General features: G+C 43.2%; 5 protein-coding genes, 1 non-coding gene and 1 pseudogene across 9 annotated transcripts in view; 4 read left to right on the top strand and 3 right to left on the bottom strand.

The window, feature by feature from the left end:
- C13H16orf87 (chromosome 13 C16orf87 homolog) overlaps positions 1–7,946 on the top strand; it is a 26,271-nt gene extending 18,325 nt beyond the window's left edge. The window contains exon 4 of one of the 2 annotated variants that reach the window (XM_061594250.1): positions 1,855–7,946. In XM_061594250.1, coding sequence (XP_061450234.1) covers positions 1,855–1,958 — 104 coding nt within the window. In that variant the 3' untranslated portion in view covers positions 1,959–7,946. The remainder of the gene's footprint in view (positions 1–1,854) is intronic. The other variant, XM_061594249.1, reaches the window with a different exon arrangement.
- An 11,952-nt stretch (positions 7,947–19,898) lies between these two features.
- On the top strand, positions 19,899–57,415 carry MYLK3 (myosin light chain kinase 3). Of its 3 annotated transcripts, XM_061593721.1 has the most exons (14): positions 30,250–30,324; positions 33,035–33,096; positions 34,886–34,976; positions 36,661–37,102; positions 39,215–39,765; positions 41,898–42,003; positions 43,634–43,727; positions 45,493–45,602; positions 46,811–46,952; positions 47,290–47,360; positions 49,204–49,332; positions 51,864–52,016; positions 52,953–53,085; positions 56,791–57,415. In XM_061593721.1, the coding sequence occupies exons 2-14, from the start codon at positions 33,070–33,072 to the stop codon at positions 56,860–56,862; spliced, it is 2,121 nt and encodes a 706-aa protein (XP_061449705.1). In that variant the 5' UTR covers positions 30,250–30,324; positions 33,035–33,069; the 3' UTR covers positions 56,863–57,415. The 3 variants fall into 3 exon arrangements, with proteins under 3 accessions (XP_061449704.1, XP_061449703.1, XP_061449705.1); XM_061593720.1 differs by lacking the exons at positions 30,250–30,324; positions 33,035–33,096 and adding an exon at positions 19,899–20,044; XM_061593719.1 differs by lacking the exon at positions 33,035–33,096 and having other exon boundaries at positions 29,622–30,324.
- Positions 54,629–54,706, top strand: TRNAA-CGC (transfer RNA alanine (anticodon CGC)). Its single transcript has one exon. It is a non-coding gene; the product is annotated as a tRNA-Ala (tRNA).
- Positions 57,416–58,512: 1,097 nt separating the features above from the next.
- ORC6 (origin recognition complex subunit 6) lies at positions 58,513–66,042 on the bottom strand. The gene is made up of 7 exons (XM_061593724.1): positions 65,773–66,042; positions 63,775–63,904; positions 63,403–63,566; positions 61,654–61,743; positions 61,156–61,268; positions 59,893–59,967; positions 58,513–59,532 (listed from the first exon to the last, which is right to left on the bottom strand). Exons 1-7 carry the CDS (start codon positions 65,835–65,837, stop codon positions 59,405–59,407), a joined length of 765 nt encoding a protein of 254 aa, XP_061449708.1. The 5' UTR covers positions 65,838–66,042; the 3' UTR covers positions 58,513–59,404.
- A 179-nt stretch (positions 66,043–66,221) lies between these two features.
- VPS35 (VPS35 retromer complex component) lies at positions 66,222–102,825 on the top strand. The gene is made up of 17 exons (XM_061593722.1): positions 66,222–66,347; positions 76,596–76,694; positions 77,765–77,861; positions 80,197–80,320; positions 81,703–81,885; positions 83,530–83,743; positions 84,740–84,823; positions 86,093–86,202; positions 88,534–88,630; positions 89,025–89,173; positions 90,370–90,577; positions 91,977–92,132; positions 95,602–95,724; positions 96,251–96,430; positions 98,150–98,389; positions 99,808–99,951; positions 101,726–102,825. The coding sequence occupies exons 1-17, from the start codon at positions 66,345–66,347 to the stop codon at positions 101,903–101,905; spliced, it is 2,391 nt and encodes a 796-aa protein (XP_061449706.1). The 5' UTR covers positions 66,222–66,344; the 3' UTR covers positions 101,906–102,825.
- Positions 102,826–106,314: 3,489 nt separating this feature from the next.
- LOC133369396 (histamine H3 receptor-like) lies at positions 106,315–117,180 on the bottom strand. Its single transcript, XM_061594670.1, has 3 exons — positions 116,913–117,180; positions 112,533–112,699; positions 106,315–107,927 (listed from the first exon to the last, which is right to left on the bottom strand). Exons 1-3 carry the CDS (start codon positions 117,178–117,180, stop codon positions 107,046–107,048), a joined length of 1,317 nt encoding a protein of 438 aa, XP_061450654.1. The 3' UTR covers positions 106,315–107,045.
- On the bottom strand, positions 108,094–108,212 carry LOC133369494 (5S ribosomal RNA; annotated as a pseudogene).
- Positions 117,181–137,842: the final 20,662 nt, after the last annotated feature.

The following is a 137,842-nucleotide window of genomic DNA, read 5'->3' as shown; positions in this document are numbered from 1 at the left end:
TGCACCCATTTTGCTCCTGCTCAAGTCCTGCTACTGGGAGCAAAGCCATGATTTGGCTTACTGCTTCATGCTCATAGTTTGCCTCATTGCAAACAAACCATGAGCTGTTGCCAAGGGTTGTTCTTGGCTTACTACTGTTGGTTTGTTTGTGGGAAACAAAAACACGAGCCTGGGTTCAGACATAATACCAAGCCAGACCATGGCTTAGTTCCTAGTAGTGGGGAAAGAGTGAAGTGGCCACTATTTTTACGTTATGCATCAGCACACTTGCTCGTCCATGGTAAGCCATACTTTAGCTTACAGGGATGTGCAAATGAGGCCATTATTAATCATTTCTAGGTGCTGTGCCCCTGCTTGCTTCACTCAGTATCCCCTCCCTTTATGACTGCCTGCCTGTGTCTACGCCTCCCTTCTCTGCTGTCTCAGCAGCTCCCAGATGTCTGTCAGCATGCTGTAGTTCACAGCGCCGCCTGTTGGCAGCCATGCAAACTGTACTGTGATGGCAGCCTTACCTTTTGATTCTATAATTTGCAAGGAGAACCTCTATAGAGAGTTCTCTAAGATGGACAAAGAAAAGAAAAAACTATTAAGAAATAGCTGAGATGCCACAGTTTAATGACTTTTGTCCTGAAGTGCAGCTTGTGATAATTTTGTACGACCAAAATACACCACCTAGTTTTTTTTTCCCTTTTGCTGATTTAAATTTTCTCAAAAACTCAAGGAAATCACAGGGGTCTGGTTTAGTGAAAATCTTCTGCATATTAATAACATTGTTAATTGTTAAAGCCTCAGTTTTAATGAACTGTACATTTCTGAGCAACAATTCATTTTGTCTCTATGAGACAAGGTTGTGTATCTCTAGAAAGACCTAGATCAGTTGTTGCTAAGTACCAAACTAGGGTCATTCTTTTATAGGAAAGTATCCATCTTTGCGTAAACCTAATATTGGCAAAACGCATAGCATAATTTAAAGTTCAAGCTGTGGCTACGAAGGAAGAATCTTCCTTTGCATTTGTGGCTTGAATTCAAACCACGGCTGCACAGGAAGAACCGGTAGCAGATTTAGAGTGTACTCCTGATTATTCCTTTGCACTTTGTTTTGAATTATCCCACACTTGACATCGCATGCTGTCAGGCATAGGAATGGCGGCTTGGCGGACCAGCCTCCGAGGCCTGATGGGTCTAATTATACCTACAGGCTGGAGGCTCTCCACCACTGGCCAGAAACATAATGGGACAGGCAACTGGTTACCTTCATACCTTTTCTTGTGAGTTTCCCAGAGGCATCTGGTTGGCACTGTTTGGGCTAGATACAGGTTGCCCAAAGTGGCCAGTATTAGCCACCTGGGGTCAATGCAGGGGTTTAATAAAGACCTAGAGGTTGAAAAGGGCTGAGGCATGGAAAAGAAACTTACAAGGTAATAGTGTGAAAAATTTAATTTGGAACTATGAGTCTCAAGAAGTAAAGGGCATGGGCATGTACAGAGTGCGTCCCCTCCTTCCCAGTGAAGAAACTCTGTATTTAATAAGATTATTCACTTCCTCATTTTTTTTACAATTTATGATTCCTAGTAAAGGTGATTGATTATTAATAAACACTGATGGTATATTGATATTCATTGCGTATTTAAATTACGTATCTAAGAATTTGGGTGAGTCATTGACTTTGCAAGTTCATCAAAGGGTCCGTGGACTCCTTGGGAAACCCTGATAAACCATTACCTGACCCATTTGGGGAGAGGGCCTGCTCTCATTATGTAACTGCACGTAATAAAGGTGTATATGTCTGCATGTGCAGTTCCCATGTTCCTTCCATTTTTTAAAAAATGAGCTGACATAATTTGGGTCATGCAGTACCTTTTCTCCTTCTGCAGAGAAACAAGAGAAAGAAGTTGATATGTATGCAAACCTATCTGATGAAAAAGCTTTTGTGTTTTCCGTGGCCTTGGCAGAAATAAACAGAAAAATAATCAACCAGAGACTTATTCTGTGATTATCTGATCAGGACCTATGTATATTCATGCTCTTTAAGCCAGGCAGTGGATTATGAACATTTGTCGCCTCTCAAACAGCAAATCCCGTCGCCTGCCTTAATGATGGCTGCATATTCTTTTCTTGCTGAACCTCTGCCACGGCCACTGTTCTTTGGACTCTGCAGACTTCTTGTTCCAGCTAATTGTTAAGAAACAAAATGACCGACACTTTGCGTAGTGGGAGAAGTCAGAATCCTACGAAGACAGCTTCCTGAAGAACTCACAGTTTTTAAAGACTATTCCTTTGAATTGAAATGCAATATTTTAGTTAATTTAAATTTCCTTCACCATAGATTTCAGATTTACAGCTATATTGAAGGTTACATGTATATAGTTAATCTAACTTCTTAATAAATTGATATTCTGGTGTTTTTTTATTAATTGGGGTGGGGAACCATAGTGTGTTTTTATTTTCGGCTTAAAAGAGTCAGAATAAATGGTTCTAAAGTCAGTATACAGATGACTTGTGTTCAGAGCAGAAATGTGATATATGGGCAATAAAGTGAAAATCGAGCTGTTCTCTTTTCCCAGAAACATTAATGTTGCCCCATTAATTTTAGGTGAGGAATCAAACTAGTTTGGTTAAATTTGCATATATTTGCATATGAAAAACCAGTTTTGAAGGGGGGGAAACATACTCCCTCCCCTTTTAGGTGGTGTTGGCTGTAACATGTAAGAAGAGGTGTTTCCCCCCCCATGTGATAGTGAAGGAGGGGGAGCTGCCTTTTCTAAGATGATGCATATCATCTGGATTTTTTTATTAGCACTTGTATTTTAAATAATATTAAAAATGTTGCCTGATACATTGGGATGACCTTTTAAGCCATGAAACGGTTCTTAACCTATTAATTTAGTTATTCTTACTGATATATGCCACCCTTGGCTCCTGTTGGGAGGAAGGGCAGGATATAAACCAAAAATAAATAAATAAATATTATATTTAAAGTAGGGATGGGGAACCTGTGGCCCTGTAGATGCTGGACTTCCATCAGCGCCAGCCAACATGGCCAATGGACGGTGATGATGGGATTCTAGTCCAGGAGCATTTGAAGACCCAAAGCTTCTCCGTCGGTGATTTAAAGGAATGTTGTAATGTATGCAATGTAAATGTATTCACAGTTTTTTTTAAAAAAAAATTAACACTAACTAACTGGGTTAAAACTTAAGGAGGACAGAGCACATTCTTTACATGTTGAAGGTCCCAAGTTCAGCCCTTGGCATCTCTAGTTAGAAGGATTGGGAATTGAGCGGTGGAGAAAAACCTCTGCTTGAGAATTTGGGGGAGCTACTGTTACTCAGAGTAGGGAATACTGGACTAGATGAAAAAAACACTGACCTGGTATAAGGCAACTCTATTTTCTGAGCAGCTTCTTACTGGCCCTATTGTAGATTCACAAATATTGCACTTCTGTTACCTTTGTGCTTCCTGCATCATGTACAACTGAACAAGTGCACATCCTTAAACACCTGTGTACATGCCATCAGAAGCCTTGATTGGGTAGGAGTTTGCTGATGGGTGTACATAAGATTTGTTGAGGAATTTGCTGGAAATAACTAACATGGTGCATCTACTGCAAATACAATTGCCCTATAAAATTTGAAGATGCTCCAATTTGTTAACCCCAAAGTTGAACCAAAATTAGCTGTTTCAGTAGCCCATCATTTGTGTGGCTTCATCATTGCTGCCAGTTGTGACCGAGGAGTGGGATGGCCTCAGCATCACAGGGAGAGTCACTGGTGTTGGTGGCAGCATGGCAGAAGAAGAACAGAGCCTCAGGTGAATGGAGTAGGAGGTATATTTCTGCCCCTGGACAATTATTTGTAGGGCATACAAGAGGATTAATGATGTCAGTTCATGATTTCAAACAGGAATTGCTCTTTAAAATTGCATTTCATTGATCGTACAAAGAAGGCTCTGTGGATTAAAAGGAAAGCATAAATTGAAGTCACAGCAATGTCATGCAAATTCCTTGGGAAATAATGGGATTTCATTTTCTGCAGAAAATCATGAATAATGTTGGATAATCCAGGCATGGAGAACCTTTGGCCCTCCAGACATGGCCAATGGTCAGGGATGATGGACGCTTTAGTCTAAACATCTGCAGGGGCACAGGTTCCCCAATCCTGGTATAATCTATAACCTGGTAATTGAGCTGAGTTCCTAAAGGTTACAAGCAAGCCTACTAAGAATCTGGAGAATTCTGTTCTATGGGGAATAAAAGGAGCAAGTTAGTCCTGCAACACAAAGCTGCAGTATTGAGTGCCCTTTCTGGGCTGGTTGACCCAGTGCTCTATTCCAGGATACTTTGTTCCATTCTTCCCAATTTTCTGTTTGCCTTCTTCATCAGTCAGCATTCCATAGCCACTTGGGTATGCTCAGTTGCTACAATGTGGGGCACCCTGGGGAGGGGGAGTTCCAAATCCTTCGGGGGCTGGATTTGGGCAACGAGCCACCTACTGGCTATCCCTGATATTGACAGCCCATTTAGATTATTTGAAACACTTGGTTTTTACTGATGATAATCCCCTTTCTTTTCCCTAAGAGAGTAATCCTTGCAATTGAATGAGCTAAGTGAATGCCCTGAGGTGCTTCATAATGAAGATAAACAGAACAGCTCAAGAAAGCTGTTAATTTTTTTTAAAAAACTCAACATGTTTGAGAAAGGAGCTGCTTCCACCTTTTAAATATAACTTGTTTTATTTAGAAAAATGTATAGCTTGCCTGTGGGGAAATCCACTCAAGAATCCCATCCCACCCCCATAAGAAATAATAAGGAAACTAAAGTTTTAAAAAAATGCACAGAGAAAACAAGTTATTGCCCCTTTAATTTTGAATGTGATTAAAAATAACTGACTTCACTGGGAAATCATTTAGCTTCTTGTTAGCAAAACCTATAATTTATAATGTGGGAAGCTTTTGTTTTTGGTCTGTTGGGTTTTTTCTCTCCCCCCCCCCAGTTTTCTAGCTCTTTAAACTGGAGGCTGTGCCTTATGGTTTTAATTTGTTGCACTGCATTGAGAACATTGGCACTCACATGTTTTTGAGCCCTTGAAAGCTGGTGTTATGCAATTTTGCTGTCCGTACACACATAAGCAGAGTAGTTTGCTGCTGTTTCAAAACGTACCTTAAGCAATTAGGGATACAGGATCATAGAACAAATAGGGAAAGGGCCTTTGGGTCAGCATGCTTTGCATGCCAAAGGTTCCAGGTTCATTACCTGGCAGCTGCACGTTAGGCTGGGAGAGATCTGTGCCTGAAACCATGGAGAACTGCTGCCAGTCAGTGTAGACAATACTGAGTTAGATGGACCAGTAGTTAGTCTCAGTATAAGGCAGCTTCCTATGTCCTTATGTTTCCTAGCTGTGGACGGGGCAGCTTCCTACATCTTTATACAAGTACAGCTTCAGAACCTAAGAGCTTGCTGCATCAGGCTAGTGGCCCATCCAGTCCAGCATCCTGTTCTCACTGTGGCCAACCAGATGCCTGTGGGAAGCCCACAAGCAGAACCTGGGTGCAAGGGCGCTCTCCCCACTTGTCTGTCTCTCCACCCCTGCATACCCATATGGACAACTTGTACCATTCTGACTGCTTAGGAGAAGCACCAGCATGCATTCTGGCCTGTGAACAGCTGCAAGTTAAACTTGCTTTAAGGGTCCAGCCTTTTTCTAACCTTTGGGTTCCCAGATGGTAATTCCTATCTCTGACCTTTGGCCATGCTGGCTGGAGCTGATGGGAGTTGTAGTCCAACATCTGAAGACCCAAAGGTTGGGCAAGGCTGCTTACACCAGGGGTGGGGAAGCTGTGGCCTGTTGAATGTTGTTGGGCTTCCAACTCCTGTCACTCCCAGCCAGCATGGCCAATAGGGTGGTTTGAACTTGGAGACCTGCAATATTTGAAGGGCCGCAGGTTCTCTACACATATAAGCATAATATCCTGTTGCTAACATCTGCAGTGCAAGAACCACTGGTGTGAATAGAGCTGTTCAAGAGTGCATTCTATGTACTGTTATAATTGCATTTATGTCCCACTTCTGCAAGGAGCTTGAGGTGGAGCAGATGTTTGTCTCTGTGTTTACCTCACATGGCCCTGTGAGGTGGGTCAGGCTGTGAGAAGGTGATTGGCCCAAGGATGCCCAGTGAACTTTATGGCTGACTGGAGATTTGACCCCAAGTCTCCCAGGCCTTAGTCCAGTGCTCTAAACACTACACTACACTGACTCTTACCTAATAGCAAACTCCTTAACTGAATGCTGGTCCTTATGTAGCCAGCATGGGATCATTCACGCAAGGGAAAGATATCTTTACGCTCAAAGAAACCTTAAGGTTTTCAGAACGGTGGCAGCTGGTGATAGAATCGGCTCTGGGTTTTAGTCTGAACATTCAAGGAGCTGTACAAGGCACTTCACTGGTGTGGAGCCAATAGCCACCACTGTTTCAGAAGCACAAAAAACTTTTAGGGGGGAAATTCATGCTTAGTGAGCACAGAGTACTAAGTGACTGTGGAGGTGGGGAGGAGATGAAGTGGAGTATGCCGGATCAAGACGGGCTGGCTGGAGTGATGAATGTATAAACACCCCACAAGCAAATCTGGATGGATGCTCATTGTCGTATAACTGCCTCATAAACAAAATCAGGACAAGTGCTCAACAAAGACAGGGCATAGGGGTTCTTGACCTGTGGCTTCAGAGAGTCCATGAACCAGGCACAAGAAAACCAACACCAATTTCCAATGTAATAAAATAAATTTTATTTTGTTATTGATGGGAGTCCATAGCTTTTATCGGATTCGTAAAGGGATCTGTGACCCAAGGCATAAGAATCATTGGTCTAACTTCTCTGTAAGCATTGTGGAAGCAAATCAGGATGAATCCTCAATAAATAGGTCATCTGGAGGTAATCTAATGCAAAGCATCACATTTGGGGATTCTCTAGTAGTTCTTCACATTTGGCAACTTTTGACAACCTAAACTGGGGAGTGGGGAGTTTTAGCCTCTCCCCCCCCCCCGATCTTGAAGTCCCCAACTCATTGCTCTAACTAATCCATGATGAAAGCAAAACCAAAATCAAGGTATATAAAATTAGGCCTTCCTAAAGGCACTCCAGCAGCTTTCTTGAGATCCGAACTCAATTCCCCTTCTTTAATGGCCAGAATTGACTTAGTGTTTTTACGCTACTGGAAGAAACTCTCGGTTATTGATCCTCCCTCTCTGGTTAAATCATGTTGGGAGGACCAGCTGGCAAAGGGTGGCTGGGCAAAAAACTTTCCAGCCCTAGGTGTACAGTATCTTCTAACCTCTCCTTTCAAATCTCAATCCCACCACTCTTCGCAATCAGATTTACGCCCAGGATAGACACCAAGACACAGTAATAATTGCAAACTCTCACTTCTCCAAATGTTTTCAGTATATCAAACCTAATTGCGATTGGCCCAATTACGCAGATATCCTGACGAGGGCCTCACTGCGTAGAGCCTATACTGAACTCCGCTTTCAAGTGATGCCCTCGTCTTATTTGCAAGGTAGATATCTTGGTATTCCATACGACCAAAGGATATGTATAGCCAGTTGTACTGTCCCTGATGATGTATTTCATTATATCTTAGACTGCCAATTGTTTGATTATCGAAGGGCAAAATTTTTATTTTCAATTCTCGATACGTTAACTAATTTTAATAGTTTTCAGAAAGTAATTTTTCTTTTATCTTCACCCCAGCCGGACGTAGTAATTTCTACGGCTAATTTTGCCTTGGCCGCTAAGAAACTCAGAACCAGTTTTATTAAGACAAATGGTTAAAAATTAAACTTTTCACATTTTAATCATGAAATGTATCTGTGCTAAATGTTATGATTGTACTGCTTTTTTGTAACAGCCTATGGCTATATACAAATAAATGAAATGAAGGTATATAAATTAGTTGCATGCCTTCAGACTGTTTTTGATTCATGGAAGAAAGAAAGAAAAAATCATTGTGATTAATAATAAATCAGAACAAATGCTTCATAAAGACTGAACAGAATCTGACCTCCATGTAAGCTTTATTTATTTATTTATATTTATTATATGATTTATATTCCATCCTTCCTCCCAGCAGGAGCCTAGGGCGGCAAACAGAAGCACTAAAAACACATTAAAACATCATAAAAACAGACCTTAAAATACATTAAAACAAAACGTTAAAAACATTTTTAAAGGGTTAAAAACATTATTAAAAAAACATATTAACAAGCTTTGTGCAAACAAGTCCGAATGAAGCTCAATTAACAGGTCTCCTGGAGGAGGAGACGCTCTACAAGGCTCTTTTGCTTAAATGTCCAAGTTGGCAAATTTGTTGTCGCATATTCTACAGCTAGGTGGCACTATATCTCCAAGGGAAAAAATGTATGCTGCTGTTAGGAGTAAAGTACACTTTATACTCATGCCCACCAGCCCTGATGATTCCTTTTCTAGTACAAAGCACCCTCAGGAGGGAGCAATTTGCACCAGAGAAGTGGGAAGAAAGGTGTGCCAAACCCTTTCCCTGACACATGCTTTGACCTGAAATTGTTCCCTTCTCTACAGTACACTACTTTTACTACTTAGTTGTTCCAGGCCTATTCTGGTGCAGTTTCTAACTTTTACTCATTGGTAGGTATTCAATGTTAGTAGATCCTTTGAAGTATCTCTATCTATCTATCTATCTATCTATCTATCTATCTATCTATCTATCTATCTATCTCCCGCCCTTTCTCCCAATAGGAGCCCAGGGCAGCAAGTTAATGGACATGACCAACTTAGGCTTATTAATGTCAGTGGGTCTACTCAGAGTAGGGCTTAGTTGAATACCACCCAACTGTACAAATGTTAAGATTACATCTGATGTTAGTCCTGCTCAAAGTAAGACACATGGAAATGGATAGATTTGACTAACTTAGATCCATTTGTTTCAGTGGGTCTACTCAGAGTAGTACTTACTTGATTTGCATTCATTGCTCTGTCCACTTTTGTCCCTGGCCCTGCCCACCACTGACACATGGCCCCCAGAAGGTTGCTCAGATGGGAAAGTGGCCCTCAGGCTCAAAAAGGTTGTCCACTCCTGGTTTTATGTCCTCTTTAGTCATGCATTTCCTCTTTTTTATGATTTATGATACCTAAGTAGCCACCCTAGGGCTGGATGATGTTTGTGTTGACAAGGAACTTGTCCTGAAATTAATTTGGTACCTTTCTATCCTATATTTTTTCCAGGTGATGTATATGGGGCTCCCAGCTGTTCCCCCATCCAGTCACTCATCAGATCCAGGTCTTCCGGACACCACAATTTGTTATCTTTTCTCCTCACCTCCCACCCTGCACTTCCTACCCTGCCTTACATCTTCATGATACATCTTCTCTTCTCCCTTGTAAAGAAGGGGATTGGTGAGGAGCTTGTTTGCCCATCTCTCTGTGACTACAGAGCTGGGACAAATGCACAGATACTTTTTGAAGTGATTTCCCAGGAAGTCCCAAGAAAAGTGTCTTCACAGCCCAGCAGCTAGTCAGGGAAAGCAAGTAAATGTGTTTTTGTGTTTTTGCTAGAGGAGATGGATGGCCTTTCCCCATTGTGTCTCTTGAACTCTCTTGAATACCAATTTCCTCTTTACTTGGATCCTGAGGAGTATTTGTGTGTCTAAATCCTAGCTTGAGCTTCGGATCAGTATACAATAAATGGATCAGGGTCTAAATCTATTTTGGCTTTGGATAGTGGATTTTGTATCTCTCTGTGTGTCTTTTTTTAAAACTAAGTTCACAGGCAGGGGTGCAGTTGTCAGGGGGGTCTTAGACCCCTTACTTCTTTGGGAGCAGGGTTCCAGCAGGGTTCCTATGTCTCCAACATCCTACAAGCCAATCAGCGTGAAAGGGGAGTGTGTTAGCCACTAAGAAGAGTCTTCTAACAAGCTTCTTTGTCCTCTCTTGCTCAATAGAGCCAATCAGAGTGAAAGGAGGTGAGACAGCCACTGGGAAGACTCTTATCAACAGCTAACACTCCTCTCATGCTGATTGGGCTAGGGATGTCTTGTGGGAGAAAGCATTAACAAGGGTCTCCTTCTCAACCTAGCAACAAAAAAGAGGGAGGGAGGGATGTGGCTGTGACTATCATGAAGGGACCCCACACTTCTGAATTTGCCACTTCGCTACTGTTCACTGGTTCAAGCAGCTCTTGCCAGTTTGGTGCCTCCAGATATTTGGGAGTCCATCAACATCTGAAGGGCCAGAGTCCCTCACCCCTGGATTATGCCATCTAAAATCAATATTTTCCAGTATAAAAACCGCCATGTTCTCTTCCTAACAGGGATCCTGTGTGTTTCGTTTAGGATTGGAGACCAATCTGGGTAACATGACGCCTTGGGCTCCTGCTGGGAGGAAGGGTGGGATATCAACCAATCAATCAACCAACCAACCAACAGGGTTTATATTCTCAGAAATGGGGGCTCAGTAGTGATGGATGGCACTGTCAGTTTTGGTTTTTATTTGCTTCTCATCTTTTCCAGTTTTATGTTCAGTACTTCACATTTCCACATCAGTTTGCAATTAAAGAAGAAGCCGTGAAAATCCGCCAGCATTTTAGTGTGAAGTTCTCCTAATAAGCACATTTTTTGCATGTAGTTTTGACTAATATGCACATTTTTGCAAACAAGTTCTCCTAAGCATATTTAAGTTTTCACGAATATATTTTTTTATGTGTACTTCCCACTAATATATGCAGTTTTGTACCCATTGTTGGTTGGAGACCTCCACAGCAAAATTCAGAAAAGTGCAAAATTTGAAGGATAGCTGCGTTTCAGTTGGCGTATTGTTTTGAGGACTGCAGATTCAATTGTTCCTCACTAAGATGCAAACAAAACCATATTTCTCCTTCATCCCCAATGCTCCTAGGAGTGGTTTTAGAACTGTGGCTAAATGCAATCTCCATGGTTACAACATCAATCAAGTTTCTCTCTCTCTCCTCTCAACTCCATGCTTTCCTTAACATCCAACCTGATGAAGTATTCTGGAGAACTTGAAAACTGCACACTATGTTGTAGCATTTTGGTTGTGCCTAATAAAAGAATTGTCCTACTGAGTTTTTTAGAATACCATTGGTAACAACCAGTGCGGAAGGACCTTGGACGGCTCCTTGAAAGTTCAGACTAGAATCTGGAGTTGATTCCATTGCCCCACTGACATGGAGCCACCAACTGCTACTGGTAATAACCTATTCTTTTTAGAAGCCATGATTTGGCTTAAAATTAGAAATGTAGGAAGCTTCCTTATCCCAGGTTGGACCATTGGTCCATCTAGCTCAGTATTGTCTGCGCTGACTGGCAGCAATTCTCTAGAGTTTCAGGCAGGAGTCGCTCCCAGCCCTACCTGGAGATGCTGGGGATTGAACCTGGGACCTTCTGCATGCAAAGCAGATGCTCTGCCACTGAATCATGGCCAGGGATGAGGGAATGTGGTTTGTGGATTTCATTAGCTTACTCCTCCAGCCTTTCTCCCCCATAATCCAAAGAATTTGGATGGTGTATATGTAAATTACTTTGAATTAATTAGCAAGGATTAAACCATATGTGCCACCAATCCTTTGAAGAAACAACTATGTTATATCTCCTTGATAGGCTTCATATTGGGGTGGGGTGGAAGGGGTCCTCTCCCTTAACTTTTGCTATGACCCCCTTTTGTTGTTGTTATGTGCCGTCAAGTCGATTATGACTTATGGCGACCCTATGAATCAGCGACCTCCAAGAGCATCTGTCGTGAACCACCCTGTTCAGATCTTGTAAATTCAGGTCTGTGGCTTCCTTTATGGAATCAATCCATCCCTTGTTTGGCCTTCCTCTTTTTCTACTCCCTTTTGTTTTCCCCAGCATTATTGTCTTTTGTAGTGAATCATGTCTTCTCATGATGAAGAAGACGATAAAAGGAGCCATGATTTGGCTCATTAACCACCACATCTTTCCCCCTATAATTTATGTATTTATTTACTGCATTTATAACCCACCTTTCCTCCAAAGAGCTCAAGGTGGCATACATGTCTTTCCCCCTCTCCATTTTCTACTCACAACAACCCTGTGAGGTGGGTTAGTTAGGCAAGTCAATCCTTAATTCATTCCTTAAAACTTAATTGAACACTTGCTCCTTGTGAATAGCTGCCCAAGCTCTTCTGTCACAGAAAAGGTTGTGAGTGGCTCCTACTTTGCTAGATCTATCAAGTTTTTCTTAGATGGTTCAGTTGTGAGACAAAATGCTCCCGTATTTTAAGATTTCAAGAGTCCTGCTGGATCACACCAAAGGCCTATCTAGTCCAGCATTTTGTTCTCACAAGAGCCAGCCAGATGCCTAGGGGAAGCCCACCAGCGGGACATGAGTGCAATATCACTTGCCTGTTCATGGTCCCCAGCAACTGGTATTTAGATACATATGGCCACTGATCTTGGAGGTAGGGATGGAAAGATCTGTCAGTTTCAGTTGTCTCTGTTTTTCATTTTTCCAATATTAAATTTAGTTCTCCACATTTCTGCAGCAATTTGCAATTAAAAAAAATCCACATGAAAGTTATCCAGCATGTTAGTGCAGATTTCTCCTAATAAACACATTTTTGCAAGCAATTTCTTGTCATGTAATGCATTTTTGTACATTATTTTCACTCATACATTCATTTTTATGCACACTTTCTCTAACATATGCATTTTTGTAACCATTGTTTGGTTGGCCAACTGCATTGCAAAATTCAGATAAGTGCACATTTCAAAGGATGACTGTGGTTTGGTTCTCATACTGTTTGGGAAAGTGGAAAATTGATAGATTTAGCCTGAAATGTGAACGGAATTGAGTTTCTTGCCCATCCCTACTTGGAGGCAATACATACTCCATAGTCATAATGACTAGTAGCTATTTGATCATCTGCCTGAATTTGCCTGATCCCCTTTTTAAATATCATTCAGGTTGGTGGCCATCCCTCCATTTTGTGGGAGTGAATTCCATAGTTTATATGCTGTGTCTGCCCTGAATCTCCCAATATTCAGCTTCATTGGATGACCCCAGAATCTAGGACTGCAAGAGAGGAATGAAAAAACCAAATCTCTATTCACTTGCTCCACATTATGCATAATATTATGCACCTCTATCATGCCCCTCCCCCTTATTCACCTTTTATCTAAACTAAAACATCCCAGTTGCTGTAGCCGTTCTTCATAGGGGAGTTGCTCCAGCCCCTTGATCCGTTTGATTGCTTATTTTCTGCATCTTTTCCCAATTCAGACAAGCGAATTTTTAAAAGACCAGGTGAGACCCACGAATGAAAATTTTGGCTGATAGCTAATTGTATTAAGAGGTTATGGACCAAATGTGTCTCTAGTGTAAACCCCGCTCTGGCAAATTGCATTTTACAAAGCAAAACCCCCCCAAAATCCAGCCTATCTTCCTACCTTCACATATCCCACCTCTTAAATAAGAACCAGCCAGGAAGAACTCCCTGTCATTGGAAATGTTGTCGGGGTGTGTGTGCGTGTGCAAAATCAACAATTCAGGAAGGTTTAAAAATGGAACTTGTTTGGTCCTGGGAGATTTCCTCCCCCTAATGTGAGATATCCAGGAGACAAATAAATATTAATTAGTTGCGGAGAGCCTTGTAGCACCCTGACCTTTTGCTCTAATCCGTTTGGAGCAGAGCACCCTATTGATATATGTTTGTCCGGAGGCAAGGCAATAGAGAAGTGCAGGCTGCTGCTTCTGCTGGAGAGCTCTACTGATCTGTAAGTATTTATTTCCCTTTCCCTCCTCTCTCCAGTAAGGGTTTGCAATTGTCTTTTTACTTTCCCCCACTTAGTTTTGTTATTAAGGATTGAGCCTACCCCTCTTTCTTCGCAGGCTTCTGTGCATGCTGCATTCCTGCATTATCCTCTGGTGCCACTCCTCAGAAGTGCTATATGCTGGTATCCAATTTGGCATGGGTGCACGGATGGAAGACGAATGAAAGGGTAGGTACCAATGGAACAAGCAAGCCAGTTTTTCTTCATATTTGTGCAACTTTCAGTCATATTTGTTGGGAATCATCAGTGTTACATTGTCTCCTTAGGTAACCAGGGGCCCTTCGAGACTGGGTCTTTGGGGTTTTTTGCAGGTGTATTCGGCAACACATCATTGATGCATTAATCATTAATAGTAGATTTATACTAGACCTTCCATACGTAAAGTAGTTCTGCTTTATTAGCTGTTCTATGATGCTTCCCAGCACCACTGCATTATTGTCATCTGAAAGGGCATTCTAGCACCATAGCGCAACGTAAAAACAGCAACCCTAGAACATTTGTGATATGAAACATTGTAGGATTTCAGCAGGAAGTTACAGGGTGTGCACTGATTGAAACAAAGCAGTATGTTTGCTTCGAAACTTTTACAGGTGCAAACAGAATACAAAGCAACATTGCGTATAACTGCCCTGATACCATCTGAACACAAATAATCATGAATGCACAATAAAAAAGATGTATTGAGGGCCCCCAGGAATCCAGCTTAGAAATTCTCAGCACAGTGATGGGCAAGGAAGCACTGGAAAAAAATTCTTCTTTGCATAGATATTGTACAGAATGAATATTCAAAACAGGCTGTGCTATCAGTGCAACAATCAAAGCTACAAAGAGTGAAATTAATTGAATTTAGGAGCTGTTGTAATGCAATGAAACCTAGGTTTAAAAATGCTGACTTTTTTTTTAAAAAAAGGTGGAAATAATCAAGATGCTGCAAGATCAAGCCACAATGGGACATACTTATTGTAGATCGCTTTTGATTGAAAGCTGATCCAAATTGAACAAAATCTAAGTTGATTTAAGAAAGGGACATGAAATGTTAATCTGGCCATGGACAGGTTTTGGCTTGTTGTGGTTTCTTAATTCTATGTCTGTTATAGCCATCTAGTTCTACCCTTTGAATGCAGCTCTCACACTATCTCATTGTAGCTGGAACAGTGTATATTTTCTTGCAGGAATGGGACATTTTTTCTTGCTGTCTTGCTAGTTTGACTGACATTTGTGCATAATATCAAAAGTTGTCAGCTCCTTACATTTATTTGGGTGAGAATACTCTTTGACTCAGTTCCAACAAAATGGCAAAATGCAATTTAGAACTATGAAAACAAGCCTTGAAAGGGAAACTTGGGTTCACACATTGCTCTCCTCACATGCTTAGAGTAATTGGCTACTTCCAGGTTTTTCAGGAAACCAGAATTACATCCAAACCGAAACAATCTAGAGATCTCTGAGTGGAAATCTGCTCATGGAACAGGGTCTTCTCATCACTTGCAAGTGGAAGATGAAGGGATGCAATTCTTGCTGATTTCCCTTTGCCCCTAAAAGTTTGCTCCTTTGGGTTGGGGACCTTTCTGAAACAGTACAGGAAGTGGCATGGAGGGTGCAGGGGGATTGATAAGAACCACCCCCATTCTTCCATTTGTAAGAGTCTCTGCTAGATCAAAGCCTCTTCTGAGAATGGAAAGGCACCCTTTTTTAAACCCAGTCCTATGGTTTTCATTTGCTCTGTACACCATGATCAGATGCTGGTTTTCAATTCTGCTTTGTAGGGCAAGTGTAAGCTATAGTTTGACAGTTCAGAGGAAATGACATATGTGTTTTAGACTTCTTCCAGGCTCTTTCTTGTGGCACCAAACCATGGATTGGCATTAACACCTGAACCAAGACTTTGTCTTGGGAGCTAATGTCCCAAATTTGCTGGGACATTTTGAAATGCTAAAAAAATAGTATTTGGGAACTGTCTTCTCAGGCAATTATGGCCTCTACAAGAAGGTGGCAAAGGCTACTTTTATTTTAATTTCAGTATCTGAAATTATTTGTGCTAGAAAACCTCTCTTGGAGGTGGTTCTCTTCTGTGATTTCCCACTTTCAGTATTCAGTAAGCAAGCAAAAGAGGAATCTCCAAGGCTTGAAGAAGCTGGTCAATCATGGAATTATCTTCATGAATTGCATTTAAGACAATGCAGGATGGCGAAGTGTCTTTTTACACTACCATTCTGTATTTAGAGCTGCTAATGGAGGGTGGCAGTTTGTTCCAGTCTGGCTGCCAAATTTCCTAATGGGGATCCTCTCTGTCACGCAAGCTTATCCCTTTTTTTTTTTTGCTTTGTCGCTTGGGAACTCTACATGCATTTGCCGCGATCTGAATGCTGTCCCTCTGCAAAGTAGAGAACAACAATGTTGTTTGCAAAACAAATTATTGACTTGCTTCAAGTTCCTCCCATTTAAATGTGGGTGTTTATCATGTTTGCATCCCATCCTTCCTTCAATAAACTTGGAATGCATTTTTTTCCTCTGCAGGTGGAGCTTAATGGCTAAAAGCACGACATATTCATGATTTAGGAAGTTCCCTGTTTGAATTTTGCCTCTCTCACTGGGGGAGGAGAGAGATCCACACAACTTCAGTTGAGAGCTATAGGAAGCTGGTTTGTACCGAGTCAGACCATTGGTCCACCTTGCTCAGTATTGTCTACAAGGACAGGCAGTGGCTCTCCAGAGTTTCAGACAGGAGTCTTTCCCAGTCTTTTCTAGACATGCTGGATATTGAACCTGGAACATGACAGCATGTAACACCTCTGCAAAAACATCTGCGCTGGTTGCCCATATCCTACCAAGCTCTTGTTTTGATATACAAAGCCCTGAACAACTTGGGTCCAGGAGATCAGTGACTGCCTGAGCCCTTATATCTCAGCCCAATCACTGAGATCATCCAGAGAAGCACTGTTAGTTGTCCCTCGTGTTACAGAGGCCCAACTGCCCTCAACCAGAAATCGGGCATTTAGTGTTGCCAGCCCCATGCTATGGAATACTCTTCCAGCAGACATTCAGCAGGCATCCTCGCTTTTAACTTTCAGTCATCTCTTGAAGACTTTTTGTTGCTGACAGGCCAATGCAACTGTTTAAAATAGCTTTTGAGTAGCTAGACATTTTAATGATTGTTTTGTGTTGCTTTTGAATGTTTATGTTGCTATACAGGGCCAGCGCCGGGCATGACTGGGCCCTTGGGCACCAGCCTGCCCCGGGCCAATGGCGCTGTCACCCAACAACCCCCATAAAGGTGGCACGGGGCTAATAAGCCTGTCCACGACACCTATCTCTCTTGTAATGTGAATGACATGCACATGTAGCACACACGTATGCCATCAACCAAGATGGCGGGGGTGGTGGTGTCAGCCCCTTAGGGAAGCCCTTGCTGCCATCTTGGATGAAGGCAGGCATGCACGCACAGCACCTGCGGCATTCACACTGATGGGAGAGGTAAGTGGGGCATGCATGCAGGCTTATTGAAGGCTGTGTTGTCTGTATTGGGGGGTACCTGGGAGCTTCCTCTCCAAGATCCACAGCAGGGTTGGGTTGCAGGACCCAATGCTGCTGTGGATCATGGAACAGGAGTGCCATCCTCTCACCCTAAGGAGAGGCCAACCTTGGCCAAGACTCAATTTGTCTGTACTCTGGCGCTGGCCCTGTTACGATACACTGCCCTAATGTTTTGCAAGAGGGTAGTATATAAATGACTTTTAAAATATAAATAAATAAACATGGGACTTTTTTTAATGCAGCTGTGAGTAGGTATCCAGAAACAATTGCTTCCATTGTTTATTAGTTGTAGCTTGCCATTTTGTCTGAACCCAGACAAAACAGGGGTTAATCTTAATTCTGGTTAGTGGAAACAAGCCATTGTCAAACCATAGCTTATGAGTCTGGCTTGTTTTCATCAACTGTTATTACAATTAAGCACAGATTCAGGTGATACACTAAACTGTTGTTAATCTAAAACTGAAGCAGAAGCTTTTGATCCCCTTGTGACCACACTTGGAAAAAGGGAGGGGGAGTGTGTGATCCTAGGGGGAGGCTATGCTCATTTTTGTAATACTAAATCATGGTTTAGTGTTACTGCCAAATGCAATTAGTGTACAGAATCCATTTAGTTAGTTGGAAATTTGTAATTCTCATTTCCAAAAATACCCAGGCTTTGAATACATGTGTAGCTGCATTAGCCCACCCCTCCATCTCTCTCTCTCCTTACCCTGTTGATTCCCCATTGTCTTGATGGGGACCAGACTATTTTTGCTTATCTAACCCACAGTATAGGCCCATGTATGCTGATGGATTAATTAACAATAGCTCACAAGGAAAAATCGTGAGGTCTTGAAACAGAGGGAGGGCTGCTTCTCCCCCACACCCTCCCTATAATCCCTCATGATTATTCAGTTTCAGTTTCTGTTAGCTTCTAATTTTTTTCCAATCTTAAATTCAGTTCTCTACACTTCAATATCAGATTGCAATTAAATTCATCAGCATTTTAGTGAGAATTTCTCCTAATCAGTAGTGTAGGGGCAAATTCAGAAGTTCAGAGTCCCGTCGTGTTAGTGACAGCCATGCTCCTTCCTCTCCTTTTTAATTTTTTCAAAATATTTATTTATTTATGTATTTATGCATGCTGTGGGGTTGAGAATGAGATTCTTGTTAATTTCTTCTCCCACAACAACAGACATGCCGAGGACCCAATGAACTTGAAAGGGGTGAGTCTTCTCAGTGGCTGACTCACCTGCTGTCACTCTAATTGGCTCCAATCAACAGGAAACGACAAGGAAACACATGAGAAGACGCTTCTCAGCAGTTAACATACTCCCCTTTCATGCTCATTGGCTTGTGCGATGCTGGAGACAAAGGGACCCTGCTAGGACCCTGTTCCCAAAAAAGTATGGGTTCTAAGGCCCCCCGAGACCACAGACAACTACACCCCTGCTCCTAATATACACATTTTTGTATGCAATTTCCCCTAATAACGTATTTTGTATGTTATTTTCACCAATATATGTATTTTTATGCACACTTTAACCTGGGTAGAGGCACGCTTTACTCATTACTTGGCTGTAGAACTGCACTGCAAAATTCAGAGAAGGACGGCTGTGTTTCGGTTCACCCTGGGACATCACCCCCATATTTAGTCTTAAACTGTCCATCTGCCTTTAAGTGGCTTTTAAATAAATGTAAGCAAAAACTTTACAGTTGATGGAGGTTTAGGGGCGCTATAAAGGCCAGCTTAATACAAACTGATGTCGCCCTGCTGGTTTTAGGAAGATTTTTTTCTAGAATGCTCATTATATTTGGATTTAAGACTCTGATATCTTGATTCCCTTCTTGTTAATATCAGTGACGGGACCTTGATGAACAAAATTGTGTTTTTATTAGCAGAAGATGATTATTATGTATCATACTGGGCTGCTAAGTATGTTAAATTTGCTTTAGGGAGGAGGAAAGCTTTCATTTTCAGATGATAATACCCAGAGTTAGAGCTATTTTATAATTGTTATTATCCATTTTTTTGAAGTATTGTTGTACATTTATACTCCTGAATTATTTATTTCTTCTTTGTAGTTATCTGTTTTAATGCTTTCCCTGTGTCTCTTCCTTTTGCAAAAAAGCCTGGTTGGTTGTTGCATAATGAACTGAAGTGATCTGAGTGGAACTGTTTCGGTTCCCGTATTGGAAAGTGCAAATTAGGTAGGTTTATCTTTAAATGCAAATTGAATTGAATTTCCCCCTCATCCCTATTCCTCTGGCAACTTTTTTTTTTTTTGCATGTCCAATAGCTAAGTTACAAAGGGAGTTGTACAATGAGGGCGTCTCTTGGGGGTCTTCAACCCAGACACTTCAGCATCCTCTCCTTTCACACAGGCAGCCCTTATCAGCAGTTCAGGAAGTGAACAGCAGGAATCCAGATAAAAGCAGGGACTCAGAGATAAGAAAGTGACGGAAATGCCTGGTCTAGTGGCAGATAAGGTGGAATGCCTGTTATGGCAAGATCCATGGGGCTCTGATTCTTAATTCAGTCAATAGCTGCAGAGTGCCTGGTGGTGCCTTTCCCCAACAAGGCCAAAGGGAAGGACAAAAATGGGAACGCTGTATCAAGGATCTCCGTTGCATAAGACTCTTCGCTTGAGGATGGGAGGATCTTGCGTTTCCGATTATATAAAGAATGTTGCGGTAAGGGAATATATATATATATATATATATATATTTTAATACACGTTCCTTTAAAAAAATGACTTTTATGTAAACTCTTATTTACTGGAGTCTATTTTGTCTCAAGCATCCAGACCCTTAGTTTTAGTTAGTTAGTTAGGTGAGACTGCAGCAGGCGACTGTGGGGGGCTGATGCTGAAGTTTTGGTTTTAATGGTATTTGATGGTTTTTGCAAATGTTATGCATTTATTTTGATGTGCGCTGCTTTGAGGTCATCTCTGATGAAAAGTGGCATACAAGAATACACAATAATAACACACACACACACACACACACAGAGAGAGAGAGAGAGAGAGAGAGAGAGAGAGAGAGAGAGAGAGAGAGAGAGAGACGTAAACATGACTAGGGGTCTGTGTGACCAGAATAGATCTTAGGAACACAGGAGGCTGCCTTGTACTGAGTCAGACCATTGGTCCATCTAGATCAGTATTGTCCACACTGACTGGCAGTGGGTCTCCAGAGTTTCAGGTAGGATTCACTCCTGGCCCTGCCTGGAGATGCCTGGGATTGAACTTGGGACCTTCTGCATTCAAGCAGGTGGCTGACCACTGAGCTACGGCCCCTTCCCTTCTTCCCGTTATCATTCATTTTTGTTTTGTTCTACTTTTCTTCAAAAACCTTAGTACCACTGTACGGTTGTCTTCCCCCTGTCCCATTTGTGTTCAGAATACACTGTCTTTTTTTGGGGTGGCGGTGGCAGAATTCTCTTAATACAAAATTCTCACAAAGCATGCCAAGAGTGATGCACTCAGTGGAGCTGCCTACAGTAGACTGTTCCACTGTTTGCCCTGGTCCCCCATGCAAACAGCCCAGCCCATCCTTTCTGTCCGGTCTTTCTCTAAGCATGCCAGAAAAGGGAGAGAGGGTTGGCAAGGGGAAAAAAAAACAGAGGAAAAATGAACCGTCCTTGATAGTTTGCTTAAATGAATCAAAATCTTCATTTGCATTCCTCTAATGCTGGGAGTGGGGAGCAGGGAACTTGCGGCCATCCAGAGATTTTTGGACTCCAGCTCCCATAAGCCCCAGCCAGCATGGTGAGCAGAAGTTGTAGTCCAGCACAGAGGTGTAGTCATTCAGGGTCACAGGGGGTCGTAGACCCATTACGTCTTTGGGAGCTGGGTCCCAGCCAGGTCCCATCAGCATGAAAAGGGAGCGTATTAGCCACTGAAAAGAGTCGTTGTCCTTTTGTGCTGATTGGAGCCAATCAGAGTGAAAGGAAGTGAATCAGCCACTGAGAAGACTCTTCTCACTAGCTAACATGCAGTCTCCCTTTTCATGCTGATTGGTTCCTAGGGACATCTATTGTAGTGGAGTGTTGACCCAGAGATGGCATGGAGAGCAAGGGAGACAAAGGACAGTGGAAAATCAAGATACATATCAAGATACAGTATGAAGAAATATTTATATAAGCATGAATGTCAAAGATGTTTATTATTTACACAACCTGTAAATATATTTATAGTGCAATCCTATGCATGTTTACTCTGAAGCAAGTCCCAATGTATTAAATGGGGCTTACTCAGGCAGGGAAGCATGCACAGAACTGCAATTCAGTGATAAGGAAGTTCACACCCAATCAATAACTCAGAATTGTGCCATGTTAAGGTATTTTGCAACTGTTTTATACGTGTTTTATGGTTATTGGATTTTAAATGGCTTTATTTCTTATCGTGTGCAGCCTTGGCTTCCAACCCTACCTCATTGGGTTGTTGCAAATATTCCATACACACACACACACTGGAGATGTAAAAATACATACCCCCCATATAATAGTTTATTGTCAAAACCAGTTGGCCATTGAAGAACATTTTTTTTAAAGCCCTGTTTTAGTTTCCTGCCAAATAAAAGTAGTGACGCCTAAGTAAGCACTGCCTAACTGCTTTAAAAAAAACGATCAGAGGGGGAAACAAAGATTTTTTTTCCAATTAATTTTTATTCAAATTTTCAAAACCAAAACAATACAAAAAGAAAAAACACAAATAAATAACTAATACAATAAAAAAAGAAAAAAAACTATTGACTTCCGATTTGTCGTAGTTCAGCTATAAGTCTATAATATATAACAAGCCTGTCTCTTAATAGATTATAAAATCACCTTCCTCCAGCGGTTATCTTAGTTGGTATCAAATCTCATTAACATCATATCATTTTATTCTTCCACAAAAAGTCAAAGAGAAGTTTCCAATCCTTGAGATATATGTCCATCAATTTTTTTTCTAGATAGACATGTCAATTAATCCAACTCATCAAGTCTACTAAGTCAAATCGCTCTTCTTCCATTATCCGTGTTGGTTCCATCTTCCATCTTTATGCACCCAATAATCTTGCTGTCATAGTCATATAACAAGAGTCTGATAGGAATTTCCTTTATCACAGATATTTCCTTGCCATCAATTCCGAACGTATCACTGAAGTATTGTTGCAAAGCCGCATCTCTGTTCCTCTTTTTTACAGAATACACTAGCACATCTCTTGAAGGTTTTTCCATTGACACAAAACAGGGATTAATTCTGTAAACTTTCTCCATTTCAAGTTCCATCAAATCCTTCCAGTCCAAGAATTTTTTCGAACCGATAATATCTTTATCTCCAATCTCTTCATCAATTCCTTCAGGGACAGCACTGAGTTCCTAACCGTAATATTTGTCTCCAGGATCCATCACAGCCAGGAAATCCAAATCTTTTTCCAAGTCCATATTTAAACCAATCTCCATAGTTTGAACCTTGCCTTTAATTTTTCTTTCATCCTTTCTTGGTTTTCCAGATCTATCTTTATTCTCCTTTCTCATAGAATCCTGAATTTCTTTCAGCTCCTGTCTCATTTGGCAAAAATCAATTTTCAACGCTTGTCTGTTATTTCTCAGTTCTTGTTTTGTTAGCTTAATCCCATTCATTATTTTCTGAAACATATCTAAAGATAAAGTCCCTTCTTGTACATCCATCATCTCAACCATCTTCTTAATTGTCATTCTTAAAACCAAAGGAACAAAACTCCTTCAATTTTCAATGTCCCAAGCAAAGAACAGTTTATTTCTTTATCCAGTTACAAAGGAGTTAATCTTTCAAACCAACTGACGTCACACTCTAGACAGCACGGACTTCCTTATCTCTTATATGTCCAGAAGTGCAAAAACAGCTTTAGTTCACAGCATCCAAATAACTAGTAGCAGAAAGAATGAGCAGATTCGTCAAAAAAAGAAAAGAAAAAAGTAGACCGGTAAAAATAGTCCCAGACATATATTACTCAAAAGTCTTATAAATAAAAAAAATTTTTTTTCTCTTCCAATTAGAAACCCCTCATCCATTTATAATCTTTATAATGCTGATTTCCATGCCAGCTTTTTGCAATAAAAAAAAAGATAGGCTATTTTTATTTTATTCCCCTTAGTTCCGTGAATAAAAGAGAAGGTTATGACTCACCCAGGATTTCTTAATTGCTGGTTCTTTGACAAATCTCTTTAGCTGTATAGATAACAAAATAATGAGCGTAGACAGGAGAATGCTTGCCTGTTAATCCGTTTTTCTTTGAAGAAAAAAAAACGGCTCACTTAATCAGCTGAGCTAGCTAGAAATCCTAGCTCCGTCCGAGCTGCTGGAAGACCTTCTTTCACAGACAATTCTAATGAATTCCAGTCTCCAACAAACACAACAAAGCTGTGTGGGAAATCTCTACGTTTCTTCCTTATCCGGAAGAAATTATCCCCAGTCAAAAAGCCCTTCTGACTGGTTTTAAAACTGAAAAAGTTTCATCCAAGACGGGAGCCCGTCTCAGAGGCAGCACAGGCGGAGCAATCCTCCTGGGAAGTCCCGGGGAAACAAAGATTTACAACACAATCCTTTTCTATGTTCACTCAAAAGTCCCATTGATTTTCAGCACAATCCTAACCATGTCTACTCAAGAGTAAGTCCTACTGAATTCAATGGGATTAACTGCCAGGTATGTGGAATTAGCATTGCAGCTTTAATCCCAGAAAAGCTTCATATTGGGAAGGTTTTCAAAACAGGTTATGAATAATACAAATAAACTGCCCTCTTCAACAGTCCAGTAAAATTTAAACTTGTTTGACTCCTTAATTAGAAAGGTATAACACTGCAGCATGTACACTGTTTAAAACTTCTGTTCAAAAATTATTTGAAAGATAAAATATATGCCATTTTTGCAAGTAATTAACCCCCCCTGAATGTACACTTCTATGCCTAGCAAGATCCTGCTGCGGTTTTCTGTTATAGTGCAATCCTATGCATGTTTACTCAGAAGCAATTCCCAATCCTGTACAGAGAAAGCATGCTCTATGCTGCTGAAAGCTATATGTTTACTGAATTCCTGATGTGACACAACCAGGAAAAGGAAACTGTAGGTTTAGCTATTGCTTGGGGGTCAACAAATCTTGTCAGCCACAACCCTGACTTAATTTATTGGCTAAAAACCTGAAAGGGCAGGGATTAGAGCAGCCAGTACTCACAGAAGTTGCGGGGGGGGGGCAGTGGCTGACATTTAGGTTTATATCTTTTGAACCAGACTACCTAGAAATTTTTTTTTTAAATGAAAGCTAAAAGTCCAGAGATTAAGGTGACTCACCCGGAGAGGACCCCCACAAACTGAACTCTCCGGATGAAAACCAGAGAGCTGGCAATCCTACTTGCCTTCTAGGTAGTGTTTTTGTTGGAGGCAATTCAAATGGCAATAGTTTTTGTTGCTGGAAAAACGTTGACACCTGCCCTTCCATCCCTGACTCTCAGTTATTTATTTCCATTGAAGTATTGACTCACTGCATTTAGGGAGATGGATAAGTGTCCATATTGACCTTTCAGTCCCTAAACAGCTAGTGGCCAAGATATTAAACATACTCACAGAGGACAGATTTATGAACAGCTATATGATCGTCCCCACCTGCTCCCTGCCAGGGCCAGGCCAGCATTAGTAGTGGGCTCTACCAGGGTGTTGGGGCCCAGGCAGATGCCCAAGAATGCCAGGTGCTAATGTCAGCCTTTAGGATTACGTGGTGGAGCAAGATGGTTTATTGTTTCATGGGCCTCATATTTGAATTCCTAATTTACCCCATAGAGCTCAGCTATTTTTTTGTGTCACCATTTTAACATTTGAACTGACAACCACCTAAATCACACGGAAGTCACTACTAGGGATGGAATGATCTGTCAATTTCAGTTCTCTCAGTTTCTCAGTTTTCTAATCTTAAATTTGGTTCTCCGCATTTCTGCAACAATTTGTGATTTTTAAAAAAATCTTATGAAAATTCTTCAGCATTTTAGTGTGGCTTTTTCCTAATAAATACAATTTTGAATGCAGTTTTGACTAATGTACACATTTTTGCAAGCAATTTATCCTAATGTAATGCATCTTTGTATGTTATTTTCACCAGTATATTTATTTTGTGCACACTTTCCTCTAGTATAGTCACTATCCCCTAATATGCTCACTTTCCCTTAATGTAGTCAATATTCTCTCTTTTTCATTGTTTTCTCTTATAGCAAGGTTTTACACATGCAATTGTATATTCTCCAAATATAGAGAGATCTAATCTGTCTAACCCCAAATGATTATTCCAATATAAAATGAAAACAAAGCCATTTGGGGGCATGGAAATGCAATTTGTACAATATATCCATTTCTCTGATAAGCCATCTCAGTTCACTTATTTATTTAATTTATACATATGTGCTATTGCTAGCACTTTGGAACTGTTACATTTTTCCAATGTTGAGCAAGAACAATTCTTGTGCAGTTAAAAGACTGACAATCAAATCTTCACATTCTCTGCTTGTAAAATTCAACAACATAGTTAAAGCATTAAATGTTAATCTAATCCTTGCTAATCTGGTTTGTTATTTGTGAAACTGTCATGCAAAAACCTTGACCATAGGATTATCTTGAAGCTGCTTAGGCCTTGTTCATGTAAGTGTGGCTGCAATGACTTAATTGTGGACATTAAATCTGTCCTGGTTTGCTGGGTGGCATCATGCCAGTTACTAAAACTGGCAGTGCATAGTCACTAAACAATTAAACTATGAATTAAGGAGTTCTTGGTCTGAATCTCATCTCTGTCATGAATGCACTAGATGTTCTTATGCAAGTTATTCTCTGCCTCAGCTCTCCTTCCCTGCAATAGAATCATAGAATAGTAGAGTTGGAAGGGGCCTATAAGGCCATTAAGTTCAACCCCCTGTTCTATGCATGAATCCAAATCAAAGCATTCCCGACAGATGGCTGTCCAGTTGCCTCTTGAATGCCTCCAGTGTTGGAGAGCCCACTACCTCTTTAGGTAATTGGTTCCTTTGTCATATGGCTCTAACAGTTAGGAAGTTTTTCCTGATGTCCAGTTGAAATCTGGCTTCCTGCAACTTGAGCCCATTATTCCACATCCTGCACTCTGGGACGATCGAGAAGAGATCCCGGCCCTCCTCTATGTGACAACCTTTCATGTACTTGAAGAGTGCTATCATATCTTCTCTGTCTTCTCTTCTCAAATAGGGAGATAATGGTCTTAGTCTACCTTGTAGGATTGTTGTAAGGTTTGCAACATGAGAAACTATGTGCAGTGCTTTGAACACTCAAGTGCTAAGTAACACTTGTTTCTGGGCATTGTGCAAATGTCTGTCTCACATGCTCAAGCCGTTACTGCTGCCTGGCTTGCTGCTGTTGTGGAATTGCTGAGGCTAAGTTTCAAATGCCTTTTTTCCTCAACTGATAAATTATTCTTGTATGTGCAAATGACGTCTAATGAAAATGTCATGGAGATATACATTGGCAGATGAGCATGCCAGAGAGCACACACTGAGGCTATTGTTGTGAGAGACCTAGATGCCAAAGTCACTGCTTGGGTAGCTATTCCCAGTGTTGGCGAGAGGGCTGCGAGTTAGCCATGGCTCTCTAGGAAAGCCATGCAAGGAAGATGCTGTGCATGAAAGATACACAGGAGGCAAAGAGACAGAATGTGCAGGCACAGATTAATCGCGTGGAGCACAAAGGCACTTCCTTTTGTTGGAAGGGCAATAACAACAATAATTCAGTTCGCAACTTAAGGGTTAATTCTGCTACAGTTAAAGTCAACCAACTAAGAAGGGGATGGGTGGAGGTGTTGCTTAGCAACCAGACGTGATGTTTGCTGAGGTAGCACATGCTGTGATTGGTTGTGTAGTTCTGAGGGAGTTTTCCTCTGTATGTTTGGTTGAATATCTCCCTGTTATGCACAAGGCCTGAAAAGTGACAAAATCTCTCTGCTCCCTTTTCCTCAACTTCTGCACTGTTTTTTTGTTCAGTTTCCTTAGAAACTTGTTATAAAGATAGTTATCAGCAGTAATGGTGATGAGGGTCAGGTGGGATTACACAGAGATGTGGGCTACCTGAGAACACCTTCCTAGGGTCCTCCAAGTGTCCCAGGTCCTCTAACAGCTGGAACAGATATGGCCCACGAGGGGCCATATTTGATGGCATCCCCATGACAAAAATAACACTTTCTCTGGCTCTTAATGTGATCCTGTTTGTAGGGAAAGTCCACCTCAATGATACACACAGTAGCGGAGTGAGGTAAGTCCTTCTAAATAACCATTCATAGTAGAACCACATACTCATTCCCTTTGTTTGTGTGAATGCAGTTCTAACAGGCATATCTTTTTTTGTTGTCTCAATGAGTGTCATTAGTGCTAACTCCCCCCAGAAGATCATTGGTAGGGAAAACAAAGTATCAGCAAAGCAAAACTCTGGCCGCTTCCAGACTGTTGCTATTTTCTGGGTGGGGCTCAATCACATGCTGGCAAATTCAGGCTACACAGCAAAAACTAGTTGTGCAACAAACCTGCTTAAAAGAAGAAACCAGACTTTTTGCAGTAAAGGATGTGATGGAAAGTGTGAGATAACATATAACCTCCCTGCACACTAAGGATGGACGAATCTGTCAATTTTGGTTTCTCATTCTCCAGTTTTAACTCAGTTTTCCACATTTCTGCATCACTTTGCTTTTTAAAAAAAAAGGTTGCCATGAAAATGTATTAGCATCCTAGAGTGTGTTTCTCCTAATATACACATTTTTGTTTGCAATTTTGCCTTACATACACATATTGGCAAGCAATTTCCCCCGTATATAATGCATTTTTGTATGCTGTTTTCACATATTAATTTTTATCCACACTTTCTCCTATTAGATGCATTTTTGTAGACATTTTCTAGTTGGATAACTGCATCACACAATTTGGAGGCCTGGGGATTTTGAAGGATAGTTGCATTGGTCTGCATGCTGTTGCAGGAAGTGGAAATTAAGTTGGTTTGCATTAAAATGTGAACCCATCTGAATTTCTACCTCATCCCTAGTGCAAATAAATGGGAATGAATGCTCAGTAAAGCAGTGGATATAACCTCCCTGCAAATGAGGGATGGAAGGATCTGGCAATCTAGGTTCTCTCAGTTTCTCATTTTTCCAATCTGAAATTTGGTTCTCCACATTTCTGAAGAAATTTGCAATTTTTAAAAAATTGTCATGAAAATTCTTCAGCATTTCAGTGCAAATTTCTCCCAATAAACACATTTTTGTATACAGTTTTGGTAAATGTATACTTTTTTTGCAAGCAATTCCTCCTAATAGAATGCATTTTGTATCTTATTTTTACTAACATATTCATTTTTAATGCACATTTTCCCTTAACATTCACATTTTATTTCTTTATTTCTTTATTTGATTTATATCCCGCCTTTTCTCCCAGTAGGAGCCCAGGGTGGCAATTTTTAAAAAACTTTGGTTGGAGAACTGCATCACAGAATTCAGAGAAGTACAGGTTTTGAAGGATGGCTGTGTTTCAGTTATTATATTGTTTTGAAAAGTGCAAATTTGATAAATTTGACTTTAAATGCAAAATGAATTGAATTTCTCCTCCAACCCTACTGCAAACTTTGTGTAAACAAATCGGTATGCATTCTCACTCAAGAGGGTGCCTGCGGGCCACCTTTCTTTTTGAGGACTGAAGGTTAATTATTTTACTGTTAATTGTGGAAACAATGTTGACATGCCATTTTGTGGAAAAGATTTTGGGGGGCAGGAGCTGCTTTTACACTGGGGGCTCTCTTGGCACCAAAGAAAGAATTTAGCTTGAGTTGTTTCAGTTGACAAAGGCATGCTGGTGATAGATACATACTTCATATCACTGACATTACAGTCTATTTTTAAATCCCAACTGGCGGCCAACCTTGGACATGCCTGTATGTTTGACAACACATTTCCGCCTTTCAGACCTCACTGCAACATGCCCAACTCTATTTCAGACTTCCCTTCTTGTGATAAAATAAAGGATTTTCTAGGGTTTTAATTCACACTGCGGGTTTTCCCCAATGAATTTGGGGGGGGGGGGAACCGACACAAAATTCTAACATTCCCCATCTCTGGGTGAGATGTCCAGTGCACAGCCATTGCCAATTCCTAACATGCTTGCTTATCAACAGCCTCTCAAGGAAGGAATCTTAAATGATTCTGTGACGTCAGGAAGCTGATAGGGAGGGGGGGGAAAGCCCTCAAATCCACCGCCAAGTTAAGATCATTCTAAGCCTGCAGGAAGAAAATTGCTAATACAAAATGAAGAATATCTTACATAGCAGCTAATCAATGACGCACTCCCAGAGTGTCCTAGAATTTTCCTTTTGTTCCAAATCGAGATGGAATGTCATAGAGGTGCCCTCTAATTCCAACAAGTTACAGGCAACCAACGTAATCTTTTCTTGTCAGAATGTCTGAAAGCAATCAGGAGCCTGAAGAAGTGTTTGTAAACAAGTTGTGCATTACAAAAGGGAACAGTTTAAGCACAATGGACAAAAAACTGAGCCTACTCAACGAGAAGGTAGATAGACTGTTAAATTTCCAAGAAGACTGGACGGGGAAGCTCCAGAAGGTCATCGAAGGGATTGATGATTTGGGGAAAGGCCTTCACAGGCTCACTGTCTCCCAGACACCTGCTGACCAGATCGGTGGAGTAGTAAAAAGAGGTCTGAAATCTGAAGATGGGGTTCATCAGAAGGACACCCAAAGTACCTGCACGGAGATCCTAAAGCTTATGAAAGTGACACATCAAGATGCTTCAAAGTATAGGGAAAGGTTGGAAAAGATGGAGAAAATGGTAGACTCCGTGGACAAGGTTGTGAAATGTTTGGGAGAGACTTTCAAAAACTCTAAGGTATTGGATTTCATCCTGAAGGGTGGCATCCCTTGGCGGAAAGGGAGTCCAGTTGAAATCACAGAAGAGGTGAGGGCTTTTTTTTTTCATTCCTTGTTTGGGATCTTCCACACCAGTTGTGCCTTTTGGAGAAATTATATTGCATTTCTTTAGACCAGGGATAGGAAACCTGTGATCCTCCAGGTGACTCCAACACCCATCAGCCCAAGCCAGCATGGCCAAAGGTCAGGGACGTTGGGAGTTGTGGTCCAGCAACATCTGAAGGGATCACAGGTCCCCCATACCTCCCTCGTTTAGATCCCCACACCTTGTATGGCTTTATCATCTAGGCAACTGGTCTTTAGCTGACAGGTGGGACCCTTGAAGTGGTTCATGCTCTGACCAAAGATGTATTTCAGCAGTAGGGCATCACTGCTATTTTCCTTTTGTTTGTGTGTGTTTATTTTTGAAAGAGAAGGAGATGGTGAAGAGTTATCAGATACAAAGGATCATAGAGTTATGTCGTTAGCAATAGTTCTGTAGAAGGAAATATTTTGTTAGGTGTGCAAGACACCCACAACTATTAAAAATGTGGGAGCTTTGCCTTCCTTCAGATCAAGTTGTTGCATGAAAAAAGAGAGATATCTATATGGTAAAACACTGAAAATGGAGCACCTGCTGCAGTTTGGGACTTAAGGTGAGTCTTGGATCTGAAAAGATTGAAGACTGCTGACTTTTTAGGTTCTGCTTGTACCTCCTCTAAATCTTCCCCACGTTGTCAGTGTCTTTAAAAAAACCCCTCAGAATATAATCATATTTATCTAAAAACTGTATTAATGTGTTTGCTAGTCTGATCAAACAGAGAAAAAATAAATATGTCAAGTGAAGTTATGTAAATAAAAATACTCCACCACCATAATTAATGTGAAACACAGCCTAAATTTTGCAGCTATCCCTATTAAAAAACACTCCAAGATGAGGATGTCCATAAATGGGTGAGAAATGCTTAAGAGGCTGACGGTGTATGAGAGTTTTCTTTTTTACTGGTCCTGCCCACATGAGGTTGCATCCAACTACATTTTTTACTCAGAGTAGACCCATAGAAATTAAGGGACCCACATTAGTCATGTCCATGAATTTCAATGGATTTTAACGCTGCGGCAGATGTGAAAAAGGCAAATTCCGTGTTAGGATCATTGGGAAAGGTATTGAAAATAAAACTGCCAATGTCATACCAATCTGTGGTGTGGCCACATTTGGAATACTATGTACAGTTCTAGTTGCATCACCTCAAAAAGGATATTGAAGAGTTGGAAAAAGTTCAGAAAAGGGCAACCAAAATGATCAAGGGGATGGTGCAACTCCCCTATAAGGAAAGGTTGCAGTATCTGGATTTTTTTAGTGTAGAGAAAAAACAAGTCAAAGGTGACATGATAGATGTGCATAAAGTTGTGCATGGCACGGAGAAAGTGGATAGAGAAAAGCTTTTCTCCCTCTCTCATAACACTAGAACTTGTGGACATCTAATGAAACTGAATTTGGAAGATTCCAGGACGGATAAAAGATAGTACTTCTTCACATAGCACATAAGGTAAAACTATGGAATTTGCTCTCACAAGAGGCAATGTTGGCCGCCAACGTGGATGGATTTAAAAGAGGTTTAGACAAATTCATGGAGGAAAACGCTATCAGTGGCTGCTATCCATGAAGGTTATGCTCAGCCTCCATAGGCAAAAATAGTATGCTTCCAGATACCAGTTGCTGGAAACTGCAAGAGGGAAGAGTGCTCTTGCACTCAGATCCTGCTTGTGGGCTTCCCACAGCAGGGTTGCCAGGTTCATGGGCTGAGACTGATCCTGTATCTTTAGGAGAAGAGAAAGTCAGCCAAGCGCAGGTGTTTTTGCAACATTGTAATGGGAAAAACCACAAGATGGAATTCTCCCTTCCTCCTGCACACCTTTTAAAGATGCAGAAGACCTCTTGGAGGCTGGGCCTGGCAACCAAGAGGTCTTCTGTATCTTTAAAAGGTGTGCAGGGGGAAGGGAGAATTCCATCTTGTGGTTTTTCCCATTACAATGTTGCAAGAACACTTGCGCTTGGCTGACTTTCTCTTCTCCTGAAGATACAGGATCAGTCTCAGGCCATGAACCTGGCAACCCTATCCCACAGGCATTTGATGGGCCACTGTGAGAACAGGATGCATGATTAGATGAGCCATTGGCCTGATCCAGCAGGCTCTTTTTATGTTATGTTCTTATCTACTCTGAGCATGACTAGCATTTGATACAACCCATGATACTGTAAATTCATTTGTGCAAACTTTCTCAGACCTCATTGCTAATTGACCTTTCTCTCTTTTCTGTGTTACTTGTGAAGGGTTTTTGTTTGTTTGTTTCCATACTTGTAAAAAGTCAGTACCTGCAATTTACTTTCAAAAAGTCATTCTTGCAATTGCTAATTGTGTGCATTGATGTCTCATAGAGGGCTCTTTCACAGGACCTGTTTATTGAGCATTCATTCTGATGCTTTTTTTTTTTTTTACACAAAGGTTAGATTATATCTGGTCTTTACTGAGCATTCATTCCAATGTGTTTGTGGGGTGTTCTTAAGTTTTTCCATTAATCATCTGCTCATTCCATACTTTTCAATGCATTTCCTTTCTACTTTCCTAATTGCAAAAAAGCCTTTATTTCTTTTTTAAAGTAGATTTGTTGCTCTAGGGCAACAGAGTCTTTTAATCCAATTTAATTATGCAGACCTAAATATCCTGGTATGTGCTTGAATCCCTTCTGCAAAATAGTGACAGTCTGGAGGCACCTCTAGTTTGGCCCTAAGATGGAAGCTACTTTGTATAAAATGCAGGTCTGTAACTCTTTTTTGTCTCTCCTGCATGGTATTTTGCAATCCAGTTACTAAGACTGGCTTCACATTAGTAGCCAGGTTCTAAGATGACTTAGTTTGCATTTCATTTGCATGCTTTTATCAGTGAATGGAGAACAGTTGCAGAACTATTCAGTGGAACTAGGGATGGAGGAGAAATTTGATTGCATTTTTATTTAAAGGTGAATTTACTTAACTCACACTTTCTGAAATGATCGCCAAACTGAAACACAGCCGTCCTTTGGCATCTGCATTTCTTCAAATTTTGTAGTGCCATTCTCCAATGAAATAATGGGTACAAAAATGCATATGCTAGGATAAAGTTTACATTAAGAATGCATCTGTTGGCAAAAATAATATACAAAAATGTGTTACATTAGGGGGGAACGCCTTGCAAAAATGTGTATATTAGTCAAAACTGCATACAAACGTGTCTGTTAGGCTAAATTTGCACAAAAATGCTGATGAATTTTCATGAGGATTTTTTAAAAATTGCAAACGGATGTGGCAATGTGGAGAACTGAAAAGACTGGAAAAATGAGAAACGGAGAAAAACCAAAATTGTCAGATTCACCCATCACTAAATGGAGCATGCCTTCTTCAGCCAAATTCCTTGATGGGTTTCTCATCACTCAGAAGACCAGATAAGCTCAACACCAATTTAGTAAAGATACAACAGTGGAATGTATAAACATCTGGGCATCTTTCCTTTGGTCAAATGATCCTAGCCATAAATAAATACCCAGGGGTAAATAAATACCCAGTTCTCAAGAAGTATGCAGTTCTGAGATTCTACTTGCCTGACGTTGAAATCGCTGGGTGAATTGGTGAATGGAGGGGCTGGAGGCATTGTTTAGTGGCAGCAAGCACATGCTTTCTGTGTGTTGGAACTGCTGACCACTGCTCCATGTGGTGAAGTGCACAACTTCAGCTTCTCAGTGAAGAACATTGTCTCTTTCAGGGCAGGTAAGAGTAGAAGAGGACTACCTGTCTTAGTGGTGTTTTGCTCTGGTATGCCTTGCTTTTCTAGTCATGCTCACCTGGTTTGTTGCTCTCTGGTCCTGATTGCTCTTTGGGCATCACTTCTGGCTTGTTCCACTAGTCCTGACTCCTGGTTTACACTCTGATTGGTGGAGACTGATGGCTCCAATGTCAGTAGGACAGTGAATCTGAATAGGGTAGTGTTTTTAGTGCTTTTGTTTGCCACCCTGGGCTCCTACTGGGAGGAAGGGCGGGATATAAATTTAATAAACAAACAAAGAAATAAAACAATCCATTCCAGGTTTTAGTCCAACCTTTCACGGAGAAAGGTTTGGACTAAAACCCGGAGCAGATTAACTGCCCCACTGACATCTGAGCCACCAGTCTCCACTGACTGATTGCTCTTCCATCGCAACTTGCAATCTTTGTTCCTGTCATGCTCTGGAGTGCTGCCCACAGCCTATCCATCCATTATACCATCATTCCAGCCCCAGCAGCTCTAGATAAAGCATCTCATGTAGCAACCCTGGGAGGGGACCCCTTCCCGAAGCCCTAAAAAATTTCAGGAGTACTCAGCGCTGGGCCAGATGGAACAGTGGTCTGATTCAGCACAAGGCAGCTCTATAGGAGGTGAAAGTCCACTGTATATAAGAGGGGTAGTCAGTGTGCCCTCAAGATGTTGACCGCTATGGTTGACCATTATGAGAACAGGATGCTGGACTAGATGGGCATCTGACCTGATCTAGCAGACACTTCTTATGTTCACTGGACTTTTTCTTTTCCTTTTTAGACGAAAGATAAACCAGAAGAGAAAGGTGCAAAAGCAAAGCATGCACCTACCAACAAAGGAATCCAGGCAGAAGGCAAGAATTCCTTGGAAGGTACTTACAAATGCATTGAGATGAACAAATTTGCAGAGCTGTTGCAGAGTCCCTTGTTCGGATGGTTAATGGCACATTGGTATGTGGCCCAGCTCCAGGGAGAGCTACTATTTAGGGAAGGAGGGAACCCACCCTTCGCCCTGTCTTTCTTCAGATCACATGCATCTCTATCTCTAGTCAATTTACTGATCCTACACACTCAGTGGAGGTTGGCCCATTAGGCAAATGGGGCACCACCCCACCAACCTCAGTCAGCCCCCCTTTGTCTGCCAGTCCAGAGGGTGGTGGCACTGGCTGTCAGCGTCCTCCTCATTGTCAGTGTTGCCATTTTAGAACTCAGCCCTATCAGTTCGAAGGGGAACCAGCCACTACTATACACATTACACCTAATGTTTATAATGAAATGGGCCAATGTGTTACTATGGATGCCAAAGGCGCAAATCCCTTTGCATAAGAACATGTCTGTTTGACAAGCATTGGTACCATTGCTCCAGTTGTTAAGAGGCATTAAAAAATAACCACAATTAAAGAAAGCTTAGCATTTAGTTTTATTAAGTTCAGACATAAATTACACAGCAAGCAATGCTTGCTTGGGGAGGAGAACATGTCAAGAAGGGCCCCTTCTGCTGATCTCAGAGTCCAGGCAGCTTGGAACTAGTGGAGATGCTCCATCAGATGTTTAGGTCCCAAGTTGTTCAGGACTTCATACATTAACAGCAGCACCTTAAGAATGGGCCTGATAACATATAGTCAGCCAGTGCAGATCTCACAAGACAGGTGTCTTATGACCCTGGCGTCCGTTAGTGCTTGAGTAGCATCATTCTGCCCTTGGAGTAGTTTCTGGATCATCTTCAAGGGCAGTCCTATGCACAGCACATTACAGTAATCAAGTGGGGAAGTTATCAGAATATACAAAACTGTGGCCAGGCTAGTATATTAGTATATGATAATTCTTTGCTGAATATAACTCCCTCCCACTTTTGCACTTTTTCATTTGTCCTCCATAGATGTGGTGTGTGTGAATATTCAGATGCTGGGGCAGGGGTTGGGGAGGCAAACTTCTTAGAAAAAGAGCTGGCGTACCTTGGTTTAAATGAGGTGACGGGGTGTGTGTCTTTTCTTCTCTTTACACTTAGAAAAAGAAGTCTCACGGTTGCTTCTAGCTTTCCAGAGAATGCCCATGGGAACAACTCTATGTCAGGGCATACTGTCACATCCAGGGGCACTCAAACAACAAACAATATTATATTATAATATTATTATTGTTATTATTATTAACAACAACAACAACAAATTAATTAAACAATTAATTAAATATCTATCCTGCTCTTCCAGAAGGAGCCCAGGGCATCAAACAAAGGAAAAAACACAAAAAATCTTAAAACAAATCAAAAACAAAACATCTTAAAAACATTTTTTTTAAAAAAAGGATTTAAAAAGATTACTATCTCCATGGGCAGCTTATCCAAATGAAGATACCCCAATGCCTCCCAAGGAATGTTTTTCCTTGTTCTTCTATTCCAGATCACAGAAAAGTCACAGCATGTTAATGATTATTTTATTTATTTAATTTATTTATTAGATTTATATCCCGCCCTTTCTCCCAGTAGGAGCTCAAGGCGGCAATGATTACGACTCTACATAGAAGTAATGCTTTCCCCATTGATCTCATTTCTGTTCTTAGAAAACAAAAGGGAGAAAAAGTTGGATGATGGTGATGGAGCACGTGAAAAGGTGAATGTGCCTCACATGGTCCCTTCCAACGTCAACTGCAGTCTGCACATGAAAGACAAGATGGCCCAGTCTGAAACCACTAAAGAAGCACGTGGGCAGGCAAATAGCTCTAAGAGCTGCCAAAAGCAAAAGGACATTGGTGTTAATGCCGTGCTGCAGAACAATAGTATTTCCTGCATAAGCGGTGGCAATCTGGCTGGAAGCCAGAACACAGGCCAAAACCCAGGCCTAGAAGATCCTCTAAAAAAGCATGTCAACCCAAAACTCAAGGAAAGTGAAAACAACATTTCAAAACCAAAGGAAAACGAAAACAGCGTTTCCCGATTCAGTACTCCTGCCGGGGAAACTGTGCCATCTACCTCTAAGTGTGGCAGTGAAGTTATTCGGACAAGGTAATGGTGTAGGCCAGATGCGAGGATCCTTTTTCAGCCCGAGGGCCACATTCCCTTGTACACAACGTTCTGGGGGCCGGATGCTGTTGGTGGGCGGGATCAGAGGTAAAAATGGGTGGACCAATAGATGTGACAGTTGTACAGTAGGCTACATTCGAGCCATACAAAAGACTGAGACGTCTACCGATGGACCCATCTCTCCTTCCAGGCAAGCGGCATTATTGCAGTTCAAGGACAAATCATAGCCAAGCAAAAGTGCTTGAGTATTGCTCAGAGTAGGGTAGCAAAAGGTTTTTGTATGGAGATGCAGTGGGCCCTAGGGAAAGACTTGAGGGCTGGATAGAGGGCCTTGTTGGACGGCTAAATTTAGTATTCTCCAAAGGTGACAAAACTTGCAGGAAACAATGTCAGTTTGATATTGGGAGAGATCATAGCCCAATGATAGAACACATGCTGAAGATGCGAGGTTAGGTACCTGGCACTCTCCAGTTAGGGATGAGTGAATCTCTCAGTTTTGGTTTCTACACATTTTTCCAGTATCAAGTTCAGTTCTCCAGATTTCCACATCAGTATGTGGATTTTATTTTTATTTTTTTAAAAAAGGCTCTCATGAAAATTCATCAGCATTTTAGTGCAAATAATATACACATTTTTGTGTGCAGTTTTGCCTAATATACACACGTTTCCAAAGCAATTTCCCCCAATGCAATGCATTTTATGCTATGTTCACAAATACCCACATTGTTATGTACACTTTACCCCAGTCTCTGGCTAGGACTGGGAGGGCAGCTGTGAGAGAACTAGAAAAGGTCCTCAAATGCAAAGATGTATCACTGAACACTAAAGTCAGGATCATTCAGACCATGGTGTTCCCGATCTCTATGTATGGATGTGAAAGTTGGACAGTGAAAAAAGCAGATAAGAGAAAAATCAACTCATTTGAAATGTGGTATTGGAGGAGAGCTTTGCAGATACCATGGACTGCGAAAAAGACAAATAATTGGGTGTTAGCACAAATTAAGCCAGAACTATCACTAGAAGCTAAAATGATGAAACCGAGGTTATCATACTTTGGACACATAATGAGAAGACATGGTCCACTAGAAAAAACAATAATGCTGGGAAAAACAGAAGGGAGTAGAAAAAGAGGAAGGCCAAACAAGAGATGGATTGATTCCATAAAGGAAGCCACAGACCTGAACTTACAAGATCTGAACAGGGTGGTTCATGACAGATGCTCTTGGAGGTCACTGATTCATAGGGTTGCCAGAAGTCGTAGTTGACTTGGAGGCACATAACTACAACAACTGCATTTTTTGTAAACATTACTTGACTGGAGAAGTACATAGCGAAATTCAGAGAGGTGCACATTTCAAAGGATGGCTTTGTTATGGGTTCGCCTTTTAATGCCAACTGAATCAAATTTCCCCACCCCATCATTGTCTCCAGTTAAAAGTAGCAAGTTACATGAAATACTTCCACGTAAGACTCTGGAGTGCTGCTGCCTGCCAGCCCTGCTGCTGAACTAGATGGACAAAACGAGCAGCTTTGGACATTTTTGTGGCCTTCGGCATTCTTTATGGATGGGCAAATGATTCTGGGGGCCACATGCCTGTGGTGGCTGGGGCCAGAGGCAAAAGCTGGCAGGGCAACAAATGTGAATTTTACCTTTGTATAGTAGGGTTGTTCCTACACTCAGCTGCACAGTCCTTTCTAACCTTCAACCAGACAAGCAAGAAGCATGAGCAGAGTTCAAGGACACATTACAGCCAGGCAAAAACACTTGAGGAGAGTGCAAAGCAGGTCTAGTGAGGGGTGTAGCCTGGGGAGAGGTGATGCAGCTAGGGAGGAGGTATAGCCCCGAGGGCCAGATAAGGAGACCTAGAGGGTTGCATTTGGCCCCTGGGCCCCTGAAGTTCTCTATGCCCCCCTCCTTATTTTATTTGCAAATGTAACAAAAAGAAAAAGAGAAAAAGAGAGAGAATATAAGCATCCATATTTTATGTCATATTTCCAGTAGAGGTAAAAAAACCCAAAGGGTAATACCTTTATTAGGCTCCACTAAAAGCTCACAAAGAAGTATCTTAAGATAAAGAAATGTTTGCTTTGCAGGCTTTCGATCAACGTGCAACTGAGCGATGATCAAGACAAGGCTTCAAAGAGCAGAGAAGGTGGTGTTGGAGGCCACAGAGGTAAAAGCTCTGGAGCATCAGCAAGTCTTTCTTCACCATTGGGAGGTGAAGGAGCAAAACATTTGCCAGATTCCTGTAAAGCTAAGCAGCCCTCTAAGAACAGCCGGACTGAACCTGCCCAAGAAGCAAAAGGGGGAAAGCCTTCTAAGAAGCAAGGTGAGCAGGAGCCGAAATTGATGGGTCCACCACCACTTGCGAAGGCTGAAGGGAAAGCAGAGATCAAATGCAAAACTGTTTCGTGCCTGGACTCAGCTGCAAAGGACTCTGGGAAAGATCCAGGAGGCAAAGTGAAAAGCCACAAGGAAACCACAAAGATAACAAAAGTCTCTGTGAAAGATGGCATATCAGAGACTGAGGAATCAAGTAGCTCACCTGTAAGAAGGGAAGACGGAAGACCCAGTCAGGGTGCTGGTAAACCAACTGAAGATGCTTCCGCATTAGGAGCTGGTAAAGTGGAGGAGGTCATCATTGGTAAGCATCATTAACATTATTGTTATTTATTGTACTTATATCCTGCCTTTCCTCCCGAAGGGTGCCCAGGGCATGGGTAGTTGGACATGGATCACCCAGACACTCTTCAGTCACATTAAATAATAATAATAATAATAATAATAATAATAATAATAATAATAATAATAATAATAATAATAATTCATATCCATCCTTTACTCCCAGTAGGAGCCCAGAGTGTTATTACTTATGTAGCCAAAAGGGCACCACCCATGCACAAGAGGGAGGTATCCACAGGCTTAGGGGAACCCAAGTACAGAAAACTGTCCATGAAGGGGGAAATGGGGAAAACTACAGGTTTAAATGAATTCCCAATCACCCATGGGCACACCTTCACACCTTCCCCCTAAAGGTGATTGGGACAATGCCAATATCATCCGGGAACATGCAGTTGTTAATTTTCTGAGAAGTGCCATCACCTATGCCTCTGGCTTGTAGCCAAAGCTAGACCTACTCAGAGCGGACCCAGTGAAATTAATGAACCTAAGTTATTCAGGTTTTATTTATTATTTTATTTATTATTTCAATTTATATACCGCCCTTAGTAGAATAGCTCTCAGGGCGGTGAACAAACAAGATAAAATACAATATATCATAGTAAAAAATCACAAAAACATGTACAAACAAACAGAAAGCACAACAAAAACGAAATACAACACAAATTAAGAAGGATACATGTTAAAAGTAGAAAGATTAAGAAAATTAAAAGATTAAAATGCCTGGGAGCATAAAAAGGTCTTTACCTGGCGCCGGAAAGATAGAAGTGTAGGCGCCAGGCGTACCTCTTCGGGGAGGCTGTTCCACAACTCAGGGGCCACCACAGAAAAGGCCCTAGATCTAGTAACCACCCTCCGGGCTTCCCGATGAGCTGGTACCCGGAGGAGGGCCTTAGATTCTGAACGAAGTGAACGGGTAGGTTCATAGCGAGAGAGGCGTTCCACAAGGTATTGAGGTCCCACGCCGTGTAAGGCTTTATAGGTCAAAACCAGCACCTTGAATCTCATCCGGAAGCAAATAGGGAGCCAGTGCAGACGTGCCAGAATAGGTGTTATATGCGAAGACCGACTGGTCCTCGTCAATAGTCTGGCAGCCGCGTTCTGCACCAGCTGAAGCTTCCGAACTGTCTTCAAGGGCAGCCCTACGTAGAGCGCATTACAGTAATCCAATCTTGAAGTTACCAGAGCGTGAACAACGGAGGCGAGGTCGTCCCTGTCCAGATAGGGGCGTAGTTGGGCTACCAGACGAAGATGGTAAAATGCATTCCGTGCCACCGAGGCCACTTGGGCCTCGAGAGACAAGGAAGAATCGAAAAGAACCCCCAAACTACGTACCTGTTCTTTCAGGGAGAGTGTAACCCCATCCAGAACAGGGTGAACATCCACCATCTGAGCAGGGAAAGCATTCACCAGCAGTGTCTCGGTCTTGTCTGGATTGAGTCTCAGTTTATTAGCTCTCATCCAGTCCATTATCGCGGTCAGGCAACGGTTCAGCACATCAACAGACTCACCTGAAGAAGATGAAAAGGAGAAATAGAGCTGCGTGTCATCAGCATATTGATGGCAACGCACTCCAAAACTCCTGATGACCGCACCCAGCGGCTGCATGTAGATGTTGAAAAGCATGGGGGACAAGACCGACCCCTGAGGGACTCCACAATGGAGAGTCCATGGTGTCGAGTGATGTTCCCCAAGCACTACCTTCTGGTGACGGTCCGCGAAGTAGGAGCGGAACCACTGCCAAGCAGTGCCCCCGACACCCAACTCCGCGAGTCTCCCCAGAAGGATACCATGGTCGATGGTATCAAACGCCGCTGAGAGATCAAGGAGAATCAACAGAGTCACACTCCCCCTGTCCCTCTCCCGACAAAGGTCATCATACAGGGCGACCAAGGCTGTTCCGGTGCCAAAACAAATGGGTCTACTCTGAGAAGGACTAGCCTTTGAGACGCCCTCTGTTAGGCCAATGTTCTCATTGGCGTTCCAATGCATCTGCGCCTGGGGAAGCGACGGGGCGGGCACAAGAAACCAAATGATGCACAGCCCTCTTTGCCACCAAGGAAAACACAAGGCAGTCATGGTTTGTTTCTCCTTCAGATGATAGCCCTCCTCCTCCTGCTCCTTTTGAACATCGCATAGTGAGCATCAAGCAAACAGAGTTAACTACGTGTTACTTGGTATGCCATCACGAAGTCTTGGGAGGGTAAGTCCGTTGAGAACATGCTCTTCTTATTTCATTTATTTAAAAATATATAGAGGGGGTGATATAATGTAAAAAAAAGGGGCAGGGAACTGTTTGCCTCGCTAGAAAGGAAACAAATGAATGAATGCACTTCTAAATAAGGACCTCTCTCACACACTCGCTCGCTTTTCTCTTGTGGAGGAATGCCCTTGCAAACTATGACATGGGAATAAAGTTCTGTGCAGACACTGTCAGGGACAATTCATGGAAAGAAGCCACGACGGCCACTCGTGCTCCACCATCCCACCCTCTCCAAAAGAGAAAGTGCCTCATCCCAGAAGATGACATGAATTATGTAGAAATACTTATGATAATTTAAATAGAAATACAATGGAGATCATTGTAAAGGGGAAGATTGTGACCAGGGCCTTGGATGTTGAGCGTACTGTACAGGTGGGTTCATGTCGGGAGAGGCGTTCCATCATGTATTGTGGTATTGGACAGTCATGGCTTCTCTCAAAGAATCCTGGGAAGTGCAGTTAGTGAAGGGTGCTGAGAGTTGCTAGGAGATGCCCTGTTCCCCTCACAGAGCTTCAGTCAGAGTGGCTGACAGTTAAACCAGTCTGGCCACTGGAGCTCTGTCAGTGGAATAGGAATCTCCTCTCAGCATCCTTCATAAACTACACTTCCCAGGATTCTCTGGGGGAAGCCATGACTGTCTCACGTGAAATCAAAGTCTGATGTGGATGTGGCCCCCTGATTAGCTAAGCTCAGCAGCTGTGAGTCTGGATTTTAGAACACTGACAGTAGGTTCTTACTGAGCGCGCCCGACATTATCATTGAGGTCAATGCAAAAATTTTAAATTAATAAAAAATCAGCCAGGCATTTTTTTAACTTTTAAACTGCAGAAGATGATGGTCAGAATGTGGGGGCAAGGTCAGTAACAGGATTACAGGTACTCTGTGAACTTGGCTGGTTTTTAATTAATTTCAACAGATTATGAGAACTCTGACAGAAAAAAGTCCAAAAAGGGTTTAGGTTCCACCCCCTTTTTAGATTTTGAACTCTCTGTTCTCTCTGACTGTTTTGTGTATTGCCATGAAAATTGAGAGTGTTGTTAAGCAAGCCGTTCTGAGTTTAGGACTATAAGTTTTGTAAGGTTTTGTTTTGAAATCAGCTTATGGGAAGCATCAGAATGGCATGGGGGTATTTTCAATTGAACATCGTGGAATGCAAAAAATCCACGCTGGCTTTAGTAAAAACTGACACATTTAGCCCAGAAATATCCACTCTAAAGGGAGCTCTAGTAATGCTTTTCTAAAGGACAGCAGATGAGGCATGTTCAGTTACAGAACCAAACGCAGACCATTGTCAGGTTGCCATTCCACTGTGAAATGAAGGAGTATAAATGGGGCATAATATTTTAACGTAAGCACTGAACAACTGGATGGAAAGATCAAGCTTAATCCTCCTAATCCAGGAGAAAGAGGAGCTCCCGGAGTCCTCTTGACCTCCCAATTCTGTTCGCTTTGTACCGGGTTATTTTTAATTGATGATAAGAATAGTTGGTCTCTAGAGGCGTCTCCAATGAGTTGTTCCGTAAGCCATATCTCCTCTGGGCTTCATTACTTTTGTCTTCTCCATCAACAGGGGGCGTTTTGGTCAAGTTCACAAGTGTACTGAAAAGTCAACAGGACTCTGTCTTGCAGCGAAGATCATCAAAGTGAAAGCAGCAAAAGAAAGGGTAATTATATCCTCTTAAAAATAAAAGGAAGGCAAGACATGGTGCCTGCAACAAAATGTTTCAGTGTATTATGTTTAGGGCTCCAGCCTGCCATTTCCTCCAAGCAGAATATCCTAATAAAAGCATTTTTGTATTATTTTATTGTTGTTGTTATGTGCCTTCGATTACGACTTATGGTTACCCTATTATGATTATACAAATGAATAGACCCCTTCACAGCATAAAGCCTCTGGTTTAGATTTAGATTTATATTGGACATAGACCAGCACATACAGAATATAGCAAACCAGAACAATATAAAATACAACACAATAGATATAAAAATATGAAAACTTTCAGACCTCATAGGAAACCTGCTAAGATATTAAAATAGTCTTGTTTTATCAACATTCTGTAGCAGGCAATGGTGGCAGCACAAAAATGAACCACTTTAGCTGTAACCTCGGGATTCTGATCTGGCAAAAGCCAATGAGGAAGTATACAAGATAAAAACACAATAAAACACACAAGCACAAGCTCTACAAACAATAAAACCAGTTCCACAAACGCTAAAAGCCATAAAACCATCCACACAAATTCCAAAAACAACAAAACAGTTTCATCAGATATGAAACTATTATTCCATAAGTGATTGGGTACACCTTAGGGAAAGCTTTCCTAGACAAAAATGTCTTCAGCGGGCGCCTAAACATCCTCATACTAGGCACGCGTCTGGTTTCGGCTGGTGATTTGTTCCAGAGAGCTGGAGCTGAGACACTAAAAGCCTGGTTTCTAGTCCTGGCTAAGTGCACCTCTTAGATATACATTTTTGCAAGCAATTTTCCGCGAATATATATGCATTTTTGTATGTTATTTTCACTACTATATGCATTTTACACACATTTCCAGATGATCTGTGTTTTAGGATATTTTGTACATAACATTTTGTACATGTGATTTAGCTGGAGAACTGCAACCCAAAATGTGGAGAAATGTGAATTTTGAAGGACAGCTATGTTTCAGTTCACATATTGGTTTGAGAAATGCAAATGAGGTAGTTTTTCCCTAAAGAGCAAACAAAATCAAATTCCTCCTCCATCCCTATAGAGCACATATTTTATATGCAGAAAGTCCCAGGTTTAATCCCTGGCATTTCTAGATGAGGATGAGGGAATCAGACTGCAGGTGATTTTGAAAGACTGGAGAGGGCTGCCAATCAGAGTGGACAGTACTAGGTAAGATGGACAAACAATCTGACCTTGTATGAGGCAGCTTTCTATGTTCCTCTCTCTGGCTCAAAGATACCAGCCACTGAGGGAGCAGACAGCTGTTTGCCCTATGGCCTTCCTCCTCCTCCCCTGGGGAAGGGTCGTAGCTCAGTGCTACAGTCCCTGCTTTGCATGCCGAAGGGTCCAGGTCCAATTCCTGGCATCTCTAGGTAGGGATGTGAATGTCCTGTCTGAAGCCCCGGAGAGCTGTTGCCAGTCATTGTAGACAATACTAAGCATTGAGCAGGGGGTTGGACTTGATGGCCTTATAGGCCCCTTCCAGCTCTACTATTCTGTGATTCTATAGATGGACTAATTATCTGACTTGGTATAAGGCAGCTTCCTGTGTTCCTTTTTTTCTTCTGACACCCTTGTCATGGCTCCTGTTCCCATTTCTGGGGGCTATGGCAAAGTGGGGCATGCCTCCTGAACCCCCCATCCCCTGAAAGACAATAAACATTAGATTGTCTGCAGCCTGTTGCCAATGCTCACAATGCTCTCAATCTCTAATATTTCAGGAAGAAGTGAAAAACGAGATAAATATCATGAACCAATTGAACCATGTGAATTTGATTCAGCTCTATGATGCTTTTGAGTCCAAGAACAACCTCACCTTAATAATGGAATAGTGAGTCATAACACATCTTTGAGTATCTTTAACCTCCCCCCCCCGGGATTATTGAAACCATTTAATGGAAGCAGTGAGCGAGGAGGAGATAAATTGTATCATTTCTTTTTTAATGGGGTAAATGTGACTTTTTACATGCCTCTCCCTGGCCAGAGCTTAATTTATGACAATAATCGCCAGGTTCAGCTCTTGAATCTGGTTTCAATACCAGGGTGCAATCCCAGAATGCATGAAGTAGCAATAGAGAACTGCATGTCTCTGTGGATATATAGAGTGCAATCTCTTTCCACTGAGTAGGCATAGCCGCTTGGCATGCATGTAGGATTATGGCAGAGCTTCCAGATCTGATTTCCAGAGATATTTGAGACCCAGAACTTCTTTGTTCAAATAAACCATCGGTCTTTAGTAATGTTCTCAACTGGTGAAATGATTAGTTGATTAATCTTTGACTAGTTAAATTTTTAATATGTTTTCACTTGGCCAAAATCTAAGTGGGTTGGATCCAAAGGTGCGCTTCTGAATACAGGAGGAACCTTCTGTTCAGTCATCGTTTTGCACCTTGCTTCCTTGTCCTTAGTTTGCATGTTGCCAGTGATGGCTGGTGGCTGTATGTCAGTGGGGCAGTGGAATCCGCTCTGGGTTTTAGTCTGAACTTTCAAGGAGCTGTCCAAGGTGCTGAAGCAGCTCTTTGAAAGTTTGAATTAAAACCTGGAGTGGATTCCACTGCCCCACTGATGATGAGTCACCAGCCGCCTCTTGAGTGTTGCCCTTGTAGAATTCAGTAGGGAGGAGGATGGGGACAAAACTAGAATTAAGTTGGCTTTGCCTGCTGTTGGCTCTGGTGCTACCTACTATTTGGGCTCTCTGTCTTCAGTTCCACCTGTTCCAATGGGCACTAGCCACCACTGCCTAATCCAACAGGTTCAAATGGCAAGAAAGGGGATCTTGACTAAATATTAGGAAGATCTTCCTGATGGTTTTTGACAGTGGAGCAGATTGTTTCAGAAAATGGTTAAACTCTCCTTTGCTTAAAGGCTTTTAAGTTTAGGCTGGATGGGTGGACATGTAGATAACCTTTGATGCCCCTTCCAACTCTTGTGATCCAATGACTGATGTCCGCTGAATCTGGGACTTGATGTACATAAATCAGTTTTGCTAATAAGAGGATATCTATCTCCCTTCAACATTCTGTTCTGTGGCCATATTAGTGTTGATGGTGGCGAACTGTTTGACCGGATCACAGATGAAAACTACAATCTTACTGAATTGGATGCCATCCTTTTTACCAAGCAAATATGTGAAGGAATCTACTACCTGCATCAACAGTACATCCTTCATCTAGACCTGAAGGTGACAGAAATTTCTTTTTACTGCCTATTTAGCCTAAATAATTAGAGGCAATAGCACTCCCTATTCACAATCCAGTGGGAAAGGTGTCACCATTTTTATTCTGATTTTCTATAATTTAAAATAACAGGATTCTTTTTTTAAACTTTATCATAATTTTAATATTATGTATTGTTGGTATTTGTGTTGCCCAAGGTCAGCCTGTGAGCTTCATGACTGAGTGAGGATTTGAACCTGGATCTCTCTAGTCCTAGTCCAACACACTAATCATGACAATATATTGGGTTGTTGCTGGTTAAAGGTGGATTCTGAAAAGATTGTATACCTTTTTCTTTTGCAGCCTGAGAACATACTATGTGTGAATTGCACAGGAAACCAGATTAAAATTATTGATTTTGGATTAGCAAGGAGGTAAGGCCTTTTTTCTTTTCTGCTTCTAATGTTTTAGCCTAACATTAAAGGCGTATCCATTCTTCTGCTCATACAATGGAACTTCCTGGGCACTCCCTAAATCTTTTCTGGGTTTCCCCCCAATGCTCTGCAGCAGATTTAGGGAGGGGAAGTTGCACTGTGCAAGCGGAAATCCTTGCACTAGAGGAAGCACTTAGTTGCCCTAAACACTTAAGTCTAAAGCAGCCTTTCCCAACCTTTGGGTCCCCATATGCTGCTGGACTAGTATTCCCATCACTCGTGACCATTAGCCATGCTGGCTGGAGCTGATGGGAGATGGGTTTGTTTGTTTGTTTTGTTTTGCAGATGTATATTCTGCGACATGTCATTGACACAGTAATAGTGCATTAGCGGTTATGCTGGACCATCCACACATCGTTCCACTTTATTAGCTGTTCTGTGATGCTTCCCCAATATGATTGCATTGTTGTTGTCTGGAGGGGCACTCTTGAAGTATTAAAAAGTTACAGGATTTCAGCAGCAAGTTGTGGGACATGTGCCACCTGGAAAGGAGGCAGTATGCCCACCCCAAAACGTTTGCAGGTGCAAACAGTGTTAAAAGAAGGCTTGCATATAACTGCCCCCACACCATCATGAGCACAAATCATCATGAGTGCACAATAAAAAGGACATCTGGAGGAGCCCTGGGAGTTGACTTTAGATGTGACAATAGCCACATAACCGAGCACTTTGTCCTCAAAGGTGCTCCAGGTGGTCACTGTCACATTCAAAAGGTGCTTACTCTATGCGTGGGCCTGAGCCTTATTTGCAAGTTAATACAAGTACATAATCAAGCTTCTGTCTATTCTGCAGTCACCTAAACTGGTACTGCACACAGAATTTACCTTGCTGAGTATCACAGCTTTCCCCCCTTTCTTTGTTAAAGGAACAAGTATATTGCCTGTCACTTGCCTATTCTGCTCCTGGTTCTGGTTTCTCTGTGTATATTTCTTAAGATTGTTTAATTTTAAGTGGGTTTTATTTGACATCTTTAATCGTTAAACCACTGTTTTGAGGACTGTCTTTGCAGACTTAAGGTCTAGAAGCTTGTTTTTTTTAAAAAAAAATGAACGGGTTTTTGTTGTTGTTGGAGACCTTGTGGCAAAAGGCAGGGCCAAAATGTTGATTGGAGACCTTGGTGTGGGAAGATGGCGTAGTGAGAGTGTTATTTGGGGTGGTAGCAGAAGAAGTGGGAGTGCTGCTACCCATACACACACGCTTGTGGGTTTGGTGGGTGGGGTTGTTTTTGTGGTATATTCGTGCCTTGATCTGGTAGTAGTGATTGTGATTTATGATGTTAGTTATTTCAGGTTATATTGATGTTTAAGAGGATCTTTTCAAATGCTTTGTATTGTTTTAAATGTGTAATTTGGGTTTTCTGATGTTAACATTAAACGTATTAACATTAATGTTTAAGATGAGCTTTTCAACTGTTTTGTTTTGTATTGTTTTATATGTGTAATTTGTCTGATTTTTTTATAACACTGTAAACCACTTAGAAGCTTCTTTGGAAGTATGAAGCAGTATACAAAATAAATAAATAATAATAAAAGTTTTCAGTAAGTTGATAAAATTTTCAGCCCTGTGTGTAGTCCAGAGGTAAGGAATCTACGACCCTCCAACTCCCATCAGCCCCAGCCAGTGTGGTCATTGGTCAGGGATGATGGGAGCTGTAGTTCAACTGCATCTGGAAGGCCACAGGTTCCCCATCCCTGGTCTGGTCCATGTGCCTGCCTGTTGGAGCATCATTTCATTGCTGTTTCTTTCTTTCTGTCTCTCTCTCTTCTTCTCATTGCTGGTAAAGGTACAAGCCCCGCGAGAAGCTGAAAGTTAATTTTGGCACACCAGAATTTTTGGCTCCTGAAGTGGTGAACTATGACTTTGTGTCGTTCCCGACGGACATGTGGAGTGTGGGCGTCATAGCATACATGCTGTGAGTAAACCCTCCGGGAAGGAGAGAGAAAGAGAAGATCAAAGTCACAATGACATCAACTCCGTAGAAAAGGCCAATGGGTGGCATTTTATAAAGGCCAGAATGCAGAAGACTACTTCTGAAGCCTATTTAGATCCACCAGGGAGCTGATCTTTATGCTATACTCAAGAGTGGGGATGATGGGTGTGTAAAGGGAGAGGAGGTGTCACATAGCAAAAAGGGAGATCCCTTGTGATCCAGCTATATTTGCACGTTCAAATCGTAGCATCAAAGAAGCACTAGTTGGAATGCATCAGCACATTGGTTTCCTTGCACTACTACTTCCTTCGATTTATTTTTATTTGTTTCTTAAGGACTTGTATCTTGTCTTTTTTGCTTATACCCGGAAGGTGGTTAACCAAAAGAAAAAATCAATTTGAAATCAAAGCAATAAAAACAGTAAAATGAAACAAAACGACAACATACATCTGTGTTTACCTGCTGCCTTGTTTGTATCAATCACATCAACAGCTTGTAGATTTTTTTAAAAAAGCTAGATACAGGTGTGATTAAAAGAGGGACCAGAACAGCTGAAAGTCATCAATTTATGAGTGATTGCTTGGTGAGTTAAAGGGAGTAACGAAGGTGCAAGAGAGGGAATTTGATAATTTGGGCTCCACCCACATGTTCTAGCTTGAAAACTCCCTGTACATAGAAAGCTAGCATGTCAAAGAAAAGGGCATAGCCTAACCTTCTTTGTGACATTTTTATATACAGGGAGATTTTTTCTTCCTTCCTTGCGGAAAGCATTCAAATATTTGCCCGTCATATCTCTTAACAGTCTCAACCAGCACATAATTCCTCTTTCAACCAGCCTTTTAAGTAGAGACCTTATCCCAGTTTGCGTCTGTGTTGGAATTGCTTTTTAATCTTTTTAAAGGTTTTTAAAAAGATGTTTCTAAAGATGTTTTGTTTTCATATGTTTTTAAGGATGTTTTGTTTTTAATATATTTTAAAGTCTGTTTCTATGATGTTTTAAAGTGTTTTTAGTACTTTTGTTTGCTGCCCTGGGCTCCTACTGGGAGGAAGGGCGGGATATAAATCGAACAAATAAATAAATAATTCAGGAAATGAAGGAACATTTGATCCTGCTTGCTGTCCAAATGATTTGTTTTCATCGAGTCCCGCCTTTCGTCTATGGAGCTCAGGGCTGCATATGTGGTTTATTTATATCACATTTTCATACTGCTCAATGGCTAACATTCGCTTGGTAGTGAACAATGCAATTTAAAAAGCCATTGCTTTTTGCATGTTGCTTAAAAAACAATCACAATAAAAATAGAAAACAAGCAGCAGCAAAACCTATAAAACAGGATTCAAAAGCATGGAAAGATCTTAAGAATTTAAAATGCCGGCGGGGGGGGGGATCTTCACATGGCAACAAAAGGATTATAAAGTTACTGGGTGCGCCTCTCTTGCAAAAGCATTCCACAGCCAGGGTGCCACTACTGAAAAAGTGCTCTCTCTGGTAGTCACCTGTCATACCTCATCCCCCTCCCTCCATTTTATCCTCACAACAACCCTGTCAGGTAGGTTAGGCTGAGAGAGAGAGTGAGTTGTGTGTGTGAGACTGGCGCAAGGTCAACCAGTAAGCTTAACGGTTGAGTTGGGATTTGAATCTGGATCTGCCTGTTCCTAGTCTGACATTTTATCTCCTCTTTTCTTTATTTATTGGTAAAATTTATAATTCTGCTTTTCTGCCAGATGGTGCCCAACATGGCTAATGACAGTAAAATAGAAAAAAACAATAAAATAAAAGAGGTTGGTAAAACACAGCAATACAACTGATGAAAAACCAGTACCTGTTGAACTAATTGAAGCATATTTGCAATGGCCATAACAAGTCAGCTTATGAGATCAAAGGTCTGTGTGAATAAAAATGTCTCCACCTGTGGAAGGTCGTTCAAGAATGGGATAGACCAGGAATGGGGAACCTTTGACCCTCCAGATATTTTTGGACTCCAGCTCCTATCAGCCCCAGCCTCAATGGTCAAGAATGATGATGGGAGTTGTAATCCAGCAACATCTGGAGTGCTGCAGGTTCCCTCTCCTTGAGCTAGATGGGCACCCTTTGCAAAAGGTTCCAGAGACTGGGAGCAGTCCCTGAGAAGGCCCTGTATACCATGTTGGCCTTACACTACACCAACTAGACCCAAACAAAGGTTGCAAGTCCTGTGGGAAACCTGAGCCTTCTTTCTAAGCAATAGCATTGCTACAAAGCACAGGTAGGCACATAGGAATATAGGAAACTGCCTTACACCGAGTTAGGCATTGATCCATCTAGCTCAATAATATCTATGCTAACAGGCAGTGGTCCTCTAGGTTTTTAGATGGGGAATCTTTCACAGCTCTACCTAGAGATGCTAGGGGATGAACCTGGGACCTTCTGCATGAACAGCAGATCATCTACCACTGAGCTATTGCCCTTCTCCTTATACGACATGTGAAAAGGCAGAAGTGTCTCCATATAATGCTTTTATTCCCTGTTCTAGGGTCAGTGGCTTATCGCCCTTCCTGGGAGAAACTGACACGGAGACCATGAATTATATTGTCAATTGCAGCTGGGATTTTGATGCGGAAGCATTTGAACAAGTGTCTGAAGAAGCAAAAGACTTTGTTTCCAGACTTCTAGTAAAGGGAAAAAGGTACACTGCCTTTTATTCAAAAAGGTGCCTTAGCACAGCTGGATCCAGATCTTATAGTCCCTTGGCTTGGATTCATCTGGATCCAGCTTAGCTTGCCAGACTCCCCTGCAAATTTAGTCCTCCTCTCAGCCCACTCCATTCAGCCCCATCGTCCTTGTGTCCACTGAACCTGCTCCTCAAAATTGCATGCTGAAGCAATGGGGAGGATTGGGCTTCTGTGTCAGTCAGTCAGGTTTTACTGTTTGTAGCCAATGGCCATTATAGGCTTCTATGTACATATGATTATATGTATGTAGAACAGGGGTGGGGAATCTTTTTCAGCATGAGGGATGCATCCAGAACTGGCCTGCCCTCTGTGGGCCATTTGTCAGGTAGATGGGGCATCCCACTGGTCAGTCATTTGCTGTCATACGATGCCAGGTGACTGAAAGTTCAAAATGGGTGCAGGCACATGTATATCTCTGACCTACAGCACTAAGACTGAGATGAGTTTCTGCCTGCAGCCTTTTAAAGAGCAAGCAGAAGTTTATCTCCAGTCAGCGCTCTAGTGGTCCTTAGGGTTAAGTTTGGAGATTAAACATCCCTTACCTTCAATCACAGAACTTAATGCTCAGATCACAGTTAACAGATCTCTGTGCCTGATGTCAGGTGACTGACAGGTGGGCATAATTTACTCAAAATGGCTTTGTGGGCCAAATTCAGAGGCCTACGTGGTAGAAGTTCCCTACTATGTAGACCATCCATGCAACTCATGCAATTTCATTTGGTTCCAAAATAATCAGAATGGAAATTCAAGGCCAATGCTGAATGGCTGTCATTCATTTCCAAATAAGGTTGGAATTCACACACTGTGTATATGTATGTATGCGAAGAGAAGGAGCTACGATGTTTGTTGCAAGCTTCCCGTTCACAAATTCCCTTCTCGCATTGTCACAGTGGCAGAACAAGTGCAGCAAATTGCCTTAAACACGAATGGCTGATGGACCTGCCTGGCAAAGCCAAGAAAACAAAGGCTTGCTTGAAGTCCCAGCTGCTACTACAGCGTTACATGGCACAGAGGAAATGGAAGGTAAGCTCTACACTCATTTCCTGTTCTTTTCCAAGCACAATTCAGGGTGCTCATCGTTGTCACCCATGAGCATTTGGACATGCACATATACCTGCACTGGCTGACAATCAGCTGCTGGGCCAGGTTCAAGGTCTTGTTACTAACCATTAAAACCCTGAATGACTTGGGACTAAGGGCTCCTCCAGACTGGTGGATTTTTGTGGGAGTATTCCACAACATATCATTGATGCAATACTAGTAGATCATTAGTGGATTTATTCTGAGTCACTACGCTTCCAAGTATCAGTTGCTAGTGGGCTATAACAGGAGACTGGTTGTTGCCTTCATGCCCTGCACGAGGCCTTCCCAGAGGCATCTGACTGGCCATTGTGGGAAACAGAATGCTAGAGTAGATGAGAGACGTACAATTTTCAGACATTTGGAAGCCATGAAAAAAACAACAGCTTTGTTCCGGGGAAAAAATGGAAATCTTGAGGGGAAAAAGTTAAAATATGCAATACTGCTTTTCCTTTTCCTTTTGATTATTTACAGATCAAAAGTCACTTTTTAACTTCAGGAATATAAGATATATTATGTACAACCATCATGTCTGGCATAAAAAGTACAGTTTAATCAGACAATAATTACAAATTGAATTTACTTTTTTGTGTGTGTTACAAATGGCGTTACAAGCTGCTGAACTGTAAGGAACCTAGCATCTCTTTCGTTTTGCTTATTTATGAGAAGCAGGCAAAAAAACCCCAATAAAAACAGAAGAAACCGTCAAGGTTATACTAAAAAAAAGAAAATTATTATGTCTCCTCCACAGTGTCAAACAGACAATAAAGCATTCATTTCCATAGAAAGCACGGGGGGGGGGGAGAGTCTCAGTGAATACTACATGAAATTTAATCAGTCTCATTTGCTGAACTATCACTCTGTCTGTGCTCCATTATCATGGACTTTTAAAAACTGAAAGTCTGCCCAGACTGAAACAAGCTTCTATACCCTTTAACATGTCATAGCCCAAGTAATTTTTCAATTTTTCGGAAAGCAAACAAACAAAAAGGCTTTGGAAAAAAACAGGATTTTTTCCCTGATTTTTTCTGGCTTTTGTCCCCCGGGTGTTCACATCTCTAGGTTACACAGATAGTTGGTCTTGTGGAGATTTCTTGTTCCATCTGACATCTCCCATACAGCCGTTGTTACTCCTTGGTACTGAACCTGCCATTGTTGCAACACTGCAGTAACCACGGAGGAGGCTGTGACTACAAAACGTGGCATTTGCTCCATGAAGAAATAAAGAATTTCCTTGGGGAGAGCTCAGATATCGCTCTACGTTGTCAGAATGACAGAGAGTGGAGCTAGCTGCTGCTTCGCTCTTTGATCCTGTCAACACCTTGAATGCTCCAAAGGCTTGTAATTAACAGCAGGGTAGCTCCAATCCCTGGACACTGGCAACTGGGCAGAAAAAGTAAACAGAGTACGATAAACGTGTACAAAGCTGGTTGAAGGGTCCACATTGGCTGAAAGGCAGAAGACAAATGTGAGAACTCTTGTGCTATGAGGAAGGGCTGTAGCTCAATGGTAGAGTATCTGCTTCGCATGCAGGAGGTCCCAGGTTCAATCCCTGGCATCTCAAGGTAGGGCTAGCCACTAAGTGTTAGACCAATGTTCTTCACCTTAGGTCCCCACATGTTGTTGGACTGCTACTCCCATCATCCCCAGACAGCATGGTCAATGGTCAAGGAAGATGGGAGTTGTAGTCCATCAACATCTGGAGTGGGCGGGCGAACAGTGGTGTAGTCAATACCAGGGCTGTGGAGTCGGTATGCCAAACCTTTGAGTCTGACTCCGACTCTTCTATTTTTCTACTGTCTGACTCTGACTCTGACTCCACCCAAAATTGCTTCCAACTCCACAGCGCTAGAAAGGGCTGTAAATGTCTTTTTAAATTGGAAGCTCTCATAGGAGCATTTTTATCGCTGCCTGAATATGCGCTGATCTTGGCATCACAGCATTTGTCTTCATCTGGGTCCTGTGTCATACACTGACACACAAAATGTTTCCCATCTTGAGTTATGGTGAAATGCTCAACTACAGCTGACTTCATGGGAAGCTTCTTTGACATTTTGAATTTATATTTTAAAAAAATTGTCAATCAAAATTTATTTTGAAGCTGGAGTCGGTACATTTCTACCGACTCCGACTCCACCCAAAATTGCTTCTGACTCGGACTCCACAGTCCTGGTCAATACTGAGCTAAATGGGGCAATGGTCTTGCATCTTTTCAGGGATCAAATACACATTACCAGCTGCAGCCCTCAAGCTCTTCAGGACTAGACACATAAACTCCCAAACTAGGAAAGAGCTACTATCAGTGGCTATGTTCTACCTCCACTGTCGGAGGTAGTATGCTTCAAATACAAGTTGCTGGGAACTGTAGGTGCACTCAAGTTCTGCTTGCAGTTTCCTATGGATATCTGGCTGGATGTTGTGAGAAGAGGATGCTAGGCGGTGGGCCTTTGGCCTGATGCAGTAGGCTCTTCTTGTGAGAATGAAGGGTGATATACAGTGTTAAATCACACTCAGAGTAACACTCATCAGAATTAATGGTTTTGCTTACATCCACGTCTGAGTATGACTTACATTGGCTATCATCCAAATAAAATAGATACCTTTGGTACAGATGGATCTAGACGTCTACATGGCTGTGATCCTGCCATAAATGGAAGACGGCCTCCATTGTGGTAGAGAATCTAAGAGTTGCTTGTATCCAGCTACTCTGAGTAGACCTGTTGAAATTCATGGAGACAATTGCCTTAGGCCCATCCATTTCAATGGGTCTACTCTGAGTAAAACATAGTTGGATACAACCCTAAGTCATTTATTTTTTTTTGGGGGGTGGAACAGTAGATGTTCCTGATGATTTGCAGAGAAAATGAAAAAGAAATTGCAAAGCTGAAAGGGACCAAAATGCCATCTTGTCTAACCTTTGCCCATGAAGTGGAGCTCTCAACCCCTATCAACCCCTCACAGATCTATGGTGAAAGCAGTATTTCTGAAGGTTCTGAAATGGATCAAATAGTAGCAATAGGTGGCAGCTATTTATAGGAAGCTGCCTTATACCAAGTCAGACCATTGGTCCATCTAGCTCAGTACTGTCTACACTGACTGGCAGCAGCTCTCTGGGGTTTCAGACAGGATTCTGTCCTAGTCCTACCTGGAGATGCCAGGGATTGAACCTGGGATTCTGCCACTGAGCTACAGCCCTTTCCCTTAAAAAATTAAATTAAAATGGAGATGCACTGAAACTGTTTGAAAGCTGCATAGTGTGTGTGGCTTTCTACAATTAGCTTTATTTAATGTACTGCCCTTTGGACTCACCCACTTGGCCCTCAGAGGGTTGGCCAGATGAGAATCTGGCCTCTAGACAAAAAAAAAGGTTTCCTACTCTTGAGAGACCTTGATGACTGCATTTGGCCCTGAAACCCGAGGTATCTTAAAACCACTGTGAAAGGTAGGTCAGGATTATTCCCCTATTGCAGGATGGGAAGGCCAGGAGAAAAGGAGAGTGCATGGGGTCTGTTGTAAGCCATTCAACAAATTCATGGATGAAGCTAGCTTCTAACCATTTCCTGATCTGTAGTTCAGCCTTCCCGCTGTGTGATACAATATCCACTCTTGTACCTTTTAACATCCCAGTGGCTTCTATTTTCTTTGCAGAAGCATTTCTACGTGGTTGCTGCTGCCAACAGGTTAAGGAGGTTCCCCAGCATGTCTGAAAGTCCTGCGTAAGCTGTTTTAGAAGACGACAGAAAACCAAAAGGACTTCATGCTTTTCGCCATCGGCCCACCCGCTTGGCAATTAGGATTTCTTTCCGTCTCTTCCATTATCCCATAGCCACAAGTGTGCTTAATTTTCTGCCTTTGAGCCTGATAGGATAGACCGGGACTTTCGATATATATAAAAAACCCAGTTGTGTTGTTACAAGCGAACACATGAAAGAGGTGGCTGGAATGGTTGGGCAGGGGAGAAGCTTGAATTATGCCTCATATACCTTCATTTCTCTAATTATATGTTAGTGCTTAGCAATGAACCCTTTCTGAGTGGGACTGGTTTCCTTCAAGAATGTAATCTGGTTTGAGAACCTTGGGGCATGGATAAAGGAGCTGATTTTAAAGCAGCAGCAACAACATCCTTGATACAGCTAATTTCAGTCTATTTGCTTTCAAGCTAATATACTACGCACAGATCAATTATGTACAGTTACAAACATTTCCCAGCATAAGACCAATGTCATCTTACAGTAATTGATTTTGAGTCAGTGTTTCAAAATAAAATATCATACAGAATGAAATTACAATGTACGATTTGTAATTCCGTAATGAGCATTGGTCAGGGGTCTGATTACTTTTGCAAGACACTGTGTGTGTGTGTATATATATATATATATATAAAATTTCCCAAACGTTTGCTGCCATTTGACATGCTCCCACACCCACTATTGCCTCTTCTTGACCCCCATTTTCCTCTACCCATTTGTTCACACTGCTGTGTTTTTATTTCATAATTCAGCCTGGGAAGGCTTGTGGGAATCTACATTCTTTTTTTTTTACCAGAATATCAAGGTCCACCCATCAGAGCCAGCTGTAAAACAAATGGCAAGGAGGACAGCATCAGTTACCTTCTGCATCCTCTGAGCCTTACACTGGGACAACTTGCATAGAGACAAGTGCAAATGTACATCAAAGTTACTGCAGATCAAGGAGCCAATCCCAAAACTCTTAAAATCAGCCAGCAGAGATGCACAAAAACCATCTCAAAGGCAACCAATTAATACTATTTTACAGGCGAGGTAGACTGGGGCTGAGATATGAGATGGAAAGGTCTACTATCACAGAGAATTTAATCTCACCGCAAGTTTATTTATTATTGTTAAACTATTGGGAGTCAGAAACCCTCATACATCTATTGCAAATTAGACAAAAGATGTACCAGTACATCCCGAGGGACTTTCTGACCATCTATTTAAGTCTTGATTGGCTGTGGTGGTCCACTTTATTGTCTATTAGCACACATTAAGACCATCACATCAAGAGTACCGACACTGTCAGACACATTGGGGGGGGGGAGGGGAGGTCTCACTTTATAGGAAAAGCTGATTGAAATCAGGGTTCTTCAAACTTTTGGGGCACATGGACACAGCTGAAAACTGGAAAAATCTGTTGTACAGCACACAAAACTACTATACTACACTGGCTTTAAAAAACACACCAAAAAACCACTTCCTCCAGTATTTCCAGATATTCATAATTTAACATTTAAATCTTCCACCAGGCAGGCAATTAATGAACGATAAGCTCTACGTACATATGATCATATTGGACAAACAGCAACTCTGTTTTAGATGTTGACCTCTGACATTTGCAAAAGAGGAATGAAACTAGAAGTAAAAATATTTATTGATGTTTCTGCAGAGAACTCTTAGACAAGGCTACAACCAGATCAGTCTTAAAGAGACATCATATTTATGGTACAATGTTGTTTAAGAGTAAAAATGTATCTGTGTTGTCCTGTGTCAATCCCCAGTGACCCAATTCACCATTTTGAAGGATGAAAAGCTGAGTTAGTAGCAGTCACTTAGGATACTGATAGAAATTTAGCACTCCAATTCTGATTAAGCAATTTCCATTGAAAATAATGGGTTGTATTCAACTAACTCCTACACAAAGTAACCCACTGAAATTAATGAACCCAAGTTAGTCACATCTATTAACTTCAGTGGGTCTACTCTGAGTGGGATTAGCACTGAATATCACCCTGGTTCGCTTCTGAGCGAGGATAGAGACAACTGAGGTACGTGTCCTGCCCTGCAGTCAAAGTTTGGATTGCTAAATCCAGAAGTTGCCATGGTGCTTCAGTTTCCACCTTCAGAATTTGAGATGTGGCACAGAAATTCTCCCATTGCAAAAAGTGCTCCAGCTTGCTCAAGTGTCAGAATTTAAACAATGGTACTTGCAGAGACTTCAACTATAAAAATGAGGGGGTCTCTCCTAAAGGCTTCCCCAATTTTGGGGAGTGCTTCAGCAGTGCAGCCCTCATGACAAAGGCCAACCAATTGCTAGGCCTGGCTTCTGCTCTCATCCTAGAGGCATCCAGGTGAGGAAGTGGTAAATGCAGGCCAGTTCCTACGATCCTAGGCTTGTGCTACAACAACTCAACTGGCAGGTGTGTGGTCAAACCAGTGCCTGACAAGCCTTACGAAGGTTGCCAGCATAGAAATACATTTGATTTTAAAAACCCAGAAGGGCTGCTTGTGTTTTGGATACACTCAGATCAAACACTGTCCCTTTGTGATTTAGCGGCATTGTCCAAAATTCTCCTCTTCCATTCTTCGTACTCTTCTTTTGGGTCCGTTTCAGCTTTTGGACGCTTCCGAGGGACCTCTGCTTCCGTATAAACTGCTGTTGTGGAGGGAAAAAAAGACAAGACTTTGAAGACACTGTCTTACGGTAACGCAGGAACTCCCCCCGCCCTCCCTATCTAGTATACATCTTAGCTGTATTGCTGAAGAACTTATTTCACCCCTTCAGTCATAGATTCCCTGGACCTTGAGTCCCCGGATGTTGTTGGATTACAACTCCCATCCTCCTTGGCCATTGGCTAAGCTGGCTGGGGCTGATAGGAGTTGCAGTTGAACAACATCCAGGGACCCAAGGTTGAAGGACTCTGAGTTAAGTTGATCTTGCATCCTAGTTCCTGCAAGAACTTCCATCAAAGGCCCCTGTTCTTCAGTTGCAATAGGCAAATCAAGGTAGTCCTACCTGGTTTCTTTCCAAGGCATTCAAGAAAGGTCTCCTCAGGTTTTGGGGCTTCTATGGTCAACTGAATGCTTTCTCCTTTGGAAAAAGAGAGAACAACTTCCTCAGTACGGTTTATAGTAAACCAAAGGTGGGAACTCCAACTCCCATCAGCCCAAGCCAGCATGGCCAATGGTCAGGGATGATGGGAGTTGGAGGCCAGCAGCATCTGGAGAGTCACAGGTTTCCCCACCCGTTCTAGACAATGGGTACAACCACAGTTCTGGACACAGTTCAAAGCTCTGGCTTTAAAGTTTAGACAGGGAAACTTTTACCTATGGAGGACCATTGAACCTTGGGAGGAGGGAATTCGTTGGAGACCACAGCTGATGGCTGGCAGAGTTTGCAGCTTGCATAGCTTTCCTTCTTTCTCTATGGAACCTCACCCCTTCCCTATCTTACACATATGATGGGAAAGGAAACAATCCCCACAGAGGTGGTGCAAAGATCGAAAATGATCCTACAGCCTCAGGAGAACTTTGGTGGCCAGGATGAAATTTATTAACTGGCAAAGTGTTTTAGGGCATGTTTTACAGTTCAATGATGCAACACTGCTTGTTTCAGACTGAACCTTGCCCTGGACTTTATGGATAAAGTAAAAATAATTAAAGTTACTATATTATTTATTAAATTTATATCCCATCCTTACTTCCCAAAGGTGCCCAGGGTGGCAAACGTACAAACAATAGAACAATTCCAATACAGACGCAGACTGGGAAATATCTCTACTTAAAAGACTTGTTCGAAGAGGAAGGTCTTCAGTAGGCACTACAATGGCGACAGAGATGGCACCCAACTAATGTATATAATGGGAGGGAATTCCGAAGAGTACGTGCCACGGGGCTAAAGGCCAGATTCCTATAGTGTGTGGAACGGACCTCCTGATAAGATAGTAATCTGCAAGAGGCCCCCACCTGTAGAGTGCAGTGATTGACTGGGTATATATGGGGTGAGACAATCTTTCGAGTCAGAGCTCATTATCAAAGCTGGCAGCTGGTCAGTTCTTTGTTTTTGCATTTGTTTGCGCTGCAGTTGCCTGGGTTGGATGGGTTCAAAGATAGCCAATAGCGACTTTGCAAAACAAGATTACAAGACCAGAAACACCCCACCCCTCCCTCGCCAAAGGCCTTGCAAGATAAATTAGGAATCAATGTGGTTACACTTTATCGCTGGCAGATAATGGAAACAGGGGACCGAGGTTGCAAGGCACAAAGAAGAAATACGTACTGCTGATTTGCTGGCTTAGCTTCTCCATCTGGCTGTAGAGACGGTCAAATATGGTTTTCTTCACTCCTGAAGCAGCCACCATTTTGTTCTTATCCACTTTAAGTTTCAAACATCTGCAAGAAGCAGCCAGTTGGTTTTTGAGAGACTATTTAGCCATACTCTGCACAGAAGATGCTGCATCAAAAATACCTCTCTTCCTCCAACGAGGAGAAAGCAAAGTCCTAATCCAAACATTGCCATGGCTTCAGGCTTGTAAATAGCCGCTCACTTATGGTAAGTAAGAACTGCCTGTAGGTAGCCAGCCAGGACAAGTCTTGTTAATGCAGGGCTCTTACTCCAATCATCTCTGCCAACTGGCCAACTTCTGTTCTAAACAGTCTCCTCATTTCTTTCTTGTGCAGACTCCAAGTTACGATTTCTTCCCATAAAACAAATGCAAGGAGAACTCCTTGGTACCAACCTCACCCCAACAACAGCATGGACCCCGGCCAACTTTACCTGCAAGCTGTAAACAATGCTGCAGTTGTGAATAAGGACTTTGATAAATCAAGATCCATTTTCTGAGCTTCCAGCAGACTGGATTCATACCTGAAACAGCAAAGCCTCTTTTTGAAACCACAGCCATTTTGACATGATGCTAGCAGGGGCTCAAATAGTGGTTTTCTCTGGAGAGCTTGAACAATTGTGTTTTGGCTAAATGAGCAGAAATATGAACAACCCTTTTGTCCACATCTGTAGCCCATTTATCTGAGTTGGCAAACAAGCTAGGAAACCTTCAATTAACCATAGTTTCCTGTTTCCAACAAACTATGGCTAACAGATTCTGAAAAAAGGTGGAATATTAAATCAATTTCAAACCATGGTTTAAAGTGGACTTCCCCAACCTGATGCCCTCCAGATGTTGTGAACTACAACTCCCATCATCCCTGATCATGCTGGCTAGGGCTGTTGGGAACTGTGGAGCAAAACATCTGGACAACACCAACCTAGGGAAGACTGGTTTTACGGTTTAATTTAGAGCAAAGCATGTGAACATGCAGATGTATGAAGCTGCCTTAAACCATCAGATAAACTGCAACTCTCCAAGACCTGAGTTACAGATCTTTCCCAAGTTCACTATATAAGTTCCTCTCCTTCAAAGAAACATACAGAAATCTTAAGAGGTCCAGTGTGGCAAACTGATTAAAAGAAACACACAAAATATATTTATTTGTTAGACTTATAGCCCGCCCTTCCTCCCAGCAAGAGCCCAGGGTGGCAATATAACATATATAAAATATAACATGAGAACAAAGGTCTCTTTAATATAGTTGAAAGTGGGCAACTTTTTTGTGTCAAAGGTGCATACTGGCAATGGGTGGGGCACCCCTTTTATTTATTTGTTTGCCAGATTTATATCCCACCCTTCCTCCCAGTAGGAGCCCAGGGCAGCAAACAAAAGCACTAAAAATTTCAACACATCATAAAAACAAACTTTAAAATACATTAAAATAAAAACAAACATTAAAAACATATTAAAACAAAAAATCTCTACAAACATTTAAAAAAAGCTTTATAAACATCTTTTTTTAAAAAAAAAGGTTTAAAAACATATTTTCTCGCTCTTTCTGTTACCCCCCCCTTGATCCCCACCCCCGTTTCTTCCCTCTTTGCCACCTGCATAAACGTAGGCCGAGGACTGCATGAAATTAAGTCGACAGTCGTGGCTGTCCATCTGTGCTGTATGTTAAGAGTGAACACCGTCTCTGGTTGCCTGTTTTTATATAGCTCAGCAGCATCAGGCCAACATGTAGCCTTTCCACCTGGTCCATGGGACTCTTTCCAGACCATACGCCCTCCCCAGCCACAAGCCTCATTGGCATTGCTTCACGTCCTACTTGAGCATTTTTGTCTGTCTGCAATGTCTCCTTGAACTCCCATCATGCCTCTTGCTTGCCCGGATGGAGGATAGAGAGGAGTGTGCGTCAAAACAAGACTATTGCACAAAGATAAAACGTGTATTTACTGCTCCGCCCGCTTTAGCCTCTGAGGACAGAACATGCTGTGTGGCCATGGAATGCTGACTGACTGCTGCAGAGTGGAAACAGAAAACTGGGGGAGAAGGGGAACAGAATAGAGTAACCTGACTGGCTAAAACCCTGAAAAGGGAGTGCTACAAACTGGAACATTTTATTGCGGATCCTTTTTGCACTTCCTAACAGCAAGGATAAAAGCTTGGGCTACAAGAACCCCTTCAAAACTCCCTACCTCTGCAATATTTTTGATGCCATGTTCACCGCCTCCAGGCAGCAGAACTGAACGGCCAGTTCTCGGATGCCAAGGTTGGAGTGCACACCAAGCAGGCTTTCAAAGGACCTCAGGCAGCTCTGGTAAGTGGTCTTGTTCAAGCCAGAGAGTTTCACTAAATAAGCCTTCAGCAGGAAGAAAAGCAAAGAAAACAATAAATAGTCTCTCACGTAGTCACTTGAAATAAATAAGGCTCTCCTCTAGGTGATCAGCTTAACGACAGATGGTCTTATATAGCTACAACTGGGCAGGCATGCAAGAAATGAACTTTTGTGGAGGAACACAAGGACTTGGGACGGGGAGACAGAAGATGATTTAACAATTTATTTTTACTTTGTCCACAGGGTCCTTTGTGAAGGCTGCAGCCAAGTCCAGGCAAATCACAGCTCTGCTTGTGGCACTCATCTGAACCAGCAAGGTGGCACATTTCACTGGAGACAGTCGCAGGTACTCTTCGGCTTTCCTAGTGACCCACAAAGAGAAGAGACCATTAATTCCATTTTCATAGCCACGACAGCCAAATATAACCTGTATATTCAGAGCACTCTCACTATGAAACTTATGTGTGCGTGTACTTCCTTTGGGAAGGGGCTGTAGCTCAGTGGTAGACCATCTGCTTGCCATGTAAGAGGTCCCCAGTTCAATCCCTGGCACCTCCAGGTAGGGAAAGGGGAGACCCCTGTCTAAAATACAGGAGAGCTGCTGCCAGTCAGCATAGATAATAATAAGCTAGATGGACCAATGACCTGACTCCGTATAAGGCAGCTTCCTATGTTTATAAACATGATCCACCAAAGGAGGGCTACTGCACTTTTTCTGGGATGCCCAGAAGTATCTAGCTGGCCTCTGTGTGAAAACAGGATACTGGGTTAGAAGGGCTTGTTGGTCTGTTCCTAAATGGCTATTCTTATAAAGACAAAAATCATGGTTACTTAGCAACAGCTATTTATCTACTGGCCACAGATCTAAGGGCTGCTGGATTTTGCATGTATGTGCAAGTTTGGGGTTTTCTTTTTTTGTTGAAAAAAACCCACTGTTTATAGCCCTCCTTTGTTCCCAAGGAGCTCAAGATGGCGTACATGGTTGTTCTCTCTCTCCTCATTTTACCCTCAAAAAAACCCTGTGAGGTAGGCCAGTCTATGACTGGCCGAAGGTCACCCAGAGATCTTTGTAGCTGGCTGGCGATTTGAACCCTGGTAAACTACCTTGAGAACCACTCGATTGAAAAGTATAAATCTTCAAAATAAATACAATCTCCGTTTCTGGAGCAATATTTTAGTTCCAGAGGAACAAACAGCAACAGAAACGTATCACCCAGGCCTGTATACAATTTCCCCAGGAAAAAAGGAAGCCAGACTAGATGGGCTGTTGGTGTGATCTTGCAGGGTTTTACAATGTCCTTATAAAACAGGAACAGGGAATCAGAGCCTTCTAGACATTGTAGAACTACACCTCCCATCCTCTCTGACCAGTGGCCATGCTGGCTCAGACTGATGGGGACTGGAATCCAACAAGATCTGGAGGGCCCCCAATCCCCAGTATAAAAGAGAAAGTTGCACTCATGCTCATTTAACAACGTTATTTATCACAGTGCTGAAATGGAGCCTCCACTTGCAGGCGCAGCATATCTCCGAATACTAGCTGAACACTAGTATGATAGAGAACTGTTCCTGCTCTTGGGCCAGACGTGTCATGAGCTTCTGGGAAGCATTTGCATAGCCACTGTGGGTGAAAAACAGGAGACTGGTGTAGATAGAGCCTTTGGTCTGATCTGGCTGATGGGCTCTACTTACATTTGTGAGGCTTTTAGATTAAGTTGAGACCTTATCCCAAAACGCGTCTGTATTGGAATTGCTTTTTAATGTTTTTAAAGATGTTTTGTTTAAATATATTTTAAAGTCTGATTTGTTTAAATATATTTTAAAGTCTGTTTTTAAATGTTTTAGGGTGTTTTTAGTGTTTTGTTTGCCCCCTTCTGAGAGGAAGGGCGGAATATAGACTTAATAATTTCTTTTACGACCATGCGCTCTGATTTGCACGCGGCTAGTTTATACAGTTTTAAAATTTGGGAGGGGCCTGTATTTTATATTTTTAATAAGTCTGCAAACCGCTCAGAGAACTCAACGTAAGAACATTATAGAACAAGCGAAGGGATTGGAATCCAGTGCTATTCCTACTCCGAGTAGACCCACTGAAGTGAATGGCTAAGTTAGGTTCACTAATTTCAATGGGTCTACTTTGAGCAGGACCCACCTGGATACCACCCAATACGTTCTGATGTTCCCTAGCCGTAGCCTAATGACTATCTCTACACCCCCCAAAATAAATTACCTGATCACTCTGGGCGCCGTGACGCCCAGCTTGGTCGCCAAGCGCTTGATCGCTTCGCCCTCCATTCAACTCGCCAGCTCAGCCTCCTCCTCCCGCGTTTAGACTTCTTCCGGCGCGCGCATGGAACGTTGCAACACCCTGTCTGGCTGCATAGAACGTTGCGACACGCTGCCACGCCCCTTTCGAACGCTCGCCCCCTTCGCCGTCCCCGACGTCTGTTCTGTTACCGCACAGCCCCGCCCTCCTTGAACGTGACGTAGCGTCGTTCTTGTCTATTACAGCGTAAAGGAGGAAAGGAAAGTGGAGAAGTAGATCATCAGGGAGGAAGAAAAGATGAGGTGGGCTCCGATTGGTATAGCGGAACGTCCGTCGCCGCCTGCGGAAGCCAGTCGCTACAGAGGATACGAATTTTCCCCAGCCGGCGGCCAATAAGGAGCGAGAGGAAGAAAGAGGCGGGTTTCTTTTGTCACATGACAGTGGTGGGAGAGGGTAGCTGAGCAGGCGCCTATCACAGCGGTAGGAGTGGGGGTTGCCGCAAGTGCTTCAGGGGTTGCAGTGGGCGACGCGCCACTATGGTGAGTTAAAAAAAGGGGGGTGATAGAAAGGAGTGGGAGCTGGATTTGACAAGCGGGCTGCCAGGTCACCTCCGCTGCAGCCCTTTCTATGGGACAAGGCTGTTGGCCTGGCTGCTCGTGGTGGTGGCGGCTGTTTTTAAATTAAATCTATTAATCCATGTTAACTAATCAATTCTATTTCTATGGGTGTCAATAAATGTACCTTGGATGGCTTGCAATCAAAGGAAACCTCCAAAGCTGGACTGCTGCAATGTGCTTTCTATGGGGCTGCCTCTTGAAGACAGCTTGCAAAGTTCTGATGGTGCAAAATGCAGCTGCCAGGATGCTAACCTGGAAGAAGGTCTGAATATGCAACAACCACTTTTGTGTTAGCTGTGCTGGCTGTCAGTGTGTTTGTGGGCCCAACTCGAATTTGCTAGGATTAACCTTTCAAGGCCCTAAATCAGCTTTTTCTTCCACCTCTGTTACAGTGTTCTGAACTATAATCCTCAGCCAGTGCAGCTGTGTGGACTTTGACTGATGGGAGTTGCAGTCCAAAACATCTGGAGGGCACCGTGTTGGGGGATGTGGCCTTAAATGGGATGGGAACATATTACCTTAAAGATTGCCTGCACCCCTGGGACACTGTCTGTAATCTTAGACTTGCATCTCAGGTTCTGCTTGTGTGTCTGCTGGTGAAATTGACTAGCCTGATGAGCACTCTGGAGGAGGCCTTGGTAGTGGTGGCTCAGCTTGGTGGTTGTAGAATGTAACAATGTTTGCTTGGCCCCTTCAGTTCTGGCACTCAAGAAGATCTTATTAGCTTTTTACTGTTGTCCTTCCTTAAAATAACACTGGTGACCTCATTCAGTATCTCATGGATTTGTTGGTATCCACCCAGTGCTTTATACTCTGCCTAAGGTTCTGTTATTTTTATTTCTCTCCACCGCTTTGGGAGTGCTTAGCCCTGAGAAGAGACTAATATGGGAGTTCTCAAACTGTGGTCTGTGAGCTTCATTCAGGTGGTCTACCCTGTGTCTGTAAAAATACAATTTAAAGTCATACAGATCCTAGAGCAGTGTATTCAGGCTATGGGCTGAAGGTATGTAAGGCCAGCTCCCTGCTGAAGCTAAGTAGGGTCAGGTCTGGTCAGTGCCTGGATGGGAGGCCGTCTGGGAACCATATGTAAGCCTCCTTGGGTTTCATGAAAAAGAAAGGCAGGGTATAAATGTAATAAATAAATAATAATAAATTACAACTGCTACAATAGGCAGCAAAATCACTGTGGGCTGCTAAACCCTTTAGCAGTTTTCAAGTGGGGTAAAATTTTGGGGGACCATTGGATTAATACATGACTGTCACTGGCATATAAATATTTAAAAATTCAATATCTAATAAACATTTTTATGCCATCCTTCATTGTATCAGATTCAGGACAGCCTAAAACAAAATTTGAAAAGCCATGATATAGACGTCTTTAATTAGTTAATGGTGCAACACAACCCTAAGTGTGTTCACTTGGAAAGTTCCATTGAGCTCAGTGGGGGTTTATTCTATGGGGGAAGTGTACTTAGAATTGCGCCCAAGAATTAACTAAATTAATTTAATTTAGCAGTTCAAGTTAAATTAATTTGAACTGCTAAATTAAAAGGCTTTTCTAATCAGGAAGCATCACATTCACATCCACTTCTAGAGGTTGTGCTTGGCTAACAAATACCTTTTTAGAAAAGGGAAGGAAAAAAGTAATCATCCCAGGTGTAGCTTCCTAGATGACTGAAGGTGCAAGCCTATGCATGCCTACTCAAAAGTAACGCCACATTCTTCAGTAGTCCTTATTCCCTAGTAAGTACAAACAACAAAGATTCTTGCGGCACCTTAAAAAATGAAGAAGTTTACCTTGGCATATGAGCTTTTGTAGACCACCGTTGCTATCATCAGCTGCATGAAGTATGATTTTCAGATGGCAGGTTGCACATACAGGGGAAGGATATGCAGAGGAGTGAGGTTTAACAGAAAAGAGATGGTAATGGCCACCAACTTGGATAGCTTTAAAGGATTAGACAAATTCATGGAGGATTAATTGTAGTGAGAAGACATGATTCACTAGAAAAGACAATAATGCTGGGAAAAACAGAAGGGAGTAGAAAAAGAGGAAGGCCAAACAAGAGATGAGTTGATTCCATAAAGGAAGCCACAGACTTGAACTTACAAGATCTGAACAGGGTGGTTCATGACAGATGCTCTTGGAGGTCACTGATTCATAGGGTCGCCATAAGTCGTAATCCACTTGAAGGCACACAACAACAACAACATTGGCATCTGGATAGCCACTCTGAAAACAGGATGTTGACCTAGATGGGTCAGTAGGCTGATCCAGCAGGTTGCTCTTATGTTCTTAAATGAAATGCAAAAAGAACAGATTGTGATGACTACGTAAAAGCAAGATCATTACAATAATCAGTGAAAAAGGCAACGTTGGTCAGGGGTGGCTAACCTATAGCCCTCCAGATGTTGCTGAGGTACTGTTCCCATCAGACCCAGCCAGCATGGCCAGTGGTCAGGGGTGATGGGAATTGTATCTCAGCAACATCGGGAGGACCACAAATTAGCCACCCCTGGAGTTGGTGATAACACAACATATCCTGACATTGGTGTGTTTTTTTTCAAATCCTATTCCTGCTTGACTTGGGAGTAAATGCCATTGGATTAGGTGGGAATGATTCTAGAGTAAACATGCTTAGGATCATGCATACCTGTGCATGCTTGCATGAATGAAGTTGCTAATGTGCAAGTAAATGTGTAGTTATTGTAAATGTGCTGCATATAAGCACATGTATGTTGTATAGGACTGCCATATGCGGTTGTATTCTTATGCACAGTTAGCTAGTCCTGTGTCTTATTTCAATGTACAGTTTTCCAAAGAGCTTTATCCAGATTATGTTGTGTCACTATAATGTATGCTACATCTGTGAATGGTGCAGGGGCTACCATGGTTATTTATTTATTGAATTTATATCCTGCCCTTCTTCCCTAAGGAGCCCAGAGAGGCAAAGGTTAGTGGAGTGAAGGGTTATGAATAGGCCCAGCTTTGCTTAATGTATTCCTGGAAGAAACTTGAGTCACTTGCCTGTTTGTGAAGTCACTCTCGCATTATAAATTTCTGTTTTCATTAGCTCTTCTCTTCCCTCCACTCCTTTCAGTACTTATCCATCTGGCAGATAATATGAACAATTTCTATCTCTGTATATCTGTCAGTGTCAAAAGGCGTGCGTTGACTTACGTGGCTCATTTTTAAACATTAGGGCAGGGATGCAGAACCTGTGGCCTTTCAGATGAAACTGAACTACAACTCAACATCATCTCGGATGATTGGCTCTGCTGTCTAGCATTGAAGGGAGTTGGGAACCCAGCAATGTCCGGAGTTCCAAAAGTTACCAGCCCTTACATTGCGGGCTCTGCATACATGGAAATTCCTTTGTATACAGATATAGGAATAACAAATGAATGAGATGAACAAATACGAAATCCAGGTTAATAGACAAGACTGAATATATGGGTCTGTGAGACAGCCATTCATGCAATGGAAGTGGTCAGGAGTTCTGTATGTATTGGAGCGTCTCATATGTGATTCCAGGCCTCGCTAGATGACAAATAGTGTTTTGCCAATAACCTTTCATCAGAGGTTGGGCATTTGAGTGGTCAAATATTTGAAAGTCATTAACCTTATCAGAACAATAAAAAAGCTACTTTGAGCAACATCAGGTTTGATACACATGCTAACTGCAAAAAACAAAATTTTACATAAGTTTGTGCAAACAAAGGAATTCCTCTAGTTTTTGAGTAGCTTTCCCACAAACATTATTTTCCTATGTTGGAAATTGCCCTTTTGTGAGCCGAAGAGACCTTCCTCTAGCATATGAGTAGCTGACGTGGTATTCTCCAGATGTTGTCGGACAACAACTCTCATCCCAGTGTTTGGATGTGCTGGTTGGGACTGATGGAACTTGTAGTCCAAAACATCTGGGGAGTGCCAGGTTGGGGGAAAGTCAGGGTTAGGCTTATTAAGGCTGTGTATGTATGGAAAGGCTGGATTTTAGGTAGATGGGTGGAGGTGGTGGACTGTAATGTATCTGCCATGGAGAAGCTTAAAGCTCTCAAATGATTTTCAGAACTATAGGGATAAATCTTCTTCCAAGGCTCTTATAGGAGCTAGCAGTTGAAATAGCAGGACCAAGAGCAATGATTAATTAGCCAGCTCATATATAATTAGAATTGCTGTTATGTAGTAATTTATATACTGTTTACATGCCAAAATGTCTTCTAAGCAATTTACAAGTATAAAATCCATACATAATTAAAAAACACAATGAAGCAATTACATCAAACAATTAAAAGCATTCCTAATTTACAATGAAACAAGCTAGTTAAAATACATAATGATTAAAACAAGAGTTGTCTTGCTGGCTGTTAGGAACTTTATTGGTGGTCTGTCTCCAGGTGCCTCCACCATTAGAGGTAAAGTGGGTGGCATCGAGCAACAAGACCGCCTCACCTGTGGAATCCATTCCCCATGCCTGTTTGAACCAGCCTACTTTAGTTTCCTTTTTATAAGAATTTATACTCTGCCCTTCCATAAAAATGTCCAGGTTGGCTTCCAACATTTGAAAACACAATAAAACAAATTGCTTTAATGGCCTTTAGGCTTTAGCTACAAACACTTGTGTTTATGGGGGGCTTTCAGAGACCTTTACATTTTTAAGTTGGGTGACATCCTTTGCTAACCTGGTGCTCTTCATATGTTTTGAGTGCCAACTTCCATCAGCCCCAGCACATTCGTAGTGGAGGGCACTATGTTGGTGAAGCCCGGGCTAGAATATTTAGGATATCTAAGCTGCAGTTCTGTGATCACTTACCTGGGAGTAAGTCCCATTGAATTAAATGGGTTTTGCTTTTGAGTAGATGTGTATAGGCTTGCCCTGTCTCTGCTGTGTATGGTTCTGTTGAGTGTTTTGTGATGCATTTTACATTGTCAGGCCATCTTGATAATATGTATTAAATCAGGGGTTCCCAAACTGTGGTCCACGGACCACTGGTTGTCTCCAAGCTTCATTCAGGTGGTCAGTGGTGGGTCTGTAAAAATTTAGTTAAAAATCATACAACATCTAGCAGCGTGCATTACAGTTGGTGCAACGGAGGTACAAATCATTAAGTGGTCCACCAAAACCCTCAGCAATTTTCAAGTGGTCTGTTTGGGGAAAAAACGTTTGGGAATGACTGTGTTAAATGATACAGATTTTAGATTAAAAAAAGAGTGTTGGGCCGTCTGGAGGGCCAAAGGTCCCCCTCTCCTGCTCTAAAACATACATTCTTTCTACACGACAAGACATGCAGTTCAGCTTGAATTTTGGTCAAGTGTTCAGTGTGGCACACGGGGGGAAAAAATCTAAAACGTCATGCGTATCAGCACATCATTAAACAGAAACAGGAAAACAGTTGCAAGATCATAGATTCATAGAGTTGGAAGGGGCCTACAAGGCCATCGAGTCCAACCCCCTGCTCAATGCAGGAATCGAAATCAAAGCATTCCCAACAGGTGGCTGTCCAGCTGCCTCTTGAATGCCTCTAGTGTCGGAGAGCCCACTACCTCTCTAGGTAATCAGTTCCATTGTCGTATGGCTCTAACAGTTAGGAAGCTTTTCCTGATGTCCAGTCGAAATCTGGCTTCCTGCAACTTGAGCCCATTATTCCGTGTCCTGCACTCTGGGATGATCGAGAAGAGATCCCGGCCCTCCTCTGTGTGACAACCTTTCATGTACTTGAAGAGTGCTATCATATCTTTCCTCAGTCTTCTCTTCTCCAGGCTAAACATGCACAGTTCTTTCAGTCTCTCCTCATAGAGGTTTGTCCCCTGATCTTTGTTGCAAAGTCCTTTTCAAACCCTACTTTCTTGTGCTGCCTTAGAACAAAATCCTACGTGTTGACGCTGTGCGGGGCCTTATTTACTTATTGTGAAGTTTTTATACCCTGCCACTGAATCAGGTGATCCTCAAGGTAGCTTACATTTACATTGGATTGCATCAGTGCACAGCAAATACGGATTCCCCACCTGCAACCCCACAACCTTCAGTTCTTTGGGCAATGGATGGGGCGGGACTGTACTTCCTTGCAGGCTTGAGTCCCAGGACAACTGGCAATGGGAGGCGAGTGCTCTTTCTGGCAGAGAACGGGAGGGAGCTCCCTGCAGCTGATCGCTCTCTGGCTGATGGATGGAGGGCCAGGTTGGTCTCTCCCTTGCTGGGATGCTCTTCCTGGGAGGAAAGGCAGCAGTGACCCTTAGTCCTCTCTCTGGCTAGTGTAGCTGTAACTTATGGCAGAGCATGTGTCTTGCATGCAGAAGGTTCTGAGTTCAATCCCTGACATCTCCAGGTAGGGTTGGGAGAGACTCCCTATTTGAAACCTTGGAAAATTGCTGCTAGTCAGAGTAGACAATGCTGAGCTAGATGGACCAATGGGCTGACTGTAAGGCAGCTTCCTGCGTTCCCATGGATGGAGCCAGAATGTGCGTTCTCCTTTAGATCTGTGCTCCCAAGTCTTTGCTGCGCCTTGTGTCTGGTTATCTTCTGTAGAATTCTACTCTTGGACAGCTAAGCGTAGCATCCTGCATCGTTGACCGACAGCAGTGTTGGTCCCGCAAGAAACTATCATTATATTCCTTCCCACAATGGATAATTAACGTGTGGAATTTGCTGCGCCAAGATGTATTTATTGAAAGAGCACTTCTGTACCACTTAATATGTCAGATATCTCTTAAGCAGTGTATAGCAAATTAAAAAACACAAATATTACAAAAATACATAAATTACTAAAAGCAGCAATAACAAAATGCAGTGAAGCATTCAAGCAGTAAAAAAACACACAGAAGACAGAGTCTGGTTTTAACTACTGGGAAAAGCCTAGCGCCAAAAAGGTGTGTCTTCAAATGATGATAGAAGCAGGTGACAGATGGTGATGATAGAGGCAGCATCTTACGATGCAGTGTTGGGTGCTTGGATGATCAGATACAGAGGCCACATTCATGCTGTATATTGATTTTCCACTTGAAACAGTCCTGGCTTCCCCCAAAGAATCCTGGGAAGGGTTGTTTGTGAAGGGTGCTGAGAGTTGTTAGGAGACCCATTCCCCCCATAGAGCTACAGTTTCTTGAGTGGTTTAGCAATCAATCTCTCTGCCCTGAGAACTCTGGCAATTGTAGCTTTGTGAGGGGAATAGGGGTCTCCTAACAACTCTCAGCATCCTTCACAACCTACACTTCCAAGAATTCTTTGGGGGAAGCCATGACTGTTTCAGGTGGAATAACAATGGAAAAAATGTCCAGTGTGAATGCAGCCAGAGATTGACGAGGATCTTGAACCTTTCATAACTGGGCATGGAGAAGCTGAAACCTTTCAGGAACACAGGAAATTGCCTCATTGTTGTGAGCCCTGCTGGAGGGGGGTGGACCGATGAGAACGAAGCGGAGGAGGACTTAGAGTGGGATATTCGAGCTGGTGAGGGGCTGAGCGGGGAGTGGAATTCAAGGCGCCCCAGCTCTGGACTTTGACAGCTCAAGCCCCGCAGCTCCTGATTAGGGTTGCCAGGTTCAGGGCTTTTAAAGATACAGAAGACCTCTTGGTTGCCAGGCCCGGCCTCCAAGAGGCCTTCTGTATCTTTAAAAGTTGTGCAGGGGGAAGGAAGAATTCCACCTTGTGTTTTTTCCCATTACAGTGTTGCAAGAACACCTGCACTTGGCTGACTTTCTCTTCTCCTGAAGATACAGGATCAGTCTCAGGCCCTGATCCTGGCAACCCTACTCTGGATCCCCCTGTGGAGAGTCAACCTGACCAGCCAGTTGTTTCCCAGGCTGATGCTTCCCCTCTCCCTGCGCCTGCGTTGCTCACAGGCAGCCCTCCTCCCTCTGACAGGGGCTCCGCCTTTGCCTCGTGCAAGGAGGAGACAGCAGCGGGAGAGTCAACAGGCACAGTTGGGGCAGAGTCTTTGCCTGCGCACATGCTCCCAACAGTGATAGTTAGCACACGTAAGCAGGGTGCCTGCCCAGCCTTACTTAAGCCAAGTTGGGGGGGGGGGAGTAGTTGCTGAGTCAACATCTTAGTGCAGCAAAGTCGTGCCTAGTTAGTCCTAGAGAGATGCTGAGTTCTGAGTAAGCCATAGGTAGATTCATGAAGCGCACTGAGCTGAAACTGTCTCTTGCTTCAATAAAAGAAAAAAACATAGCTGTGTCTGAGTTCTTCTAGTTCAGGCAGGAAACTTGTAATGAGTCAGACGGTTGGACCCTCCAGGGCAGGTTACAACAATGTAACCTTCATTTATAAAAGCAGATAGCTGTTACAATTATAAAACAAATAAAACCATTCCAAATGGAAAAGAATAGCATTTACTAGAGCTGTGCACCCCCCACCCTCCAATCTGGCATTTGTATCCAGGACGATGTGGGACTGACCTGGACTTGGTTCCAGGGACCAGCCCTAATGTTTAGTTAGAGTTTTAAACCCTAGTTAAACATGCAGTCAAGGAAGGGGAAGGCGAGAGGAGGAGATGCTGTATTCCATCCTACTGGGTACCACTTTGCCAGCATAGACCCCTGCAGAGAGCAGGATTAAACTCTCCGTTCCCTAGCTGATGAGCAGAGTGTTTAATCCTGCCTGGTGCTGCTGCACGAGCACATTCCTTGCAGGGAAGCAGACCCTGCTGAATCTGCCGGCCTCTCCTTCTCCCCCAGCTCCTCCATCAGTCTGGGTGGGCTGATCCGATCTGGGGCAATCCGGTGCACGGCCTTAGTATCTAACCATGTGACAATATTTATTTATTTAAGTGATTTCTTCCCTGCCTTTCTCCACAAGGTCCCAAGGTAGGTTGCAACCATATAACCACACAGTATTAAAAATCCAGTAAGACAATTTAAAACAAGCCAAGGGATGTACATCGAACCATGGAGGTAAATGGATCCTGCGTCTTCAGAGGTGGCATGCTAGTGAAACTAAGTTGTTAGAGAGCAATAACAAGAAAAGGCTTCCTAGAAACCTACAAAAGAGGCCTTGAAGGCACCTGATTAGCTACTGGGGAAATCGCAGTGATGGACTAGATGAAACTTCGGTTGATCCAGCAGCTCTGCTCTTACATTCTTACAAGGAGCACCTGGATGTGCACATACAACCCCAGTGTTGAGGGAACTGCATTGGCTGCCGATCACCTATCGGGCCATGTTCAAGGTCTTGTTGTTAATATAGGAAGCCCTGAACAACTTGGGACTAGGTTACTTGAAAGACCACCAGCCCCTGTATAGACCTGTAAGATACTGGCTGGCAGCAGCTGTCCAGGATTTCAGGCATGAATCTCCCAGCCCTGCCTGGAGATGCCAGGGATTGAACCTGGGGCACCAGGCAGGATTGAACCTGGGGCACCAGGCAGGATTGAATGGTCTTCTCATCAGCTAGTGAATGGAGGGTTCAGTTCTGCTCTCTGCAGGGGTCTATGTTGGCAAAGCCACACCCAGATCAGTGGTTCCCATACTTCCCCCCCAACCATTTAAAAATAGCTGATGGTGTTAGCGGACCACTTAATGACCCTTTTGCTTGTTGAAGCAGTTGTTATGCACTGTGCTAGGTGCTGTATGCTTTTTAGTTGTATATTTATTGCAACTTTTATATTTTATATATGGTATCCCACAGAATTCGAAGTGTGATACAGTAAAATGCAATAGAAGATATACAAGAAGCAATAAAAATAGCATTAAAATCAATATGAATATTTAACACAGATATACCACAGACCACCTGAATGAAGCTCACAGACCACAGTTTGGGAATCCCTGGCTAAGATCATCTGGGGGAATTCTGCTCATGGCACATCGCCCTACACAATATCATGGGACAGTGACCTGAAAGCAATCATTTTCTGCTCTTGCCCTGCTCTGCCCCCCCACCATATGCCAATCAGCAACCATCAGTTGCTTCAAACGTCTTGCGAAGACTTCTCTTTTTGCCCGTAAGAGTGGGCCCCGCGTGTCTGAATCCCCTGAATCTTTTTAATTTGCTTTTACATGTTTCTTCGTTGTTGTTTTCTTGGTTTTGGGTTGTATGTTTGATTTAATGAATATCGTTTTTATATTGTGCATCGTGTACCTTGCTTAGAGATTTTTGAAACATTGGGTGGTTTAGAAATGCTTTTGAATAAAGCGAATAATTGCCTGTTTCCTTTACCTCCTGTTTCTAGCCGACTACACAGCAGTCTCCTCAAGATGAGCAAGAGAAGCTCCTGGATGAAGCCATTCAGGCTGTTAAGGTCCAATCCTTCCAGATGAAGCGGTGCTTGGTAAGGACTGCGGGGCTTGGTTCATGTTCCCTCTCTAAATATTAGTTGTAAAGTCAGTAGGTTTTGCCCCTCAGTAAAACAGCCAGAATTGGATGTGTTGGGCTGATTAAAATATGCAAGTATTTTCTTGATCTTGACCAAGCTTAGCTTCTAGAGTAGCTTTTCCCAACCTTGTGCCCCCCAGATATGGTTGGACTCCAGCTCCCATCAGCCTTAGCCAGCATGGCCAATGACCAGAGATGATGGGAGTTGTGCCCTCCAGATGTTGTTGAACTATGGTTCCATCTGCACTACGCATTTAAAGCACTATCATACCACATGAGGCTGCAATCCAATACACACTTACTTGGGAGTAAGTCCCATTGAACCCAGTGGAGGTTACTTCTGAGTAGACATGTATTGGATTGCAGCCTTAAAGAGTCACAGCTTCCTGCAAAGGATCCTGGGCTCTGTAGTTTGTGAAAGGTGCTGAGAGTTGCTAGGAGACCCTTATTCCCCTCACAGAGCTACAGTTCCCAGAGTAACAATCAATCCCTTTTCCCAAGGAACTCTGGGAATTGTAGCTCTGTGATCGGCCAAGGAGACCCTGCCGGGATCCCATTGTCACCAGGAAATGTAGAAGAGCGAGTTTACATCACAGGACTGCAGCTCTGGAATTCTCTCTCCAATGAGGCCTACGAATATGCATCTCTGACTGTTTTTAAGTATCAAAGCAAATTTTTACTCTGCCAGGTGCCTTAATTCCTTAATTCCTGATGGGTATTGTCTTTTCAGTTGCTGCAGGTTTATGTGGGTTTTGTGTTTAATTTTTTTAAGAAAAATCTTATTGCTGTAAAACTGCCTTTGGAAGCCTGTTCAAAACAGTGGCCTAGACGTTTTATCAATATATTGGGATGTGCCTGTGAGTGGGCAGACTGCTCCTTTTAAAAACACAAACACCTCCAAATCATGAGATCTTGTTGAAAGCTGCTATCTACACAATTCTGTACATTGCTTCTATGTGGGGGGCCTGGTTGTGAAAAGTAACACAACCAGCAAGCTTATTCTTATGTGCTTACTTTTTTTGGTAGGACAAAAACAAGCTAATGGATGCCCTCAAACATGCCTCTAACATGCTTGGTGAACTACGGACTTCGATGCTTTCCCCAAAGAGCTATTATGAACTCTGTATCCTCTTAAGACCAACCTTGCTGTTAGGTGATTCCAGTTAGCTGTCCCTGAAACCTCTTTTGCGGGCTGGGGCAGATGGCATTTGAACAACAACTGCAGATGGAAAGACCATTCATAGAACTGTGTGTCTGTGTCTTGCACGCCATTTAGTCTAGCCCCCTTAGAGAAGTGCACAGGAAAAAAAAAAGAAAAATGGGTGGAAAAACCCCAGCTAAGCTGCTTGTGGGGGCAAACAATTGCTTACGTATAATAACTTGCTTGCGAGGCTTGCAGTGGCTGCCAATTTGCTTCCAGGCCAATTGATTTTGGTACAGGGAATGTATCCTGTGTTAGTCATTCTCAGAGCAGATCCATTGAGATGGATGAACATGACTCAGGTCCACTCATTTAAATGGGTCTCCTCTAAGTTCTCTGAGTAGAACTTACTTTGATACAAATCCAACTTCCGTGGGGAAACTGCCTTATTCCTGATATAACCAGTGAGTCACTGCATTCTGTAGGAGAGTTTCTCCTTCAAGTCCCTAAAATATCAGAAGCCCTATCTGCAGGAACTTGGAGGAGGGCTGTCAGGGTGGCCGCTCCTGTGCTGTGGAACAAGCATTCCTGTTGAGATATGACAGGTGCCTGCTATCTGGACTTCCCGGAAACAATTGAGGACATTTTTGTTTTGACAAACTGGATGAAAAGATCTCTGACTTCAATGTTCATTTTGTATTGTTTCGAAAGCTATCTTCAGTTGTTTTAGTCCTGTTGCTGAAAACGATTTTAGGTGTTTTTGTGATATGTTTGTAAATCCCATTGACCCACATGTAAGGTGAGTCATAAATTCATGAATATAAATGAATAAATATCTTCTTCCTCCCAGAAGATCCCAAGGCAGCAAATGCAAACGTGGTAAACAGAATAACATTAAAAATAATATGAACACATATTTAAAACCTTTAAAAATATTTAAGAACACCCAAAAAACATGTAAAAACAGTCAAATAGCCTCACAGCTAATAATGTCACGGGTGCCAAGAAGATCATCTTTTATCCATCAAATGCCTGGGTAAACAGGATTGCTTGTTAAGGCCACATCCACGCTATACATTTAAAGCACCAAGGTACTGCTTTAAACAGCCGCGGCTTCTCCCAGAGAATCCTGAGAACTGTTGTTTGTTAAGGGTTCCGAGAGTTGTTGGGAGACTCCTGTTGCTCTCATGGAGCTACAGTTCGCAGAGTTTGCTGGGAGGAGGGATTGACTGTTAGATCTCTAGAGCAGGGGTGGGTAAACCTCTGGCCAGGCGGCCGAATGCGCCTCCTCCAGGCCTTTGGTTACACCCCTCAGCGGCCCCAGTCTGTGCCCTCCTGAGTCTTTTGCTGGGTTGGAAGACCCTGAGCTGTGACAGTGCCTCTTGCTTGTCCGGATGGAGGATAGAGAAATGGGTATGGGTGTCTGTTTTTAAAAAGAGCCCTTTGACTTTACCTGTACAGAGGTAGAGCCGTGCTTATTGCTCCACCCACTTTTGCCTCTGGCCCAGCCCACACCGGCTTGCAGCCTCTGGAAGGTTGCCCAGGAGGAAAGACAGCCCCAGGATTGAAAAAGCTTCCCTGCTCCTGCTCTGGAGCAAGAATCTTGTATCAGTGCTGATGCTGATAGAAGAGCAAGACTCTCTTGACAGTGATACTCCTAGCCTGGGCTATAGCTTTGCGTGCTTTGGTACCCAAGGCATAAAGGGCGATTGGCGAAGGAGCACCCAGTATGCTTGTGTGTACACAGCTCGGTAGTCTTTTTGAACCCTTGCACTGGCACTCTGTTCCGGGGAAGGGCCGTAGTTCAGAGGGTGGAGCACCTGCCTTGCATGCAGAAGGTCCCAGCTTCAGTCCTCACTGGCATCTCTAGGTAGGGCTGGGAGAAACCCCTGCCTGAAACCCTGGAGAGCTGCTGCCTGTCAACACTGAGCTGGACAGACCAGTGGTCTTCAGCATAAGGCAGCTTCCTATATTTCTCTGTTTGTTTGTGGGTGCTGCTGGCACAGAGCTGCTGCCCCAAAGTTGGGCCTGGCACATGCTGCGCTGCCCCCCCCCCCCGAATGGTGGCATCTCTCGGCAGGGCTGATTTCGGAGTCTGCCCCTCTCCCTCCTGCCTCGCTTTCTCTGCTTTGCAGGCATGATCCTTTTTGTCCTCTGAAACGTCAGCTGCTTTCTCTCCCGCTGTTCCCATCATCCGCTTTAGATTCTGAGCTCTTCTGGGGCTATTGATTTCCTCTCGGTATTGCTGGGTAATAGCGTGCGCACACCAGGCACCTCTTCTCTTCTGCTAGTCTTAATCCTTAATCACAAGGAAAAGATATGGCTATTTCTGATGAGCTGCACTACCTGGAGGTGTACCTGACGGATGAATTTGCCAAGGGAAGGAAAGTGGCAGACCTTTATGAACTGGTGCAGTATGCCGGAAACATCATTCCGCGGCTGTAAGTAAATCGGAATCTAGGGTGCAAATCTTTGGCTCTGGAACAGTTAATCTAATTTCTGCAACTGCACTTAAGTTTTTTTTCATAGAAGACAGCATTGTTCTGTTAGGTTAGCCTTACTTTGAGCAGCTTACTTTGATCTCCAGTGGCCTCATTCTGATGAGCATAGCTAAGTCTAGTAAGCTGATATATGAACAGGCCAATAGAGGGCACAGGGTAGTAAGAGGTCTGCTGCATTAAAACCCATAATAAGTGGGAAAAGCAAAAAATTTCATGAGAATATACCAAGTTCTAGAGCCGGAATGGGGAGCCTGCAGGCCTCCAGATATTGTTGGACTCCAACTCCCATGAGCCCAAGCCAGCATGGCCAGAGGTCAGAGATGATGGGAGTTGTAGTCTAGCAACATCTGGAGAAGCACAGGTCCACCTTCCCTGTTCTAAGGCCTGATTGACACAGGACGTGGCTGTTTCCAAAGTGTGTATGCTGATAGCCCTGAGACTTCATCTTCATACAACATTTATAGCTTGGCTTGTGCCTTTGGTGTTTTTCACCTGCCTTCTTTGTTTAGAATCCTGACTTAGGGAGAAAGCTTGAGATATTTGCAAGTGAATGAAATCTGCACATTCCTAGGAGACTGTGTGTGTGTTTAGTATTTCTTTTGAGGAGATTGAGTCAGGAAGAAAATGAAGGAGGAGGAAGAGGAGGACCTAGCTAAGTTTTAATTGTCAGTTCATTGAAATTTCAGGTTGTGTAGTGGTTAGAGTGTTGGACTACGACCTGGGAGACCAGGGTTTGAATCCCCACACAGCCATGAAGCTCACTGGATGATCTTGGGCCAGTCACTGCCTCTCAACCTCAGAGGAAGGCAATAGTAAACCCCCTCTGAATACCGCTTACCATGAAAACCCTATTCATAGGGTCGTCATAAGTCGGGATCAACTTGAAGGCAGTCCATTTCTATTTCAGAGAAAGGGTTACAAGAGTCTTTAAAAGAGATCTATTATTATTGTTATGACACACTTACCATGACCTTCCACCATTGAGCTCAGGATGGTAAGTGTGGTTTTCTTCCACCTGCAAGTGCCATCCTAGCAACAGCCCTGTAAGGTAAGTTAGGTTTATGGAGAGTGACCATCCAGCAAGCTTCATGGCTTAGTTGGGGTTTGAACCTGGCTCTTTCTGGTCCTAATCTGGCACTCTAACCAGAGGTAGCCAAGGACCAAATTCTATAGGGGATGAGACTACCCACCTGTCAGTCACCTGATGTTACAGTAACATCAAGTGCAAAGTTCTTTGAAGTTTCAAAGCTAGGATTCACAGGCTTTCACTTTTTCTTAAATATTTTAATGTGTGCACTCTCTCTTTCTCCCTCCCCCACCAGCTATTTACTGATAACAGTTGGGGTTGTCTACGTGAAGTCCTTCCCTCAGTCCAGGAAGGATATCTTAAAAGACTTGGTGGAAATGTGTCGTGGTGTTCAGCATCCTCTGAGAGGCTTGTTTCTTCGCAACTACCTCCTTCAGTGCACGCGGAACATCTTGCCTGATGACGGAGAGCAGACAGAGTAAGTAAGGGGTGGAAGTGGAGCTTTCATAAGTGGGAAGTATGTTGCGCGTGTTGGGTGGCAAAAACGTTGACGCAGAGCTGCCTGGTCTCTGGGCAGGAAGGCAGTGGCACCCTTGCTGAGGCAGAGGTGCTAGGTGAGAGATCACCTATCGACCCCGGGGATGCTGCCTTCAGAGATCACAGTAAGAACCCTAGGGCTCAAGGCAGCAATCCTTAGATCTCTCACCTAAAAAGGAAGGTGGAGTGTAGATAAATTGGAGGAGTTCCATTAGGACTTGCCACTTTTACTTTAGATTGTATTGAATGGCCACCAAGTTGGATGCCTTTAAAAGAGGATTGCAGAGATTTGTGGAGGATAAAGGCTCTGTTCACTCTCAGAGACAGTGGGTTGTATTCAACTAAGTCCTACTTGGAATAGACCCACTTAAAGGAATTAACCAAAGTTAGTCATGTCTATTAACTTCAAGTGGGTCTACTCTGAGTAGGACTAGCGTTGAATGCCGCCGTATCCAAGATGCTGGGAATCGCAAGTAGGCGAGAGTGCTGTTGCACCATGTCCTGCTTATGGGCTTCCCACAGGTATCTGATTGGCCACTGTGGGAACAGGAGGATAGACTAGATCGGCCCTTTGGGCTGACCCAGCAGGGCTCTTCTGATGATCTTACGTGGTGGTTGGGCTTGCTGGGAGACACTTGGCAGGGGAGGGGCGCAGCTTGGCCCTCCACACAGGGCAGTCCACCAGTAATGCAAGTTGCTTCCCAGGAAGCTAAACGTTTTTAAGTCAGAAGTTCTGCAGTTTTTCTTAGCCTACACCTCTGTTCTAAAGGCACAAAAGAGCTTCGCCCTCCAGAGTGTAATTATGAGCCGATCCATATATATTGCAAGGGTGGGAAACCTCAGGCTTGGGGGTCCAAATGCACCTCTCCAGGCTTCCCTGTCTGGCCCTTGAGACTCTGCTCAGGTCACACCCCTCGCTTGCCCTGCTCTTCACCTTCTGTTAGCATTTTCCCCGGCTGGAACTTTGATAATGCCTTTTGTTCGCCTGGATGGAGGATAGAGGGGTGTGTGAGAGTATGTGTAGAAACACGCCTACAGGGCAAAAGTTCAGTTTGAAAAAAATGAACTTTGCACATTCATTGTTCCGCCCACTTTTGCCTCCGGCCTCACCCACAACTGTTGTGTGGCCCTCGGAAGGTTTCCCAGGAGGGAATATGGCCCTGTGGCTGGAAAAAGGTTCCCTGCCCCAGTATATTGTCATGGACAAAAATCTCGTTAGGTGAGCAGTCTAAGTGGAGCAATGAGGGAAGAGTTGCATTGCACCCAGGAGTGCAGCTCTCCATACATGAAAAGGACAATCGCATCGCATTTTGTTTGGAAGAGACACAAGTGAAATGTTCTGGTGTGCAGCTTTCCCCCTAACCTGGCACTAGTATTTTAAAACAGTTGATTCCCAGCAGATGTTTAAGTTGAGTCATGGGTTCTTCAAGCTGCAGAGCTTTAGCCCAAAGAGAGCTGTTCTTAATGAAGATCCTTCTTCATGGTCCAAAGGGCATGCTGTTTGTTTTTTTAAAACGGATTTGATATGGATCCTGAAAACAAATCCTTGTGTCAGAAGTGTACATTCGCTGTCTTGCATTTTCAGTGAAGAAATGACCGGGGACATCAGCGATTCCATGGACTTTGTGCTGCTGAACTTTGCCGAGATGAACAAGCTTTGGGTGCGAATGCAGCACCAGGGACACAGTCGTGACCGAGAGAAGAGGGAGCGGGAGAGGCAGGAGCTGAGGATCCTGGTGGGAACTAACTTGGTTCGGCTTAGTCAGCTGGAAGGCGTCAACGTAGAGAGATACAAGCAGGTGAGATGGCTTCTTGGCTCTGCTTTCCTCCATATCTGCCAAATGAAATTGGTTACTTGTAGCTTCCTACAATCGCCGTAGTAGTACTTGTCAGTTTGTTAGTCGCTTAACACGTGGCAGTCTCTAGGTGACTAATGTTCAAGTTTAAAAAGATACAAAAAAGTGTTAAAAACAAGTGCCATCAACATTTATTTAACAACAAAACAATACCAGAAACAACACCAGCCCCCACAGGAACAAACATTTCAGCAACCCAGAGCGACACTGACTTAAAGCCTTGATGCAGCTGGATCGGATTCCATCAAATGCCTTGGGAGAATATGAAAGTCTTAACCTGATGTTGATAGAAGCAGCTGTTGGCATTGGGTAGGCCTCGCTTGGGAGAGGATTCCACAGGCAAGAGAGGGACCACGACTGAAAATACTTGTTGCCCTTGTTGCTACGTTGCAAGTCTCTCTTGGAGAGGAGGGTCTTGGGGTTTGGCAGATTCATGCTGGGAGAAGCGTTTAGGTGGGAAACAGATTTTAGAGACTGGTGCAAGCATATAAGCTTGCACAGGGCATGGAAATGGACTACCTTCAAGTCGATCCTGACTTATGGCTACCCTATGAATAGGGTTTTCATGGTAAGCGGTATTCAGACAGGGTTTACCATTGCCTTCCTCTGAGGCTAGTCCTCCCCAGCTGGCTAGGGCCTGCTCAGCTTGCCACAGCTGCACAAGCCAGCCCCTTCCTTGTCCGCAACTGCCAGCTGGGGGGCAACTGGGCTCCTTGGGACTATGCAGCTTGCCCACGGCTGCACAGGTGGCAGGGCACGTAACCCCTGAGCCACCCACTGTGGGAGTGATCTTTAGCTGGCCCTTGACACCCAGGAGACACGAGCGGGGATTTGAACTCTCAGACTCTGGACTCCTAGCCAGGCTCTCCTCCCCACTGTGCTATACCAGCTGTTACGAGAGAGGAAAATAATACGGAGCTGTTCTCTTCCTGTTACCAGATTGTCTTGCCTGGCATATTGGAGCAAGTTGTAAACTGCAGGGATGCACTAGCTCAGGAATATCTCATGGAATGTATCATACAGGTAAGCTGTGTGAGGAGGGAAAGGAGCAAAGGCAGCTTGAGGTGTGTCAGGAGGTAGCAATTTGCAGTGTGTCGCCACCTTTAGCAGCTTAGGCAGTCAGACCGTTGGTCCATCTAGTTTAGTATAGTCTTCAGAGACTGGCAGCAGCTCTCCAGGGTATCCCAACCCTACCCGGAGATGTAGGGGATTGAACCTGGTACCTTTGGCATGCAAAGCAGTTGCTCTTCCACTGAACTACAGCCCTTCCCGTAAGTCTCCTCTGGGTTGAGGAAATTGGATGCAACTGGGTGTAGTGATGGGTGGGCACCCCTCAGTTTGGGATAAGCTCGTAATTGCTGATCCTTCTTGGTGAACTTTTTTGTGTGTGGGCGGGGGACTTGTCTGTCTGAATTTTCTCTTCTGGTTCAAAATATTTCTGTTCACGCATGACCTCTTGGGATTGTAATTCCCAGCACCAGCCATGGCAGATTCCACCATCACAAATCTTTACCTCCCCCCCCCCTCCAAAAAAAACCCTTACTGGTCTCAAGAGATATTTTTTCAATCTGGATGGCAGAGCAACCATCACATAAACATTTAAACGAAATGATCAAGATGGTTGACCCAAACAAAAGGCTTGTTTATATCAGTTTCATCAGGAGGAAGGGGCTAAAATTAAAGAAGTTACACTCATGAGCTTACAAATTAGTCTGGCCAGTCTGTATGCCAATTGCATCTTTGCAGAATCTCATTTTACACCAGTGGTAGGAAAATTCAGGCCTGGGGGCCAAATGCGGCCCTCTGAGTCTCTCTGCATGGCCCTCAAAACTCTCCCCTGCTACAAGCCATTATGGCTGTGTTTACATCCACTGTCAGAGGTAATATGCCTCTGAATGTTATTGCACCCAGGTCCTGCTTGTGGGCTTCCTGTAGGTGTCTGGTTGGCCACTGAGAGAGCAGGGTGTGTGCTAGATTGGCCTTTGACTTGATCTAGCAGGGCTCTTCCTATGTTCTTACAGTGGGTGGTCTTGGAGACATCACCATTTCGCATCCATAGTTCTTTGCCTACCCTATACAAATGGGAGATAATAGCAGTGCCATTCTGGCTGGGAAGAAGCAGGAGTGTGATGTAATAAAGACTGAAGAGCCCCTTAACAATGGAAGTTTTATTTGGGATAGTCTGGGTGTCGAGTTGTTGTGCAGTGAAAATTTCCAAGTATTGTATGTGTAGAAAAACGTTGGCTGAATCCCTCCCTCCCGCGCCAATTGGACTTTTTCTGCTATATCTAGGTTTTCCCGGATGAATTTCACCTCCAAACCTTGAATCCTTTTCTGCGTTCCTGTGCGGAGTTACACCAAAATGTGAATGTGAAAAATATCATCATTGCATTAATTGACAGGTGTGTAAGGAAGCATTCTAATGGCTTTTCAGGAGCAAGGGAGAGGCATCCAGTGAGAGGAGATGATGATGATGATTATAGTTATGAATTTCTCTTCATTATTTCCATGTCCTTTCCCCCAATGTATTCTGTTTCGCTAAAAAAATCCCTGTTGGTGTGATATCATCCAGCGATTGGTGAAGCTCCTATGATGTCATGGAATGCTCATGATGCTAGTTGGAGAGACTGCCAAGAGTTAGCACATGAAAGTCTTATAAACGGTGCAGCTTCTATAAGGAATGTGCTGGAGGGGGTGGAGCAGTTTAGGACAAAAAATCCCACGTAAGCTAGGGGTGAAAAAGGGAAACTGTTCTGTTGGCAAGAAGTAAGGATGGATCGAGAGTATGAATGAAAAGCAGAAGCAGGGGTAGAGTGGCCAAGGGAAGGGACTATAAAGTAGATAGCGGGCTGAGAAGAAGGGGCAGGAGTGAAGGATGAGCAAAGGTTGCAAAGACCGGGGGTGGGGGGAAGTTTGGATTAAAGAAAAATGCAAGTTGAGGAAATGCAGAGTGGTTGTAGGGAACATAATATCTGTAAACTGGGGAGGGAACCTGAGGCCCATATGTGGCCCTCCAGCCCTCTGTATCCGGCCCTTGGGACTCTCCCCAGGCCATACCCCTCACTGGCCTTGCTTCACATCCTCTGTGAGTATTTTCCTGGCTGGATGTGTCCTTGAACTCTGATAATGCCTCTTGCTTGCCTGGGTGGAGGATCAAGAGGGGTGTGTGTAGAAACTAGCCTACCATAGAAAGACAAGATTTATATTTATTGCTCTGGCCCTGCCCACCACTGGTCTGTGGCCCCCAAAGGGTTGCCCAGAAGGGAATGCAGCCCTTGGATGGAAAGTTTCCCCACCCCTGCTGTAAACAGCAGGAGCCATGTACCGTTGGCATGAAAGGACAAGAGAAAGAAGATCTGGAAGGTGGCAGGTTGTGTGATCCAAGGAAGCCAATGGGGCCCTTGTCCATGCAGCTGGCTTGCACATAGGACTGGGCATATGCGGTTGCCAAAACAGGGACAGCCAGGCCTAGGAGCTTTGGTGGCAGGTGAGATGGGGAGAAAAGTGGCAATTGAAGGCTGAATTTCACATCGATTTGAACTAGGCAGCCAAGTCTTGCTGCAGTATTTTTTGGGGGTTAACACCCGACAGTTTTGGAGGCGTACTGGCAGTATGCTCTTGTTTCCCCCCTTGCCTTTTTCTGTTCTGTTCATGCAAATTGTGGGTTGTAGCCAATTAACTTTTGCTCAGAGTAGACCTGTTGAAATTAATGGGCCTCAGTGAGTCATGGTTGGTATACTCTGATTAGGACTGTCACCGGATGAAACCCATCTTTTTGGAAGGCAATGGCATTGACATATTTCAAAGAACTGTGTGCTAACACACAGGCGTCGGCGTGTTTGTAAAATTTAATGCCTTTCTAATCTTGGCAAAAGGCTGATTTTGTGAAGAAGAGAAAATGTGTATTTTGTGGGAGAAATGTGTGAAGCAAGCTTTGTTTGTTTGTTTGTTTGTTTGGGGCTGTCTTTGTGTTGAAGACTTCTCTGAGTCATATCGGTTTGCGTAGCCTTGCAAAGCCATTTTGCAATGTCGAACAAGCAACCTTTTGGTGTCTTTCTGTGTACTCTCTTGGTTGAGTGTCTTTTCCAGTTACTCCTCTGGAACACCCAGTCCTCTCAGTGGCTGGAAATGGCGAGAGATGTGGGTGCAAACAATTCATTTGTTTCTTGTAACCCTAGTGTTCCAAGCACAAGCGCTTGATAGATGTTCTCCAGCTCGTGCTTGTGTTGCAGCAGATGTCTCTAATGCAGAGAGAAACTGTCTGGTTGTCTCGCTTAGCTTGCTGATTTAAGTCGGCAAGGCCTTCCTAGAAGCATGGTTTGAAGGCCTATGATTTGAACACCTTGCTGAAGCTAAGTAGGTCTGGTTCTGGTCAATGTCTGGATGAGAGACCACCTGGGAACCACATGTATGCTGCCTTGAATTGGAAGACTGGCAGGCTACAAATGTGATGTAACGCAGGGATGGGGAACCTGTGGCCCTCCAGATGTTGATGGAATCCAAGACCCATCAACCTCAGCCAGCATCGACAACGATCAGAAATGATGGGAACTGTAGCCCAGCAATCAGAAGGGCCACAGGTGTAGTTCATGCCAAGTCTTGGAGCCCAGAAATGAGATGCTAGTCCCATTTCTTAAGCACGCTGACATGGGAAAGAGCCTCAGTGGGGCTTGCTTCTGAGTAGGATTGGTCTGTGAATCGCATTTTCCAAAATTTTCTTTCTGTGTCTTTAGGCTTGCGCTCTTTGCTCACCGAGAGGATGGGCCAGGGATCCCTGCTGATATTAAGCTCTTTGATATTTTCTCCCAGCAGGTGGCTACTGTCATACAGGTAAGCAGAGAATTTGGTTGCTTCTGTAAGTAGTGCTAGAAGCTCAGACTTAGGGTGGTATTCAGTGCTAGTCCTACTCAGAGTAGACCCATTGAAGGTAATGGACACAGTTAACCTAGAATCAGTAATTTCAATAGGTCTACTCTGGGGAGGGCTTAGTTCAATACAACCCATAGTCCTGATGCGTGAAGTCACTTGATGTAGCAGTCTTGCAGAGGTTAAGGTAGTCTGGGTCCTATCAGTGTCTGGATGAGAGGCCACCTGGGGGTCCCCATCAATGCTGCCATGGGGGGGGTGTCAGAAGGTGAAGTATAAATGAATAAATAAAAGTGCCCTTTCTGCAGCCATCTGACATGCATTTCACCTCTATTTTTCTGTGCTGTTCGAACTCCAGTCTAGGCAAGATATGCCTTCAGAGGATGTGGTGTCACTACAAGTCTCTCTCATTAACTTGGCTATGAAGTGCTACCCGGATCGTGTTGACTATGTCGACAAAGTGTTGGAGACAACGGTGGAGATCTTTAACAAGCTTAACCTGGAGCAGTAAGTGGGAGGCCATCCTGCTTTCACCTTAAAGGCTGTATTGTCTGCTAATTGAGGGCAGTGGGTGGAAGGGAACTAAAACAAATTAAGACTGCCTGGCTATAAATCCCTATTTTTTTAAAAATAAGAGATAGCTCTGTCTTAACAATGAGTTGTTACTACATGACTGAACCTTGACAACTGGTGGTTTAAATGTTTGCACTGTGCAAAAAACGTTTAGATTGTTTTCCTTGCCATTTCTTCTTGATTTCTTGAGATGCTGGCTTTTAAAGTGTGTGAGTGTGAGTGAGTGTGAGTGAGTGAGAGTGAGAGTGAGAGTGTGTGTGTGTGGGGGGGCAGACTTCAGTTGTTTTTCTGAGCCTGGTACAAAAGAAATAATTTAGAAGTAAAGAATTCTGAGCCCAGGAACGTGTCTTTGAAAGTACTAGAACTGAAAGTGGCTCATCACTTCTGGTTACTCTAGGTTTCCTTTTAATTCTGTAGCTTTATTATTGTTAATTTGGTTTATTACTTGCCCTTCACCCAAAGGTCCCAGGGCAGGTCACAGCATAAAATACAACATTAAAAACAGTTTAAAACAGAGGTTCCCAAACTGTGGTCCATGGTCCACCAGTGGTCCACCAGTGGTCTGAGAGCTTCGTTCAGGTGGTCTGCAGCATGTCCACATTAAATATTCATATTAATCTTTAACTATATTTGTATTGCTTCCTTGATTTCTTATATTGTATTACAGTTTGAATTGTATGGAATGCAACTTCTATTACAACATCAGAAATAAAAGAAGCAATACAATTACAATTAAAAATCATACAGAACCTAGCATGGTGCATCAAAATTGCTGCAACAGGCAGAAAAAATTGTGAAGTGGTCCACCAAGACCATCAGCAGTTTTCAAGTGGGTGGGTGGGGGAGTTTGGGAACCACTGTTTTAAAACAAATTCCAACCGTAAGAATAGGGTGGCTCTATTATTAGAATTAGAATAATTTATTATTATGATTCGTATGCATGGAGTCACTTTCCTATGGCTAAAACAACTGAGACTCAGAAATCCATGCTGATCTACTGCAAAGCACCCAGAGATCTACCGGTAGATCCTGATCTACCTTCTGCCCACCTGTGACCTAAAGTATATATTGACTATATATTGACAAATATATATCTGTCAACTCATTGTTGCCCACTTAATGTTTTTTAGTATCGCTACAAGCAGCGCTGTATCAAAGGAGCTAACAAGGCTCTTGAAGATTCCGGTTGATACGTACAACAACGCCCTTACTGTCTTGAAACTGAAACATTTCCATCCCCTATTTGAGTACTTCGACTATGAGTCCAGGAAGAGCATGAGTTGTTACGTGCTAAGCAATGTGCTGGATTACAACACAGAAATAGTCTCCCAAGACCAGGTAGGGAAAGGACATAATCAAAAGTTCATGCTGTGCATTTGGGGCACCTCTTAAGATATCATGATCAGATTTTGCATATTGGCTCTTGAGATCAAGGAGCAGCGTTCCATCTGTTTGATTACAGCTAAATGTCATTTTGAATCAAGGTGGCATGCTGAAACTTTCAAAACTGCACTGATATCTTGTTTCTTAGAATTTCCAAGCCATGCTGGATACGAGCCTGCTAGTTAGAAATTCTTCCTATACTTTTAAGATTGTCTTTACTAGGTCTCATTTTTCCTGGCACATTTAAATCAATACAATGCATCTTTGGGCCAGATTGGATGATACCTCTGCCTGGACCTGGCCACAGGAATGCAGGGGAGTGAGAGTCCATATACCTTACCTCCAGCATCCCTAGATGTTCACGCAGGGGCGTACCTCTTGAGTACGGCTTGCGAGCACATCCCTACTTATGCTTGTGAGCACTTTACCCCCACCCCCAATGACAGATTATTGCACTTACCAGACACCAAGGGCCAAGTAGATTTAGGTTCCTCAAAGGGCTGTTGTCCTTCAGGAACAACAAGTCAGTAATATTATTTATGGAGTCTGTTGCTTATTAGAACCTGTCAGACAAGGTATTTCTGATGGGTTTCTGTTCCTTATCCTATGAGTGGGGAACTTTCAGCCCTCCAGCTGTTGCTGGGCTGCAGCCCCCATCCTCCTGGACCATCAACCACGCTGGTTAGGCCTGATGGGAACTGGAGTCTTAACAACAGCCGTGGAGGCCCGCAGGTTCCGCACCCCTAGCCCATCAAATACTGCTTGAGGCGCTCTGCCTGAAATGAGTGAGCAAGCTTGTGGATGGATGTCGCTGCCTTGGGGTAGCGGTGTGGGTCTGGCTGAACTGTCATCCTTTGCCAACTCTGCCCTCTGTAAGAAGTTTAGCGTTCATGGGATGGAGAGCTTTCAGCATCCACGCTACTTACACCTAGCAAGTCAAGACTCCAGGGTTTGATTTAGCAGGTGGGGGGTGGTGGATATTGAATACAAGGCAATACAGGTGCATCTGAATCTCAGTTTGCTGTTGGGCCTGTCCAGGCAATGGGATCCAGAGTGACCTTTGCAGGAGCAGTAGGCATTTCCCTTTTGCAAGGGTGAGGTTGTCCCCGATTTTCCTAAACTTCCCCCTTCAGTTTCAGCCTCTGCTCCACATCCCATGACTTTCCAGAGGGTTCCATGACACTTTCTCTCTCTGGTGGCTTTTCAGGGATGTGCAATGAGAGTGGAAGGGCGGAGGGAACCCTGTTGCATGAGTGGAACTTGTGGCTCTTTGATCCAAGCCTATATTTGTTGCCATCTGCAGAGCTATAGTGAGCACAAAATGGGCTCATTTCCATGTTCTCTGCCTTCTCAGGTGGATGCCATCATGAATCTCGTATCAACGCTCATCCAGGACCAGCCTGATCAGCCGGCTGAGGACCCAGACCCTGAGGATTTTGCCGATGAACAGGGCCTTGTGGGCAGGTTTATCCACCTTCTTCGTTCAGATGATCCCGATCAGCAATACCTGGTATGGCTTTTTAACGGTCTCAGTGTTGCTTCTTCAAAAGGGATGCTTTTTGATCTAGAGCGGGGATGGGAAGCCTGTGCCTCTCCTGATGGCTGTTACACTACCATCATTCTTGACCGTTGGCCTCGGTGGCTGTGGCTGATGGGAGCTGGAGTGCAACAATATCTGGGGGGCTGCAGGTATCCCATCCATGATCTAGAGAGTAAATTTTGGGGTGGTATGATCAGAATTTGTTTCCTGTGCATCCATAATCAAGTTGCAGTCACGGAATCTGATATCTGGAGCATATCGGCCTTGCCTTCTTCCCTTTAACTTTTTGTGTTCTCCTGTATCTGGAATCTTCTGGCCAGGGCCAAGTGGTGGCTGGTGCCCATAGGGCAGAATGTAGGGAGCCCAACAGCAGGTGGCGCCAGAGTTAACGACAGGCATTAACTCCTCCTCCTCCCTGCTGAGTTCTAGAGGGGCAACACTGAGACTAAGCAAGGAAGGAAGCAGGAAGGTGAAGTGCTCCATTCACCCTAATGGACCAACCTCCACTGCCACGGTCTTGGATATTTCTGTGTGGGGTTGTTTGTACTATGCCCAGGGTGGAGTGTGTGCTATGATTGCCTATGGGGAAAGTGCAGAAGGTGTGGTGTTGCGGGCGGCTGAATTCAACTTCTTGGCTATCTCCACTTCCATTTTTAAAAATGGAGACTGGTTTCTAGCCCTTATGGCTTTGAAGAAAGTCTTGAAAGATCACAGGCTGCCAAAGACACCTTGGGGGAAGATTGTGATGCCTTGTGTAGTTCTTTGCATCTCCTATGACTGACCAAACTATAATCAGTTGTGTAAAATAAGCAAAATTAAATGTTCCATGCAAATGGACACATTTTGCATAAGGGGCTGAATTTTCTTGCCATCGTAATTGCCATGTTTTTCTTCGTAATTGTGCAATGTGCACAGCTCTGACTCTGCCTTGCTTGCATTGGGTACTAAAATTCCATATACCAGTGATAGTGACCAGGAACTTCAGGCTAGGGATTCTCCCCAGACCACCCCCTTGCTCGCTTTTCTCTGCTTAGAATGTGTCCTAGAACTATGATGATGCCTCTTGATTGCCTCGGTAGGGGTTGGTGTGTGTGTGTGTGTGTATATTTGACTCTTGTGTGATGAGAATGTAACCACCTCTGACCAGCATTGGCACTCGGTCCCCTCAAGGTGGCCCACAAGGGTATATGGCCTTCAGGCTGGAAAAAAGACTCCCCACCTCTATACTAATAGCCAACTCATTTTCATAGGAACATATACTGTCTTACACTGAGTCAGATCATTGGCCCATCTAACTCAGTATTGTCTACACTGGCTGGCAGCAACTCTCTAGGGTTTCAGACACGATTCTCTCCTAGTCCTACCTAGAAACACCGTGGATTGAACTAGGACCTTCTGCATGCAAGGCAGGTGCTCTACCACAGAGCTACAGCCCTTCCCTTCCCTTGTGTCAATCCTTTTGTTGCCAAAACGGCACCATCCAAGCATAATAGAGAGCTTTCTGTAGGCTTGGGAGAACCCCAAAGTTTGTAGAAGTACAAGACTGCTTTAGTTGGGGGGAAGGCGCCAAGTAAGGGCTGAATATGTTTAGTGGGCACAGAATGCCAGCTGACTGGGAATGGAGGAGAGATGAAATGGAGTATCCTGGAGAAAGGCATGGCTGGCTGGCACCCTGAATGGGAGTTCTCCACACTTCATCTTGTTGCAGGCAGAGCTTGGAAAAGTTACTTTTTTGAACTACAACTCCCATCAGCCCAATCCAGTGGCCATGCCGGCTGGGGCTCATGGGAGTTGTAGTTCAAAAAAGTAACTTTTCCAAGCTCTGGTTGCAGGGCATGCTTGTGTATGAGGAGGTATTTATTTCTCGCTGGCTTTGCTAAAATCGTAAGACCTCTGACCTGGCACAGGTTTGAAATCATGGCTGTTTATGTTACTACATTGAAAACGGCACTTTTAAAAATAAATAGTGTTGATAGCCCAGGTTTGTTGTCTGTTGTTGACTTCCATCCTGCTTTCTTAACTTGTCGAATAGAGAAAATGAGGCTAGAGAGGATGGAGATGCATAATGACTTGCTGAAAATACCATTAAGAACTATGAGTCATTGGCATAACCACTAAATTGCACTTTTAAAAAAATTCCAAATAAATGGAGGCTTTGTAATCATCTGCACAAAGAAGTATGAAGAAATGAAAATTATGTAACACCTGGGCTGTGTTCAGAACAGGGGCAGTTTGTGCTTCCTAAAAGTGGGGTGTGTGTGTGCATCAAATCTCACAGTGTAAAACTTCTCCTGTTGGCTCCACATATGGAAGCCCTTCCTGATGGACATGGTGATTAAATGGAACCTCCATGTCCAAAGGTAGTATACCTCTGCATACTAGAAGATGGGGAGAGCAAAAAACACTCAGCTTCACGTCCTGTTTGTAAGCTGGTCCCTTGACAGAGGCAAGCACTTCACCCAGAGTACGAGGCAGAGATGTGGTGTCCAAATCCCAATTGCCACTCCTGCCTCCTTCTCATTTGATACTACAACATCCATTTTGCACAAGGAAACGAGTGAGACTGTAAAACGAGCGACTTGCTCGAGGCCACTAATCTGAGCCCTGCACAAAGTGCCAGCGGGCAGAGTTTCAGATGGTTATTGCTACTCTGACCCATCACTTGTTGAAATACTGTGGTGTGTGCCATGCTTTGAATTTTGTAGGGTGGTGGTGGTGGAAATTAGCCAGCTTTGGAAACCGTACTGAAAACTCAGAGTTTGTAATTAGCTTTATTCGCTGTTATGAGGCATGGCAATTGGCCACCAGGGCTTAGGTGGCTGTGAAAAGGGGATCAGGTCAGGAGAGGGACCTGCGGCCCTCCAAAAGTTGGTAGCCTGTAATTCGCATCATCCCTGACTTTTGGCAGTGCTGGCTGGGAGTTGGAGTCCAAAAACATCTGGAGGGCCAAAGGCTTCCTACCACTTGTATTGTGTGTGTTGTCTTTTTTTTCTCTCCCTCCCCTCAAGGTTCCCAAACGTTGCCTGGGTTTTGGCTCAACTCGGCTGTGTGTGTGTGTGTGTTTAGGAATATAGGAAGTTCCCTTATTTGTCTATATAACCTCATATTGTCTGCTCTGACTGTCAGCATCTCTCCAGAATCTCAGGCAGAGAACCTGTCGCCTGCTTCCTGGTCCTTCTTTTACTGGAGACGCTAAGGATTGAACCTGGGACCTTCTGTCTGCAAAGCTTCTGCTCTGCGTCTGAGTTACGGCCCCTCTGTCAATACGTTCCTCTTGCACGCGTGCACTGACATATATGATGTGCTGTTGTCTTCCAAACCCAAGCTGATGTGTGTGGTTTAGTGCTTAAAGCAGGCTGTTCAATTTTTTTTTTGTATGATTGTCTTGCCTCTGTCATCAGGTACAGACACCCAACATGTGATCTTTCTGTTACTTTAGATTTTAAACACTGCCCGGAAACACTTTGGCGCAGGTGGAAACCAGCGTATTCGTTTCACATTGCCACCCTTGGTTTTTGCAGCATACCAGCTTGCTTTTCACTATAAGGAGAACTCTAAAGTGGTGAGTGAATGAGTTGAGGTGCACACATGATGGGTTTTGCCCATCTCTACTTATAAATAAATGGGGTTGGGCTAGAAATAGCTCATTAAGAGGACAAAAAATGCCAGTTCAGTGATCAAGGGCAAAACATCTTAAACTGTCAGAAACTGGCACGAAAATGCAATAAATGGAACAAGTAACTCTTTTCTAGGGCACTTCTTGATCTGTCTGGATGGGCTGGGAATTCTTGTCACCTCGGGTTCCATCTTGGCAGAAAAGTTTTTTTGTAAACCACTTGAAAGGTTTTTTCACAATCAAGAGATGTATACGTTTAGTTAAATAAATAAAATGAAAGTAACTATTCACAGAGTTCGGTTTTCCGCAATTTATTCAGGCTGCAGAATTCAGGTGCTTGTTGCAGGATGCGCAATTTTGAAGTGGAGGCCTATACATAATCCTAGCTACCAAGTTTGCTTATTCTTTGGTCATGATTTTTGACCCAGTCTTTAACTTGCCTTTTGTGTGTCGGGTGTTGTGTTTTTTTTAGGATGACAAATGGGAAAAGAAATGCCAGAAGATCTTCTCATTTGCGCACCAGACGATCAGCGCTCTGATCAAAGCTGAGTTGGCAGAGCTCCCTCTCCGGCTGTTCCTCCAAGGTGCTCTGGCGGCAGGAGAGATTGGATTTGAGAACCATGAAACGGTAGCCTACGAATTCATGTCCCAGGTGGGGTTAACAAATGTTTCCTCCGCACCCCCCCCCCTCGGCCAAAACTTTAGATGAATTTTTAGGCTAATCTGATGCAGAGTTAGGTGTGCTTTATTCCTTCGGTTCAGTGCTGGATCAGGGCCCTGACTGATTATGTTCCTACACTGGATGTCTGCAGTTGACTTGTATTTGGTTTTCATAGCACAGTCCCCTTCTGTCTTGAATAAAAATGTCTGTGCTAAGCATGCAGCGAATGCAGGAAGCTACTTTTGAGTGAGCCAGACCAACTCAGTGTCGGCCCCTTTGACCGAGAGCCCCTCTCCTGGATCCTGGGCAGGGGTCTTCCTTAGCTCTGCTGCCTGAGACCCTTTTTACCCAAAGTTGCCAAGGACTGAACCCTAGACCTTCCACCTGGACAGCAGTGACATTAAAATACGACATTGCAAAAGCCCTCCTTTATGTCCTGAAATAAGGCCTAAAGGCAGACTGTAATGATTTCTGTTGCCTCCCCCCCCCCGGTCCTCTTCCCCAAAGATGGAGCATTTGCAACTGATCAGTAGCTGTCACAAACAATTGGGTCCAGGGTGGGCTTATTTAGGAGTGGCTGTATCACTGCCTCTTTAGCGGCACTGTGGACCACCACTCGCATAAAGAAACAAGGCCCTATGAGGAGAGACTGAAAGAACTGGGTCTGTTTGGCCTTGAGAAGAGAAGGCTGAGGGGAGATAAAATAGCACTCTTCAAGTACTTGAAAGGTTTTTAGAGGAGGGCCAGGATCTCTTCTCGATCATCCCAGAGTGCAGGACACAGAATACCGGGCTTAAGTTACAGGAAGCCAGATTTTGGCTGAACATCATGAAAAACTTCCTAACTGTTAGAGCAGTACAACAATGGAACCAATGACCTAGGAAGGTGGTGGGCTCTCCAACACGGAAGGCATTCAAGAGGCAGCTGGACAGCCACCTGTCTGGTATGCTTTGATTTGGATTCTTGCACTTATAGGCCCCATCCAACTCTACGATTCTCTGAAAGACATGTTGACTGATTGGCAGGACGATGTGGTTCAATTCTGCATTGGCTGCGGGTTGGAAACAGGCACCAACAGCCAATGCAGCAGGATTTAACTCCTGCTTGTCAGCTGACAAACAGAAGTTATGTTCTATTCTATCTGGCTGTATGTGCCTGTTCCCTCCTGGGATTAGGCACCTTCAGCCAATGCAGGCAACCCAAGAAAGCCTGTTACGTGCAGGAAAGGTGAAAAGGAAGCATTTTTCCAGCCCTGTGATCAGTGCTTCCTCAGCCCTGTGCATAGGGCTAGCAACCCGCTATGCGCTGCAGTTCACAAGTGCCTGCCAGCTGGTTTTCAGGCATTTAGAAACCCAGGGCAAGGGATTTTGATACATGGGCTGGCCAACCTGCCTGTCGATCATGTGCTCTCTTAACGATCCTGGTAAGGATCTGGCCCCGGCTCAAAGTGCTGTGCAAACATCTCACTGTGGGCCTTCAAGGGGTCCATTGGTGTGCCCTCCATGGAGGAGTTGTATTCCAGCAACATCTAGAGGGCCACAGGTTCCTGTTCAGGAATGCCTTCCCAAATGCTCCTTTCCCTACCGTGTTCAGAGAACTGAAGCAAGATTTCGTGGGAGCTCTATTTTCCCCCTTTTTGGGGAAAAAGCCATAAAAATTGTAATCAAAACTACCGGTTATCCAATCTCCCTTATTTCTTCTCTGAATCAGGCGTTCTCTCTGTATGAAGACGAAATTAGCGATTCAAAAGCACAGCTGGCCGCAATCACCTTGATAATTGGGACATTTGAGAGGATGAAATGCTTCGGCGAGGAGAACCATGAGCCCTTGAGAACTCAGTGTGCTCTGGCGGCTTCCAAACTGCTGAAGAAGCCTGATCAGTGCCGAGCCGTGAGCACCTGTGCCCATCTCTTCTGGTCTGGCCGGAACATGGACAAGAACGGCGAGGAGGTAAGAAGAGCTACAGGCTCTAGAGCAGCTTTTCCCTTAAGCTCTGGCACTCTCCAGGTATTCTGGGCCACACCTCCCATCAGCCCCAGCCCTCCTCTCTGCGTTGAGTGTGTGTGAGTATAATTAATGTCCCAGCATATGCCCTACCTTTCTATGAGCTGATGCCAGGCCTCACTCAGATGCATGTGGGGACCCCTAGGGCTGTGGTCCTCTACATGGGCCCAGGATGCTCTCTGAAGGCACATGATTCAGCCATCTTCCTGGAGTTATGCAGGTCTTGGTCTGATCTGTGCTTTGGCGGGGAGACCACCTGGTAACCTTGTGTGTACTTGACTTGAGTTTTGTGATGGAAAAATAGTGGTATTATAAATATACTTATTTCTAGGATGAATAATGAGGGAAATAAAATTTTCTAGTTTAGATTCTCTGTAGAAACATTAGTAACACAGGAAAGAAGCAAAGTAAGGACACAACAAACATACAAAAATATAATTCTCCATCTTTGGAGATGGCAGGTATTGCCACCACTCACCATATGCTCAGAGGCACATGTTACCAAACTCTTCCAACCTACACAACAAGTGGATTGGACTGTGAAAGACCAACCCAAATTGTGTTTGCATTTTGACAAATTTGTAGGGCAGTACAATATCTCAGAGAGGAGGTCAGGTATCCTGCTCCCCTGGTGCCTTCACTATAGCTGCCCTGCTTTTTAAAGTTTGATAGAAATATCTGTGGGCTATAGGTACATTCTTAAACCGCAAGGTTTTTTGCCTATTAGTGAATAAATATACTTAAACAGGTGGGAAACCTCAGGCCTGGGAGCCAAATGTGGCCTCCCAGGCCTCTCTGTCTGGCCCTTGGGGCGCTTCCCCAGGCCACGCTCTTCATGGGCCTTGCTTCACTCTCTCCTTGAGTGTTTGTGGCCTGGCTGGAATGCGCCCCTTGAGCTATGATGCTTTTGGCTTGTCTGGATGGAGGATTGACAGGGGCATGCGAATGTGTTGCAGAAACTATCTGCCTGTGCACAAGGCAAACTTTTGCATTTGTTGCTGTGTCTGCTTTTGCTTGTGGTCTCGCCTACCCCACCCCTGGCATGTGGCCCCTAGAAGGTTGCCCAGAAGAGAATGTGGCCCTCGAGCTGAAAAGGGATCCCCACCATCTTTACGAAATAAATGCAATGAAATTCTTGCTTGGGAAGAACTCCCATTTGGATATTGGCCTGAGTCAATATTCATAGTTGGAAGTGCAAAGGCAGTTGTGTTACAACACTGACCGTGCAACTGTTTGCATGTGATAGAAATTGTCGACCGAGTTACAGCGGCAGTGGTGGTGGGGACAAATCTTGGTAAGTAGTGCCCAAAGTGAGTGTGCTTTGATATGGAAATAGTGACCAGCCTTTTTGTCTTGGTGCTTAGCTTCATGGAGGAAAGAGAGTCATGGAGTGCTTGAAAAAGGCATTAAAAATAGCAAATCAGTGCATGGACCCATCTCTCCAAGTCCAGCTCTTCATAGAAATTCTGAACAGATACATCTACTTTTATGAAAAAGAGAACGATGCAGTAAGTGGAACAGTACCCAAAAGCTGCAGCAGCATTCTTGTTTAAGGGACCTTCTCAATGGGGTAGGATGGGGTTGAAAGTCTGTGGCCTTCCAGAGGTTGTTGGATGACACCTCCTGCAATCCCTGTTCATTGGCCATTGTGATTGGGGCTGATGCGGGTCAGAGTTCAACAACACTGGTAGAATGACAGGTTCCCCACCCTTGACCTCAATAAATGCTACATTCAAATGTGTGTGCTAAAAGCCCGACAGTCCACTTCTTCTCTGCAAAGCGGTGCTAGAAGAGGGTAACTTGGAGTTTCCCTTGTACTTCCTCTCCCCCCCTTTCTGTTTCTTCCATCTTTTGAAGATCCTAGGCATTAGAAATGCTTACCTAAGATCCTGCATGGAAAAAGCAGCTGCAGTGGAGGGGGTGAATTAAGTTCTCCACCCACCCCACCCTGGCCACAAATCCCGGCCTTGTGACGCTGTTTTGCAGTTACATTTTGTTTTTGTAATACAATAGAACATAGGAAGCTGCCTTATACTGAATCAGACACATTGGTCCATCTGGTTCAGCATTGTCTACACTGACAGGCAGTGGCTGTCTAGGATTTCAGACTGGTACTATTTCCCAGACCTATCTGGAGATGCCAGGGATGGAACCTGAGATCTTCTGTATGCAAAGCAGATGCTCTGTCACCAGAGCTTGGAAAAGTTACTTTTTTGAACTACAACTCCCATCAGCCCCAGCCAGCATTGCCACTGGATTGGGCTGATGGGAATTGTAGTTCAAAAAAGTAACTTTTCCAAGCTCTGTCTGTCACTGAGCTACAGGCCTTTCCTAAACGTGAACTTGGGGGTCTTGACAAATCTCATATCCCAACAGTTCCCACCCACCCAAGCAAACACACCGAAAAGATTCTTGTTTAGCAGGACCTGCTCCAGTTTTGAGGGAGCCCTCAGCAAAGTGCTTTCTGATGGGACCCTCTGAAATCTGAAGGCCCCACTGCAAGCATATCTGGCAGCTGCAGGTGGCTATTTTAATTTCCCAGAATGCCTCAGAGCAACAGTTCATTGAGGACTTTGTGGGGACACTAAAATAGCTGCCTGCTGCTGCTACCACCAGTCATGGCAGGAGGAGGGCACAAATCTGGGCAGACGATGGCACTAGTGGGCCCTTCTAGGCTGCTGGGGCCCTGCCTGCTGCCCAGGGGTGCCTGGTGCTGATGCCGGGCCTGTCATTTAGCATATTGTCTTTCTGCTCAGGTGACAGATTTCTGCTTCTGCAACGGAACTCCCCCTCCCCTCCTTTCCCCTGAAGCCTCCTGTGTTGGGGACCATCTGGGACAGATTTTGGGAGCATGTGGGGAGAGGCAGTCACATTGCCCAAGCAGAACTGCATCATTAGGTAGAACCCCTTGTCTGCACTATACTTTTAAAGAAGTACAATGCCACTTTAAGAAGTCATGGCTTTCCTCCAAAGATTCCTAGGAAAGGTAGCTTGTTATGGGTGCTGAGTTGTTAGGAGACCCCTATTCACCTCACAGAGCTACAGTTCCTATGGTGGTTTACCAATCAATCCCACGTCCCAGGGAACTCTGCAGATTGCAGCTCTGAAGGGAATAGGGGTCTCAATGCCCTTAACAAATTATTGTTCCCAGAATCTGTTGGGGGAAGACATGACTGTTTAAATTGGTATGATACTGTATAATGCATATGGGACCTTACTCTGCTTTTGATCTAAGCTTCATTGACTGTTTTTCACGTGTTTGCTTTTTAATATTTTTTAAAGGTGACAATTCAGGTTTTGAATCAGCTTATACAAAAAATCCGGGAAGACCTTCCTAATCTCGAATCAACGGAGGAGACAGAACAGATCAACAAACACTTTCACAACACGCTGGAGCACTTGCGCTTGAGGAGGGAATCGCCGGAATCTGAGGGGCCGATCTATGAAGGGCTGGTCATTTAAAAAAAGAAGACCCCCCCCATGCTATTGGATCATCTTTCCATTTTACAACACAGTACCTGTTTTTTTAAAAAAATAATAATTATTATGCTAGAGTTCATAGATTTGTGCCTTTCGGAAGTGCCAAGTTAGGCTACCTGTTCTTGTTCGTTCTCTCTCTCTCTCCCTCCCTCCCTCCCTCCCTCCCTCTCCCCCCCCATTTTTTTTGTATGTGTGTTCAGTGCTTTGCTTTGAAACACCTGCATTGACTATTTCTACCAATTTTTTCCCAACTCTTTCGACCAGCAGCTCAATAGAGACCATCAGTAAATTAGCATGACTGAAGTCATTTAAAAAAAATATAAATTCATGTGACAATGTCTCCTTCTGTCTCTCTCCTGCATTCTAATCTCTCCTCACCCCCCAGCATCCAAGCTGTTTAATGTCTAACCTGGCTTTCCATCTGCAAGTGTTAATAGATGTGTGTGCTGGTTTATTTTTACAGAGAACTTTTCTTTATATGTTGGATTCTGCTTCTGCCTTCCTTTGTTTTTCAAATTGCTTCTCAAGGATATGTCAGATTTTTTTCTTCTCTCTTCCCCCCTCCTTCCCCCTTTAAAACTAGAATATATTAATGCATGTTTTTGGAGTTGTAAAGCACCATGCTCGAGAAAATAAAAATAAAATTCGGAAGCTATATTTTGCATATGAAGGCTCCGTGACCCACAGTGAAGGGCCAGTAATGTGCACAGGGCATATTTATCAAGGTAACTTTATTTCCGCATAGTATTAAGAGAAATCAAAAGAGTAATAGATGAATTGTGGTCTCTAGAGTATATGTATAACCTTCATTACTGTAAAAAAATTAGAGGGAAACGCATTACACAGTTCTACTCCGTATCATGAATTTGCACCAGTGAACCAATAAAGTTGCTATTAACGAGTCTGGCTCTGAATGTCTCCCATTGCATCTAAAGCAGAGGTGGCCAGCATGGTGCTCTCAAGATGTTGGACTAGAACTCCCATTGTCTCTGCCCATTGACCATGATGACTAGGGTGATGGGAACTGGAGTCCAACACCTGGAGCCTCACAGGTTCCCCACCCCCATATTTAGATCACTGTTCTTCAACCTTGAGTCCCCAGGTGTTGTTGGACTACAACTCCCATCATCCTTGGCTATTGGCTAAGATGTGTGGGGTTGATGGGAGTTGTAGTCCAACAACAGCTAGTGACCCAAGGTTGAAGAGCACTGTTTTAAATAAGGTCTGTATGTCTCACCTGCCCAGCCTCATTCAGGAGGGGGCTGTCTACAGTTGAGAGAACAAATAGCAAATCATCACAACTGCCCTTATAAAAATAAAAATAATTATAACCTGCCACCTATAACTATCTGGAGTGCAGGAAAAAAAGGGTGGGAGGAGATATTAAAACCGTACAGCATCAAACAACGCTGAAAAGCAGCAGTTAAAATAAACAACAGAATTGGATGGTGAAAGCCAGTGCAAATAAAAATATATTCGGTTTTCTGTCTGAAGGGCAGCTGGGAGTAGCCCATCATGGAGTGACCGCAAATAACTCTCATTAAGGAGCAACTTAATTTTGATCGGCAAGGGGCTATTTGATGCTGGTCAAACAAAAAGGCCACTTAACAACAGGTCCAGCCTTTCCCAACCAGTGTGCCTCCAGATGTTGTTGGACCACAACTCCCATCTTTCCTGACCATTGGCAATGCTGGCTGAGGCTGATGGGAGTTGTGGTCCAACAACATCTGGAGGCACACTGGTTGAAAAAGGCTGAACAGGTCTCTTCTAAAAACTCTCCATACTCCTGAAAAACTGGCTGCATGTTGTTGCCTTGTGCTTACTCATGTAATTGGTGTGGCATTTCATATTTTCACACAGCTCTTGGCCCCATACATCCACGTTTGATGCAGACGCTATTAGGATGATGAGCCGAAAGATTGCTGTCATGGCGTCATTGCCTTTTGGATCCAGAGAGATCTTGTGTGAATAAAAGGCACTTCTACTACTATTTGTGATACAGCCTCCCATGCTTCATCATGTGCCATTTTCGAACGTCCGTTAATCCTTGGGAGCTCTGCTCATCCACATTTGGATGCTATCTGTTGGTGTTAAACCCTGCCAAGCCTTCAATCTACAGGAGGGTTGGAGAACCAGTGACTCTCCAGGTGTTGTTGGACTCCCAAGTCCCATCACACCTACCCCACCAGCATAGCCAATAGGTGGGAATGGTGGGAGTTGTAGTCTAGCAACATCTGGAGGACTACAGATTTCACTGAGCTCTGATGTACAGGTTGGTTTCTCAGCCTTCCTCAAGCTAGTGACCTGCAGAGGATGTTAAGACTACAGCTCAAGCATCCTTGCCCAGTGGCCATGCTTGCTGGGGTTGGTGGGAAGTGGAGTTTGACAACTTCTAGAGGGCAGCAGGTTGGAGAAGGTTGACTCATATGAACAAATGATGCACCTTATATATACAGTGAAAGCTTGTTACAACGTGGGGGGACAAAGGATGCACCCGTGTTATAGGGGTTCTGCGTTATGAAAACCACTGTGCTGTATAGTATTTTACTTGGGGCACATCATCATCCCTGTAGTATATCTGAATCTGTGGTACAGTGAGACGTGTTACGAGTTTCTGCTGTATATAGAACTAACAACAGAATATCTAACCCAGGATTGTCTGCACCAGTCTTCCCAGCTTGGTCCACACCAGATGAGGATAGATTCAAACTCCCATCAGTCCCAGGCATCAGGACCAGTCGCTGGGGGTGATTGGAGTTGTACTCCAACAACATCTGACAGGATGTTTACACTGACTTGGCATCATAAAGTCTCAGCTAAATATCTTTTAACGGGAGATTGAGTAGGGGTCCTTGTGCCATGCAAATCTTGTCATCTACCACACACAGAACCAACTCCAATGAACCTACATTTTAGCAGGTGGGTGTGTTAATGTTTTGTTTATTTTCCTGGTTATGGAAAATGCTTTCTTTAAAGCATTTATTTCCAAGGTGCTTAACAATAACGAAAACCTATAAAGTCACTTCGACAAAAATATCAAAGGGCAGAGCAGCAGATTACCTAAGGCTGAATTAGTCACCTTCTTTTGACCCAATTCTCTACCCATCCAGTATTAAAACACTTGTGAAATACATATGAACATACTATTGGCTTCCCCAAGATTAAATTGGTTCACAGTTCATGATGACAATTTATCATTGTGATACAATGAGGCAAGGGATTCTCGAGTTTGGAGACATCAATGAAAGACACTGACTGACTACAGGAGGCATCTGTAAAAAAAATACACAGATATTGGCAGTCTGTTGCATTGAAACATCAGCAGGCTTGAGTGGGAAGCGTTGCTAATCTTTTCATTGTTTGAAAATTATGTACAGGAAGTGATGTCCCAGTCTGATGAAGTGCAGCAGCTGCTGTTCTGGAGCATCTTGCTATGCTATGCTGTCCTGTCCTGTCCTTGTAGCTATTTATCAAGGGTGGGGAACCCATGCCCCTCCAGGTGTTGTTCGACTCACATCAGCCCCCACCAGCATGGCCATTGGCCAGGGATTATGGGAATTGTAGTCCCAACAACATCTGGAGAGCCACAAGTTAGGTTCCCCAGCCCTGCTATATGTGGTGGCATTACGTATATAGGAGAGAAATGATCTATGCAAAGAAGAGTATCGGCTGTGATGACTTGCCCATGTTTCTAGGACACCTGAGTGCAGCAACTATTGCTGAGTGCTCCATAGATTTCCACTCAACATTGTAACTGACCTGAATCTTGCTCTGTCCTTCCTGGTAATGGCATCGGAGTATCAGTTTGTCTCCTAATTCACACCTAGATGAATACATGTAGTGGTGCTTCTCTGGTGAGAAATGGCCCTATAGGGGTGCTGCAAGGGAACATGGAAACAAAGCTGTGTGACTCTTCCGTTCTGCAGAAGCTCTGTGGTGATGCACACATGGAGCTCCTGCTTTGAGCAGGTTTCAATATTGGTGGTATGTGCAGTTGAGAACATGAACCTCTTCCCTGCCACACAGAGGGGCCTTTACATATGGACAAGTTCTGTGTGCGTGTTCTAGAGTGTGGTGCTCTAGAGCAGGGATAGCCAACGTGGCGGCCTCCAGAAGTTTTGAACTACAACTTGCACCATCTCTGACCATTAACCATGCTAGCTGAGGCTGATGGGAGTTGTAGTCCAAAACATCTGGAGGGCACCATGTTGGCTATGCCTACTCTAGAGCAAGGTGCCAGGTTGCATTCTCTTTTCATTTATTGAGATATGAGGTGAATAAAATGCAACATTAAAACACACCATAAAACACTCCTTAAGTGCTTACATTTTATCCACATGTAATGAGTGTTTTGATACACAGACAGACATGAGTAGCCACTTGTTAAAGGGAAAGATACACCGAATATCAGAAGCCTTCCTGAATTCATCTGTGCTAGAACCTGCAGCTAAAAACATGCAAGTTCAAGCTGGTGTGAAAGTTTGCTGCCCCATATCTAAATTGCTTGTGGTTAATCTTCTTCATCTGCAGCCCCGCCCCAATGTTCCCCTGATGCAGCAATTAGGCTTGAAAATAGCCTTCTGTTGCCTCCAATGAAAGAGGCAAGGAGGGGAGGAAATGGGTCAAATGGGGAGCCCCATGGGCCGCATCTGTACAGCAATTCCTCACCGCTACTTTAAAGAAACCTTGGAGGAGGAGGAGGACTGCAGTTAAGCACACAAACACGCAGAGTCAAATAGGCAGTGTGCTGTAGCATTGCAAACAGAATTATATTGACTGCTATTTCTGAAGAATTAAGGTTCCAGTTTTAAGACATCCAAGGTTTGCTTTCAAGTTGAGGCTTCCTAAAAATATCCCTGTGCTTTGATAATGAATATGGACTAGTCAGTTCTCATAGTATTCATTAGCATTGCAGGGTATTCATTGCAAAGTATTCTCTTTTCCCCAAACAGTGCTGAATTTTGTACATTTCTGCAGCAGAAAAAACAACAGGTAACGGGGCAAAGCGTTGCAAAGCCATCTTTCTAACTTGGATTAGCCTTTAGTTCAGATAAGTGTGTGGTCAGTGTTTCATTTTTTAGATGCAAAACATACCTGTCTTAAAATGTTATCTTAAATGTTCTCACATAAACATATTAGGGTGAATCTTTGCTTTACCTGGGCACAACAGTTTAAAAAATGCTTTTCTGAAACTCATATGGCACAAAGGATATAAAATGGGGTTGATGGCTGAATTCAGCCACAGGAGCCAAAATGATGCTTCATAGAGAGCATGGTGTATGCACTGTCCATGGCAAGCTGCTCTGATGATCATCAGGAGTGTGTAAGGAGCCCAACACAAAGCAAAGATGCAAACAATGATGGCCAAAGATTTGGCCACTTTTTTATCCCGGGAAAGCCGAAATCGGCTAGCCATGGTATTGGCAACCTCTGCTCTCCTCATGGTGACGGAGCAGCTCTCCAGAGCTTTGTAGAAACCATTCCACGGGGACTTTGTGTGAAGATCCACTTGTAAAGGTGGAAGGTCTTGATTGATGTTGAAATCTGCTGGCTGGCTCTGAAGGTTGCAAAGGGTGAGCCTTGAAACTGCAGGCTTAGTAGGTGAGAGGTTGCTGGCCCTCTCATTTCTCTTCCGGTTCACATTCATAAAAAAGATGGCATGTTCACGTTTCTTCCTTTGGGAGCGGGTTTCTCCATCCCTGCGGCTGGGTGCCAGCATCTTGGTCCTTACAGGTGTCCTCTTCCTAATATTGAAATAAATGCTTAAGTTGAAGTAGGTGACGCTGATGAAAGGGGTGAAGAACTCTATTGTGGAAGCGATCATGAGGAAGTACCAATTGTAGAAGAACTCGGCATAACACTCCTTCTCCGGTAGGATGCTTTGCTGGGCAATGTACTCCCAGCTGATGATTGCTGGACCGTAAAGGAGAAAAGCTGTGATCCACACCATGATCATTTTCACCACTGTGTTCCTGGTCATTCCCTTCTGAGCTCTGTAACTCACCTAGGAGGAAAGGTAGGACAAAGTGTCAAACAATGACTTCTTGTTCTTGTTATATGCCTTCAAGTCGATTACGACTTATGGCAACCCTATGAATCTTTTTCGGATATATTCATAGGATTTTCATGGTAAGAGGCATTCAGAGGTGGTTTACCACTGCCTTCCTCTAAGTCTATGGCACCTGGTATTCCCAGGCGGTCTCCCATCCAAGTACTAACCGAGCCTGACCCTGCTTAGCTTATGAGATCAGACGAGATCGGGAGTATTGAGGGTAGTATGGCCGTAGCAAACAACGACTATACTTGCAAAAATGCGTTTGACATAGCGGAGTGCTTATAGGATGGCATTGCTCTCAGCTGGAGGCTAATTCTTAGCATTTCTGCATGCAGCCTTGTTAAGTTTGACAATAGTCGTCCTGCTCCTTTAGTGTGACGATGCAATTAGGTCTGAGAAGAGGTCTGGGATTGGTGAAATGGCTGTTTCAAAGGCACTGAGGCCTGCTTACAGCAGAGGTAGGCAGCAACATTCCTTAATACAGTACCTCTGAGGAAGAAGAATTTGAGATAGGGGAACTCTCCTCCTGGTGGGCCATCTACAACCTTTCATCCCATCTCGCTTTCCAACAGTACCGCTTCCACACGTATACAGGCAGCCTCATCGATGCCTAATCATTCTCTTAGAGAAGAAAACTGGTTTCAAAGGAGTGTCTGTATTCTGGAACTCCAGCCTGATCTCTGCCTTGTACTCAGTTTCTGGGGCTAGTTGCTGTTAACTTTGCCAACTTGCCTTCTGTGACATGGATGTTGCAACTGGCCGCTCCTACCACAGCAGCTGTTTTTGTGAATGGGCATACCCCCTTCCTCATGACAGCCATTTTTGTGACAGTGCCCTCCCCACTTTCTCCACATTCCAAGGGTGCCTGCTGGTCCAAGAAGCTTCAAGACCCCTGTTGCCTAATGAATTCTGCTTTATTTTCTTTTATACTTCCTTTGTCTGTGCGTGAGAGACAATCAGCCCATGCACCAACCCATCCTGCAGGACAGAGGCGATGATGAGGTGCTGAATGAAAAGGGCAGAGAAACTAGTGATGTGAGGGAATCAGGACGCTGAGTGACATATACATGAAGGCAGAGGTTGAGAAAAAGAAGAGAAAGGTTATAAGAGAAAAAGGTTGATCAGTAATGGATGGCTTCGGAACTTAAGAGCCTTGCTGCATCAGGCCAGTGGCTCATCTAGTTAAGCATCCTATTCTCACAGTGGCCATTCAGATGCCAATGGGAAGATCCAAAATGGGGCATGAGTATTACTACTGTTTGAGATTTTAATGTTTTAATGCATTTGTATGTTTTTATGCTGTACGTCGCCCAGAGTGGCTGGATAACCAGCCAGATGGGCGACTAATAAATTTAATAAATAAATAAAAATAAATAAAACAGCACTCTCCCCCCTTGCATTCCCCAGCAGCTGGCATTCAGACCCATACTGTCTCTGACCACGGAGGGAGCGCACCAGCCATGCGCAAATGGCCCCTGGGAATTTTCCATCCTACTTGTGGGCAGAGGAAAGGGTGGCTGGAATCATTTCATCTTATTTCCCCAGGAAGGACACCCTCCCCTCCCCAGGCCACACCCCTCACTGGCCCTGCTCCTCGCCTTTCTCCCCTGCTTTTCCCTGGCTGCATTCTGCCATTCCACTGTGAAGATGCCTCCGCTAATGCCTCTGAAGAACTTAAGGAGAGCCTTGCTGAATCAGGCCATCGTGTTCTCACTGCGGCCAACCAGATGCCTCTGGGAAGACCACAAGGAGGCGCTCTCACCGCTTGTGATTCCATACAAGTGGGATTCAGAAGCATACTGCCTCCTATGGTGGAGGGAGAACATAGTCCTGGCAGGGAGTAGCCACTAGTGGCTTTATCCTCGATGAATTTGCCTGCTCCTTTTTTAAAGCCATCCAAGGTTAAAATCTCACACCGGGCCTCAGATCAGTAGAGTGGCCACTTGGACATCGCCAACAGAGGACACCGGTTTGCATAAAATGTGCACATGCTCGTTTATACGTCCATTTAGAAATTAACATAAGGTGAACAGAAATACATCTCACCACAATGGGGGCAGCTGCAATCAGGTGACCTGTGTACCTGCTCAGTCTGCTGTCCAGGTGCTAATTGTTGTCTGGCAACTTCAAGTCCCTCTGATGTGCTCCCTTCTTAGGGCCCTTTACAGAGTCATAGAATAGTAGGAAGGGGCCTATAAGGACATCTAGTCCAATCCCCTGCTCAATGCATTATCATTAAGCCATATTTGGAGCCAGTAGTGTAGTGGCAAATTGAGTACAGGCATACCTCTCCCCCATTTTTTTTGCTGCTGGGTTGAGAATGAGATCTTTGTTTATGCCTTCTCCCACAACAACAGATGTCTCCAGGAGCCGATCAGCAGCAAAGGGGAGTGTCTTCTCAGTGGCTGACTCACTCCCTTTAACTCTGATTGGCTCCAATCAGCAGGAAAGAAGCATGTTAGAAGACTCTTCTCAGTGGCACACTCCCCTTTCATGCTGATTGGTTCATAGAGTGCTAGAGACATAGGGATCCTGTTGGGAACCTGCTGCCAAAAAGTAAAGGGTCTAAGACCCCCCAAGAGCCTGGATGGCTACACCCCTTCTTGGAGCAAACACAGTCTTTCAAACAGAGGACTCCTTCATATGCTGGACTGTCCACTGTAAAGTAGGACACATGGCCACCCGAAGGATCAGTAGGAGCCACATGGGAAGAAAGGGCAATTGTGTTTGCCTTGCAGTGTTGCCAAAGGCTCTGATGCTTAGCGGGTAGAGAGCTGGGAGTCAGAATAGCTAGATGAAGTGGAGCAGAACAGGGAAAGAATAAGGAAAGATGGTTTGAATGTCAAAAAAGGAGGAAGCAGGGAGTGGGGGAAAGTCACAGAGGCCTTTGGACAGGAGGAGGAGGAGCTGTGTGGCATTTGCAGAAAATGAACAGCAAGTAAACAAGCTATGGGAGAGTTGGGGGGGCAGCTATGGTCCCCAGAGACAATTCTGTGGGTGGGTGGAGGCAAATTGAACACCCACGAGTGGAAGTCTTTTAGCTGCAGGTTCTGGTATAGATGAATTCAAGAAGGCTCCTGATATTCAAGTTACAGCAGAAGGGCAAATCTTTGCTTTGAGAAGTGGCTTCTCGTGGCTGTCTTTTGGATCAAAATGTTCACCGCTGTGTGGATGAAATGCGAGCACTCCAGCAGCTTTGCTTTCCACTCTGGTGTGTGTTTATATGCTAGTGGTGGTGGGGACGGGGGAGGAGGGGAGGATATTTTCCAAAGGGAAAAAAAAATCAAAGCTGCACAGCATGCATCCCATTATCATAGGGCAGTGCAGGCTAAAAGTAATATCTAGAGGAAATTGTGAACAAAATGTTGGGGAAAGAAATGGAATAAAAGTGCTTCCTTCCATAGCAGGCTCTTTGGTACAGTGAAAGTGATCTCAACGATGGAACAAGTCCAGAATGAAGTTGGTCTTGCTACATACAGGTATAGCTCTCAGAGATCCCTAAAGGTCACCTAGCACATCCAAGGGGAGGGTGCGACCCTGAAATTGTATTGACAAGGATCTAGAGCAGGGTCAGGCGACCTGCAGCCCTAAGACCACATGTGCCCCCTATCCTAATTTCTTGTGGCCCTTGGGCTAATCTCATGTGGGTAGCAAGGGGAGGGGGAAAGGGGGGAAAGGAGGTGGCAGAGAGAGATAGACAGTCAGCTACTATGACAGTTTAATGAATTTATCCTCTTTCAGAGCTAACAGATGCACCTTTGCAGGTAGTTTAGAGGCATAAAAGGATGGTCGAAAATGGTTGTTGCCCACTCTGAGCTATGGGGAGCTTAAAATTTAAATTCCCTGTCCAACAAAACTGATACATAGACACCAAGCACACTTTCCTAGACTTTAGAACAAGAATATTGCTGAATTCTACATTCGGAGGACTCAGTCTTGGATTTTGGCTGCCATGTAAAAAAAAGAGTGGGCAACAACCACTTTAGACCATTTCTAAGTGCCTCTAAACTACCTGCAAAATTGCGTCTGTTACCTGTGAAAGAGGATAAATTCAGTCCTAGCTGACTAAGAAAGAAAATGGAGTGGCAAGAAAGAGAGAGGAGGGGTGAAGAAAGAAAGAAAAAGGGGTGGCAGAAAGAGAAAGAAAAGGGGATGGTGGAGAGAGGGGGAGGGAGTGGCTCCACCTACTCTTAATTCTGGCCCTACTTACTTTTGACTCTGGCCTCATCATCTGTTATGCAGACCCCAATGCATTACTCCCAAGAGAATTTGGCCTTCAAAGGAAAATAAAGGTCGCCCACCCCACCCCTTTAGAGCTACCCAGCACACGACTGATTTTTGATCATTGGAAGGCATGGATAATGGGAATTTGTACATTTGATGGAGTAACTGGAGAACAGAGGAAGCAACTTTCTGGGGCTGCTGATATTACACCCCTTTGGTATCAGTGCTATGCTCAGGCGTCTCCCCTCCTCCCACTTGGGACATGAGCAGCCCTTGAATTCTGGAAGGAGGTAGGAAGCTCACTGTTCAGTAGAAAAGAGTGTTCCTTACCGCCTTAGTAACAGAGATGAATCTGTCGAAGCTAATCAAAACAATGTTGAAGACAGAGGCGGTGCACACCAGGTAATCCACCACCAGCCAGAGCTTGCACAAGTCTTTCCCAAACTTCCATTCACCTGTCAGAATGTAAGGGATGTACAGAGGGATGCAAAAGCCACCTGTGGATATTGACCAGGAGACACAACATTGGTGAGACAGCCATAGCCTAGCTTTCTAATATGAGGCAGTTTTTTTTTTAACGTGGAAGTACTTTCAAACAAACAAACAAATCCCAATTCCAATCTCCTACCCCCACCCCGTAAATCATGAATTGTGAGGTGGTACAGCCATGTATCACTTGAGAACCTGTAGACATTTTGTCTGAATAGTTAAGGTGGGGATGGGGAAGTAGCTCTGTCCGGTAGGCCAGATGATTATCTCACTGTGGGCCAAGTTTGACAACAGACACAAATCTATTCTTGCATTAGTAACATCCAGGCTGGACTGCTGCAATGTGCTCTACATGGAGTTTCTGAAAACTTCAACAGGCGCAAAATGCAGCTGCCCAGGTGCTGATAGGGTCCAGGCAGTTGGAACAAGTAATGCCTATATTGTATCAGTTGCACTGGTTGCCCATGCATTTTGGGACCCAATTTAAATTGCTGTCATTGACCTTTAAAGCCCCGGGCAGTTTGCGACCAAGTTATCTGAAAGATTGCCTTCTCCCACAGCAGCCTGTCTGTACACTCCAGAGGGCTTAATTGTATGAATGCCTGTGAGAGCAATGAGATAAGCTGGCACAAAGAAGAGAGTTTCCTTGTGGTGGTCCCACACTTGTGAACTCAGTTCCTGTGGCAATACATCAGACTCCATCATTGCAGGCCTTTAAAAGAAAGCCTCAAAACCTCATTTGTTCGTTGCTGCTGTATTTTTCTTTTATATAATTATTTCTGTGATTTTATGGTTTTACTGAGTGTCTTTGTTGGTTACATGTGATCTACTAATTATTTTGGTTTTATATATTTATTTTGTTTATATTGTTAGAAACTGCAGTGGAGCAGTGGCTTGGAAATATTTTAAATGAATTACAGTATATTCACAAATAGGCAAAAAACCTTGAGGTTTAAGAACGTACCTATAGCCCATAGATATATCAAACTTTAAAAAGCAGTGAAATTGGGCAGCTATAGTGAATGCACTGGGGAGCAGGAGACCTGACCTCCTCTCTGAGATATTGTACTGCCCTACAAATTTGTCAAAATGCAAACACAATTTCTGTTCCCCTCACAGACCTTCAATCAGAGTGGTTGACTGTTAAACCATTCTCTCAGGGGAATAGGAGTCTCCTGTCAGCATCCTTCACAAACTGCACTTCCCAGGATTCCTTGAGGGAAGCCATGACTGTCTCAAATGAAATCAAAGTCTGGTGTGGGTGTGGCCCCCTGATTAGGCAAGCCAAGCAGCTGTGAATCTGGCTTTTAGAACAGTAAGAATGGTTCTTACTGAGCATGCCCCATATTATCATTGGCTTCAAGCCAAAATTTCTTAAATTAATTAATTAAAAATCAGCCAGCCTTTTTTTTTTTAACTTTTAAACTGCAGAAGATGAAGGTCAGAGTATGGGGCAAGGTCAGTATCAGGATTACAGGTACTCTGTGAACATGGCTGATTTTTAATAAATTTCAACAGATTACGAGAACTCTCAGAGAAAAAAGTCCAAAAGGGCTCCTGGGTTTTTCCCTCTCTTTTTAGACTTTGAACTCTCTATTCTCTCTGACTGTTTTGAGTATCACCATGAAAATTGAGAGGGTTGTTAAGAAAGAGTTTCTGAGTTCAGGACTATAGGTTTTCTAAGGTTTTACTTTGAAATGAGCTTATGGGAAGCATCACAATGGCATGGGGGTATTTTCAATTTAACATTGCGGAATGTGAAAAATCCATGCTGGCTATAGTATACAGCCACTCTAGTGGCTGTATAATAACAAGTTCTGGCCTCCTTTGGATCTAGTCTCTCTTTTTGATACAGTCATTCCCTCCTCCTTGCTCTGACCATTTTCCTTTTAAAAACAAACAGATTTAAGAATGGTGTTGGTGTACTGTAGTATAAAACAACAGATGAATTCATACATCTATTCTCAAAGAACTGCAGGTCTGAAAATCATCTTGAGACACCTCCCTAGCAATGTGGAATCTGCCACAGTTAAACACTGAGAATGAATTAGGGACAAATCCTATGGTGTGTGTGTGTGTGTGCGTGTGTATGCATGTGTCCATGCTTATGAATTGCAATGCATGTCATTTCCAGAGTGTATTTTCCATCCTGTGTAGGAAAGGAAAAAAATAATGTTCTGGTATTGGCTTCTTGGTGTACATATTGGATGAAACAAGCGGTTTCCATGGCTTTCACTACAAAAATACACACAGTCTGTTTTCTCCAGATTATCGTCTGCTGCAAGCAGACAGCCAGTGCTATTAAAGTGTACTATGTCCAAGGCATCCTAAAATATTTAATTCAGCACATGCTTGATGACTGAAATATGTGAGGGATCTCATGTCTTACATGGTAATAAGAAACCAGCTAATCACTCTTGAGAGGAAAGTCCTTTCTTATCCCAGATAATGCAATAGATTAGATTCCACATAAAAATAAAAACCACCTTTCAATCCTTATTGAGAGGGAAAAGCAACCCAATGTCATTTCTTTTGATACAGCTACAAGCCATGAGTTTGCCCATATAATATTAACCAAGGGTTGTATTCAACTAAGTCCTACTCAGAGCAGACCTATTTAAATTAATGAACATAAGTTAATCATGTCTATTGACTTCATCTAGTTGATGAATACTACCCAATACCTTTTAATGTTGAGCACTTATATAATGCATATGTAAAAACGCTTTCTAATATTGTTTGCACTTACCAATACCTAAGTCCCTTTCCCCACTTGCATAACTGATGGACTGAGACTGAAAGAGATAAAGCCATGCAGGTGCCATCTCAAAAGAAGCATGGATGCAATCTTGACTATAGTTACCTGTATCTCATCGATATAATGCATTCATTTTGCAAAGTGTTTAATCTTGGGGGTTCATCTTCACTAAAACCATCATCATCATGTATTATGGTTCTTTATTTTATACAGTATTTATTTATTGCATTTATATCCTATCTTCTCTCCAAAGAGCTCAGGGCAGCAGACATAGTACTCTCTCCTGCCCTGGTCCAATTTAACCCTCACAACAACCCTGTTAGTTAGGTAGAGTTGAAATATAGTGACTGATCCAAGGTCACCATCCCAATGAGCTTCATAGATGAGTGAAGTTTTGAACATGGGTTTCTTTGAGCTTAGTCTGACATGCTAACCACTACACTGCACTGATTTTGTAATTTAAACGTGTTTGTGTGTGTATCAGGGGTGTAATGGTCCAGGGTCTCAGGGGGTCATAGACTCCTTATATTTTTGGGAGCAGGGTCCCAGCAGGGTCCCTATGTCTCCAGCATCCCATGAGCCAATCAGTGTGAAAGGGGAGTGTGTTAGCCATTGTGAAGAGTCTTCTAACATTCTTCCTTGTCCGTTTTGCTGATTGGAGCCAATCATAGTAAAAGGAGGTGAGTCAGCCACTGAGAAGACTCTTCACAGTAGCTAACACTTCCCCCCTTTCATGCTTATTAGCTCCTAAGGATGTATGTTGTTATGGCATAAAGCATTAACAAGGGATCTAATTCTCAACCCAGCAACAAAAAAGGGGGGAAGGGTGTGTGGCTGTGCCTATCATGAAGAGACCCTGCACTTCTGAATTTGCCACTACACTACTGGTGTGAGTATGTGTGTGTATATGTGTGTGTGTGTTAATTTTTCCAAAGTGTTGTCCAAGTAAATAATTGCATTAAAACAATTAAACTATCAATATTAAAATAGTCTAATAGAAAAAAAATCCATATTTTTGAAAATAAAATAAGCAATAGTAGATCAGCAGTAAAGGGTAAAACTAATCAAAAGAGACTCTGTTCCAAAAGCCCAGCAAAACTAGATTGTCCACACTTGTTTAGAGGGCCATATTAAAGAGGGTAATAAATGACTAGCAAACGAGTGTTCTCTTACTGTGCAGCCACAACCCAGAAACCTCTGTTTGTCCTGGAAGTCAGTCACACTTCCCAGTAAGTTGGACGTTGAAGCAGAGTCCCATTGGCTGACTTTAAACCTTGGGGAAGTTCATATAGAATTGTTTCCCCCTCCTCCAGATGGGGACCTGAGGCTGAGATACATTCCCTTGCTCAAAGAGGTGAAGCTTGGACCCTGATTTCACTCCACTGGATCCCATTCTCTGTATTCCCTGTCCCATGCCCAAAACTCAAGCTGTTGATTGCTGGCAGCTCCCTGGCTTCACTCACCTACTAAAAGATCAGCAATGGCCAAGTTGAGGAAGAAGAAATTCCCTTGAGTCCTCAGGCTGTTGTCCACCACGAAAGCCAAGATGACCAACGCGTTGCCCAAGACCGTGATGAGAACCACGAGCCCCATGAGCGCGGCTAAGACAACGGAGACGGGCGCGGAGAACTGTCCGTGGTGCTGAAAGTGCCGCTCTTCGCCCGCCGCGCAGCCGTTGCCCAGCGCGGCTGAGCCGCTGGAGAAATTGAGACCCGGCAGCAGCTCCGACATAGCTCTTGGGTTGAGAGAGACGGAGCCGTCGAGAGCCAAATAAAGAGCGTGCTTTCAATTATTATTATTATTATTATTATTATTATTATTATTATTATTAAGACTTCATCCCACAGCTGAGACACCCCAGGGTGGGCTTTTGGGAGAAGGAGAGAGGCTGCTGGCTGATCGCGGAATTTGATCGTCTGGAGTGAGTCAACTGTCCCTGAACTCCCCCTCCGTCCCTCCCTCTAGAATGGCAGAGGACAACAAAAGAAGGAAGGGAGGGGGATCCAAAGAGGAAGGGAAAACGGAACGGTAGAGACGGAGAGCTCTCCCCCCCCCGGAAGATCCTGTGCTTTTCTTCCTAATCTATCGGCAAGAAGCTGCATGGAACCTAATGCTGTCCTCTTGCATACTTAAAACTTGCAGAGCGGGTGTGTTTTGACCCCGTCACTGGGGAAACTCGGGGTCCCGCTATTCCGACTCCCCGTCAGAGCTTTCCTTCACATTCCAAAGCTGCACGCAATGCATTTCTAACAAAGGCATTGCAAGGTAGGAGCCATCTCCCAGGGTCCAGTGGAAAACGCCTCCAGCTACAGAAGACGGGGGAAGGGGCACACCTTTCCCTCTAGCAAATGGGAATGGACAGAAGGAAGGGAGGAGGAACAAGGTTCATCATGTAAGCTGTTTTGAAAAACCACTGTTTACTGTGGTAAAGTAGGCTTGGGAACCCAAATGGACATGTTTAGGGGAAGGAGGACCTGTGGCGCTCCAGATGTTGCTGGGCAGTGACTTCCATCGTTCTTGACCTTTGGGCAAGCTAGCTGGGGCTGATGTGGATCAGGATTGGGGGACCCTGTGGTCTTCCAGATGCTGCTGGACTACAGCTCTTGTTATTCCTAACCAATGTCCATGCTGGCTGGGAATGATGGGAGTTGGAGTCCAACAACATCTGGTGGACCACAGGTTACCTATCGAAGGGATCCTGGATTCATATGCTTTCCCAATAGGAACTCCTTTTTAACCTGCACCCAACCCTGGTTCAAGCAACATCTTTCTTGTAAAACACTGTTCTTCAAAAAGATGGTGTTTTAATGTGTGCTATAGACTTTGGACATATCATGAGAAGACATGATTCACTGGAAAAGACAATAATGCTGGGAAAAACAGAAGGGAGTAGAAAAAGAGGAAGGCCAAACAAGAGCTGGATTGATTCCAAAAAGGAAGTCACAGACCTGAACTTACAAGATCTGAACAGGGTGGTTATAACAGATGCTCTTGGAGGTCACTGATTCATAGGGTCGCCATAAGTCATAATTGACTTGAAGGCACATAACCACAACAACAATAGTTAAAGGTAAAGCCGACGAGAAAGCATTTCCACACATGAGCTGTATAAAAGATTGAAGACATAAGGTTTAGTTAATATTACAAACATGCTGAAATGATGGTTGATGATAAAGTGACAATTTTTCTTTTCTTTTCAGGGAGATTTGGAAGTTGGAGCATAGAAAACTACCTTAACATGAGTCAGACCATTGGTCCATCAAGTTCAGTGCTGTCTACACAGATTGGCAGTAGCTCTCCAGGATTTCAGGCAGGAGTCTCTCTCAGTCCTACCTGGAGATGCCAGGGACTGAACCAGAGATCGGTACATGCAGTGCAGATCCTCTACCACTCAGCTGTGTCCCAACTGGCTTTGCAGTCTTTTAGACGCTACATAAAAATAAAAGTCTCCTGTTAAAAAGCTTTATACCTATAAGGCAACTCATGACTCCCATTTTACAGATGAAGAACTGAAGCTGAAAAAAAGAGACAGAACTACAAGGGCTCCATTTCAATAGAAGGGTATTATATTGACTAGGTAAGGGCTATAGCTCAGTGACAGCATATGCTTTGCATGCAGTAGGTCATAGGAGAGTGGCTGACGGTCAGTGTGCACGACACTGAGCTATACCAATGACTTGACTCGGTATAAGGCAACTTCCTATGTATAATTACAGGCTGCGATTTATGACATTTCCAAGATGCAAAATTGCTTCAGAATGAGCCGAGGAGAAGTGGGAGGAAAAGGCTATCTAAACCTCTCCTTCCATGAACATATGTTTCTCAAGAGATAAAAGAGATCCCTGTGTCTTTTTGTTATTATATATATACAGGGATAAAAGCATCTGGAGGGTGGGGCTATTATCCTGTTTAAGCAGCATTTAAAAGCTCTTTCCAATTCTTTTCATAAAAAAAGACCACTCCCAGTGGCTTGTGTCCCTTATTAATGGCTGACAATTGCACTTGTGTTCTTTTTCAGAAAACAAGTAATTCTTGTGATCTTTGGTACTGATATCAGCTGCAAGCCAGTGTTGTGTAATGATGTGGGGACCCGGGTTCAAATCCCCACATATCAATTTAATGTTTTACATGTCGATTTAGTGATGCTCATGCTGGTCTATGGTGGTCATAAACCTCTGACTGAAGTCCCTACTAAGCCATGAAGTCCACGAATGACCTTGGTCCAGCCATTACCTATCAAGCTATTCAAGGTCCTGGTAAACAAAACGTTAAATGGCTTGGGGCTCAAGTACATAAAATAACGCTTCACCCAACCAGCCTATCCTTTGAGGTTGAGGGGGAGGTGTGCCACTGATGGCCTGTGGGACAGTGATTTTGAGACAGTCTTCTCCATGGCAGCACCCCATCTATAGAACTCCCTCCCCAGGGAGACATTAAAGACATTGGAGAAGGACCACAGCTTAGCGGAAGAGCATCTGCTTTGCATGCAGGAAGTCCGAGGTTCAATCCCTGGCATCTCTCAGTAGGGCCAAGAGAGTCCATGCAGACAATTCTGAGGACACAACTCCAGAGTTGTGGCTCATTCAGAGATAAAATGGGCAACTCCTCCAAGAGTGGATGAAATTCATCTCTAGATAGAGCCAGGAGAAACTCCTGCTGGAAACCCTGGACAGCCACTGCCAGTCAGTGTAGACAGTCTTGATAGACCCAATGGCCCGCTCAGTATAAGGCAGCTTCCTATATCCCTGTCATTTGCCCCTTGAATGCTTCCTTGAAAAAAAATATATATAGCACAAGGCAGAAAATGGTTCCTAGTTCTCAGTTCATTTTTCCTGATTCCAAGCTCTTGATTGCACTGATGCAGAGAGATGCAGCAGCAATCTAAACAGGATATGGAAACTTCCATCACCACCAACCCCGAAAAAGCATTGATTCCTCCATGCCTAGGAAGCTGTCTTCTTTGAGATGCACCAGCATTCTTTCTGTAGGCATCTCAATCTTGCTGCAGGTGTCTCAGATGTCACAGCACTGGGAGACTGCCTCTTATGAGATTTCCTAGCTTCTTGTACAGGACCATGTTTTATTTTGGCGTGGTACACTTGAGCAATGGTGGTTGGTGTCAACTGGGACTGTTTGGGCAGAAGCCAGGGAGACCAACAGTAGGTGGATCCAGAGCCAATGAGAGGCGGAGCCAACTCATTCTAGTTCTGTTCCCATCTGCCTCCCTGCTGAATTCTACAAGGGGACTGAGACTAAGGAAGAGGAAGATGCCAGCCAGCGGCACCCGTTGGACTGGAAATAAGAGCCCCCCCTCTGGCTGAGAATGAGGTTGGCGGGACAACACCCCATTTACCCTTATGAACCAACCTCCAGTGCATTTGAGTCTGCTGTCTTCATGCCACTAATTGCCGATATAAGTATTAATGAATAAGGAACTGGGCATGTTCACCTCCAAATAAGATTTGGGCTGCCCCAAATGACACGCCCACATCTCTATAAGATGGTGCCCTGCTCTGTGAGGCACCCTAACATCATGTCCTAGCAATGCTTTAATTGTGTACAGTTGTGTTACTGGATTGTGCTGCCCACAAACCAATGAATACTTATATACTACCACTACTGCTGCTGCTGCTGCTGCTAATCTGATAGTTAACACTACTAGATATATTTCCCCCAAGATTGTCACACCACCCCCATGATCAGGGAACTGTCCTTTTTGAAATGCGCCAGCATTTTCTCCTGCCGTAAGCTCCTCTTTTTGTGCAAGTCACTTTCAAACGTGATGCCACAAAACCAGTTAATTCCTTTTTCTTGCCATTAACACACCAACAAAGGACATTCATAACCTGGAGCGTGTCCAGAGAAGGTCACCCAGGTCAGTGAGGGGTCTGGAAACCGAGTCCTGTGAGGAACGGTTGAAAGAGCTGGGCATGTTTAGCCAGGCAAAGAGACGATTAAGAGGAGACATGCTAGCAGTCTTCAAATAAACAAACAGAAGATGGAGCATGACTTGAGAAAAATTACACTTTCCAGCCATCCAAGAACAAATTGGTAGGCTTGTGCCTTGTGTGTGTGTCTTAAAAAGTATGGGAGCTAAAATAAATTTGCATCTCCAAATTCTCCTCTGTGAATGTGGATGTTGAATATCCACCTATTCCCTAAATACTTGATTGTTTGGCAAAAATATTCTCCAAATATTTAGGGTTGGATCCAGTGTTGGTCCTACTCATAGTAGACACATTGAAATTAATGGACGTGACTAATGTAGGTCTATTAATTTTGATAGGTCTACTTGGAGTAGGATTTAGTTCTGTATTTGGCATCTCACACTATTTGACTTTAATATTTGACAAAATGGGACATAGTAAATACTATGTCTAAATAGTCTAAATACTAAATAGTGTATGGCAGCTGCCATGAAGTAATATTTTCTTTTTCACATTTGATGGTTGGCATGCATTCTGAGACTGCATTTCCTAGATGACATGCAGTAGCTTTTAAGGCCTTAAGAGGACTTTTGATAGATTAGATCAAAGGCCCATCTAGTCCACCTGTTCTTACAGTGGCCATCCAGAAGTCTTTTGGAAGCTTAAAAGCAGGATGAGTGCAATAGCTCTCTCCCCACTTGGACTCCCAGGAACAGGAAGTTAGAGGCATACTCCAGTCAGTCAGAATGCCGTCACCAGGGTGCTGAAGGGAATGAGGATATATGCATAGAGACGTGAAGGCCTGGGGGAAAAAAACCCAACCCCCTTTTTTCTGTTTCCCCTCTGTTCTTTTCTAAAAATTTTTGGGGGGGAGAACCTGGAAAAATTCAGAAAAACATGAAAAGGAAGACCTCCCCTTTTTGTGCCCCCCCAGCCTTCATATCTCTAGATACGCACATTTTATACCCATTTTATTTTTACATCAGTTGCATTGTTTGCCGATTTGCTTCTGGGCTCAATTTAAACCTGCTGATTCTGACCTTTCTGATCTGTACCTAAATAGTTTGGGCACAGATTTATTTTAAGGACCGTCTAAGTCTTCAGGCTCCATTGACTTGCATGCAAACTGGTTGCACTTTTAAATGTTTGACAACTAACTAACTAAATGCATTTTAGAGACTCATTCCTGTCTTTGATGCTAATGTTTTGACTGTTTTTTGACACCCCTTCACCCAAAACCTCTGGGAACACACAAACGCCAGGGACATCCTGCAACATTTTGTTACAGAGCCCCACTTATTTCTTTGCAGAGAACTGCTCAGAGTACAGAGAAGGTAATCCCCTCCCTCCCAGCTCAGAGTGGGCCTCCAGGTGTCTATGTGAAGGAACAAAAAAAGCATTTTTCGGCACAGGGAGAGAAGGTTTGGCAAAGAACTCAGTGGAGTCTGGAAGTGGCCTCGGGATGCTGGGATGCCTCTAGGGTTCTGATAGGGCCAGAAGAGTTTCTGCCTGCAGGAGTGATTGAGCTGTTGGCCTCCACATAGGTTCTGTTTTTATATCTGCAAATAAATCAAACCATACAAAACACCGCAAGTCTCCAGTTATCTCCTCTCTAAAGGGTAGCCAGACCAGGCAAACACTGCCCTGGGAACTGCTTACTGTTCAAGGAAGTAGGGAGCATGTAACAATGTTTGTATTTTGAGAACTGAGGAAACTGGTTGTTCATTTATGTAGCAAAAACAGTCTGGCACTGATCCAGCTAACTGCTGAATTACAAAAATGGGCTAAGTAATATTCTAGCTCATTGAAATGATTAATATATTTTAATATAAATTTAATAAATAACACAACTGAACATAATTGAAAACAACCAAGATATACAATTAAAACATAATCAATACAAACATATATAGAGATGGAAAGATTGCGATTTCTCACTATCTTATGTATCTGAACATGCCAACTTCGCAAGGGAATGCTATTATGAGGACTTTGCAAAAGGACAATGCACACTATCAAGACAGTGTAAGACTAAGACTGTAGCCAAATGCATTTTGACTTCTGTCAAGTCTTTTTCAGGTCACTACAATATTCACTACAATCAAGACCTAATAATTATGCATATTGTCAACTGAAGAAGACCCGATAAAGGTTGAAACACATTTGGCTACAGACTAGGGTTGCAAGCCAATACCTGTCTACTCAGAGGCAAGCTCCATTGGTAAGTGTGTATTGGATTGCAGCCTTCGAACCACTGCCTTGAATGAGCAACTGGAAGGTTCCCCATCCCTGCATCAGGGATGCATTCAAGTCATACCCAGAGTAGGCCCATTGAGATTAATGGATCTAAACTTGTCATGTTTCTCTTTCAGTAGGTCTACTCTGAGCATGACTAAGGCTGCAATCTAATACACACTTACCTGGGAGTAAGTCCCATTGAACCTGATGGACCTTACTTCTGAGTAGACAGGTATGGGATTGCAGCCTAAATTGGCTGCAAGCCTTGGGGTCTGACTCAGTTGAAGGCACATTTGCATGTAAATGTTGCTGGTTGGAAGTGTTTGAGGATGTTTTATGAAAAGAGTAAGGCTGCAGGAATTATTTGACTGCAGGCTGCAAATCACGCATGGCCAGATTTGACTTTTGATCACCCACAGTGTACTAAGAAGATGGATCTATAAAAGTTAGGGATTAGCAGTAAGAAAGTGCTTCAGTTCAACCCCCCTCTGAAAGGTTGTGCCCAAGGATTTATCAGCTGAACAAATCAAAAGCTTTCATTAGATAGGTCTAAATTTAATTAAGTGGCTGGTGAAAATCTATCACACTCATTTCCTATCTGTTTACTTGGCTGTGTTTGACAAATGAACATTTTGCGTCCACATTAATTTATTTGCAGTTACAGCATCTCTGCTAGTCTTTGGTCATTTCTGGGCAAACAGTACGCTTTTATTTTGTTTACAAGTGTGCTTCTTTCTTCTACATGCCTGAACTATAATGTGGTAATGATGGGGCAGCTGGCTACAAATTCCTGAGGTTTACGGGCTTGAATCCAACTTCCTCAGAGGAAGGCAATGGTAAACCACCTCTGAATACCTCTTACCACGAAAACCCTATGAAAACAATATCCAAAATGCAACATGAGGAAAGCCGAACAAGAGATGGATTGATTCCATAAAGGAAGCCACAGACCTGAAATTACAGAACAGGGTGGTTCATGACAGATGCTCTTGGAGGTCGCTGATTCATAGGGTCACCGTAAGTCATAATTGACTTGAAGGCACATAACAAAAACAATCCAACTAAACTACTACCAGAGTAGACCCAGTGAAATTGATGGATATAAATGAGCCAAGTCCATTAATTTCAATGGGCCCACACTGAGTAGAACTAACACTAGATACAACCCTACATTTTTTAGGAAGTATGCAGTAAGGACCCTTCTCTGGCCTGACCTAAACACGCTACCATTCACCACCCTCCTCATCAGGCCTCCAGATCCTTTTCAGTGGTGAGCCGCAATGCTACTATATTTGAATGGGATCCCAGCTCAGTTTCCATCCTCAGTAGCTGCCCAGTATTTTAAATTGCCCAAAATGTAATGCCCTGGCCCATAGATCTATAAAAATGGATTGGTTTCACATATCTATGGGCTGGGGCATTGCGTTCTGGGCAATAAGATGGCTGACGGCCACCATGGACAGGACTCCAGCTTGGATCCCAAGTGCCACCACCAGTCCATCACTGAAACATTTCCAGGAGGCTGCTGGAGGGCATTGAATGGTGCCTCCATAGCCACCAAAGTAGTGGCCACGGCAGAGAAAGCATGTGGCGATCACCACCATGGCCACCACAAGCATGGCTCTGCTATGCCTATTTGGGAGCACTGTGCCAAGGACCCCTGAAATCTGGTTTCAGCCCTGCTCCCTAGCAACTGATATTTAGCAGCATACTGCCCCTGAAGCTGGAGGTTCCACACTCTGAATCTTGCCTCTGACCTCACTAGGTTGCTTGAGACCAGCCAAGCAATCAATCTAGTATGGATTATGTCTTGCTCTTTGGCCTTCAGCAAGTGTTTTTAGACTGGTGAACACCAAGGACAGGGCCTTTTCTATAGTGGTTCTATCCCTTTGCAATTATCTTCTGAGGGTAATACATATGGACCCCATTCTATAGACTTTTAGGGGAAAGTTTCTTTTTATGGACTCCTCCAGATAACCTATTTATTGAGGATTGATCCTGATTTGCCTGCACAAACCTTCCACAGATGGTATCAAGTCCTCACTGAGCATTCATTCTGATTGCTTTGTGGTGAAGTTATACAACAATGAGCATTCATCCTGAATTCATTCTGATTTGTTTGCAGGGGTGGTATACTTCTTCCCATTAGTCATTTGTTCATCCCACACTTTTCAATGCATTTCCCTTGGCACTTTCCTAACTGCAAAAAGTGAGTTCCTTTTTTATAGTGGATTTACTGCACTAGGGCAACAGAGTGCTTTAATCCACTTTACAAACCTACATTTTTGGTATGCACTTGTATGCCTTCTGCAAGATACTGACAATCTGGAGAAGCCCTAAATTTCAGGCAACCTTTGAACGCCTGTTTTACTCAGCCGATACTATTTTAGGTGGCTGTTGTGTTTCACATTACAGTGAAGGATGGTAATATTTTAACATGCTGCAAGCTGCCTTGGGAAAGTTAACCCTGCAAAGTGGCCTCTCCATAACGGGTGGCTTTCCAGTAAGCTCTGCCCAGAGCTAACCCACTGAAGTTAATGGACATGTCTAACTTAGATTCATTAATTTTCAGTGGGTCTACTTTGAGTAGAACTTAGTTAAATATACCCCAAGGATTTTTTTAAAAAAAGCAGAGAATACAGTACATAATTTGTTTGTAGAATTTCCTGTGCAAAATGTGCTTAAATTACTTTAAAAGTGGATTAGAGAAATTTGAGAGGAGAGGAGAGGAAGATAGAGGGTTTAGGAATCTGCCTTCTCCTGAGTCCATCTAGCTCAGCAATGGCTCTCCTGGTTTTCAGACAGGGAGTCTTTTCTAGCCCTACCTGAAGATGCTGGGCTTTGAACCTGATGCTCTTGTCAACTGTGATTAGCTAAATGGCTACTAGCTAAGTGGAGCCCCCATGTTAAGAACGTAAGGGAAGCCCTGTTGGATCAGGTGGAAGATTCCTCTAGTCCAGCATCCTGTTCTCACAGCAGCCAACTAGATTAATTAATTTATTAATTAATATCTCGGCCTTCCTCATAGAAGCAGTCCAGGGTGGCAAACAAGAACATTAACAGCACTTTAAAACATCTTAAGAACAAGATTTTAAAACATATTAAAACAAAGCATCTTTACAAACATATTAAAACATACTATCTTTAAAAACTTATTTTAAAAAAACCTTTGAAAACATCTTTAAAAGCAATTCCAGCACAGACTGGGATAAGGTCTCCACTTAAAAGGCTTGTTGAAAGAGGAAGGTCTTCAGTAGGCACCGAAAAGATAACAGAGATGGCGCTTGTCTAATATTTAGGGGGAGAGAATTCCAAAGTGTCGGTGCCACAACATTAAAGGTCCACTTCAGAGCTTGGAAAAGTTACTTTTTGAACTACAACTCCCATCAGCCCCAGCCAGCATGGCCACTGGATTGGGCTGATGGGAGTTGTAGTTCAAAAAAGTAACTTTTCAAAGCTCTGCTCCACTTCATATGTTGTGTGGAACGGATCTCCTGATAAGATGGCGTCTGCAGGAGGCCTTCACCTGTAGAGCGCAGTGATTGACTGGGTATATAAGGGGTAAGATGATCTTTCAGGTATGCCTATGGGAGGCCCGCAAGCAGGACCTGAGTGCGATATGCCTTTGAACATCTATTGCTAGGGGGTAGTATAATGTGTTTTATTTTTATAATAAAAACATCTCGATTCTTTGACATAAGAATTGTATACTTTTTAATTACTATTCCACAGAACACAGTCTTTTTCCATTTACATGCTATGCCCAACCCTTTCCAACTGACTCCACTCTAACCGCACCTAACTGACAATTCCAAGATATTAAAGAGATATTACATCACATCTCCGTTTCATAACAATGAACTAATGCAATGTAACAAAATAACAATATATACATCACATCTTCGTTTCATAACAATGAATTAATACAATAACATTTTTTTAACATACATAATCCTTATATTTCAATGGAGGACTAATAGTCCTACCTCTAGATGTTACATATGCATTAGGTCTATCTAAACAAACACTGACATCTTTATTTGTTACATTATCCCCTACAACAACAGAATCATTATCATAGAATTGATTTATTTGTTCACCAGACATTGACTCATCTTGTCTTATATCATCTATCTTATCACTAATCTCAGATGATTGTTGTTGACACCTCAAATGGCACCTATTCCGATGATACTTTTGACCATTTGATGCTATTACTTGGTATGAACGTGGCTGTGCACACTTTTCCATGACTGTGGCTGGAAGCCAGCCTTCATTAGACTGGATAAATACTGAATCACCTTTATATAAATCACTTAGTGGCTTTGCTGTATGATCATAAAAATATTTTTGTTTCTTTTGTATTTCTTTCAGATCTCTATGCACACCAGTTGGTATCTTAGGATACAATAAAGCATTTGTTACTGGAAGTTTACTTCTAAGCATTCTGCCCATTAGCATTTGAGCAGGTGAATATAACATTCCCGTAACTGGGGTATTACGATATTCTAATAATGCTAAGTGTGCATCTACACATGAATTCTCAGCTTTTCTAATAAGTTGTTTAATTGACTGAATTGCTCTTTCAACCATTCCATTAGATTGTGGATATCCTGAACTGCTAAAACATTGCTCAAATCCCCAGTCATAAGCAAATTGCTGAAATTCTCTACTAGAAAAAGGCATGTTATCACTCACAACTATGCTCGGAATTCCATGACGAGCAAAAATATTTTTTAGTTTAACAATCACAGTACTAGCCGTTTTGTCAGATAAATTTAACACTTCTGGATACTTTGAAAAATAATCCACTACAAGAAGAAAAGAAGAAGAATTATACTCAAAAATATCCACACCCACTTTCTGCCATGGTAACTCAGGAATTTCATGTGGCCTCAGTGGCTCCTTTTGATTACATGGAGCATAACGAGCACACACTAAACAATTTCCAACCTCTTTTTCAATATCATTACACATACCAGGCCAATACATCAAAGATGTTGCTCTAGCTCTAGTTCTGTGAATACCTTGATGAGACACATGAAGCTGCGAAATAACACCTCGCCTTTGAGATATAGGAATGACCACTTTGTTCCCCAAGTAAATAATGCCATCATGACAGCGTAAAGAATCTTTTACATGCCAAAAAGACTTTGCAGCACTAGGAACATCCTTCAAATACTGAGGCCATCCTTTCTTTATAAAAACAGCTACTTCTTGAAGTTGAGAGTCATGCTTTGTAGCCTCTTTTATAGTAGCTGCCCCCTTTGGATGGATAACAAGTGTGCCCAATCCATGTACTACTCTCTCTCCCACCATAGAATCCTCAACATCTGTAGATATATCTACAGCAGCTCTAGATAGTGTATCAGCAATATACATATACTTACCTGGGATATACATCACATTAAGATCATACCTTTGAAGCTGTAACAACATACGCTGTAACCGAGCAGGAGCATTACCAATTGGTTTTTTAAAAATTATTTCTAAAGGTTTATGATCAGTATGAACTGAAATAACTTTACCAAACACATACTGATGAAACTTTCTCATTGCATATAGCACCACCAGTAATTCTTTCTCTATTTGAGCATAATTTTGCTCTGCTGAAGTAAGTGACCTTGATGCATAGGATACAGGTTTATTTTCTTGAAGCAAACATGCTCCAAGACCATCTTTTGATGCATCTGCTTGCACAGTAACTGGTTTGGTAATATCAAAATATTGCAGTACAGGTGCCTGACATAGATGCATTTTAAGCAACTCAAAAGCCTTTTGATGTTCAGGCAACCACTTAAACAAGATATCTTTTCTTAATAAATTACGTAAAGGTGCTTTCAGCTCTGCCTTACCCGGAATATATTTGGATAAATACTGCACAGACCCTAAAAATCTAAGAACACCTTGTTTATCTTGTGGACATTTCATTTCAAAAATAGCTTTCACTTTATCAGGATCCGGACATACTCCTTGGGCAGTAACTATTTGACCCATGTACTTTACAGAGTCAACCTTAAATTGAATCTTATCCATATTAAACTTGATATTTTTCATACGTGCAATATCCATAACTTGACACAGAATCTGATCATGTTGTTCCGATGTTGCTGCTGCAATAATCATATAATCAGCTATCATATAAACCCCTTTTATATGACCAAAAACTTCCTCATTTTTCTGCTGAAACACCTCACTAGAAGACTTAAGCCCAAATGGCAAACGATTAAAACAATATCGCCCCCAAGGTGTATTAAATGTACATAGCCGTGAAGAATGTGCATCTAACTTGACTTGCCAATAACCATCTTTTTCGTCTAAAATGGTAAAAAATTTCATTCCTGCTAGATGACTCAAGACATCCTCTGTCGTAGGAATTGTGTAATGTTGTCGACGAACTGCTTTATTCAAATCACGAGGATCAAGACATATACGTAACTTTCCATTCTTCTTCTCTGTAATAACAAGACTGCTGACCCACTCTGTAGGACCCATAACTCTGGATATCACTCCAGCACTTCTCATTTGTCCCAAAGCCTCCTTTAGTTTATTCAATATGGCAAACGGAATTTTCCGACATCCATGAATAACAGGAGCCACAGCAGGATCAATATGTATATGGTGCACACCCTCAAACTCACCAAGCCCTTCAAACACATCGGAATATTTATTAAGTAACTGTTCTTGCGTTAATGATTGAATCACAGTCACATTATCAATTCGACGAACTAAATCCAAAGTCTCACAAGCTGCTCGTCCAAGCAACGGAAGAGAGGAGCCCTCTGTTACGTAAAACATCAATGTTGCCGCTCCTTTTGAAGTATGGCAATCAAGAACAATAGCTCCCACAGGCTTTATACGAGTTCCACCATAGGACACAAGACAAACATCAGTTTTGAACAACACCTTCTTGTCTGATAGTTCATGAAATATTTGCAGAGGCAACACATTTGCCTCAGCTCCTGTATCCAGTTTAAATCTTACTGACAGCCCTTGCACAAACATATCAACATACCATCCATTCACCAAATCTTCACCAGCTTCAGTTAATTCTCCTATAAACAGACTATTTAAATCCAGCTCATGCGTCAAATAACCCTGTTGCCCCTTGTTGGCAGCAACTACATTTACTTTGCATACTCTAGCAAAATGATTCTTCATTTGACATTTATAACAAGTTTTCCCAAATGCTGGACAATCTCGAGGTTTATGCACAATACCACAACAGGAGCACTTATTATATTTAATTTGCTCATATTTATGTTTGAACTTATGAGATCTAACAGCTTGTACTGGAACTCTTTCATGGGTTTTATCAATCACAGATACTGTATGCAACTCTTGACTTTCTTTTGAGGACGTTGACATAGCCTGCAGTTGAACTCTTGTTATTTCCTCTAAACGACATACTTCAATTGCTTTCTCCAAAGTAAGCTCAGGCTCCGCAAGCAATCTCTTCTTCAACTTTTCATCTTTGACACTGAACACAATCTTATCTCGTATCATATCATTAACTGTTGAACCAAATTCACAACTACGAGCCTTAAGTTTAAGCTCAGTCACAAACTGTTCACTGGTTTCTTGATATCTCTGAGAGTGATTCCAGAAAGCATAACGTTCAAATATCACATTCTTACGAGGAGTACAATATCTCCTAAATTGTTCAAGTACTTCTTCTATGTCTTGTGGCCCCTCTTTCGACAAATCAAACGTATTGTAAACTGCCAACGCTTCCTCTCCAATACAATGTAACAAAATAGCAATTTGTCGGCTCTTAGCAACATTATCAACTCCAGCCGCAGAAAGATACAAAATAAAAGCTTGTTCCCATCGTTTCCATGTCTCAGCCAGATTACCTCGCAGCACTAGAGGAGGTGGAGGTTGAAATGAGTCCATTTTTTCCCTTATTTTTAACTTCTGACACCATATAATGTGTTTTATTTTTATAATAAAAACATCTCGATTCTTTGACATAAGAATTGTATACTTTTTAATTACTATTCCACAGAACACAGTCTTTTTCCATTTACATGCTATGCCCAACCCTTTCCAACTGACTCCACTCTAACCGCACCTAACTGACAATTCCAAGATCTTAAAGAGATATTACATCACAGGTAGGGGGCAAAAGCATAGGAAAGTATTGCCTTCACATCCTGCTTGTAGGCTTTCTAGAGACCACCACTGCAGGAAACAGGATGCTTGACTTGATGGGCCTTTGGTCTGATCCAGCAAGACTAATGTAGGTGAACCCCTCTGAATGCTCTACAGTATTATATACGTGATAAGTGTTGTTGCTGCTGCTCTCCTTGTTGAAAATGAAAGATTCTTCCATCTGCTTTCATAACAACATAAGACTTGTTCATATATTACACAGAACACAGGTACAAATTCTCTCTACACAAGTCTGTGTGAAAGAACACACACTTGTTGATTTATACAGTTCAATTATTTGTGTACCCAGATACACAGATTCTACACTCATTGAATGTAACATGTGAACACCCCTCTAAGAAAAGCCCAAATACCTCTCTTGTTCAGCATCCCATAATGGTCAAATCAGATGTCTGTAGGAAGCCCAGAAGCATGGCATGAGGGTAATAGCTGTTTCCCTCTTGTGAACCCCAGCAATGCGTATTCAGAGGCATGTTGATTCTTATCCTGGAGGTAGTGCGCAGCTCTCATAACTAGTTTCCATGAAAAGCTTTATCCTCCCTGAATGTGTGTAATCACATTTGTCATTTTATTTCCATTAGGGCTGTGCACTGGATCTGGCTGAATCATGGATCTTGAACAGAATTGGGTTGATTTGGATTGACTTGGGATATGGCCAGAACAGGTTAAGGCAGTCCTGGATCACTTGGATCAGATCAGGCCCACGGCTGTCAAAAGGGGGGGTGTCTGGTGGTGAGAAGAGCAAGGGGAGGGGAGGAGATGCACATTTCCTTCTCACCCCCCGACCACATGATGGTGCAAGCCTCTGAATCATGTTGGGGCCCAGATATGGCTTGGCTTGGCCAAAGATCATCCCTAGTCAAATTGGGGCTGCTTTGAAATGCTGGATTGGGCCCTGATCTGTACAGCCCTAGTTTCCATCACTATATCTTATAGGAAAATAGATATTTTATTCTGCCTTCACTCCTTAGGGGTATGTACTGAAGATGACCTCCTGTAGCGCTGGTGATTGCTGTTACATAAACCTCCAGCTCTGAGCTGAATTGGAGAAAGTTCCATCTTCACAGCAGCATGTTTAGTGTGCAAACTATGGCAGGAACGCTGCTGGCTCAAGTTACAGTGAACTGACATCAGTCTGCTTGCTTTTCTGGCAAGCTTGCACCAATATGTTATAGTGGAGTGATGCTGATTTGGAACTGAGGCAAGGATGCTTTGGCAAAATTGGTTTATTGGATTTGAAATTGTTTTATATATGAATTATATATTGAACAGCTTCAGAGGAGGGTAACAAGGATGATCAGCAAAGCTCTATGAGAGACTGAAAGAACTGGGTATGTTTAGCCTTGAGGAGAGCAGACCAAAGGGAGATATGATTAGCACTATTCAAGTACTTGCCACACAGAGGAGGACCAGGGTCTCTTCTCGATCATCCTAGAATATAGGACATAGAATGACAGGCTCAAGTTATAGGAAGCCAGATTTCTGATGAACATCAGAAAAAACTTCCTGTTAGAGTGGTACGGCAATGGAACCAATCACCTAGAGGTGGTGGGCTCTCCAACACTGGAGGCATTCAAGAAACACCTGGACAGCCACCTGTCGGGTACGCGTTAAGTTGGATTCCTGCACCGAGCAGGACTTGATGGCCTTGTATATGTATAAGACAGTTTTGAAAGCAACAAACAGAACTTCACTCAAGCTTGCTATGGATCCCTATAAGGATTCCGTTAATCACCTAAAAATATATATGAACCTAATTGTGATTGTGTTTTGTTAATCACAATAATGTTCACACACACACACACACACACACACACACACACACACACACACACACACACATATATATATATATATAGTGTTTTTATTATTAAATCACTTTGAGATGTTTCATAAGAAGTAATTATGAAATGTAATAAAGGTACTGTTAGAACGGAGCCTGGCTTTTGTGAAGACTTGGTCTGTTGCTATAATCGTGCACATCCTTTGCTTAAAACTTGCTTTCTTCCAAGGTGAACACGGCTTATCTACTTTTGTACATTTCATTCTCATTGCTGTCAAATTGTACCAAAACTGACAGCCTCTAGTGGGATATATCTTTATGAGGAAAAAAAAAAAGAGTACAACTGACGTGCCTTCTAATTTTCATGAGCACTTGGGATAAATTAGCTGATTAGCATTGGATTGATGAGTATATACTTTTAATTTCTCAGATCACAGGATGAGTTTGAAACAGAAAGTTTTTAAAACTGTGTTTTTAAACTTAACTTTTTTGTACAGTTTATCTTTATTGAGATGAGGATTTATTCATATAAGCAAAATAACATTAGTATAATGAGAAAAAGCTTGAAGCCAATAAAATGATGATAGCAAACTGCTAGATTATATATTACTAGAAACAGGGGGGAAAACTCAGAGCAGATTTGGAGGTGGGGATGCTGGGGTGCATGGGGAGAGGAAAGGAATTGGAAGTTCCTTTGTATGATCGGAAGTCCTTGCACAACAGGAGAACATAAGGTCAGAGAACATAAGAAAACATAAGACGCTGCCCTACCAAGTCAGATCTTTGCTCCATCTAGCTCAGTATTGTCTACACTGACTGGAAGCAGCTCTCCAGGGTTTCAGGCAGCAGTCCTTTCCAGCCAAAGCTGGAGATGCCAGGGATCAAACCTGGGACCTTCTGGGATGCTCTGCCACTGAGCTATGCCCCTTCTGTGGAACAACTTTGCTGGATACATCCTGTACTTTTCATTTTCTTTTTAATTCTTTACCTAGACAGGGCAATAATACTTCACCTTCTGAAATGTTTATTCATAACCTATTATAAATTAACATATCGTAAAATTGATTATCTTCTAACATTTTATAAATTTAATCCCACTTTTCTTATATCTTGGAACTTGAAATTATAGATGTTTCCCATCCAGGCACTGGCCAGATCTAGACCTGTTTAGCTTTAATAAGGTTGCTGCATCATGCACCTTCAGACCATGCCCTGGGACCATTTACCTGATATTCTCTATGCATTATCAAGCCTATCTCTGCAACCAAAAGAGCAGGGGGCTTAAGGGTAAATTAGATGTGGTGGCAGTTCTGTTTCTTTAAACACAGAACTGTCCATGTTTAAACATGGCCATGCCGGATAGGCTACTGTAATGTGCTCTACATAGGGCTTCCCTTGAAGACACTCCAGAAACTGCAGCAAGAGTAGAATTCAGCTGCAAGAATATTGACAAATGTATCTTCATAGTGTCACATACCACTTATCTTATGGAGCTTGCACTGGCTGCCTATGTGTTGCCAAGATGCATTCAAGGCAGTAGCATTGATTTATATGCCCTGCAAGGCCAGGGTCCCAGGTTTTGTTGGAGCACCTTTCCTTATATCAACTGACTCAGGGTTTGAAGTCAGTGGAGGTGGTGGTGGTACTTCTTGTTTGTCACCATTGGCTGTTTGTTTATTTAAGGCATTTGTATACCACTTTTCAGGCGGACCTCACAAAGTAGTTTACATAAGATTATTACAGCAATAAGTATTGATTTTTTTTTAAAAAAGTTATAATCAAATGAAAAAGACAGCTTAGTTGCATTTACACTGTACACTTATTCCACTTGAAACAGTCATGGCTTCCTCCAAAGAATCCTGGGAAGTGTAGTTTGTGAAGGGGTGCTAAGAGTTGTTAGGAGACCCCTATTCTCCTCACAGAACTGCAATCCCCAGAGTTCCATGATTGTTAAACCACTTGGGGAGCTGTAGCTCTCTGATCAGCCTGATATTCCTTGGAGCACTGTGGGACTCTAGGATTCGGATCCATGACAGATTGGTTGGATCCTGCACTGCCTGCCAATGTGAAACCCTGAAGAGGAAAGGCTTGTTGTCAAGTCTCTTTCAAAACAGTCATTCAACTGATTGGGATGGGATCTTGCATCCAATTTGCGAACGCCAGGATAAAAAGCATGTTGTTCTGTTGGAACCTCACAGGCAGGAAAGCATCTCTGATAGGGTTGCCAGGTTCTGAGACTGATCTTGTATCTTTAGGAGAAGAGAAAGTCAGCCAAGTGCAGGTGTTCTTGCAACCCTGTAATAGGAAAAACCACAAGGTGGAATTCTCCCTTTCCCCCTGCACAACTTTTAAAGATACACAAGACCTCTTGGAGGTCTTGAAACTTGAAAGTTCACATCTTTTAAATACTGTATCGACACACTCTGTTTTACCTCCCTGAACCTTTAAAAGAGCTAATTAAAGCTGGGCAATTTTTTATTTATTTTCAAAGCCTGACAGTTATTTATGATTGAGAGCTCACTGGTCATTCTCAAAACCTTTCAATAATTAACAGGTGGCAAAAGGGCATAGGGTTTGAATGGAGCAGGGTGATGTTGCCTGCTTCGTCCTGGCAACAATGGAAATCCATAACCTGTCATCGTTCAGACTAGTGGGATGGAAAACCTAAAGTGCTTTACAGAGCCCTTTAGAATGTCACGAGCAACTGGTGAGGGTTCTCAAACAGAAATTAGAATGGAAAGCTAATTATTAACAGAAACAATAAGAGTACAAAATACAATGTGAGCTGACTCCGGTTTTTCTCATATGCATTAGTAGAAATTCACCTTTCCTTTCAAATTGAATATTACAGTAACAAGAGCTTTGGAAAACTAGAGCACATTTAGACTCTACAACCCCACCCCTTCCCCAAATTCAACAGCTTCATATTGTCAAAACTAGACACTTTGCAATGTAGCTCTGCTGACCAGTTGCAGAGGAGCAAAAATGTATTGCAACGGGCTTGATTTTAATTCAGCAAGTTCAGTTCTTGGGCTGCATAATTGCTTAATAACCTTAGCCCCATGCAGACATTCATTATAAATGTGGAAAGGGGGTAATGATCACACCAGGTCCACCTTCTGTATGTTCTTGATGGCAATCAAGGAGCTGTATGAGATTTGCCAATATGGCAGCTTGTCAGACATCCCAGCTGTGATCCATTCAGCATATTAGGGGAACTACACATTGCTGTGTACACCCAGCAGTTTAAAGTTGATCTGTTGCATCCCATGTTTGCATGTTTTTCATGTCATTCACATGATATTGTCCTCATCCAAGGGGCAGTCCACATTTTCCCTCCTGTTTAATCCCAGTGTTCTTGATCTGCAGATAATGTTGTAAGGAAACCCCCCCATGTGATTTCATGTTACCCAGCTGTGGACAATACTGGGCTATGAGAACAGTATAACTCTGGGAAGGGTGACAAATTTCCTGTATATTTTCCTTCTTCCTACATGTATCAATGCCTGAATATCTCTATTAGGGTTGCCAGGTTCAGGGCCTGAGACTGATCCTGTAGGAGAAGCGAAAGTCAGCCAAGTGCAGGTGTTCTTGCAACACTGTAATGGGAAAAACCACAGGTTGGAATTCTCCCTTCCCCTGCACACCTTTTAAAGATACAGAAGACCTCTTAGTTGCCAGGCCCAGCCTCCAAGAGGTCTTCTGTATCTTTAAAAGTTGTGCAGGGGGAAGGGAGAATTCCACCTTGTGGTTTTTCCCACTGCAGTGTAGCAAGAACACCTGCACTTGGCTGACTTTCTCTTCTCCTAAAGATACAGGATCAGTCTCAGGCCCTGAGCCTGGCAACCCTAATATTTATGCACTTATATATTCATGCCATTTACTATTGATACTGCTATTGGACTGTTGTTGATTGCTCAGACAATTTTTTGGACCAGGTGGGACATGAACCCAATAAATCATACCCAAATAAATCAGCCTTCTCCAACCTAGCATCCTCAGATGTTCTTGGGCTCCAACTCCCATTAGTGCCAGACAGCATAGTTAGGGAACAGGGGAGTTGCCCAAGAACTTCTGGAGACACTAGGTTGGAGAAGGCTGTTGTAGATAGGGATGGGTAAGAATTTTGATTCAGTTCGCATTTCAAGCAGAATTTATCAAATTCACAATTTCCGAAACAATATGAGAACTGAAACACAGCCATCCTTCAAAATCTGCATTTATTAGAATTTTGGGATACAGTTCACAAACTAAACAACATTTACAAAAA

This window comes from Rhineura floridana, chromosome 13 (genome assembly GCF_030035675.1).
Source record: "Rhineura floridana isolate rRhiFlo1 chromosome 13, rRhiFlo1.hap2, whole genome shotgun sequence".
Lineage (NCBI taxonomy): Eukaryota > Metazoa > Chordata > Lepidosauria > Squamata > Rhineuridae > Rhineura > Rhineura floridana.
The sequence above is the reverse complement of the archived record's forward strand: the minus strand, read 5'-3'. Positions and strand labels throughout refer to the sequence as shown.

What these genes read in the sequence shown, in the direction of transcription:
- LOC133369396 (XM_061594670.1), bottom strand. Translation starts at nt 117,180, where the DNA reads ATGTCGGAGCTGCTGCCGGGTCTCAATTTCTCCAGCGGCTCAGCCGCG. An exon ending in CATTGCTGATCTTTTAGTAG is followed by an intron (nt 112,700 to 116,912) that starts GTGAGTGAAGCC and finishes CAATATCCACAG; the next exon opens with GTGGCTTTTGCATCCCTCTG. An exon ending in TCATCTCTGTTACTAAGGCG is followed by an intron (nt 107,928 to 112,532) that starts GTAAGGAACACT and finishes CTTTCCTCCTAG; the next exon opens with GTGAGTTACAGAGCTCAGAA.
- MYLK3 (XM_061593719.1), top strand. Translation starts at nt 29,812, where the DNA reads ATGTCTGAAAGCAATCAGGAGCCTGAAGAAGTGTTTGTAAACAAGTTG. An exon ending in AGTGAAGTTATTCGGACAAG is followed by an intron (nt 37,103 to 39,214) that starts GTAATGGTGTAG and finishes TTTGCTTTGCAG; the next exon opens with GCTTTCGATCAACGTGCAAC. An exon ending in GGCGTCATAGCATACATGCT is followed by an intron (nt 49,333 to 51,863) that starts GTGAGTAAACCC and finishes TCCCTGTTCTAG; the next exon opens with GGTCAGTGGCTTATCGCCCT.
- ORC6 (XM_061593724.1), bottom strand. Translation starts at nt 65,837, where the DNA reads ATGGAGGGCGAAGCGATCAAGCGCTTGGCGACCAAGCTGGGCGTCACG. An exon ending in CAAAGGACCCTGTGGACAAA is followed by an intron (nt 63,567 to 63,774) that starts GTAAAAATAAAT and finishes TTCCTGCTGAAG; the next exon opens with GCTTATTTAGTGAAACTCTC. An exon ending in GCATCAAAAATATTGCAGAG is followed by an intron (nt 61,744 to 63,402) that starts GTAGGGAGTTTT and finishes TTGCTGTTTCAG; the next exon opens with GTATGAATCCAGTCTGCTGG.
- VPS35 (XM_061593722.1), top strand. An exon ending in TCCAGATGAAGCGGTGCTTG is followed by an intron (nt 76,695 to 77,764) that starts GTAAGGACTGCG and finishes TTTTTTTGGTAG; the next exon opens with GACAAAAACAAGCTAATGGA. An exon ending in CCTACGAATTCATGTCCCAG is followed by an intron (nt 96,431 to 98,149) that starts GTGGGGTTAACA and finishes TCTCTGAATCAG; the next exon opens with GCGTTCTCTCTGTATGAAGA.